At 50.7% G+C, this 142,338-nt stretch overlaps 1 protein-coding gene and 2 long non-coding RNA genes across 5 annotated transcripts; 2 read left to right on the top strand and 1 right to left on the bottom strand.

Annotated features, from left to right (window-relative positions):
• The first annotated feature begins 43,306 nt into the window (after window positions 1-43,306).
• Window positions 43,307-61,080, top strand: LOC112917535 (uncharacterized). 2 transcript variants are annotated; one of them, XR_011997493.1, is made up of 5 exons: window positions 43,330-43,735; window positions 45,212-45,314; window positions 51,324-51,399; window positions 53,382-53,468; window positions 60,431-61,080. It is a non-coding gene; the product is annotated as an uncharacterized lncRNA (long non-coding RNA). The 2 variants fall into 2 exon arrangements; XR_003234478.2 differs by lacking the exon at window positions 51,324-51,399 and having other exon boundaries at window positions 43,307-43,735.
• An 11,900-nt stretch (window positions 61,081-72,980) lies between these two features.
• LOC140595684 (uncharacterized) lies at window positions 72,981-89,998 on the bottom strand. The gene is made up of 3 exons (XR_011997492.1): window positions 87,348-89,998; window positions 79,205-79,311; window positions 72,981-77,126 (listed from the first exon to the last, which is right to left on the bottom strand). It is a non-coding gene; the product is annotated as an uncharacterized lncRNA (long non-coding RNA).
• A 792-nt stretch (window positions 89,999-90,790) lies between these two features.
• Window positions 90,791-141,980, top strand: RET (ret proto-oncogene). Of its 2 annotated transcripts, none has more exons than XM_072739462.1 (20): window positions 90,791-90,957; window positions 113,820-114,086; window positions 114,876-115,163; window positions 117,331-117,575; window positions 118,778-118,973; window positions 120,261-120,460; window positions 122,520-122,778; window positions 123,520-123,645; window positions 124,185-124,295; window positions 124,834-124,956; window positions 125,861-126,117; window positions 129,190-129,337; window positions 130,764-130,871; window positions 131,861-132,075; window positions 132,161-132,283; window positions 134,241-134,311; window positions 135,586-135,723; window positions 136,833-136,932; window positions 138,434-138,581; window positions 139,921-141,980. In XM_072739462.1, the coding sequence occupies exons 2-20, from the start codon at window positions 113,888-113,890 to the stop codon at window positions 140,076-140,078; spliced, it is 3,213 nt and encodes a 1,070-aa protein (XP_072595563.1). In that variant the 5' UTR covers window positions 90,791-90,957; window positions 113,820-113,887; the 3' UTR covers window positions 140,079-141,980. The 2 variants fall into 2 exon arrangements, with proteins under 2 accessions (XP_072595563.1, XP_072595564.1); XM_072739463.1 differs by lacking the exon at window positions 90,791-90,957 and adding an exon at window positions 91,911-92,155.
• The last annotated feature ends 358 nt before the right edge of the window (window positions 141,981-142,338 follow it).

The raw sequence follows: 142,338 nt of genomic DNA, 5'->3' as shown, positions 1-142,338 counted from the left end.
AAGCCAGGACACCCCCGCCTCCACTTGCAGGACTCATCAATCCCTGGGGACACACACAGCACCACCAGCAGCAACGTCAGTGCCCAGCATCCCTCTAGCCTGAGTACTGAGTACCGTGGAGGAACTGACCTGGCTGGGGCTGCCAGCTACCCGAGAGGGAGCTCAGGGGTGGGGGATGCATGTGTCCTGGGCAGGGGTAGAGGCTTTCTCATCATTTCAAAGCAGTCCAAAGATCTGATGTTCCAGAAGGACAGGGAATACAACACCTCCTGTGAGCGACATGAGGCCATTTTTACCAGGCTGTGATATGGATGGGGTCGCAGATTGGACCTATTGATTAGCATCCACTTTGGGGACACATTGTGAACAGATGAGAAATTCCTGACGGCTTGATGGTCCAGGGCCCATTCTCCTATATATCAAGGGGAGGAAGGGAGATGGATTTCCCTCCTGGTGGCCTCTACAGCGACAGCCCGACAGCCCAGCCCACTGGAAGGGCGATTGATGGGGCTGCGACTATTGCTGCCGCTGCTCCCTGAGCCACCGGCAAGCACAGGCAGGATTCCGGGCTGGACCTGGGTTAGTGCAGCGCTCCACTGGGAGAGGACGCCTTTCCGCAATGCGGCCGCCAGCTCTCCCTTCTGCGGGCACATGAGATCGATACAAGGTTGCATCCTTGGCTCCGAAAGGAAGAAACCAATGACTGCATGTCCCTGCCCGGCAGAGGCTGGGCTAGGTGGCCGGGGCTGCCCTTCTGTCTGGGGAAGGGCCGGGGCAGAATGGGGTGGGCACGTGAGGGAAGAGGCTGGGAATCTGGGCCCGGGTTCGAGCCCCCACTCCATCTTACTGCGCTGGGTTCCTGGACAGGTTATTCATCCTCTCTGAGCTCAGTTCGCTCACCACGGAGTGAGGGTGATGATGATAGTATGTTCCAGAGATGGCTGAGGCGGAAATACACTCCTCTGGGAAAGTATTTGGTGAGGAGCTTGCAACAGGGGCCCATCTTGTGGAAGCTCTTGTTAATAGGAAGCCCGAGGAAAGTTCAGTGAGTTTGGTTTTCATCCTGACAGGACCCCAGGAGGGCAGTGCCTGAGCCTAGGCACGGCCCCTCTCTGTTCAGATCCTCTGGCAGGATAGACTCTATCTAGATAGACTCTGGGCAGGGCTGGAGGCCACAGCTGGACATCCCCCTGCCCTCAGAGTCTTTTATCTTGTGGAGCAACACACTCCCCACTGGGGGGGTGCTCTGTCACATTTTGGGGGACAGAATGCAAAATCCAGGTTCCATTTCCCTCTTCCCAAGCCTGGCATAGCACATGGCAGGCGCTCATCCAATACGCCACAGAACCTAGTGTCAGGCTTGATCCGATGGGCAGTGAAATGGGACGGAGAGGCCAGGCACGGGCTGGTCCAACAGGCTTTGGACGGGCCGCGCTCTGGGCAGGTTCGGCGGTCGCGGCCCGGAGGGCAAGCGGGCTTTTCAGGGGTGTGTCTGCTGGGGTGACAGGTATTAGGCTTATTACTGGTGAGATCGGCCTGGGGCGATGACTGCCCGTGCCCTTATATGGGGTCTGGGGTCTGGGTAAAGTACGGTTCAGGCTTCCCGCACCGCCCGGGCTCCCCCGATGACGTGTCCGGTGTCCTCCGGGCGGGTGCTGGGGCCCGGAAGGTTCTGAGGTGGGGGCCACACCGGGGTCCGCCGCCGTCTTGTTGGTGCCCCCCCACCCCCCGTCCCCTCGATCCCACCGGCCCAACACTAAGAAGCTAAGCAAGTGTTCATTTGCATTAAGCTTTGAACAAGCTACTTCACACAGGGAGCACCGCGGTTGACCAGGTGCTTGGGCATCCCTGACTCCCCTCGGCCTACCCCCCAGCCCCGGGAGGGGAGAAGGCGGGGAAGAGAGCAGCAGAATCACCGCTGCCGTTGTGCGGGTGCAGGCTGGCAGGACTGCGGGCCTCGCAAGCAAGCATCCAGGTGCCCTGAGAACTACGGGGGACAGCTCCGCCGGCGCGGGGGCCACGTCCAGGGAGAGGGCACCTGGGGCCTCAGGACAGGGTTCCGTTCCGCCTTCTCAATTATGCTAATGTTTAAAAACACCAGAAATACCTTTCAACCTTATTTATGCTCTTGTTGCTTTTTTAAAATTTACATTAATTTCTGCCTTTTAGAACTTCCTTTGTTTTCCTGGGTTTTTTTTTATTTAAATACTTTAAGATCTTTGTTGCTATCAATGAATGTATTCTAGGCTATACATTTTCCTCTAAATCCTGCTTTAGCTACATTCCACGAGTTTTGATATATAGAATTTTCTTGCCCTACAATGCTGAACAATTTGAGATTTCATTTGATTTCGGTCATTTAGGAGTGCATTTATAAATTTTCAAGTATATTTTTATGAGACTACTTTTTAATTGGTTATTTCCAATTTATTGTACTGTGGTCAGAATGCAGGCTATATAATATAATATCATTCTTTGAACTGTCATGAGACTTTCTTTCTTTCTATTTACCAATTTTTGTCTCCTTGAGCTATAATTTTTTTTATTTAAAAAAAATTTTTTTAAAGATTTATTTATCTTAGCAGGGAGGGGCAAAGGGAGAGGGAAAGAGAGAATCTTCAGCAGACTCCCTACAGAGCACAGAGCCCGATGGCAGGGCTTGATCTCATGACCCTGAGATCATGCATGACCTGAGCTGAAATCAAGAGTCAACTGAATCACACAGATACCCCTGATTTTAAAAGTGTTTTAAGGCTTCCAATTAGTTGGAGAATTTGTCAATTTTATGCAAATTCTACTGAGTTTGCAAGATTGTGTTATTAAGTGCACACATGTCAATCTTATTGATAGATGTAACTATAGTGTCCTTCTTTATGCTCATTGATGCTTTCTCCCTCTCATTGGTCTGTCTGCTATTAATATTCCCGTGTTAGCTTTTCTCACATATGGGTCTAGGATTTCCTGGATATACCTTTTATCCCTCTACCTTTCTCTATGATCTGGTTTTAGATGCATCTGTGATGTCTGTTTCATTCATGAGGAACCAAGTTCTGCTTCGTTACCCTGACTGGTCCCCAATCCTTAGGAACAAAAAGCCTAGAGATACCTATGCTTGTGTTTGTGCTACACTTGTACACCCACATCTCATACACACACACACCTTCTCATACTCACACATGCACTCTTATACACATATACACATGTGTACATATGTACACACCATACACTCACATACACGCCTACATGTATACTGATACCCACAGACACACACCCTCACATACACTTGAAGCAGTTTTAATTAGTAGGAAATTTCAGTTTAAAAAAGCTAAAGGTTCCTACCTGAGTATTACAGACCCTGGAAAAGATGAAGGAGAGGACTGTCATTAGCACGGTTGGTACACGCAGAGGAGCCTTGGTGAGTGGGCTGGGTTCTAGTCCCTTTGTGTGACCCTGGCCAGCTGGATGAGGCCCTTTTCTCTGGGGCCTTTGTTTTCCTTTCACTGGATTCAGAGGCTTATCTGAGGGCATTTCCTGCTGAGTAGCTACTAGCCACCCTGAAGGGGCTGCTGGGAGGGGAAGTACTCCCTGGGGGTTTTTGTTAGAGGGACATTAACTGAGGGGAAGGGGCGGGAGTAGCCTTTGGAGCAAGTGGCCAGTGGGATCCATGGTCCCCTTATCAGTCCGACACACACCATGGACACAGGATACACAGTTCTGCCCCCAGGTGTCAGACCAGGCAATTTAATTAAACAGAGATTGAGCAGCCAGCAACGTTGACATCATAGTTCCTGGAAACCAAATTGTAACCATAACTCCAGCAGCTCTTTATGTCCTTCAAGACTTCTAAAAATGTTTTTTACATGTATATCCTTTCAGTGCTCTGGGCTTCATTTGGTTACCATCACAGAGGCTGGCCTTGGTAGGTTTGGTGCACCTGCTTGTTAGCCCCACTCTTGGCCTTACTCTGGTCACCAGTAATTAAGCCATTTAAGAGATGCAAGAGCTTCAACATCAGTAATTCAATCCCCTTGTTTACTGATCTCTGCCATTAGGAGGGTTGAAAGCAAAATGTTTTAATTAAAAAGATTGGCAATAAGTTGGTGTAAAGCCATAATTTGCACAGGGCCCCTTCTAGAAAATGACTTTGCCCTGTCTTGGTTGCTATGACAACTAATGGATGGGATTGTTCCAGTGAAAAGCAGCGGGTATGGTGGGACAGAGGGTCGAAAGAGGGGCTTCTGCAGGGGGACAGAGCTAAGAGGTGAAAAGGCCAGACCTCGGTAGGTACAGGGTTCAGTCTTGCATTTTGCTGCCACTCCCTTTAGGTTGGAGAGTCCATACCCTGGCTAGGGGACCCACTAGAGTGTCTAGGTGCCATGGCTAATGCTGTTGCTGGCCAGTGCCATCTGTGCTGGGGATGTCCAGCCTGGAGCAGAGGGTAAGAGCAGCAGCAACTTGCCTTGAAGCAACCCGGGGGGAGCCTCCCTGCATCTGAGCTGCGCAGATATATAAAGGCACAGTAGCAGCTTTGGATAAACACACTGTGCTGCACCCTACCACACCCCTTCCCCACTCAGAGATGGCAACGGCCAGGTAAAGGGATGCCAGCACTGATACCTGACCTCAATGTGCTGAATAGTGACTGGAACACCTAGGGAGCTAAGTGGAAAGAGCTGGCCTGGAAAGAGCAGAATGGTGGGAGAGCACATGTTCATTCAGTGTCAAGCCATGGGGGCAGGTCCACCTGGAAGAGGTAAGCTTGTGGATCAAGGGAAAGGGGCCAGGAGGTTCCGAGTCTCTATCTGTGAACTGGGAATAATGTATCTTTCTCTTGGTCCCTCTAAGGATCAACTGAGACCCCATCTACAGCTCTGCTGGTGGGTGCATTGGAGAGGAGGGGGTGACAGGGGCCATCTGCCAAAAAGACTCCAGGTCTGCACTGAGTGCCACTGGAGAAACTAAAGGACTCTGAAAGAGCAGGATGCAAACCTCAGGACATCTGGGCTTGAACACCAGGAGCAGGGTGTGCGTTCTGTCCACCCAGGGGCGGTGGGGGGGGGGGAGGGGTGTTGTGGTGAGTGAAACAGAATGTAAGACAGGGTTCAGCCTCTTATGGACTTTACCCTAGTTCTGTGGCTTCCAACCTTGAGGGCTGGTCCTCTGTGACCTGAGTCACAGTTCAGACTGCGAAATGGGGTATGGTACCACATTTTCACATCCTGCCACACCTCTCCCCACCCTGCTCTGGCGTTCTAGGCCAGGTGACACTCTCCAAGGGGCAGGCCTGACAAGGGAGACTGAGGTAGTGCCTCCATGCACAGAGAGGATGACTGGTGGGCTGTTTCTGGATGGTGAGGTCAAGTGTGGGACCCAACACGTGAGAACAAGTAGCTCTCACTCAGAAATCCAACAAGAGGTGACCAATGGGTATCAGGCATCCTAGCATCCTCCACTGTGACCAGAAATGCCTCATTCCCAGACAAGCCCCTAGATCAGATGCCAGGAACTGCTGTGTCCCCTCTCTGCATTGCTCACAGCAGATAGTCAAGAAAATTCCCTTCCATTCCCTTCCAAGAGCTATTTCAGAGTGTGGGGGGCAGAGTGACAGAGGGAAGAGCTTTCTGGAACTGGGGAAGTGGGGAAGCAAGGAGGCCAGGATCCTCAAGCTCTGGCGCCTGAGGGCTTGTCTGACCGAGCTGATGTCGCTCCTTATCAGCAGCCAGGAGGGCGATCGATCATGTGCGGCGGTGCTGGTGTGAAAGGACAATAAAACAGATATTGACTGCGATCCTAATCTGCCATGCTTGTGACTTTGGGCCCCGCAGACTAGAGTGCGCTGAATGATGGGTCCAGATGCAAGTGAAGGCAAGCCCACTTCTAAACAGGAATGAGATAAGAAAATGCCCTGGTTTATTTAATTTAATGGATCAAGCATTCAGAGCGTCTTTTATTTGCTAAGTGCTATGGGGGTACAGGGACGTATGAGATACAGTCCAGTATTTTCTGACAGGCAGGTGCAGGGCCCCTCCCCTGGTGGGGATTAGAGCGGGGATCCCTGGGGGCCAGACTCAAGGCAGGTAATGGAAAGGCAGCGTAGGAGACGAGGAGAGCTGTGTGTAGCTGTGTAGAGGAAGCACCATTCCCGGCCCCGCCCAGATGCAGTGGGTGTCCTGGAGCTGGGGAAGACCGGCCTTCTGCCAGACACAGTTCCTTTGCATGTTTCCATGTCCAGTGCCTCACCTCCGGAAGGTGATTCAGATTCCAGCCCCAGACCCGCCCCTCGCGGCCCCGCCCCTCGCGGCCCCGCCCCTCGCGGCCCCGCCCCTCGCGGCCCCGCCCCTCGCGGCCCCGCCCCTCGCGGCCCCGCCCCTCGCGGCCCCGCCCCTCGCGGCCCCGCCCCTCGCGGCCCCGCCCCTCGCGGCCCCGCCCCTCGCGGCCCCGCCCCTCGCGGCCCCGCCCCTCGCGGCCCCGCCCCTCGCGGCCCCCTCCCTGGCTCCGCCTCCCTAGGGCCCGCCTCTCCCTGGCCCCGCCTATTCCAAGCTCCACCTCTCCTCAGCCCCAGACTCCTTTGCCAACTACTTAAAAGTACTATGTTCCCATGACGCCTACAGCATCTGGTACCCAGGGGCCAGAAGTGGGCAAGGATCCACCCCAGGTCTCCCTGAATTGAAAACCCCGTTTCCAATTAGTGAGTTCGCTCACCACCATTCTCTTACCCCCCACCTCCAATCTAAGGTCACCCAGATACCCACCTCCAGAATACCAGGGCACACCTTCACCTGGACCTCTCCTTGACCTAGATCCCTCCCTCACCTGGACTGCTCCCCTTAATCCCTTTAGCTGCCGCCGTAGTCCAACCAGACGGCCCTGCCCCTTTCCACAGAATCTTTTTAAGTGCGTGCTGCGTCAAATAGTTCTTGCCTTAATCCACCAGCAGCTGCTACCACAGCCAAGCCAAACCTATCCTCCTCACTCCTCTACATCACCATCTACTGGCCCCTCCTCACCCTCCAATTTCATCACCCTTCCTGCCTCAGCACCTGTGTCACACACTCCAGCCACTGATGCCCTTGTCAACCCCACGACAGGTGTCCTCTCTTGGCCTTTGCTCAGCTGTGCCTTCCGCTTGGAACCCTTTATCCGGTATCCCTGCGGGTTGCCTCCTTCCCTCCACTCTGACAACCCTTCAGGCGTCTTTCCTCCTGCCCAGCCAGCACCCCTCTCTGGAGCTGTCTTTCCATCTCTAGGGTTGACCTAAGGATTAAATGAGGTATGTATCTAGGTCTTTAGGACAATATTTGGTGTGATTATTATTGATGTCATTGATGTAGAGCTGCTAAATCTGTTTGAGACACTGTAGGGGGTGCAGGGACGGCAGATGGCATAGGGCCATGAGGCCACTGTAGACTTGGATCTACTCAGAGTAAACTGTGTTTTAAACAGAGTCCCTCTTTCTCGTGTTTCTCATGCCTGCCTGCCACCTCCTCCCTCACTCAGCAGTGTCCTTGCTCACCCCACCTCGGTTGGCTGGGGCTCCAGTCTCTTGGTTTGGGATGGGGGAGTGACAGGGGTGGCACTGTTGGGGGTCCAATGGTCCACACATATATGGACCCCAGTACTAGACCCATCTTCAAAGAGCGAGGTCCTTGATTTGATTTGGCTCTGGCCTCCTGGCACCTCTCGCCCATATCCCAGGGCCTTTTTAGAGGATAATTGTAGGAAGTAATTCTATTTGAGGAACAATTGCTCCAGCAATATGACAGTGCACTCAAAACTAATGGATCCAGCGTCCGTGCATACTAAGGACGAGTGTCAGCTGAACACAGGGAATTCTTCAAGAAAGGACTCATTGGGCACCTGGGTGGCTCGGTTGTTGAGCGTCTGCCTTCAGCTCAGGTTGTGATCTCTGATCTCGGGGTTCTGGGATTGAGTCCAACATCGGGTTCCCGGTAGGGAGCCTGCTCTCCCTCTAGAAAAAGAAAGAAAGAAAGAAAAGAAAGAAAGAAAGAAAGAAAGAAAGAAAGAAAGAAAGAAAGAAAGAAAGAAAGAAAGAAAGGACTCCTTACCCATCAAAGATCTATTCTCACTGGACTCTCAGCCGGCAGTCAGAGAACAGGAGCATGGAGGGGAGGTAGAGGCTCAGAGACGCTGTGTACACTCGGCTCCTTCTGGGGAGACCAGGACAGACTGGGGCAGAAGATCAGCCTGCAGGGAGCGAGGGCTGTGGGCAGGTGCTCTGCACACCCGCCTCATCTAACCTGTCTCCCCTTGGAAGATTCCCATTGCTAGCCCAATTTATCAGGTGAGGAAATTGGGTGTGGGAAAAATAAAGGAACATGCCTGAGTCTTCACAGCTGGTGAGTAGGGAAGCTGGGATCTCTCCAGAACACTGGTCACATTCCCCCACTCCTGCTTACCTTTTGTTGACTTGATTTCTCATTACTGTCTCCTCGCTGTTCTCCCTATTTGTCTTCCCTCCAATCTGCCCCATACCAGCTTGACTCACAAAATGCAAAAATGATATTGTCACCCCCCCTCTAAAATTCTTCACTGGATTTCAGGAGGTGTTGGGGGTCTGTGATGCTGTGCTGGCAGCCCTGCCACTAGCCCCTGCCTGCACCTCAGGCCCGTACTTCCACCAGCCCTCTCCTGGCACGCTGCCTTGAGCCCAGCCACCCTGCATCCTGGGCAGTGTCCTATCAGGCCCAGACACTGCCTGCCTCCCAGCCTTGGTACCTGCTGCTCTGTCAGGGTGGAAAGCCTTCCCCATGTCCTGCCCTGGTCACAGGCCCTCATCCTTTGGGAAAGATTTAGCTGGGGCATTTCTTCCCCTGGGCCCGTGTCCTGGCACTTGCCACTCTTCTCAGAAGTTCTTGCTTCAGTGGTGCTTCTCATCTGCACTGGGGGCTGCTCCAGGCCAGGAAAGAGTGGCGTACAGGTGCTCAGAGGGCAGCTCTTGGCAGCATGTGGGCTCATGCCTGCCACTGTGCCTACTTGGCCTGCTCAGCCTTCTTCATTCATTCAACAGATATGGACTGAAGGCCAGTGGGTGTCAGGTCTCGGTCTGGGCACTGGGCTATAGCAGTGACGAAACAAAGATGAATCCTGCCCAAAGGGCTGCAGTGTTCACCAAGGGCCGACTTCATTGAGGTGCTAGCCAGGGTGGAGGGATCTGAGCCAAGCCCCAGTCGAGGGTGGCCTGATGGCTAAGAGGTGAGTGAGGGGTCAGCAGAGCATAGGGAGCCTGAGGGAGAGCAGAGCAAGGTCAAAGAAATTGCCATGGGACAGGATGAGTGGCCACTGCAAGGTTCTGATTTAGGCCTCAGAGGGACCACTAGGCTTCTGGAAAAAGATAGACTGTAGGACAGGTAGGTACAAGGGAACAGGAATAGGCTGGTGCAAGAATTGACTAAGAGACAACAGAGACGTGGGTAAGATGGGCTGGAACGTCAGCATAGGCCAGATTCTGGGTGTATGTGACAGGTACAGGTCACAGGATCTCTGGAGATAAGAGAAGGTGGGATGTGGGGGATAAGAGAAGGTGGGATGTGGGGGATAAGAGAAGGTGGGATGTGGGGGATAAGAGAAGGTGGGGTGTGGGGGATAAGAGAAGGTGGGGTGTGGGGGATAAGAGAAGGTGGGGTGTGGGGGATAAGAGAAGGTGGGGTGTGGGGGATAAGAGAAGGTGGGATGTGGGGGATAAGAGAAGGTGGGGTGTGGGGGATAAGAGAAGGTGGGATGTGGGGGATAAGAGAAGGTGGGGTATGGGGGATAAGAGAAGGTGGGGTGTGGGAGATAAGAGAAGGTGGGGTGTGGGGGATAAGAGAAGGTGGGGTGTGGGAGATAAGAGAAGGTGGGGTGTGGGGGATAAGAGAAGGTGGGGTGTGGGAGATAAGAGAAGGTGGGGTGTGGGGGATAAGAGAAGGTGGGATGTGGGGGATAAGAGAAGGTGGGATGTGGGGGATAAGAGAAGGGGGCACCCAGAGAGACAGCAGGAGTTTTAGCTTAAGAAACCAGAAGAAAGAAGGTGCCCTTGGCTGGGATTAGGGAAAGAGGGATGCTTGTTGGGGAAGGAGATCAGGACAGGTGACTTTTGAAAACCTACTAGACATCTAAAGGGAAATGGCTCTGATTGGACATTGGATCTGTGAGCCTACCACGATGGTCCCACCTGGGGTCCCTGGCCCTGGCCCCCTTACAAAGTCAGTGCAGCACCAGCAAGTGGCAAGTGCCCTCCAGACTCAGTCCTAAGGATCCTGACTGACTTCGATGGGACCTGGGCATTACACACACACACACACACACACACACACACCAGTCATACAGGGTTGTCGAACCCCTGAGGGCTGTTCTCTGCTTCAGTGGACATTTCCTGGGCGTCAGGACACTGGCGTATGTGAAGTGAGGGACACGTCTGTGCCTTTGACTGGAGCAGGGGGAAGGCAGCCCGGAGGCCACAGCCACACCCCGTGCATCCAAACCTTCTGCTCCCAGGAGAGCTGCTGTTTGCCTTCCCTGGAGTCAGTCCCCCGAGGGGTGAGCTCCCTGCCTGTCACTGTTTTTGAAGGATGACTCTTCTCTCCACAAGCCGGCGAATTAATTCATGCCATCTATTTTCCTGACTCAGATCAAAGGTTGTCAAATTCCTTTACCCACTTAATGATCTGTAATATACCTTTCCATTTCCTGACCAGGCTATTAGATGAAATAGAATTCATAATAGCCTCCCAACAGCATCTGTGCACCTGTGTCCAATTGTGGGGTCAGACAGGAGACCCTAGGAGCCTCCACAGTCAGGATATAACTTTTTTCAAGAAATTCTGCAAATGAGCCTTAAGCTGAATGATTCTCTTGGTGCCAAACTGATTCTGTGGTTCATGTGAAGCTGGAAATACATGACATACGTGCCACCACTGCCCCTGCCATGTGCACGGCAGACGTTACTAATCAGTTATGAGCACTCTTCACCACTGAATTCAGACATGGCTTCCCTATACCCCCATCAGCAGATGATATTAACTCCAGCCTGGACAAGGGAACCTCTTGACCACCCAGACAAGAGAAGTTAGCTGGTGGCTTTTACTACACTGCCTCTTTCTTTCTCTCTCTCTCTCCCTTCTTTCCTTCCTTCCTTCCCTCTTCCCTCTCTCCCTCTTTTTCTCTCTTTCTTTCCTTTCTTCTCTTCCTTCCTTTCTTCCTTTTCTTTTTTAAAAAAATGTGCATTGTGGCTTCTAAGCATGGATAAAAGTAGGTGACCAGGATCCTCCAGCTGATCTTCTAGGCTATTCAAGTGGGCATAGCCCAGGAACCTGTTCCAGGGCCAAGAAAGAGTAACCCCAAGCCTGCTTTACCACCCACTTCACAGAGCTGTCATGCAGACCACCCCAGGTCCCAGACATGCAAACACCTCAACAGACAAGGCTGGGATGGGCAGTCAGCAGTGAGCAAAGCAATCCTTAGAAGACACACACTGAGATGTCAGCCACAGTCACTGGTTTTGTGACACTTTGGCTGATGACAGCCAAAGCTGAGAAAAGTCCATGGCCCCCTCACCTGGCCTTCTTTTCCCACAAAGTAGGCTTGCTTTCCGGCCTGGATGTGACACCTGCTTGGGACACAGATTCTGTTTGTCTCCTGGTTGTTTGTCTCGAGAATAATCTGCACTGGCCTCATGTCAGCTTTGGCCTCTTTAGGCCTCTCTGCTCCCTCCCTTCTCTCCTGGCAGGCCTCTTCCCTGCCCTGACTCACCAGGCAGGGCCCTCTCCCCTTGCTTCTCTGAGCTCAGCCCATGGATGAGCTGCGGAGAAAAGCAGAGGAGGCCAAGCCAGGATCCCTGAGAGTGGAGTGAAGAGAGATGCCTCCAGAAAAAGCCAGGACCTCACAGTCTGCTCAGCTCAAGAAGAAGACTTCAGGAAGGAATGGAGAAGACAGAGTTAGGAGGAGGATGGGGCTTGGGGGTGATCCTGAACTTGCAGGCCAACTGACTTGCCACATGTCCCTTTGTCACCCAGCCTCTCCCTGCCCCTGGTGATTTTCATCAACCACAGCGTGGTCTTCCAGGACCTTCAGCCACATTCTCTGGAGCAGTGAGGCCCACTTCCCTCACCCTTGCCTCAACCTGAGCCTTTTAAGCAAATCAGCAATGTAATTATTGATCTGTAAGAGAAAAGGAATTAATACGGCTGCCCACATCCTTTGTACATAAGAGTATTTAACAATGAACTCTGCTTAAACTTCATAAAAGCCTCTTCAGCAAATCAGCACACAAGTATTGATCTGGAAGCCTGCCTGTGAATCCCAGATGTCTGCCTCTCCCACTGAAGGACCATTAGTTTGTCTTGCTGGACTCTCCTTTTTACGTTTATGGCCTGGCACTTACTCCTGGGACAGTTTCTGCTGCCTCTCAGCAGGGGCTTGGCTCCCCGATTTTGCTGACCCTTCCTTTTCCTGGAGTCCACAGTATCGACTCTGGAGTGCGCCAGGCGGGTACTCTCAGGCTGGTGTTCTGCAGGCTCATGCTGGGCCCAGCACCCCAAGGACCGGCCTGCCCAGAGACCCCTCTGTAACAGAGCTGTAGTTATTGATACGCATCTTCATGTTTGCCCTCCCAATGACCCAATGCCCTCCAGAATTCCCAATGAATTCTCGTCTCCACTTTGCAGAGGAGAATACCAAGACTTGAAGTGTACTGACCCTCTCCGGGTCACACAGATGGTAAGGGGCAGGTGCCAAATTCACACCAATGGCCTGAGCAACTTCCTTCTTGGAAATGTAAGTCAGGGGCTGGCATTGCCCACAGTAGAACAAATTGGGACAACCGCCCATGATACCGTGGACTCTAGGGCCAGAAGCATCTCTAAAGAGTGCAGCAAAGCTTAGGCATAGCACCCCTGGACTTGCCTCCCACAGGATGACTTTGGGCCTTGACCCCTTCCTGTCCACCCTTGACCTGGACTATCAGCCCACCCACTTGGCTGTGACTGTGTGCTCATGACATGGGGCCCCCCCATCCTAACTGGGGAGTGGCAGGGGCCACCTGTGGGTAGGGTCAATCCCACCTACCCAGTCCCGGGATCAGAGTAGCCTGGGTCCCCTCACCTCACATCCATCCTCTCAACTATGGCTTTGGAGCCTGAGTAAAGAATTGGGATCTCTAGGTCTGGTCTGGCTCGGGGCTAATCTCTGGGGGCCCAGAACCCCTTCTTCTCTGGCTGCAGTAGCTGCTTTTGAAAAATGGGCTTTGGCCTTGGTCTCTAGGAGCCCTCTAGTCCTGGCATCCAGCACCACAGCAGAGCAGGGACAGGAAAGCCCCCAGACCCTGAGTCCCTCAGACATGCGTGGTGCCTCAGGGTGCCAGACCCTGGCATGGCAGGAGCTGACTGCCGCAGTGCCCCCTCCGCCCATACTCACCAGCCACCAGCCTACTCCTCTCATCTTGGCCCGGCCCTCAGGGCTTCTCTCCCCTCTGCTCCCTCATGCTCTCCTCTCTGTCTCTTTCTTCTGTCTTTGCCTTCTCTTCTTTCTGTTTTCTTCTCTGCTGGTCTCTGTTTCCCTTTCTCTCAGTCTCACATTCTGTTTCTCTGTCTAACCCATCCCCACAATGACCCATGTCTAGCATTCCCTGGACCTGGATTGGTGATGGTCACGGCCAAGTTTAGGAAGGCCTTCGACACTGGGTTGCCCAGGACCTGGAACAGGAATGGGCCGGCCTGCATGGGCCTCTGCCCAGTGGCTCAGAGAGGGCATCTCCCCAGGGCCCGGCTGACACTGGGCCTCACTCCTCCTGGGGGCTGGGAGGCCAGCTGGGGGCTCCTAGCATGCCTCACTGCACCTGGCAGGGGCACACACTGGGCAAGGCTCCTCTCAGGTAAGGTCAAGTGATGCCCTGCAGGTCTCACTGATCCCACCTACTTTCCCATACCTTGCAGGCCTACATGGTCAGGGGGTTGGGGTCTGGCTATGCTCAAGAAGATTCTGGGGAAAACCAGAGGACCCAGTGGGTGCCATGTTTCACAACATCCCTTCACCACCCCCTTCCACTCCTGGCTCCTGCTGGCAAGGAGAGGCAAGGTCAGATTCGAGGGTTGACCAGGATTCTGCCCCTGGGTGGACCACCCGGGAGCTGAGGGTCACTGCTTCCTTCCCCCAGCCCCGGCCTGGCCAGGTAAGGAGCTGTCCTCAAGCACAGACAGATTCATAGAGTGGGTGTCCGCAAAGGCATACGCCTTGGTGAGAGAACATTTAAGGGCCATTTGTGCACGGATACTGTACCCCACTGGGAAGGAACTCCGCTGGATCACAAGCTAGGCACTCAGGCTTTAGTAACCTACACCCAGAATGGGCCAAACACAGGCGACCTGGATGCCAGGATTTATTCGTGGTCTGCAGCTGTGGAGAGGGGACACCCTGCCAGCTCAGAATCTGTGTCCTCAAGCTTCGTCAGGGTCTTCCTCAAAGGCAGGCTGCATTAGGTGGGTGTTCAGGCCTAAGGACCGAGGGACAGGGTGGGGCCAGGTCCTTGGATTTTTTAAGAAGCCAGGGTGGGGTGGCTGAGGTGTCCTGTTGGCAGCAGCAGTCCAGAGCTTGATGCTCCTCACGGAGTGGCCCCCGGAGTACAGTGTAGGAAAGCATTTTAAGGAGCCTCAGCACAGCCTATTCTCTTCAGGCTCCTAAAGGTTCTAACTGTTGCAAGGGCAGGGATGGTTCCCAGAGAGATTCTGGAAAATGAAGAATCCCACTCTTCTGGAGCTGACCACACCCATGATTGGTCAAGGCATACCAGGGCCCAGGAAGCTCCCTCGGGGGTACCCTTCTAAGACCACCTGGGGGTTGTGCCCTTCCTCTGCAGGGAGCCCTGCCCAGGTCAGGGAACTTCTCCTCCCCCCAAACCATAGCCCAGCTCTCCTGCTCCCTTGCCTGCTAGCCCCTAGGTCGAGGACAGCAGAGAGCCAGTCATCACTGGCTAGGGGCTGTCAGGAGGGTAGCCCCCACTCCTGACCCCTCTGCTTCCTGCTGCCCTGAGATCAAAGGGTGTCTCCTGAGTGGCAATTCTGTCATCAGCCTTAATGGAAGCTCTCCCTATTAGCACAGGGGCTGGAAGGAGAGGCAGCCAAGAGGGAGGTGGGAACATCTAATCTGGGCCCCCGAGTGGGAGGAAGAGAGCAGGAAGGCCCATTCCTACCCTCCAGCACAGGATTTGGTAGTGCTCATGCTGTGGGACTGTGGGTGGGCCTGCCCCTCCCTGGGTCCCTCCAGAACATGGGCTTTAGGCAGCACTGTTCTTGACCCCTTCTCGGTGTCTCAGAGCCCTCCTATGTGGAGGTGACAGGTAAGTAGGGGGGAGGGTGACACCTGGGCTCCAAGTATGTCCTGCTTCTCCTTTCCTCAACCCCAAATGGGTGGCCATGCCCCACAGGGTAGAGTGGAGAGCCCAGGCCAGGCATAATTCCTCTCTGACCTGAAGCCACTCTCCCTTATGATGGTTGCAGCTCCGGGCCTGGGAAGTCAGAGAGCCCCTTTGCTGCCCTAGTGCCTTTGAAGCCCTGTATGATAAACAAGCACATGGAATGACAAGTCTGCCCATGGAGTGGAGCCCAGGCCAGGTCTCAGAGAGATGGCCAGCTGTGGGCTTGAGCAGGCCACCCTCCCTGGGAGTCAGTCTCCTTGCCAGGGCACAAAAGTCTTGTCATGACCCCATCCTGTGGACACTATGCTGGCCCGGTAGGGCCCAGGGCCCTTTGTCCTTGGTTCTTTCTCCCTGGGCCAGGAGGTTTGTGTCTGTCAACTCCTAGCACTTTGCTGCCCCTAGCAGATCCCCTTCATAATTCAGTTTAATGAAATATGGTGACACTTTTATTGACAATGCTCCTGTGGGGAGACCGGCGAGAGTGATGACCTGCTGTACCTTCCTCACATTGCTGGGCCAGGGGTTGGCATCCTGGTTTTTTTTTTTTGTTGTTGTTGTTGTTGTTGTTTTTAAAGACTTTATTTATTTATTCATGAGAAACACAGAGAGAGAGGCAGAGACACAGGCAGAGGGAGAAGCAGGCTCCATGCAGGGAGCCTGATGTGAGACTCAATCCCAGGACCCTGGGATCACGTCCTGAGCCAAAGGTGGATGCTCAACCACTGAGCCACCCAGTCCTGGTATCCTGTTTTCATAGACCCCTAGGGCACCTCCAAGGACAGGATGTTGCCAGAAGCCTAGGTGGTTATTCCAGTGTGCCTCCTTTTATTTCCTGGGAGTGAGGTTGAGGCAGGGCTGCCACTGGTCTCTGGGTTCCCAGAATCCAGAGAATCTAGGCCCCTGTGCTGGCCTGGCTGGAGGCTCAGACCCAGGGACGGGCGGGTGGGGGGGGGGGGGCGTCCTCTACTGAGAGCAGACAGACCTGAGAGGCCGGGAGCCAGAGGGCCTGGCAAGGTGGTGAGGCAGCAGATATTTGGAACTTTGCTGTGGGGTGGAGACCCTGGGCTCTAGTCAGCCACTTGAGAAGGACCCTATGTCTCTGCCACACAGGACAGGCACCAGAGCCGTGGATATCATTTCTGCATCCCCAGATCACATGGCTGCATGCTCTGGGCCCAAGGGGAGCCCCATGTGATTCAGGTGCCAGTATCACTTCCTCTGAAATACCAGCTTGAGAGCTTAATTCCCAAACTTCCAGCTCAACTGCACATGAATACCCCAACGTGGAACAGAGGATACCATAGGGACCCCGTGTCACCTGTAGGCAGGGGAGGTCCAGTACGGCTCCCCATAGGTGGACAAGTGCATGCAAGTCCACAAGAAAAAGGAAGCTCATTCAATGGCCACACTCTCTTGTGGGCCCAAGTCCATCACCTCCTGTGCTAGCCAGCCCAGACCTAGCTTGTGGAGAAAGATCTGCACATGGAGGGTGGGATGACCCCATGAGGCCCTCACCGCAGCACCACAGACCTCTCTCCAGTCTATGCAGGATGTGTACCTAGGGACATCTATGCCATCCATCCTGGGGGAGGCTCCAGAGAGATGATTGAGGGTGGGCCTGAGGGGCTTGAGGTGGCCGGGGACCTCCAGGATTGCCCACATCTTCCAGGAAGCAATCTTCCACCTTATCTCTATTGAAACAGGTCCAGGAACAAAGTAGTTGTTTGTTTTTTAAGATTTTATTTATTTATTTATTTATTTATTTATTTATTTATTTATTTATTTTTGAGAGAGACGAGAGAGTGAGTACACGAGTGGAAGGAGAAGCAGAGGGAAAAGGAGAAGCAGATGCCCTGCTGAGAGGGAGCCTGATGTGGGCTCGATCCCAGGACAATGGGATCATGACCTCAACTGAAGGCAGATGCTTAACCCACTGGGCCACTCAGGTGCCCCAACAAGGCAGTTTTTAACTGTGGGGAATGTTGATCAGGAAGCATGATAGAGCCAGCCCTGCTCTGCAGGCCACATGGATATATGGGCCAGTATGCCTGCCACTGCTCCCTCCCCACACCACGTGAGATCAGCTGTGTGTGCCCGGCTCTCATGAGGACAGTCTGTGACACATGTCATCTGAGCTCTCTCAAGCTGGAGGTGAGGGTCAGCGGTAAAAGAATGGCTGAGGAAGGCAGCCAAGTGGAGGCTGCAGGGTGGCAGAGGGGAGTCCAGTCCTGGGCAGGGGTGGGTATGGTGACCCGGGTCAGAACAGGTCCCAGGGAGCGGAGCTCAGAGCCAGCCTGCCTTTGTCTGGCGCTAGGCTAGCACCTAGGCACGGCTGTGCTCTACCTTGCAGAGCGTGTGGCTAAGGTGCCTGGGGCGGAAGGAAGATGTTGCTCTGCACACAAAATGTTTGGGGAAGCAACTCAGCCCAGCTAGGCCTTCCGGAGGCGCAATCGACCTGCCCGGCCCAGCTAATGGGACCCTCTGGGCATTGGGTTCAGAGGCGGTGTTGCCTGTAAGCAAGAGTCGAGGGTGCTTCCTCAGCAGGCTACCTCATGCAATATGTAATAGCACATTAACCTGCGGTCCAGGACGGACCCAGCACGGCAAAATCTGCCAGCACTTGGAAGAAGAGGCACGAGAATGGGCCCGGGTGGTTGCACAGTGTGCCAGGCCCCGAGGCAGAACTTGAAGGCCCTGTCCATCACTCCATCTGAGGAGCTGCCACTCAGCACTATCACTCCTGCCTTCCCCTGAGAGGGCACTAGTAATCACCTGCAGGTCCCCCTCCCACTGAGCCCAGATGAGTCCTCAGGATCTTTCTCAACATAGTATTCCAGGCAGCCACACCTGAGTGGACAAGGTCAAGCTATTCTGACGCAATGGCCCTTCCAGCTCTGAGCTCTCATAATTCTAGGAGGTTCTCGATAGTCATCATGCCCACATCTGCCCCCTGGTTCCCTCTCCTGACATTCACAGTGTCTGCACTAACGCCTTCTCAGCACCTTGGAAACCAGACCCAGGAAAGTCTACATTCAAGGCACAGGGCAGGCAATCTGATCCTGTTTTATATGCTGGGAGATTGAAGCCCAGAGAGAGCCCGGTGCTGTGCCAGTTTGCCCAGACACCCACGGTGAGCCGGAGTTGGAAGCATCTTCCTGATCTAGCTTCAGATTTCCCAGATAGGTTCCTAGCATTCCCTTTCCTCAGGCCTTGTAGGAGGCACCCCTAATGCTTTTGCCCTTAGTGATGGAGATGTCTCCGCCAGCGGTTGTTGCCCCCCAGGTCTGGGCACCCCCTGATGTCTGCCTCATGGATCAACTTGTGCCAGGGTCTGAGACATGGAAACACACATCACTCTGGAGGCCACCAGCCTAGGAGTCAAGGGAGTGGATGAGAGTGCCGTCTCTCTGCTGCTTGCGAACTAGGGGAAATGGGGACTACTTTGTACTTGGAGCCTCCGTTACATTGTCTGTAAATGGCACCACTAGTGTGGTATTACACTGCTGTGAGAATCCATTGGAAGTGTGTGCTGTAGATGTCCAGGGTCCTGGCAATGGTTAGAGCTGACACCTAAAGAGCCCGGGAGCCATGGAGGGCTCATATCTTCTCCTCCTCAAAGCTACTTTGTGAAGCAGGAGGAGGACTCAAGTATCTGAAAGAAGATCCTTTGCCATCAGCTCAGGAGACAGGAGGAGGTAGATCCAGGTTCAGATCTCCACTCTGCCCCCAGGAACTGCATGACAGTCATCAGGTGGGTTTCCTGCTGTGGGCATGTGCTTCCTTGTCTGCAAAAAGGGCACAGCAGGCTCCATTTCAGCAATGCTGTATCCTGGAGATCCTAGAAATCCCTTACACACACACACACACACACACACATACACACCTTAGAAAAATTGGGCAAAATATAACAAGCAACATTTAAATGCATGACTGAGCTTTTGAGAAAGTGAGGGACATTTCCAAGAACAGAAATGAAGAGTAAGAGGGGTGGCTAGGGGCAGGAGTGGGACACAAAAAGACTGCACTGGGTGATCTTAGTATCCAGCTACCTGAATTTTCACAGAGGGTTGCCATGGAACAAAATAGGCAGCCAGTTAAAACTTGACAGAAACCTTTAGAAACTGTTAAAAACTATATCACCCAATAGCTGCAAACTTCATGATCATCAAAGAAACAAATGTTTCTTAATTTGGTAAATTTGGCAAATTGGTCATCTGGCAAATTCTGTCTTCAGCAAATTGATTTTTTGAAAAATTGACTTTGGTAAATTGGTGTGCAGTGAATAGACACTTTGGTGATCATCCCAGCCTGCTTCTGGTTTTAAAGGTCCTCAGAAGAGAGGAGTCAAGGGCTGGGGTCCAGAAGAGGCAGAGTAAGAATTGATACCCCTATTCCCCACATGCACACCCAACTTAGGACCCTTAAAGGCTTACAACTTCAGTAAAAATGTCTAGCAAACAAAACAAAACTTTCTCATTGGCAGATAGATTTCTCCTTAAGGTTTTTAAAAAAGATTTTATTTATTTATTCACAAGAGACACACAGAGAGAGGCAGAGACATAGGCAGAGGGAGCAGAAGCAGGCTCCATGCAGGGAGCCTGATGTGGTAATTGATCCCTGGACTCCAGGATCATGCCTTGAGCTAAAGGTAGACACTCAACCACTGAGCCACCCAGGCATCCCCCTGCTTAAGTTTTTAAATACACTTGTATCATCCTGAGTGTTGTTTATATATTACATGCATGAATCTGGGAGCCCAAGCCATCAACAGTGGTTCTAGTCCAGGAAGAGTCTCAGGCTATCAGCGGAAGCAAACACACAACCTCTCTGGCCCATGTGCCTCCTCTCAACCCCACAGAGCTCTAGTAGCTTCAATCCCACAAAGAATAAGCTTACAATCCCAATTACAGAGGACACAAGGAGACAGGTCAATTAAAGGGAGGGCCGAGGGACACCACAGTGGTAGGATTCAACTCCCAAGAATTTTAGTCGATAGAACTACTGGATAGAAACTCTAAAATGAATGTTTAAGAGCATGTAAGATGCCATTGGGGAAAAAACCAACCAGTTATTTTTAAAAGGAGAAATACATCTTTTACAAATGAAACAAATAGTCTTTTAAACAAAACTTAGTAGACGAGTATAATAGCAAGATTAGATACAGCAGAAGAGTTATTAATAATGAAGATATATTGAAATTACCCAAAATATAGCACAGAGACCATAAAGAGATGGAAAAGATCAGAAAGCAAAAAGAAATATAATATATAATGGCTGAGACTTTTATAGATTCAATAGGAGATATCCCTCAGATTCAGAAATCACAGTGATTCTGAACAGAATAAACAAAAACAAATCAACTTCTTATCTCATCTTAGTGAAAATGAAAAATAATAAAGATGCAGAGATTTAAAAAGCAACCAGGGAGAAAGACAAAAGATTTACAGAAGAAAGATATTTAGACTCTCAGCAAACATAACAATAATAAATGAAGTCAAAAGATAATGGAATAACAGTGTCAAAATGCTGATAGGAAAAAATGTTGGCTAACCAGAGAGCTGACCTATTATTTGAGTGAGAAAGTTAAAAAAAACTTTCAAACAAACAAAAACTGAGTTTAACACTAGCCAACTCTTGCTGAAAATTAAATTCTAAAGGGTACACTTCAGGAGGAAGAAAATTGAATCCAGAAGGAAAAGATGAAAAGCAAGAAGCAATGTTAACAAAATTGGTTCCTTGAAAAGATCAACAAAATTGACAAACCTTTAAGAAGGCTGAAAAAGAAAAAAAAAGACACAAATAACAAATAGCTTTTACTCAGAAGTAAAAGTCAGGACATTACTATCAGAAATAAAAAGGATTGTAAGAGATGATGATAAACAATTAGACAAACTAGATGAACTGGCAAAACTCTAGAAACACAATAATTACCTAAACTGACTCAAGAAGAAATCTCTTTACCTGTAACATGTAAAGAGATTAGATCTAGTGTCCAAAATTTCCCAACAAGGAAAATTCCAGGAACAGATGGCTTCACTGCTGAATTCCACAAAAATATTTAGAGAAGAATTAACATTAGTCCTTCTCTTCAGAAAATAGAAGAGGAGATAACACATACTAATTCTTTCTTGAAGCTAGCATTACCCTGACACCAAAGCCGGATAAAGACATCATGAGAAAAGAAACTACAGACCAATATTCTTTATGAATACAGATATAAAAATCCTCAATAAAATATCAGCCAACCAATTTGAACAGCATATTAAATGGATTATACACCATGACATGTGATATTTATTCCAGGAATGCAAGGATGGCTCAATATAATAAAATCAATCAACATAATACAACATATTTGTAGCCCAAAGGGGGAAATACCCAACATTATCATCTCAATTAACACAAAAAAGGCATTTGACAATAGAGACGCTTAGAAAACTAGGAATAGAAAGGAACTTCCATGACATGAGAAGGGGCATTTATAAAAAACCCATAGCTAATTAGTCAGTCAAAAGCTTTCCTCCTAAAATCTGGAATCAAATAAGGATGCCCACTTTTAACACTGCTATTCAACATTGTACTGGAGGTTCTAGACAGAGTGATTCATCAAGAAAAGGAAACAAGGACATCCAAATTGGAAAGAAAGAAGTACTCTCTCTATTTACATGATCCTATGTACAGAAAACTCTAAGGAGTCCACAAGAAAACTGTTAAAACTGACATATGAGCTCAGCAAGTTGTAAGATACAAGATCAATTGAAATCAACTGTATTTGTATGTTCTTGCAATGAACCGTTAGAAAATGAGATTAAGAAAAATTCAATTATAAAAGCAACAAAAAGAATAAATTAATAAATCTAACAAAGGATATACAAGACTTGTTCACTGAAATCTCTAAATCATTACTGAGAGAAATTAAAAGGACCTAAATAAATTAAAAACTGCTTCAAGTTCATGGGCATAAAGACTTAATATTGTTAAAATGTCAATACTATACACAAACACTCCCCTGTCCAATTTCCAAAAGCCTTATTTGAAGAAATGGAAAAGCAGATACTCAAATACATATAGAATTGCAAGAGGTCCTGAATAGCCAAAGCAATATTGAAAAAGAAAAACAAAGCCAAAGGACTCACACTTCATTATATCAAAATATATCGCAATAATCAAAACAGTATGGAACTGGCATAAGGACAGATGTGCAAACCAATGGAGTAGAATTAAGATTATAGTCTATGGTCAATTGATTTTTAGTAGAGGTGGGAAGCGCATTCAGTAGCGAAAGAACAGTCTCTTTGACAAATAGTTCTGGTACAACTGAATATACACTGTATGCAAAAAAATTAACTCAAAATGAATCAACAACCTAAGTATAAGAGCTCAAACCATAAAACTCCTAGAAGAAAATATATAGGTAAATCTTCATGACCTTGGAATATACAATGGATTCTTAGTTATGACATCAAAAGCATGAGCACCACCACCAACAACAAAAAAGATAAATTGGACTTCATCAAATTTTTTTTCATTAAATTTTTAAATTTAAATTTTTAATTTTTTAAAAAAGTTTTTGTGTATCAAAGGACATTGTCAAGAAAGTGAAAAGACAGCCTACAAAATGGGAAAAGATATTTGCAAATCATACATCTGATAAGAGTTTAATATCCAGAATATATAAAAACTTCTAAAACTCAACAACCAAAAGATAAAACAACATAAAAAAGGAGCAAAGGACTTGAATAGGTATTTCACCAAAGAAGATATACAGATGCCAATAAGCACTGAAAGGTGCAGGATCAATAACCATTAGGGAGATGAAATAAAAACTTCACTTAGTTACCACTTCACACCTACTGGGATAGCTATAATTAAAAACAAACAAACAACAGATGGAAAATAACTGTTGGTAAGTATGTGGATGTGGAGAAATGGGAATCCACTTACATTGCTGGTGGGAATGCAAAATGATGTAACCTGTGGAGAAAATAGCTTGGCCATTACTCAAAAAGGTAAATATAGAATTACCCTATGACCTCACAATTCCATTTGGAGTTATATACTCAAAAGGATTAAAAACAGGAACACAAATACTTCTGTGCTAATAATGTTCATAGCATTATTTGCAAGAATCAAAAGATACCTAAGTACATTGAATGTATGGTGTGAAGAAGGCTGTCATTGCTTAGGACAACCTAAGTTAAAAAGAGAGTGGATTTACAGGCAGTGGTGACAGAGCTACCATGACTCTTGGACAAGGCAGAAATGGAGAAAGAAGGGCTGCCTCTTGGGGTCTGGTGTGGGGCAGTGACCAGAGCCTGGCTTGTAGCGGGCCCAGTGGGATTCTGCTTCCTTCCCTCGGGGCGTCATCTGAAGGACAGAGGTGGATGTGCTGGTCCCTGAGGCCTGGAGAGCGTGAACTTTCTGTGGAGTGAGGTCTCACTGTGAGTGGCCCTAGGCCAGGCCTTTCCCTGCCAGGAATGCTCCATCCTGCTCTCCGCAGCCTCCGTCTCTTGGTCCTGAGCCTACAGGGACCCTGTCAACAGTCCACCAGATTGAACAGGAATCATTCTACCCTTCAGGACCTCACAGGCTGTCCTGTGGGCTGGAAGGCTTATCAAAGCCTTATAGCCTGTCTCCAAGCTCACCAGCACCTCACCCAACACACACACACACACACACACACACACACACACACACACACGTTTACTTTGGACTCAGTTCCACAAATCTCAGCATGTATTTCAGAATTATAAGAGCCTGTATTGATTTTTGGAAGAAGCCATTTTTAAACTGCATGTGAAGACTATTCTGTCTGGAATTTTATGCCAAGTCTAAGGATCTCCATGTGAGGGTCATCTCACCAAGGCATGGGGAGCCTGGCCCCTTTCAAGGCCACCCAGCATCCCTCTGACTGCCTTTCCTGGCTCTCCTTCCCCAAGGGAAGCCCCTGGTGGGTTCCTAGAGAGATGTGGTCCTCTCTTGGCAGGAGAAGGTCATCCTTATCACCCTCAAGTCCAGTCCATGATCCAGGTGACCGATCCAGTGGAGGGGTGGTGAGGGAACCTTGGTAGATTCCCCCACTCAGCTTCAACATAGTACTGCACATCCCAGACTGTTCCAGGGACCATAGGATGGCAGGCCATTCAGCTTCAGAAATAGCCATAAGCCAGCAAGAGTGGGGGAAAGCCTCACAACCCCCATCAGGGGATAGGTGGTGGAGTGGTCTGGGGCTGAGAGCCAGATGGTCTGGGTTCAAATCCCAGCAACACTTCTGACTGACAGCTGGACCTCTCTGAGTCCTAGTGCCCTTGTCATGGGTCATCAGCTATGAGCTGTACAGCCAAGGACAGAGGAGAAAGGATGCTCAGAGTGTGAAGGGCATGCCTGGGGTGCATGCTGCTAAGTGGTCTCATCCACATCCAGGCCACACAGCCAAAGCTTGTCCCCAAGCAGGGTGTATGAATGGAAGCTGGGGCACACTTGGGGGTTCCTGGGCCTGGAGTCTCAGAGCTTGTGATTGTTAATTTTGTGTGTCATTTTGACTAGGTACCCAGATAACTGATCAAACAGTATTCTAAGTGTGTCTATAAAGGTGTTTTTCCATGACATTAGCATTTGAATCTCTAGACTGAATAAAGCAGATTTTCTTCCCTAATATGGGTGAACCTCATCCAATCAGTTGAAGGCCTGAATAGAACAAAAGCCCGACACTCCCAAGAGCAAAGGGGAACTCTTGCCTGACAGCTGGACCTGGGACATTGGTCTTTCCTGGCCTTCAGACTCAAACTGAAATATTGGACCTCAAGTCTATTTGCCTTCAGAGAAGAACTTATACCATCAGCTTTCCTGGATCTCCAGCTTGTCAACTGTAGATCTTGGGACTTCTCAGCCTCCATAATCCACATGATTATTGAGCCAATTCCTTATGAAAGAGAGATTGAGAGAGACAGAGAGAGAGACAGAGAGAGAGAGAGAGAGAGAGAGATTATCCTACTGGTTTTGTTTCTTTGAAGAATCCTAACTAATACATAGCCCTAGAATGAAGCATGGACCTGGGATCACTGTGTCCAGGAAGGATCCACTACTCCTGTGCTTCCAGGTAGGGTCCCTTCTATACAGCAGGACCACATTGCTGCCTCACCAGAGCTTCTGTGACCTGTGAGGTCAGCAGTCATGGGTTGAGGAACCCACCTGAGGTCTGTGCTGCTATGAGGAGATGCAGCCTGGGCTGTGAAACTCAATGGGTTGAGGTGTCAGCCTGACTCATATACTAAGCCAGTTATGGCCTGGGGTATGCTATCTACCGTCTATAAGTCCCAGTACCCACCCTGTGAAAAAAAAAGGACTTTTTATTTTTTAAAAGATTTAATTTATTTGAGAAAGAGTGCATGAGAAAGAGTACTAGGAGGGAGGAAGGACAGAAGGAAAGGGAGAAGCAGATTCCTCACTGAGCAGAGAGCCCGACACCAGGCTCGATCCCAGGACTCAGGGATCATGACCCAAACTGAAGGCAGATGCTTAACCAACTGAGCCACCCAGGTGCCCCAAATAAGAATTTAAAAGCACTTGTTTTGCAGGACTTTGAGTGCCCAGTACAGAGCTTGGCATGAAGTTGACATCAGATAAGTATTAATTGGTAGCAGAAAAACTGGAAAGCAGACAGCTAACCTCCACAAAAGGGCCAGGCCTGGCCATGGACAAAGGCTTGTACCCTGTAGGGGAAGGGCCCAGTGGCCAGGGCTGCATGCCCCTGACATAGAAGAGCCTTGACTGTCTATCAGATGCCTCTCAGAGGCACTCCTTAGGGCTTGTCCCAGCAGCAGTGCTCAGTGCTCAACCCTTCTCAGACTGGACTCCAGGCCACTTGGCCCAGTATGGACGTTCTCCGTGGCCAGCCCAGCTTGTAGCTCCAGGCTGAGGTGGAGGTATGGGGTAGAAGGTGGCAGTGGGGCCTGTGCCTCCTGAGCCACTGAGCTCTCATCCTGCCGATGCTCTGTCCTCAGGAATCCCTTTGGGTGAGGACAGCCACGGTGTGCTGGGTATTTCCACTGAATACACTTACAGGGTGTGGACAAAAAAGAGAGCCCCTGCCAGGCTGCAGAGCCATGGCCCTGTGTCCCCCATGGCTCATGCACAGCCAGAACCATTACCTCCTTTCAGACAGAGCTCTTTGAAGAGGGAGGGCTTTAGAAGGAGATTCCCAGCAGAGATTTCAAATCAGCCCCTGGTGTGGGATTTAGGTCATTGATTTTATTGATAAACAGAGAACACAGCTTGACAAAAACAAGGGAGTGCTATTATAAATACATGAAGATAGAACAGAGCCTGTTTTCTGAAGGGACCAGGGCTGTCAGACTTGTGCTGAGATGCACCTTGACGCCCCCTTCCCCAGGCTCTGTGAGGAGAGGAGTGGTAACCCACCACTGTGGGCACGACTTTCTCTGGTGGCCTCACCTTCCTCTCTGTGAGGCGCTCCATATCTGCTACTGGGGTTCTGCCCTAGGGGAGCTCCTTCCCTGTGTGGGCAGCACTTGGCATGAACAAACACATATGGAGATGATGTTAGTGCTGGAATGCAGTGAGGGGGAATGTGCCTAGGGAGTGTGTGCAGCAGGGCCCTGGCAGGAGAGGACATGCTGCAGGGGGGACCTGAAGCCATGGGTCAGATTGATCCCAGAAGGTCCAGGTAGGGATGGACACAAGGGGGAAGCGACTGCCCAGCAGAAGCCAGGCCTTGGCAGAGAACCATTCATCCCAAAACCAGGAAAGGACTGGGACAAGGTACCCATCCTCCCCCCCCCCCCACCCAGGATCATGCCCACCTCCCAGGGCCCTGTGAGGGCTAGAGGACATAATGGTGCTATCCAGCCCAGGATGTGAAGGGACCCCTTGGTTTTCAGTATTTTCCATACAATGAGATGGTGTCACTGCTAGGGGGAGAAGGCCTTTCAGATTGACACACAGCCTGGCTCCAGTAGGGAGGAGATACTCAAGCTCTGTGTGGGGGGAGGTAGGGGTCAGGGGTAGGGGAGGCAAGTTCCAGGCCAGCCAGCCTCTCCTGGCCTGGTTGCCTTCCTGATAAAATTACTAAAATCGGAAATGAAATAGGGGAACATTATTACCAAGCTTATAGAAATACAAAGATTCTAAAAGAATAATATGGAAAATTGTATGCCTAGATAAAGTAGAATACATTCCTGCAGAGACACAGACTACTGAAGTGGCATCAAAGAATAAATAGAATGTCTGACTAGATCTATAACAAATAAGCAAGTTGGTTATTAATCTAATTATTACCCACAAAGAAAAGCCAAGGTCCAGATGGCTTCACTGGTGAATTATACCAAATGTTTTTAAATGAATTACTACTGATCCTTCACATACTCTTTCAAAAATAGAATAGGAGGGAACATTTCCCAACTCATTTCATGAGGCCATTCCATGATTCCAAGACCTGACAAAGACACACAATAAAATAATCCTATGGACCAATATCCCTTACGACTATAGGTACAAATCAAATCCAGCAACATATTAAAAAAAAGATTATATGCCATGAGCAAGTGAGATTTATCCAGGAATATAAGGTTAATGTAACACTCAAAAATGAATCAATGAGGGACGTCTGGGTGGCTCAGTGGTTGAGCATCTGCCTTTGGCTCAGACTGTGATCCTGGGGTTCTGGGATCGAGTCCCGCATCGGGCTCCCTACATGGAGCCTGCTTCTCCCTCTGCCTATGTCTCTGCCTCTCTATGTCTCTCATGAATAAATAAATAAAATCTTTTTTAAAAAATGAATCAATGTGAAACACCATATTAAATTGAATTAAGGGGAAAATCTAAATAATTATCTCAATAGATGTAGAATAAGCATTTGGCAAAATACAAATTCAAGGGACTCAGAATAGTAAAAACAAAACTTAAAAAAAAAGAATAAAATTGGAGGATTCACACTTCCTGATTCCAAAATTTACTACAAAGCTACAATAATCAAGATGGTGTGGCACTGGCTAACAATAGACCTGTAGACCAATGGAATGAAATTAAGAGGCCAAAAATAAGCACTTACACTTATAGTACTTATAGTCAATTGATTTTCTATAGGAGTGCCAAGACTATTCAATGAGGAAAGAGTAATTTTTTCAACAAATATTAAAAACAGGCATAACTGGATATCCCCATATAAGAGAATGAATTTAGATCTCTACCTCACACAATGTACAAATTTAACTCAAATAGATTATAGACCTAAATGTAAGGGCTAAAACTATAAAACTCTTAGGAAAAAAAACACAAGAGTAAATCTTCATGACCTTGAATTAGGCAATGTTTTTTTAAGATATGACATCTAAAGCACAAGTGATAAAAAATAAATAAATAAATTGCATTTCCTAAAATTATAATCTTTGAGGCTTCGGAGATCACTATCAGAAAAGTGAAAAGCGTGAACTGGTGCAGCCACTCTGGAAAAATGTGTGGAGGTTCCTGAAAGAGTTAAAAATAGACCTGTCCTAAGACCCAGCAATTGCACTGCTGGGGATTTACCCCAAAGATACAGATGCAATGAAACGCCGGGACACCTGCCCCGATGTTTCTAGCAGCAATGTCCACAATAGCCAAACTGTGGAAGGAGCCTCGGTGTCCATTGAAAGATGAATGGATAAAGAAGATGTGGTCTATGTATACAATGGAATATCACTCAGCCATTAGAAATGACAAATACCCACGATTTGGATGCAACTGGAGGGTATTATGCTGAGTGAAGAAAGTCAATTGGAGAAGGACAAACATTATAATGTCTCATTCATTTGGGGAATATAGAAAATAGTGAAAGGGAATAAAGGGGAAAGGAGAGAAAATGAGTGGGAAATATCAGTGAGGGTGACAGAACATGAGAGACTCCTAACTCTGGGAAAGGAACAAGGGGTAGTGGAAGGGGAGGTGGGTGGGGGGTTGGGGTGACTGGGTGACGGGCACAGAGGGGGGCTTTTTTTCTTTTTTCTTTTTTTTTTTTCAACAGAGGGGGGCATTTAACGGGATGAGCATTGGGCGTTGGCAAATCGAACTCCAATTAAAAAATATATATACAAAGAAAAAGACAAGTGAAAAGACAAGGATGGAATATTTGTAAATCATATATCTGAAAAGGAATTGAAATCTAGAATATATAAAGAACTCTGACAACTCAATAATAAAAAGACAAACCTAATTATTAAATGGGCAAATGATCTGAAGAAACTTTTCTCCAAATAATATGTACAAATATGCAGTAGGCACATGAAATATTTGACATCATTAGTCATCAGGGAAATACAAATCAAAAACCACACTGAGCTACATCTTCACACCTAAGATGGCTAGAATCAAAAAGCCAAATAACAATAAATGTTAACAAAAATGTGGAGAAATTAGGAGCATGACACACAATGGTTCAGCTGCTTTGGGAAATAGTCTGGGTCCTAAAAAAGTTAATATACCTACTAAAAGACCCAGCAATTCCACTCCTAAGTATCTATCCAAAAGAACAGAAATACATTTACACAAAAAAAAGGTACACAGATGTTCATTGGCAGCAGTATTGATAATAACCAAAAAGTGGAAACTACTTCAACTGATAAACAGATAAACAAAATCTGGTACATCCATACGATGGATTATTATTTGGCCGTAAAAATGAATAAAGTACTGATATATGCTACAATATGGATGGACCTTGAAAACGTGCTAAGTAAAAAAGCCAGTCACAAAAGACCATGTACTGTATGTTTTCCTTTGTGTGGATGTCCAGATAGGCAATCCATAGAGAGAGGAAGTAGATTAGTGCTTGGCCAGGGCTGGGGAAGCGGGGCAGGGAAAGGGGCGTGCTGCTAATTTACTTTGGTACTTATTTTGGAGGTGATTAAGATGTTCTGAAATTAGATGGGGCTGCTGGTAGTTGTACAACTCTGTGAATCCACTAAAAACTAAGTCATACACTTTTAAAAGGGCGAATTCTATGGGATATAAATTATATCTCAATAAAGACTTTATTTTAGGATGCCGTGTGTTTCAGCAGTTAGTTGAAAATTCCACTGTGTTAAAAAAATTTTTTTTTCTTGGAATCTGGCTAGATCCCAGTGGGAATTGCTAGTCTCTGACTCATCATTTCTCTTACTCCCCTTGCTTCTTTAGGCCAGGTTGCTGGTGACCTTCCAAAAACAATCCATTCAAAAACCTTGAGGTCTGGATATCCCTGGCTGGGCCTCTGATTCTGCAACCTTGGCAAGCCTCTGCCATATCCTTGAGCAATCCCTGTTCCCGGGAACCATCACACCAGAGGTCCACTGAGTTAACCTGAGCAGTAGGGAGCAAAGGGGCTAGCTGGCCCCTCCCTGGCTCCACCTTTCAGCCCCAAACGCTCACCTGTCCTGTGAGCTGGGTACCCAGATTGCCTACCTTCCAGCTCCAGCATGTGCAATCCATGGGCTTGTCACACCACAGACCTCCTGTACTCTATGGATTCATTTTTAAAGGTATCTGAGTATCCACATTTCTCAGAAATCCTCGATTTTCCCCTAATGAATGATCTTGGCATCTGCTAGTGGTCACGGAACAGGCCATGTCGCTGAAAGAACCATTTGCCAACTCTGTTCTGATAACATCACTGGGGCTGCAGGTAAGTGGAGGCCTTGGGCATCTCTGTCCCTTGAGGGTGGGCCTGGGCTGAGGTCTGGGGACTGGCCCAGCTCTGCTGAGGACTCCACAGGGGACCTTCTCTGCGTACATTAGAAAGGGTTCTCTGAGTTCCAGTCTCCACAAAGGCAGATCCTGAGACAACGATCTATTTCATGGTGTCTATTTGGGAAGTGTTTCCGGGAAGCCCAGTGAGTGAGGCAGGCAGGAAGTGAGGCAGGAGGGGAGGAAAGCTTGGGATCCCAGAAGGCACTCAGGAACAGCACCTAGTCTGGCTCCAGAGCCCGAGCACATGACCGTTGTGCCCACCGTCCCTTGGTCAGTTAAACCCACGTGGGGATCTGAGGTGAAATGCTGAAAATCTCTGACACAGAGTCAACGTTCTGGAAACAGCAGTTGCTATGATCATAGTTAGGAGAACTCATGTGAGGATTAGCTGAATGAGATGGGACATTGGGAAAGCCCAGTCCTGCAGCACCTTGAAGGAAGCCTGATTTTTCTCTTCCTTCTCACTTCCCTAACCACCCCACCCAGCCCCAAATTGCTGACCCCCACCCCAGAGCAGCTGCTAGTATCACAGGAGGTCCTGGGTATATGTGTGTGATTGGTGCTTCCCCCCACACCCCAGCCTACCCAGGACCCCTGAGCAGGACCCGGAGCAAGTGTGCAAGGGAGGCAGCTGTGTGCCACTTGGCCCCAGAGCTAATGGAGCCGCTTCCATCACCACCGGCCTAGGCTTTAATCATCCATGCTTTCAAGTGGAAGGCAGCGCTCCCCAGACACCAGACAGGCCATCATCTTCCGGCTGGGGGTGCAGAGCAGAACCAATGAGCAGGAGAGATGCTGGACTTTCCCTGTAGGCAGTCCTCACTCAGAGCCAAGATCACTTCTAGCCTAGGGGTGAGGTGTGATGGTGAACAACAGGCAGACTGTTGTTCTGCAATGGACTCAGTCACTCCCCATAATCACAGCTGCTGCAGACCCAGGTGAGGAGGCGGTGTCCCCCAATCTCCTGATGCCTGACATAACATAAGGTCAGCCCTGAACTCAGCCCAGGGACAGCCTGCTCGCTCTGCCGATCTCCTAACACGTCTTGGCCTCAGAGCCTTGTTCAAGTGAAACGTTACATGGAGGCCCAATGCCTGAAATTGTCCAGTTGACAGCAGCCAAGGAGCTGCTCTCTTTGTGCCTTGCGCTGCCACCCAGGGACTATCCCTGAGGGGACACTGAATAGCACACAGGAGTGGTGCTCCCACGGTCTGTGGGACCCACGGGCACCCTGCCTGACCTCCTGCCGGTGACCACAGCCTGGCGGACAGCCACCGTCTTCCCAGAGCACACCAACCCTTCTCACAGCTTCCTCTCTGACCGCTGCTTCCTCCGCCACATCCCCCCACCTGCCCTTTCCACCTGCCGTGGCCCCGCCAGCCCTGTGCAGAACCAGGTACCAAAGTTAAAGGTACCGAAATGCGAAACTTCCACCTTTCTGGCCTTCCTTTTTTTCTGTTTTAATTCCATATTTAATATCATTCTAAATAAAGAGAAATGAAAATATTTAATTGTTAGTATGAATTTTACCCTTCATCCTTCTATTGTTCAATGCCAGTCTTAAATGTAAATATAAGAGCACTTATTTCATATCCATAACTTGCACGCGCATTTAACAGTGTGAATACCTCACACAAGTAACTCAACTGATCCAATTTCACTTCTTGACCTTAGGGCACATCCTACCAACATGCTCCACCTCAGCTTACTGGCAAAGGAGGAAGGAAGGAAGGAAGATCACCCTCGTTTCCTCTGTGTATCATCACTGCCCATCTCCTAGACTCTGGTTCTAGGAGAAAGTGAGGCCTCTGGGACCGTGTCCGCCTACCCTCCCTTACTCCAGCATCCTTGTGACAGGCTCTCCTTGTCTTCGCTGAGTCCTGGCCACACACAGTCCACCAGTGCCCTGTGCTTGGGAGATTTCCTGAAGGCTCCTATGAATGGGTCTACACACACATTTACCTGTCTCCCGTATTGTGCATACCCCCTTGTCCCAGGACGGGACTTAGAGAACACAAGCTCAACACTAAAATTATTAAGATTTCAGGACTGCTTAGCCAACCACTGAATCACACACAGGCCCTTCTGAGCCCGGGGCCCTGTGCCACTGTGTGCTCACCAGCCCATGAGGCCAGGCCTGCTCCCCACTTGCTTTCTCCCTTGGCTGACCACTTCTGATTCCAGAGGGACCTCCTGGGGCAGGGACCCATCCAGTGTCCTAGAGCCTCTTCTCTCAGGGGCTCCTCCTGCTACCCAGGCTGCTGTTTACGGGTCTGGCTCTCTCCCTAGAACACAAGCTCCCAGGAGCAAGGCTATGCACTTCAGTCTAGGTGGCCACTGGCCCCAGTCCTGAGCCTGGCACAGTCACTGAATGGCTATTTGCTAAATGAGTATATCAACCACTCATTTAGTATTTGTTGAACATCTGGGGGTTCCTGCAGGGCCCAGAGACAGACGACGCACAGATTTTGTCCCCAGGACCTTCCAACCTCCTTCCCACCTGGATAGCTTCCAGCATCAGCCTCTGTGAGGTGAATGGGGTCTGCAGGGGTGACCCATCTTGCTGATGTACAAGCTGAGGCCAAGCAGGTGAGACTTGTCCTCAGCCGCCTGGGTGCCAGGAGCAGTCCCTGAGCATGTAGCAGCTGCTCTGGATCCAGGCCCACGGGAGCCCAGGGATGAGAAGGGCTGGGCGGGCCCTTGACCCAGCGAGACTCTCTCTCCCATCCCCACCCCACCCCACTGCCTTGGGGCTGCTGTCCTGGAGAGGAGCAGCCTGTCCCCAGAAGGAGGCCTCCCTGATTTGGAGCTGACCTGCTCGTCCCACGCAATTGATTTTCAATTGACCTTCATCTTCCACTTGACACTTTGAAGCCTCTGAGGCCTTACACCTCTCCCAACAAACCTTCACGGTCTGGGAAGGCTGGCTGGGTGCCCAGGGTCACAGGGCACAGCTCTTCTTGCCTCCTCAGGGAAGTCCTCAGTCCTAGCCATCAACACTCAGACCACGATTTCTTTCCCTCCCCTTCTTCTCATAATTACATAAATAGCATTGTATTGACTATAAAGGGCACTTTCCTTAACTTTTTATTCCAAAATTCTCAAATCTACAGAGAAGCTGCAAGAAGGGTACAATGAATTCCCACATACCCTTAAATTCAACAGTTGTTAACAAGATGAGGACATCCTCCTGCAGGAACACCGCACAATTATCGAAGCCAGGAAATTTAACAGCTCTGTTCTCAAATATGCAGTCCATATTCAAACTTCACCGTTGTCCCAACATAGTCCTTTCTAACATGGGTTGTTTTTCTTAATAGAGGATCCAACTCCAGATCATGCCCCTCATTTACTTATCATGTCTCTTCATTTAGGGCCTTTTCAGAGAAAGAAGAGTAACATAGTCCTGCTATTCTGACAGACCTCCTTCTCTGTTCTCATCCCATGCTTCCCACACATATGTATGTACACACACACACACACAAACACTGGCCCTGGATGGGGTCTTGAGGTCTGCCCAGCAGGCCCTGTGTCTGCCACCCTCTTATACATGTTACCCCATCAGGCAGCTAATTCCCTTCTCATGTCTGAATTATAGTCCTTATGGTAGATAATCTATGCTTTGTTTGTAGATTTTTCCAGGAAAAGAGGGGCACCCCTGCCTTCCATGATTCCTTAAAATCATAAGGGTTACTGAGTGTGTGAAGGGTTTTCTCTGAGTGGCCTCCTTCTGGGTCAGGGCCCAGTCATCCCTGCCCTGGGTATTCCCATCCAGGCCAGCCTTGTTCAGGGCCAGCCAGCTTGTCCTGGTCAACCCTGCACCCAGAGACATTTCCAGAACTGAAGGAATGAGTCTAGGACATGTAGCAGTAACCCCAACTTAGCAGGAGGCATGTGAAGCTGCTGGCTCATAGCGGGGGTGGGAGGGTGGCTCCACCCTTGGGTAAGGCAATAGAACCCAGTGATTCTGTGATCCTCAGCTCCCTGTGGGAGCTGTTCCCTGGACTCTCTGGAAATCTCAGATGTTCCCATCTAGAAAATGGAAAGAATAATATTATCTTATGTGAAGATTAAATTACACCATGCTCAAAAAATTTTTCCTATCATTCTGGGAATGTTTTAGGTGCTCAGTAAAACTTGGCTACCATCTTCATTATTATCCCTTTCTTCCCTTCTGAGAGCACAGATCCTGGAATGGGCATGTTGGCCTCAGTACACTCAGGCACTCTGTGCATCTGCACTGCTTTCTCTTTGTGCCACCTGAGGCCAGGAGTCAACTACTACAGTAGCAGAAGGGTTTCTCATGAGGTTCCCAGATTCTGCAAGCACCGCATCTTCCTCTGCAGAATTCTCCTGTTGTCTGTGTTCACGTGCTCCTGCAGGGGCCACACGAGGGCCAGAGCCCCAGACCCACCTGCCCAGTATCCCCAAGGCAGAGTCCAGCCCTGCAAACAGCAGCATGAAGCCCAGGCCCCCTGTTGGGTCAACTGGTGAGGCTGGCCTTGGGCCCTCCAGAGATTTCAGTTGTGTACACTTGGATTTACACACCGAGACCAAGTCCAGATCCCATCATTCTGACCACTGGTGCAGCCTTTCTGTGCCATCTTCCCAGTGTGACAGCATCAGGTGACCATTAAAACTTGGGGACTCGGGCAGCCCGTGGCTCAGCAGTTTAGCACCACCTTCGGAGACCCAGGATTGAGTCCTATGTTAGGCTCCCTGCATGGAGCCTGCTTCTCCCTCTGCCTGTGATTCTGCCTCTCTTTCTGCCCGTGTCTCTCATGAATAAATAAATAAAATCTTTAAAAAAAAAAAAAAACTTAGGAACTCTGGGACCACTTTGCTTGGCTCGCCCAGGCCTTTCTTGACCATAACTCAGATGGATACTGGTTTATTTCTAAGCCTGTACAAGACTAGAATGTGGCTCTCCACCCGGATTTTGCAAACAATTAACATTTACTGAGAGAAGACCTACTGGTGTTCAGCTGCCCTGTTTTTCCTGTCTGCATATCTTTTCTTTTCAGTGCAACCTTATTTCCCCAAAGCTGATTATGACTATTTCTAATATAACATTTGAACTTGAGCAAACGAATTGGTATTTATCAGATTTACTTCTCACCACTTTGTTTTGAGATACCGGGCGCATAGATGAGATGCCGTCTGAGATCAGAGAGCTTGCTTTCTGCAAGGGCAATGAGACAAGTAGATATGCTGGGGAATGTGGCCTTTGAGCAAGACACTTTGGTTCAGGGACAGGCATACTGGGAAGGGTGACCTGCACAAGCACAGGTGAGAAGGTGAGAGGAGCACGGGTGGTCCAAGAAATATTTGAGGGGGCACGATGGGAGCCGATGCTGGACAGATGGACAGAGCCAGCCCTAGAAAGGCCTTAGCCACTACAGAGGCTCCCTTGTCCAGCCGCGAGCTGGGGTCACAAGGCGTGAACATGAGACTGTGGCAAAAGCTCTCTGCACACAGTCTCATGCTGGTGATTGTATTACTGTCCTTTCAGGCTCTCCCCAGCATGCTTGGTGACTTGGAGCCTCCCTCCCTGGAGTCCACTGTGAGCAGACACCATGACCATCTTCTTGGGGTGGGAGTGGGAGATGCAGGCCCCAGAAAGACAATCTCAGCTTGGTCATCACTGCACTCTGACATGCCAGCAGAGATAGGCTCTAGCAGGAAAAATAAGACCCAACCACAGAATTCTTTGAATCCAGAGAGTGTCAAGGGCTGTAGAGAGCACAGCATGGTGCTGGGTCCCTGAAACTTATTTCTGATCATATGCAGTGCTCATTAGAAGGCAAGAGTGAGGCTCCTGCCCACTGTTGTTGGGGCACACCCCTAACCCTCCCCTGAGACCTGAGCAAGCCAAATGGAGGCCAGTGTGAGGCGGAGCCTCTGGGTGTCTGTTTGGGCTTTGAAGAGAGATTGGAGGAGCACCTGGGTAGCTCAGTCCATTAAGCATCTGCCTTCAGCTCAGGCCATGGTCCTGGAGTCCTGGGATTGAGACCCATGTCAGGCCCACTCCTCAGCGAAGCGTCTGCTTCTCCCTCTCCATCTGCCCCTTCCCCCTGCTCATCTCTCTCTCTCTCTCTCAAATAAATAAATAAAATCTTAAGAGAGAGAGAGAGAGAGACTAGAGCTGATAGGCAAAAGGACCAGCAGGTGACATCTGAGAACACTCAAAGGGCTCAAATTATTCATTCAGGAGTGCTCCTAATAGCCCTGGCCTGGACTCTGACTCTCCTGACCTTAGGTAACTCTTTCCCTCCCCTAGCCTCTTCTTCAAAAAACACAAGGGAGGAAGAAGGGAGGCTCCCAACCTTGAGAGGGGGGCCCACTTGGGACCCACCTGACAACTCTCACTCATTTTTAGGACCACTCAGGTATGAGCTCATCTGATCTTCTGTGTGTCAGGGACAAAATAAAAAAGAGGCCAAAGTAATAGTACTCCCAGCCTTTTCCCCCTCTTCCTATCTGTTCTGGGTTCTTCCTTTGCTCCTGCGTCTTGACTGGGCTGAAAGGAATGTGAATCTCCCTTGTGAGGCATCCTTGACTCCTGGTGTTTGCTCCCACAGAGGGTGGTTGTGCAGGGTAAAGCAGATGATGACAAAAAGCAGCTAGTGCCTGCCTGGTGAATTCTAAGCATGTGATAAGCGCTTATAGCTCCAGTGTAAACCTAACTCCTCATCCGGCCCAGAACAGGAGGGATGGTGGAGGGATGTGTGCAGCTCTGAGCTGCCTGGGTTCTAGAGTCAGGTGTAAGTGGGAGTGGACAGGGCTGATCTCTGGCTGGGGCTGGAGTCACCAGATCCCTGAGCAGCTTCCTAGATGAAGGCAAGCTGGAGACCAGAGGGGCTGCCCAGAGGCAAGACCCAGACCCAAAAGTGAGGGCCAGCATGGATGGCACAAGCAGCGACCAGGACCATGATCTGAGGGACCCATGGGCACTGTCCTCCACAGGCAGTGGGCAGCCTTTGTGGGTGCAGGGCCAGTTGCACACTGAGCAGGTTGGCAAATGTGAACCCCTGAGATTGGGCCAAGCCAGGGGCTTTCCCTGTTCTGGGAGTAGCAGTAGTTGCCACCTTTTCCAGCTCTACATGCCTTTTATGAAGAGTTTGGAGGTTTTCCCCCAGTTAAATCTCTTGGTTTTCCTTTGTGGATTTTTTTTTTCCACTCAAAGTTTCAAAACTATAGAAAAGTACAGAATATAACAGACACCAATGTCAGAATTTATAGATGTTGACACCTGGTCATGTTCACTTCAGAAGTTTTCGATTCATGTAAAAGCAGTAGGACATTGCAACGACCTTCCCTCCTGACTCAGAGTACTTTCTCTCCCTGCCCAGAAAATGCTGGCATGGCCGTGGGGGCTTCTTTGCAGTCCTTGTTTTCATATTTTTGAGACATCTAAACTCACACATGAATGCACCTACGGGCGCAAACATGCAGAAACGTGCACATGTGCACACACATGGAAATTGTAATCTATTTTTTAGCTTATCCACATTGGATACATATGGATCTAATTCATCTTTTTGGACTTCTCCATAAAGGATTCTAGCTCACAAATATCTCACAATTGGTTTATCCACTTCCCGAATGATTTAAATTATTCCCAATTTTGTGCCATAACTGATGGTATCATAATGGACATCTTTATTCAGGCTCCCAGTGGTACCCAAGGGTATGTACCAGGAGTGGCATCTTGGCATCTTCAGAAATGCATTGTCTCAAATTCACACGTTTCTGCTCCCCACTCCTCCAAGGAGTTGGAGTAATTTACACCCCTGCCAGTGGGCATGAGATTTCCTGCTATTCATCATTTTATTCACTCTTGGGATTCTCTGACACATTTTTTTCCCCAAACTAATGGATAAAAATTTTTTTATTTCATTTTTACTAATTTGTATTTTCTAGGTAATTAGTGATGTTGAACACGTGATTGCATATTTTCATTGGCTATTCATGTTCCCTCTTCAGTGAACAATATTGGTTTTGGGAGTAGAAACCAGTGATTCATCACCTACATCCAACACCCAGTGCTCATCATAACAAGTGCCCTCCTTTCTTATTGATTTTTATGTTGCTAATCCTCAATGTGGTATATGTATAGCAAACATCTCCCTGTTGGTTGCTTTTCTTCTTAAATTGTGTTTGAACACCACAGAAACGGCATAGTTCCTAACTGTGAAGCTGCACAAATTCTCCAGAGTGCGTGCATTTGTGTCACGCCCGAGGTCAGAGCATTGCTGGGCTCTGAAGCCCCTTCATGCCATCCAATCACTGTCCACCATCTGACCCGTTAATGAGCGGTCTGTTAATATCTTTCCTAACACTACACACCTTTACTCAGCAGGGGGACGTCCTCCTGGTTACGGAGTATTATTCTCCTAATGTATGGTGGATTCTATTTGCTGCTGATTCACGTGAGGTTTTTGTACCTGTCTTCAGAAAGGAGACTGGTCAGTGGTCTGGAGTTCTCCATCTCTTACTATCCATCAGGCTCAAGTATTCATGATGGACTGGCTCTGTAATAACTGCTTTTCAAATATGAGTTTGTTACTAGTCTTGGAAGCTGTGTTAGGGATAACAGAAGAAGCAAAGTAATAAGGCTCCAGTGAGGGCTTCTTGGTGGTCCATGAGGCTGCCTCAGGGTGTCAGGAGAGGGACGATGGGCCACACTGGTCACTTGTGCTCTCTTCAGGCAGGGCTTAGACTCCCCAACACTTGTCATACCCTTAACAGTCTCTGCCCAGTGTTGCCCAAGGGCATCTCCAGGACCATTGGCTTTATGGGGTATTAATAGGTGTGATGTCACACTCCCGTATTAGGGTTTTCTAGAGAAACAAAACCAAGAGTGTGTGTGTGTGTATATATATATATACAAGCTGGAGCCCCAAGGAGAGATGGTGTCATTCTGTCATGTCCAAAGGCCTGAGAGCCAGGAGCTCTGAGAGTAGGAAAAGACCTGAAATCTCAACTCAAGCAGTCAGGCAGGAAAGAAAAAGAGCTAATTCCTCCTTCCTCCATTTTTTGTTCTATTTAGGCCCTCAACAGATTGGATCCTGACACACACTTACACACACACACACACACACACACACACACACACACCGAGGAGGGCAGTCTCCTGAGACCACCAATTCAGACACTAATCTTATCCAGAAACACTCTCACAGACACATTCAGAGATGATGTTTAACCTGGAATCCCCTGGCCCAGTTACTTTAACACATAAAATTAACCATCACACCCACCAAAAAAATCTCAGGGGTCCCAGACATTTGGGCCATGCTGGGTTCTACCAAGCCACTTGGGCTTTTGCTCCGGTGTGTGGTTTTCTTCTCAGGGCTTCTCAGAACTTCTCTAAGAGTGGGACAGGCAATGATGCTCCCAGACATCTTGAGGCACAGGCTTCTTTGTTTTCCATGGGACACATTAGAGGGTGTTCTGGACTGGCCTGGGCACCTTCCCCCACACCCATCACTCTGTTTCCAAGCTCTACCTTCCCCATTAGAGGCCTCTCAGTGTCACACCCCAGTGTCTCAGAGGAGATAATCCTGGCCTATCTAACAGTGGGCACAGAATGATGGATCCATCACATCCCAGCAACAGTAGCCTGCAGTCAGGCAAGCTCCAGAGCAGGCTGGGCTGGGAGCTCAGGGCCCTAGGACAGTCCAAGAGCCACATGTGTCCTGCCCATGGAGTCCTGAGCTCATCTGTCCACATGATCCCTCAGGCAGAGAGCAGGAGCTTAGCCCACTAGATGAGTGTGTGATTCTGACCTTAGCACCAGGAGGGTGGCCTACCAGCCCAGCCCAGCAGGGTTTGAGAGAGGACAGACACCTGGCCACTGGGCATTCATACATTCAACCTGCCAACATGCTCCTGGGGATGGGAAAGGTGACCTACCCTGGAGAACAGCTGGGAGGTAGGGAGCTGGCCCCTTCCCTATAGGCAGTCACAGGTCTCACAGAGGAGAGACATCTAAGGACACAGAAGGGACAAGCAAAGGGCACAGCAAAGCAAAGCACAAAGCCTGGACAAATGCAATGTTGAGAGAACGAGGTGACCCAGGATTGCAGTGGGAGAGGCCTGGGCTGTGGGCTGGTCATAGTGTGGGAATTTTGTGAGACATGATGAGGCATGGACCCTATCTCTGCAGGAGCTGGGGTGGCCTCTCCAGGGTCTGTGTCCTGCCTGTGTTGGCTCAGTCTCTCTGTGCAGGAGCTCTGGGACTCGGAGCTGTGGTGGGAGCACCGGATGTCTGCCCAGCATGCAGTGGTTTTGGGTGAGGTAGATGTCAGAGGCTGGTGCCCTGTCTGCAGTCCAGGCCTGCCCTCAAGGAATTTCACCAAGCAGAAGGCATATCCAGGTAACACTCACGTTGGTATCTGGGGTGTCTCAGGCTCTGGGGATGTGGCCTGGTCATGAGAAACATGGGGTTCAGGTTACAGCATTCTCCAGCTCCCATCCCCTGAGAGGACCTGATACCTAGAGAGCTAGAACAATCCATGTCTTGCCTCAGGGAAAGCCAGCTGGAAAAAACCCCGGGGAATGCAGGAAAAAGCTCTGCCCAATTCAGAACAGAAGAGAGCTCTGAGGCAGCCCCATGCCAGCACCTCGTTTCATAGGAGGGGAACCAAAGAAAGGGGGCCAAGGCTTGTCCATAGTCCCACGGGCAGGGGCTGGGGAGCCAGGTGAGGACTGTGGAGCCCCAGGCTGGGTTTCCAGTCAGATGCACACAGGGAATAAACTGTGCCAACATCTCATTACACGGAAGGCATTCAGCTCAGCCCAGAGCCAGCAGAGTAAGAACAAGGACATGGAGGGCAACATAATAACGTGAACTGGCTTGTGTTTATCGTTTTTATTACTTCGATCCTTTCACATAACACTGCGGCTTGGGTCTCAGGTGGCCCTGAGAGCAGGCAGGGCAGATGATGCTCCCATGAGACATCTGAGGCCTGGGGGGTGCAGGGGACTGCCCTGACCCTATGGCCCTCACTCCAGGTGGCTATGGAGCCTTTTCTGCCACTGCTCTTGTTTTTAATCCCTCCCACATGCCAAGCCCGGCTGTGGAAGCGGAAGTGGGAGCACTTGGAGGGCACTGTGGGCTCTGAGCTGACCCCGGCTGCCTGCCTGGAAGAGGTGGCAGCAGGTGAACCAGAGCCCCACCCAGGGGGGCATCAAGGGGTTGGTGTGTGATACCAAATACCTCTGGGGGCAGCCCTGGAACCTCCCTCCCCCTCGACCCCCTCTGCCTCAACCTGGGCTGGATGTAGGGTTGGTGTGCACTCTCCCTGCAGTGGTGGGCAGTTTCTAAAGCTGCCTGCTTCCCTTCAGCTCCCAGAGAACCTGCAGGATTCCCGAGGGCTGGTGCACTCCATCTTCCCAGGCTGGAAAATCTCAGATGGCTCCAGGAAAAAGGCAGATTCCTCAGATATACTCACAGCCAGCAGTTGAGACCAGAACAAAGCTCAGATTTTAGCCACGAAGGTACTTGTTTCTCTAATTCCTGGTACCTGGGTAGGCTTCTCAGGCCCACATCACATCCTGGGACCTTCACAGCTGCTTCCCAAGGTCATGGGGAAAGAGAAGGTGGCCTCCCAGGTTACCAGCTTGCCTGAGGTCCCCCTACTAAGTGGCTGGATGCTAAGTGCCCCCCCTTAGCCCTTCCAACCAAGTCCACTAAGCTATTCACAGCTCAGCAGCAACATTTTCCAGCACTTCCTCTGGGTCGGTGAAGCCCTCAGCGCTTGACAAGCATTTAACTCTTTACAGTGAGCCTGAGAACGAGGGAGATGGTCATCTGGTCTTACAGGTGAGCATACTAAGATCCTAAAGAGGTTGAGGCATTCATTAGGGTCCCACACCAGGAAGTGGGGCCTCTGGGTTTCCATAGTGCTGGGCTGTCCATGATGCTGTCTCTTTAAAAAGCAGAGCAAACCCTGCTGCCTCTCTGCAGCAGACCCCTCACTCCCAGGGAGCCACAGACTCCCACAGGCACACACAGCATCCACACACCTGCAGGGGAGCCCCACCCTGCGCCCCCGCCTGCGGCCAGGCGGACCCTCCCCCCCAACCCCCCCCCCCACTCCCGCCCCGGCTTCGGCTTCGGGGAGCCAATTACATCACAGGAAATCACAGTGTGAGTCTCACATCATCGGAGATGTCCCCAGCCGACAGTTCAAGACAGAACACATGTGGCAGAGCTGCTGACCGGGCCCAGCTGCGGCAGATGTCTGCCACAGCTGGAGGGCAGCCAGGCGGGCCAAGTGCAGCTGGTCCAGGGCAGGGCCCGGGCCAGGGGTCTGCAGAGCAGTGGGCACTCCGGCCTCCGAGCTCCCCGCTCCCAAACACCAGCCTGCCACTCGAGGCTCCACTCCCGGAGGCCGAGCTCGCTGTCTGCCCTGTGGGGTCACTGTGACCCTTCCTGGACAGAGCCAGGTATAAAGGCATCACACAGTGCCCAGACAGAGGCATAGGGAACAGCGTCCGTGACAACAGGAAACCTGGTCTCTTCCCTCCATAAGCTGACGGCCTGCTGAGGGGAGGACTCCGTCTGCCGAGCAAAGACCACTCAGTACCTGTGCCAGACAGGTGAGTCCCGTGTCTCCCAGGAGGCAGGCAGCAGCGACCAAGTCAAGACGAAAAATGCTCGCTGACTGTGACAGGCAGGCCAGGCGGAGGGGACAGGCGGGTGGCAGTGCTCAGGGAGTGCCCCTCTGGACGGAGAGACTGAGCTGAGCACGCCGAGGAGAAGAAAGGAGACCTCGCAGAAGGAAAATGCCCCCCTCACCCCCTGGCAAAGGGCTAGCAGGATGGGCCAGCAGTGTGGTCCCAAGAAAGGCAGCAACCAAGAAAGAGCAGGGGGGCCTGGGGGCCACCAGAAGGAACTAGGACTCTACTAGCACCAGGAGGCCACTGAGGGGCTGTGCATAGAGTGGCAGCATCTGATGGTCATTTGGGAAAGCTCACAGTGGCCTGTGTGTGTGTGAACAGGGGGAGGGCCCTCAGAGGAGCAGGGAGACCAGTGGGAGGCCTCCTGCTCTGGTCCTGCAGGGACATGGTGGTGACCAGGATGAGGCTGGTGATGAGCAGGGAGAGAGGAAGGGGCCCAAGGGGGTGGGCTGAGAGCTGGCCCCCTGAGGGCAGGGAGCTGCCAGGAGCTGCCAGGGCTGGCTGGGAAGGGGGAGCTCTGAGGCAGAAGTGCAGAGTGCAGTCCAGGCAAGAGCAAGGAGGAAGCTGCTTCTGCTTAGGGCAGAGAATTAGGAACAAGAAAATAAATTTAAAAAAAATTTTTTTTAAAAGGTGGAGTGGGGGGGAAGAGGTTCAGAGATAGAATCAGAATCAAAGAATCACAGAAAGTTCAGTGGAAAAGGATTCTGTGGTTTTCAATCTCCTGCAGTGAGAAGAGGCCAGAACTGGCCCCTAACCTCTCATCCGCCATAACCTATCCCTTCATAACCCCCAAGCACCTGCTGAGGAGCCACTGGGCACCACAGCACATACTGGAAATGCTGGAGTGGGACAGCTATATTGGTTTGGAATTCCCCTAATTATAACAGTGTCCAGGGAGAGGAAGTGAGTAGCCCAGAACACAGGGAGTTTGAGGTAGGGAAAGGGCAATCTGAGACCACAGACACCAGCCCAGGGCTCCTCATTTGCCAGAGTTGACTCCCACTCCTGGGGCCTCCCTCACCTGAAGTCTCTCCTTCCCTCTCGGCAGTCCCCGGCCTTGTCACTGGCTTTGGGGACTTCTCCTCCCTCCTGGATATACGAGGTCAGAGATCTGGGAGACTGGTGCAGAGGTAGCCCTAGAAGAGTGTATTGGTAGGTGTGGAAGAAGCCTACCCCTTGAGAGTCTCCAACCAAGTGACCCCTCATCCCTGGATGAGCCCCCACAATGCTTACTCCCAGTATCCCAGCCATGAGGTCCCAAGGGCAACTTCCCCAAGTTCAAGACAGGCAGGGATAATGCCACCCCCACAGGACGCCAGGAGGTGCAGAGCTGGCTGGCTCCCTGCAGCTGGCTGCCATGTCTGAGAGGCTCACACCAAGCTCAACTCTCAACAGGAATCCCTACAGGAGCATTCTGGAGCCCAGTGCAGATCTGACCTGGAAGTCACGCTATCTGAGGAGTTCTCAAAAGTTAAAGAGAGGACTCTGCCTTCTGACTGTAAGTCTTCCCAATGGTGGTGATGATGTCATGACATCACCAACATCTAACCCTAGTGTTCTGACCAGCCCATATCCACTTGTCTTACTGGTCTCAGCCACCAAGGGGTTGAGGACCCCAGTTCCTGTCACTTCTTGTCATCTTCTCATGTGCATGGAGGGGTGAGGCCCAGCAACCCCTCACTCTGAGCTTCACTAGAGTTGGGGCAGAGGCTGAAATGGGGCAACTCCTGCTGGCCCCTATCCTCTTCCCTTGAGCCCAGGGCATAGCAGCCCCTTTCAGGACAGAGACCATGGGAACACCATGGGAACTGGCCACAATGGAGCAGCCAGCTCTCAGATGCCTGAACCTCTCATTTCCCTCCAGCCTACCCACACCTAGCAATGCAGGGACTTTCTGACCTGGGTGTCCATGAGGGCCCTGGTACTGTCCCAAAAGATGCCTTGGTCCTAGCTGTGGCCACCCCCAACTGTAAGTACACCCCAAAGGGTAAATCAGGGCCCAGAAGCAAAAGCTATATCCCATCAGGGTTTATCTCCTAGATTTTAGGATCCTTGCCAGGACCTCATGGATCGCATTCCCTGGTCAGAAGCAAATGGGGCCTCAGTCTCTGACCCACAGAGCCTCTGGAAGCCCAGGATATGCAAAGTCTTCCGACCCCCCACTTAGATGCATCTTTTCCCCTCTGCTTAGATCCTGGTTCTACTCCCGGGTGTGTCAGAACCATGATGCCAGTCCTGGAGGCCCAGGACTACCATGTTGTGTTGGAAGACTCCACCATGGTACATGCCTTCCATGTTCTCCCTCCTAGCCCTTGGCCATCCCACTATAGCCAGACCTTACCTAAGGGCCTGAGGGCCACAGGCAAGAAAGAGGTTTTCAACTCCCTGTGCTGTGTGGCACTGTTTGAACAGATTCCAGATGGGGAATCTAGCATCTGGAGAGACTCATATGGCCCCCCACCTCACTGACCCCTTTTCCTGTCTCAGAGTCTTCAATGGCTCTTCTGCTTCTGTTTGAAAAGAGAGCCCAAGAAGGGACCGGCAGGGTAGACACTAGGCCTGTGAGATCCTCATTCTCCTGGTCAGCTAAGAAATGTTCCACCCATGAATCCAGGCTCTTGCCTGTGCCCCTCCCTCTCTCCTCATGTGTCCCCTTCCTCCCCCACCTTTCCTGTGAGGATGCCACAAGGGTTAGGCCTGGTCTTAGCAGCTGGGGACCAAAAAAGGCTCTCTAGCCTTTTTTTTTTTTTTTTTTTTAGAGGCAGAGACACAGGTAGAGGGAGAAGCAAGCTCCCTGCAGGGAGACAGATGCAGGACTCCATCCTCGGACCTCGGATCACGCCCTGAGTCAAAGGCAGACACTCCACCACTGAGCCACCAGGTGTCCCCCACTCTAGCCTTTGAATGCCCATAGAGGTAATTCCTGCAGGAGGGATCAGCCCCACCTCTGGCAGCTGGAATCTGGGCTGGGGTCCCACGGCAGCCACATCCCAGGCCTCCTGCTCAGCCCGGCAGTGTCCTGGCAGTGGCCCACTGGGCAGCCCAAGGCCCAGCTCTGTCCCAGGGAGAAGGTTGGTGTGCTCCCCTGATCCACAAACGTAGCCCCTTCAAGGTGATTGAGGCTGACGATGACTCATTGTGTCAGCAGTTGGTCTCAACTGGAGTCTTGCCCCAATTAAAATGGAAGTGCTTCCTGTGATTTGCAGGCAGGAGCTGGAGTGGAGAGTGTGGGGATGTTTACACAGACCTGCAAGGATTCTGCCTGAAGTGGGTCCGTGAAATAAAAGCAATTTATCTCAGTGAGTTGGGACCTGCGGGGTGATTTAATTAAGGCCAAATCAGCCACAGCCTTTGGTTCTCCGGAGCACCACATCGCTGGGTGACTGATGGTGCCAAGTGGGCCCTCCTTCCCTCCGCTCCAGGACCAAGAAGGTCGGAACATGCTCCTGGGCAGCACAGATGTTCCCTCTATTTGCCAGGCCGTGTCCAGGACCTTGTACCTGGACTGCGTCCCAGGCAAAGTGGGGACGACCGGGACTTCCACACTGCAGCCCTGCGGGAGGTCAAACATGTACAGTCAGCTCTCTAGGGCTTCCCATACCAGTGCTCATTACACCTCACAGCAGAGCCAGGTCTGCCACTGTGCAGAGGGCTTGTGATGTCATCACACGGCCAGTAAATGGCAGAGCCGGGACCCCCACCCCGGTCAGCGTGACTGTGACATCGTGGTCTGGGGCTGGGAGAAGGCAAGACTCAGAGCACAGTCACCTCCTCAGAAATGCCTGAATGAGGACTGAGGGAGAGATATTCTCTAGGCCTCAGGTGGGCCGGCTGGGGAGGAAGGATGTTGTCATTGAGATAGGTCCTGAATAATTATGATTGTCACTAAGGGCACCCACCAGTAGCCACCTCCCCCCTGGCAGATGCAGACACAGACACACAGGAGGGGAAGGGCACAGCACACTGAAGCCCAAAGCACAGCCCATGGAGCCAGACGGGAGGCCGATGTGGGTCAGCAGCACCTGTTCCCTGAACTGTAGTCCCACCCACGGCAAAGGTTGTGGGCTTATCTGGCCGTCCATCCATCCTGCCTCCCCAAGCCCAGTGCAGGACCAAGCAGAGACTGGAGGATCCCCATGCCTGCAGGTGGGGGCCTGCCACCTGCCACCCCTCCCATTCAGGAAAGAAGGAGAGGGGAGAGGCTGGCACCCCTGCCGCCTTGCCGCCCTCCATGCTGCACAGGCTCTGGAGTGCTGGGGGCCAGAGGCAGAGGGTATAAGCTCTGTGCAAACATCCTGCCTTCTCCCCAGGATACTTTCTTTAATAAAAGACCATGGAAATGTCAGCCAGTCTAAACAAATAGCCAAGTTTTATGGAGGATGAGCAGCTTGCAAACAAGCGCCTCCAGGGCCTGCTTTTCAAAGTGGCTTTGGAAAATTCTGTGCCAGCAGGAAATGTGGAATCCTTCCTGTTAGGGTGAGCATTTAGGATGTTGACAAGTGAGCCCAGAGAGGCAGGCTTGCAAGTTCCCCGGGGAGGAAGGGGCAGGCAGCGCCTGGGCCTGGTGTGGGGTGACTGGCCTTTAAGAGCAGGGTTCCCATCAGATGGAGGATCCCTCTTGAAGACCCTCAAGCAGGCTGACTGAGGCCCTGAGGGCTCAGGGGTTGAGGGGAGTCAGGTAGCACAGACAACAGGCACCTCTCTGGCCTGGTGTCCCTCCCTCCCTCCTCCCCGTCCTGTGCAAACATCTACTCCCTGGGGCCCCATCTTCCTTCTTCTCCATTATGCAGATCTCTGTGTGAGGGGAAGCACCCATAGGCTCTAATCCTGAGGGACTTGCCAGGGAAATGGAAGTCTTTCAATCCTTGCTGGGTCCATTGACTAGGGGGACAAGGAGACCCAGAAAGAAGAGGGAACTGATAGCCAGCGCCTGACAAACTCAGACCTAGGCCCAGCTGGGAGCTGCTGAAGCAGCAGCTGGCTCAGTCCCCAACAGCAATGAGGTGCTGAATCCATCTGGGGTTTGAGGCATCCCTGAGATCCTGCTGCAAACAGCAGGCTATGAGCGTCCACATTCCTCGAAACATGGGTCCAGCTGCAGCCACAAGCAGGGTGGGTATGTGGGCTGATGTCCTGTCTAGAAAGGTTTTCAGAGTACTGGGCCCTGGGTGGGTTCAGATGGCCTCCATGGATTGTGGCCAAGCAAGAGCAACTTGCAAGGAGTGCCACCAAGTCAGCACTGGCTTAGGAGAGTGGGGCCCTGAGAGTGAGCCTCAGAGGGCAAGTGGACATTCAGGGCTAGTGGTGATGATGATCCACATGGTCTTGGGGCCTCACTGCAGGCACCCCATCCTTCCCCATCACTGATGAGGGCAGTAAAGCCCACTGTAGGCAAGGCTACCAGGACTGTGTAGGTGGACAGGGAACCAGGACCAAAGCTAACAGCGAGCTCCCCAGCCAAGGTAGGGCTTCCAGCATGGCCACACAGAGAGAGGGGCACAGACTCCATAGTCCTATGGACCAAGCTTTAATCTCAGCTCTGCCCCTGGGGTGCCAGAAGGGGGCATCTCAAGCAGTAAGTCAGGGAGCCACCCAGATTCCCCACTTCCTCATCTGTGAAGCTGGGGAGTGGTTTCCACTCATGTGCTGTGGGGAAGAGAGTGGGATCATGAGCTTGTGTGTCAGGTGCAGGGCAGAGCATTCCATCAGAGAAGGTCTATCCCCGTTCTTGGGATTCCTTTGAAGTGGGTGCCAGGGCAGGCCCTTCTCACTGTGGAGAACTCTAGCTTTGGGCCTCTGGGAGAGGGGTCCAAATGTGGAAGATGATATTTTCCAAAAATAGCCACAGATATCATTCTAGCTCACTCCACCATCAAGAGGGGGTCTATTTGGTCTCCGGTTGAAATTAGGGTAGGGCGCAGGATGGCAGTGGGGCTTTTATGGCTGCCTGGATAAATAGAATTCTGCAGAAGTGACACCAAGTGAAATCAGAAACTAGCTTGGATAAGACCATTCAATTTCTGCCCAATTCTCACTCTCAGGAGTTTCACCCTTGGTGGCCTCCATGTTGTGAGAAAGCCCAGGCCTCCAAAGGGGCCACATGGAGGTGGTCTCCCTGGTAGGACCCCAGTGCAGATTTCAGCAGCAGCATCCACGGCCAGACCTGGGAGCCATGAGTCTTCAGATGACTCCAGCTGCCTCAGCTGGCTCGAGTAGGCAGAGATGAACTGTCCCTGCCACACTCTGGCCAGTTTGCTGTTTTGTGAACTAAATCAACATTGTCTTTTAAGCCATGAATCCATGGGGTGATACGGTATGTAGCAAAAAATAACACAGCATCAGCATTCTGGGGCTGGGCCTCTCCTCCTGAACTCAGTGTCAGGGCTTGAGCATGGGATGCTGAGTGCCAATATCACCCACTCCTCTCTCATCAGAGGACCCTGAGAACCCCCTATCTATGAGCCCTATCTCATGTGACAAGACCCCAGCAACATTTCTGTCCCTCCTACTAGCCCAAGACCCCAGGACAAGACTCAACTTGAAGTCTAGAAGCTGTGTCACTCACCATTCATACTGTCATTTAATCTACATGAAAACCCTGTACAGTGGGAGGATTGACCGTGGTCTTTGTCTAATGTATCCCCATGTGACCTTGGAAGGGGCATGTCAGGGAATGATTTAGAAGCTGCTGCTCTAGATCACCCCCATGCCAGCCATGGCCCCACATCGCTGGGGCAAAACAGCAGCTCTCAGCCACAGGCGCCCCCATCAATCAATATTTTTAATTACTTACATGATTGACTAATAAAATTCTCCACTGACTAATTGATTTTTTTGATTAAGCAAGAGCCTCTGTTTTTATTAAAAGGCTACTTATGTGATTTTTTTTTTCACTAAATGGGAGGTTGTATGTCTTTTGGTCATTTTGGAAGAAGAAAAATGGGACAGGGCAAGACCAAACGGAGACCTGGAGGCCAAGATCACAGGCCCAAACTGAGGGGTCCTGTGATAAATTAATTGACAACCCTGCTCACCATCTGCCCGGCCCAACAACCAGAGGCTCAAGCAGTGGGCTAAGCACTGGCCAGAGGGACACTCAGACTTGGGCAGGCCGCCCAAGCCAGACAGCCAGAACTGCTTCCAGCGTTGTTCAAAGTGAACTACAAATTTTACTTTGCATTCTAATAAAAGTATTGGTTTTTAATTATAAAAGTAACTCATCCCTCCTAAACGACTTGGAAAAGATGGGCAAATCTAACGCAACAGTGAAACCATAAGAGAAGTCTCTCAACCTCAGGCCGTGGCCTGAGAGGGCAGCTAATAGAGGCGCTGTAAGAACTCCGGGCTAGTTGTGCTCTCCTGGGGTTCCAAGGCCCCAGAGAACTATCACCATAGAAACTACCCATTACCAGGGCCCAGAAAAGCTGCTCAAGGCTACAACAGTGGATCTTTGTTTGTGTTTTTCGCTTTACTACACCTTTAAAACTGTGTTTTCAAATGGCTCCAGAGGGGCCTGTCCTGCTGAGGAGCCATTGCCTGTGACCTGTCCTTATCTTCCCCTCGCAGTGACAGGTGTCCTGAAGGTGAGGAGCTTAGTATGGATGGTGAGGGTGAGGGAGGGTGGTCGTTTGGTGAAGAAGGGACAGGGAGCAGAGAGCAGGACTGAGCCTTAGAGAAAGGCACCCACCTGGCCATGGGATGCCCCTTTCCTCTCTAGTCCTCAAGTCCCCGCCCTGGACTTCGATGCTTCCACAGAGGGTCTCCAGGGCCTGGCCACTCCCAGGTCTTAGCTGTGGGAACACTTCTAATGGGGAGCATGTTGCGCTAGCTCGGTTCTGGGCCCTGGGCTCGCCCCTGCTCATCACATCCACAGCCACTGCCACCCCACTCACCCTGATCCCACTGTCACCTCATCTTTGTTAATTACTATATACCCAGCAACCAGAACAGTGGGCAGCACATGTGACTCAGTGACTCGGTGACAAGTGAGTGCTGAATAAATTCACCTCACCCATGAATACTCATTCCTTCTGAGCTGACTCTGGAGCCATGAGATGATGATCTAGGCACCTACCCTCTTTGAACAGTCATGGCAGATGTACAGAATGATGGATGATGATGCCGCTTCTGCCTTACGCCAATCCTATGCACAAAGGCCACTGTGATGTCCTCATGGGCAGAGGCAGGGATCACCCTCCAGAGGTCTTGTCCCACCTAACCAGTGCCCTCAGCTGGATGTGATACCCCTAGACCCATCCAGGACCCAGAGACACTCTTTTTTTTTAATAAATTAATTTTTATTGGTGTTCAATTTACCAACATACAGAATAACACCCAGTGCTCATCCCGTCAAGTGTCCCCCTCAGTGCCCGTCACCCATTCACCCCCACCCCCCGCCCTCCTCCCCTTTCACCACCCCTAGTTCGTTTCCCAGAGTTAGGAGTCTTTATGTTCTGTCTCCCTTCCTGATATTTCCCACACATTTCTTCTCCCTTCCTTTATATTCCCTTTCACTATTATTTATATTCCCCAAATGAATGAGACCATATAATGTTTGTCCTTCTCCGATTAATGTACTGCACTCAGCATAATACCCTCCAGTTACATCCACGTCGAAGCAAATGGTGGGTATTTGTCATTTCTAATGGCTGAGTAATATTCCATTGTATACATAAACCACATCTTCTTTATCCATTCATCTTTCGATGGACACCGAGGCTCCTTCCACAGTTTGGCTATTGTGGACATTGCTGCTAGAAACATCGGGGTGCAGGTGTCCCGGCGTTTCATTGCATCTGAATCTTTGGGGTAAATCCCCAGCAGTGCAATTGCTGGGTCGTAGGGCAGGTCTATTTTTAACTCTTTGAGGACCCTCCACACAGTTTTCCAGAGTGGCTGCACCAGTTCACATTCCCACCAACAGTGTAAGAGGGTTCCCCATTCTCCGCATCCTCTCCAACATTTGTGGTTTCCTGCCTTGTTAATTTTCCCCATTCTCACTGGTGTGAGGTGGGATCTCATTGTGGTTTTGATTCCCAGAGACACTCTTAAACCTACCACCATGCCTGTGAGACCCACAGTGTCTTTGGAACATAACTCTACTTTTAAAAAAATTCATTGGCTTTTTTCTTATACAAAAGTAACATCTGCTCAAAGATAATCCATAAAGAGGTTACTTGTCCTCCTCCCCTAAGTGTTAATGACCTAGGAAGGAAAGATGGGGACATTTCAGGGATGCAAAGGCCAAGGAGGGTGCCAGTCATTCCCCTCTGGATCTGTATGTATCACATCCAGGTCCACTTGACCATCCTGTGGCTGGCTACCCTCAATGTAGTGAGTCACTTCCTCCTGGAAGTGCTTCCTCCCTGGCTGGGACCAGCAAAGCTGCAAGGGTGGCCATAGGGGAATCCCAGCCCATGCAGAAGACTCTAGAGTCTCATCTCACCTGCATTCCAGCCCCAGCCCCTAGTCCCCTGGCTGGCTCCACCCTCATCCTGATGGGTGGACTTTGGAATGTCCCAGGATCCTCAGTTCTTGGTCCTCTTTTCTCTCTTTCCTTCCTCAGGTGATGTCATCAGAGCTGTGGCTTCATCATCTGCATGCTAATGCCACCCATGAAGATCACTCTGACTCTCTCAAAGGCACCTCAAGGGTAAGTTGAACAAACTCCTGACACATCCCCAAGACTCACACCAGTCCTGCACAGATTTCCTACCCATTGCAGTAGGTGGCAACCTTGTCCTTCCAGGTACTCAATCCAAAGCCCTGGGAACTAAGTGACTGTGATTCTGCTATTGTCCCCACCCTCCTTCAGCAAACTCTCAGAACCCACCCAGGGTCCCCAGCCATGCTGGTCTTCAACTAGACCACTGTAATTACTCCTAACTGGTGTCCTGCCCTCTTGGCCCCTGGCAGATAACGACTGTTAACGCAGTGATCCTGAGAAAGCAGAGGTTGCTCTTTACTCCTGACTCATGAGCCTCTGTGATCCTCACCCTCCTCCGTCTAAAGGAAGCCCATCACCTTCACCACAGCCTTCAATGCCCACAGAAGCTGGTCCCTGCCTCCTGGCCAACTGCGTCTCCCAAATCTCCCTGTTCCTTGTGCTCATTGGGGCTCCTGGAGCCCACCAAGCCTCCTACTTCAGACTCTCAAAGCAGGGCACAAGACCAGAACTTGGGACAGGTAGTCAATTTGGAAAGTGATGCCAGGAAGCAGAACTGAGAGAGAGGAGAAAAAGCTAGTGGAGGGGTATGTCATTGGTGGCAGCTAGGGGCTGCTAGGAGTCCCTGAGAAGCTCTCAGAACCATCCACTCGGAGGGTATGCAGCTGGGACATTGTCCATCTCCTGCACCACTGTATAAAGCCTGCTGCAGCTCTGCCTCCCCATGCTCCAAGTCAACCTTAGGAAGACACCAAGGCAGAAGAGGGAGCAACCCAGGACATGGTTTGAGGGGGACAATATAGAGGGGGGTGAGTCTGAGCATGAAGAACTGTCTCCCACAGCTGTGAATGAAGACAAGCAGTCTAAGGGCTGCACCAGGGACACATGAGACCTTTACTGTCTGAGTGTGGGCTCAGGGCCTGGCCCAGAATGTCCTTATTCCCAAGTGACATTCTCCTCACTCCTTTCAGATTCCTACTTGAAGTCACCCTACTCAGAGCTGTCCCTGAGCCCCTATTGATGGAGAAGCCCTGTGGCCACCACTCTGCATCCTCCTGATTCTGTACTAATAGGGATATGAAAGCAGCTCTTATCATCTCCTGATATAGTTTATATTTATCAGTTTAATTACCAGCCTCACTCACCAGAACACAAGCTCCCCAGAGTGAGAACTACTCTACTCTGTTCTATTATCCCCGGTGCCTAGAGCAGAGCTACACATAAGAGACACTTGATACATCCCTTTTGATTGGACAAGTGAATAAATTTCAGCAAAATAAAAAATGGATCCAAAGGAAAGATGTGGAATAAGGGAAACGGTGGTGGTGACATTTAAATAATTTGTAGGCATTTATCATGGAAAAATGCAAACATACAAAGTAAACAGAATAGTACAATGAACTTCCATGTACCATCACCCAGTTTCAAGTTACCAACTTTTTGTCATTCTTGTATCATCTATAACTCCATCAACCCCCCCACTCTATTCAATTACTATTTTTATAGGTAAAATGTGCATACATTTTATAGAAATAAACAAAGACCACACAGATGAGAAAAGTGACAGTTACTTATTCTGAACTTGCTCTAGCAAGGTGGTCAGCCATAATCACTTGTGTGTTGGAAGAGACTCAAAGGCCAAGAGTGAGTGGAGTGAGAGTGAGAAAACTTTGTAGTGGAAAAAAGAGAAGGCTTCAGGTACACCCAGGTCATTGTTGGCCTGGGAAAGCTGTAAGCAGGCTAATAGTAAGCAGGACATCCTATGTGATTGGTTAGGGGGAGCACATTTGGCTTCCTCTGATTGGTCCTAAGTTGTAAGTGGGAACCAAAATTAGGAAAGTTGTCCATTATTAATCAAAGCTTTGCCATTTTGGGTCAATTATTATTGAAGCTACTGTTTAGCTTCCTAGATTGTTACTAGAGATAGCAATCCAGCTTCCTGCAAGTCTGACTCATAGCAAGTTGGCTTTCTGGGCTAATTATTGGAGATAAAGGGTTGGTTTCCTAGGCAGCCTGCTGCAGGTGGTAGGTCAGAGCTCTATTTTTATAGACAGTCTGGCCATTATATATTTTCATATTCAGTTTCTCAATTGAATATACAAATATTAGCCATGTAATTTTGATAAATGGGTATACCCATGTCACACATACTCCTGACATGATATAGAACAAGATTTAAGTAGTTTTCAATTACTAAAAAAAGTGTGAAACATAGTAGATGTTCAGTTAATTCTGGGTACATGAAAGGAGGATAAATGAATGAATGAAATTTAAATCCTAGATCCTTGCAATATGGGAAGTTGCAAGAGGGATATGAGAAGAGTAGGAGCATACTATAGTCTTTGTTTCTTGATACAGGAAATATAGTACTGATTAAATTTAGACTTGATATAAAAATATAAATTTAAATATTTGTATACAAATTTAAGAGTCACTAGCAGAAAAATAAAAACAGAATGGGTAGCTTTCAGTAAACATTAAAACAAAAATAACTTAATTCAATTGTTTACTTGAATGGTTTTTGAGGTCTTACTATGTCCTGGGCACTGTTCTAGGTGTTGAAGGTACAATAAAGAACAAACAGACAAAATTTCCTGCCCTCGTGGAGGTTACATCCTTTTGAGAAAAAGGAAAATAATCAAAGTAAACAAGTCAATCCATAACATATTATCCAGTGATAAATGCTATGGAAATAAGGTAGGAAAGGATATGAGGAAGTTCCAGAGGTGGTTTGCAGTTTTATTTTTATTTTATTTTATTTTAGATTTTACTTATTTGAAATAGGGAGAAAGAAACTGCACAGGTGGGGGGAGGAGCAGAGGGAGAGGGGAGATCACAAGCAGACTCCCCACTGAGTGTGGATCCCACAACCAAGATCATGACCTGAGCCAAGGTCAAGAGTTGGATGTTGGGATCCCTGGGTGGCGCAGCGGTTTAGCGCCTGCCTTTGGCCCAGGGCGCAATCCTGGAGACCCGGGATCGAATCCCACGTCGGGCTCCCGGTGCATGGAGCCTGCTTCTCCCTCTGCCTGTGTCTCTGCCTCTCTCTCTCTCTCTCTCTCTCACTGTGTGCCTATCATAAATAAATAAAATAAAATAAAATAATTTAAAAAAAAAGAGTTGGATGTTTAGCTGACTGAGCCACCCAGATGCCCCAGTTTTCAATTTTAAACAGGGTGGTCAGGAAAGGCCTCCATGTGAGTGGAGGTTAGGCAGTAAGTTATGTGAATCCAAGGGAAGAGAACCCCAAATAGAAAGGGCAAAACCCTCTGTGGTGGGGGCTTGCCTGCTGCAGTAAGGAGGCCAGTGTGGCTGAAATGGAGCAAGTGAAAGGGTAGCAGAGGACGTTTGGTGAAAGAGGAAACAGAGGTGGCAGGGATTGCTGACAGACTGAATAAGGAGCAGCTCTGAGATGTCCCCCAGGGATCCCTGTGTCCAGTGCAATCCCTGTCCCTTGAATGTCAGCTAGACTTAGTGTCTCACTTCTAGAGAATGGAGCACAGCAGAAGTGATATGTCATTTCCAAGGTTAGATTATAAAAAGACTGTGGCTTCTGTCTTGACAATTCTTACTTCTGATCACTTGTCTGGGAGAAGCTGGCTGTCAGGAAGTCAGAACACTCAGGGAACTTGTGGAGAAGCCTGAGTAGTAAGGAACTGAAATCTCTGGCAAGCAAGCAAGTGAGTAAGCTTAAAAATAGATCCTCATCCAGTTGAGCCTTCAGATGAGACTGCAGCCCCAACAAACAGCTCAACTGCATCTTCATGAGAGACTATGAGCCAAAACTTTCCAGGTAAGCCACTCTTACCCCATAGAATTATGGAATATAAATGTTTGCTACTTTAAGCTTCTTAATTTGGGGGTAATTTGTTACATAGAAATAAGTAATTGATACAAGTTGTGTGATTTGAACTGGGCAAACGGAGGTTGTTGATACTCTTAACTGGAACAGTTTTAATGGGACAGTAAGGGATGAAAGAAAATGTGATTTTTTTGAGTACTCTTCCTGTGCAGGGAAAAACAGATACTGGATAGCAGCTAGAAGTCTAAGAGAGGCTGTTTTTTAGGGTGAAAGAAATTATTTTCTATTTGTATGACTTTATAGGAAATATCCACTGGAAAAGGAAAAATTGATGATGCAGAAGAGATTAATTAGAGAAACATCTTAGATATGAGATGTTGAGGTCTAGGAAACAAGGAGTCTCACTAGGAGGAAAGACAGCTTATCCATTGAAGCAAATGTGGAGTATATCAGAGGCACACACCAGTAGGAGGGTAGATGTGAGTGAAGCTAGTGGATATTATTGCTTCTGTTTTCTCTGTGAAGTATAAATATACATAAAGCAAGGTATACAATGTCTGCTTGAGAGTATGGCAGCAGTAGAGAAGAGAAGTTATAAACAGCTATCTGGGAGAGTGTGGGAGGGAATGAATGGGAAACTGAAGTGTGACTGCCAGACAACTCTGTGAGCTCCTTGAATGATGACCATGGATCTGAAATGAAATCAGGTGTATAGTCTATTCTCCAGCCTATTAAGGTTGTGGGATACAGTCAGACAGAGGTAGGTTTCACCAGAAGGGGTCTTTGCCATGAGCAAGGGCATAAGAGGGAAATGAATAGTGAAGGGACAGTGAAAAATTGGTAAGCCCAGGCGATTTTAAGTCTGGTGAGTCTGAACAAAAACTGCATATTAAAAAGAAGGAATGGAAGAAAGGAAATAAGAAAGCCTAATAAAGAAAAAACCTAAAATAAGATAGGAGAGGTAAATCAAATCATATCAAACTTCACAATAAATACAAATGGGTTAAATTCTACTATTGAAAAATGGACTCAGACTTGCAAAAACATATTCCATCTGTATACTGTTTATAAGACACATCACAAAATATATTACACAAAAGATTTAAAATATAGAAATATAAAAGGGTATACCAGACAAATGCTACCAAAAGTGTGGGCTTTCACATGGGAATTTCAGACAAAATAAAAATAAGGTAAAAAGCATTAAAAGGGACTGACAGTGATTATTCATATTCAAGAAAATCACAATCTATCAGAAAGGGTAATAGTCATAAGTGGTTATGTACATAATAATTTAGTTTCACAGTCAGCTGCCTTAACTGAAAGACAGAGAGAAATTGTGAAATTCACAATCACAGTGGGAAATTTTAGGATATATTTTTCAGAAGTCAGCACATAAGAGCAAAGAGAAAAAAAATACAAAAATTTTAAATTACTATAAACTTAACCACAAATATGATAAACTTCTACCAAAAATGGAGAATTCATATTTGCTTCAATCACAGGAATCACAGAAAAATTTCAAAAAATTTCCATTGAATTCCAAAAATCAATATTTCTAAGACTGCTATTTGTAGCAATGAAATAAAAGTTAAAATTTAATAAGGAGGGAATTAAGCTCCAAAGTCTACCAACTTCAAAATATTTTTAAAAGCTATCTAAGTAATTCTTGGATTATGTCATGATAGATACAGTTATAAAACAGTATCATTTATATTTAAACCGTCTCAAACAATGCCACATGTGTTTTATGGATAAATATGCCTGTACTAAATCAGCAGACAAAAATATGAAAGTGTGTCATTATTCCTCCCACAAAGCACAAATCAAAATCCTGGACATTAAATATAAAACAAGAAGACCCATAACAGTGAAGTGAGGAAGACAGACTGGCTAGGCACTCAGGACCCAAGGAATGATGGTGGTAGTCTCCTTGGATTTTCTTTTGCCTCATATATCCCAGACTTGGAGCTAGAGTCAGCAACCCAGAAAGCCCCAAAAGAGCTCTGACAAAACTGGTTTTGTCTCGCCCAAGTACAGGAAAGGAGCAGCCCACTAAGATAGAAAACTTTAGATGATCACTGCTCTCCTCTAACCAAACATCACAGAAAAAAAGTTGTGATCTCAACCACACCCACACCAGAAAAGGCCTAGACTTCTACCAGTCTCAGAAAAGGCCAAGTGTGATGTTTGGATCTCCTATACCCCCATTAGCTATGTCAGTGAGCACCACACAGAAGCCAGAACTCCCACCCCCACCCAGCACTAACAAGGATCCCTGCTTCAGATGTCAACAGAGGCTGAGTGAGAAATCTGAGCTTCTAATTCTACCTGGTTGTTGTAAGGAGCAGCTGCCCTCCACTTTCCTTGCTAGAGAAAGACCTAGCTAAAACAGAATGTTTAAATAAGGTCCAGAGTCTCACAACATAATATGAAAATGCCCAGGTTTCTACAGAGAATTACTAGTCATATCAAGAGCCAGGGAAATCTCAAACTAAATGAAAACAGACATTCAACAGATGCTGACAGCTAGATGACAGATGTTATAATGATCTAGCAAAGATTTTAAAACAGCCATCATGAAAATGACTCAACAAGCAATTACAAATATGCTTGAAAAAAGTGAAAAACAAAGTCTCCACAAAGAACTAGAAAATATAATGAAGACCAAAACAAAATTTTAGAACAGAAAAATACAATAAGTGAAATAAGTGGATAGGCTTAATAAAATGAAGAGGACAGAGGAAAAAAATCAGTGAACTGGAAGGTAAAATAGAAGTTACCCAACCTGAACAACAGAGAAAATAGAACAGAGCCTCAGAGTCCTGAGAGACTATAACAAAAGATCTAACATTCATGTCATTCAAGTCCCAGAAGGAAAGGAGAAAGAGGGTAGGCCACAAAAGTACTCAGAAATAAAATAGGGGCTGAAAACTTATCAAATTTGGCAAAAAGAATAAACCCACAGATTTAAGAAGGTGAATAATCCCAAACAGAATAAAGACAGAGAAATCCATGTCAAGACACATGTTAATTAAGTTTTTGAGACATACAAAGAAAAAAAAATCTTGAAAATAGAAAGAAATGGCCCCTTACCATGACAGTGCATTTTTCTTTTCTTTCTTTCTTTTTTTTTTTTTTTTGACAGTGCATTTTTCAACAGAACCATAGAAGTGACCAGGAAGTGAGCACAGTATTCTGCAGATGCTAAAAGAAAAAAACTGCCAACCTAGAATCCAGTGAAAATATCATTCTTCCTCTTCTTCTTAATCTCAGATAAAGGAAAACCAAAAGAATTTGTCACCAGCAAAACTACCCTAAAAGAATGACTAAAGGAATTTTTCTAAACAGAAAATGAGCAATAAAAGAAGAAACTCTGGAACATCAGGAAAGAAGAAAGAATGTGGCAAACAAGAATATGGGTAAACACAACAGCTTTTCCTCTCATCTTGAGTTTTCTAAATGATGTTTGATGGTTGAAGCAAAAAATAGCTTTGGATCTAGTTCTAAATGTATGAGGAAATATTTCAGGCAATTATGTTATATATGAGAGAGTATAAAGGAAGTAAACAAAAGTAAGATTTCTCTGCTTCACTCAAACTGGCAAAACAGTAATACTAATAGAGTATAAGTTATGTATATGTAATGTAATACCTAGAGCAACCACTAAAAAATATACACAGAGATATACCCAAAAACACTAGACATATATCAAAATGAATTCTTTAAAAGGTTCAAATAACCCAAGAAATTCAGGAAAAACAAAACAAAATTTAAAGTGGAAAACAAAAAAGTAAAATGGAAGGCATGAAAAGCCCTAACATGTCAACAATTACGTTAAATGCAAACAGTAGGGATAGGGATATACCAACCAAATGACAGAGGTCGGCAGAGTGGATTTTAAAATATGACCCGGCTATATGTCGTTTGTAAGAAACTCATTTCAAATATAATGATATAAGCAGTATGAAAATAAAGAAAGGAAATGACATACTACATAAGCATTAATTAAAAGGAAGTATTAATGGCTATATTAATTCTTTAGAGCAAAGAAAACTACCAAAGATAGAGACATTATGTATTAATGTAAAGTATTCTTTAGAGCAAAGAAAACTACCAAAGATAGAGAGAGACATTATGTAATAATAGAGTCAATCCATCAGGAAGGTATAGCAACACTAAATATATACACACCAAATAACAGAGCTACAAATATGTGAAGCAAAATCTAATAGAACTGAAAAGAGAAATAGACAAATCCACAAATATAGATAGAAATTTCCACATTCGGGGATCCCTGGGTGGCTCAGCGGTTTAGCGCCTGCCTCTGGCCCAGGGCGCGATCTTGGAGTCCTGGGATCGAGTCCCACGGCCGGCTCCCGGCATGGAGCCTGCTTCTCCCTCTGCCTGTGTCTCTGCCTCTCTCTCTCTCTCTCTCTCATAAATAAATAAATAAACCTTAAAAAAAAAGAAATTTCCACACTCCTCTTTCAACAATTCACAGAACTACTAGACAGAATATTAGCAAGGATATAGAACTCAACAACACCATCAACCAACAAGATCATATTGGCATTTATAGAACACTCCAACTAACAACAGCAGAATACACATTTTTAAGTCCCTATGGAATGCATACCAAATACATCATATCCTAGACAATAAGACAAATCTCAACAAATTTAAAATAATTGAAATCCTACAGTATTTTCTATGACCACAATGGAATGAAACTAGAAATCAGTAACAGACAACAGAAAAATCTTGAAACATTAGAAAGTTAACAACTCAGTTCTAAATAATCTGTAGGTCAAGGAGAAAGTCTCAAGGGAAATAAAAAAAAATACACTGAAGTGAGTGAAAACAAAAGTACAACCTGGTTGTCAATTTGTGGGACACAACTACAGCAGTGATGAGAGAGAAATTCCACCAAACGCATAGAATAGGGCAAAAGCTCAAATAGATTAACTTCCCCCTTGTATTAGTTTATTAGGGCTGCCATAACAAATACCACAGACTGTCTTCTGTGGCCTCTCTTCTTAGCTTGCAGATGGCTGCATTCTCACTATGTCCCTCTGTCTGTGTGTGTCTGTGTCCTAACCTTCTCTTCTTACATGACCATCAGTCCTATTGAATTAAGGCATCATCCATATGACCTCATTTTACCTTAATTACTTCTTTGAAGGCCCCACTTCCAAATACAATCACATTCTGAGGTACTCAGGTTTAGGACTTCAACATATGAATTTGACAGGGAACATAATTGGTTCATTGCCCTTCTCAAAAACCTAGAAAAAGAATAGTGAAATAACTGCAAAGCAAGCAGAATGAAGGAAACAATAAAGATAAGAACAAAAGCCAATGAAATTGAAAACAAAAACAAAGAAGAAAATCAATGAAACAAAGAGTTGATCTTCTAAAAAGGCCAATAAAATTGAGAAACTTCTAGCACGACTGACAAAGAAATAAAGAGAGAAGTCACAAATTACCAATTAGAAATCAAACAGGGGATATCACCATAGACCCTGCAGGCATCAAAACGATAATAAGGAAATATTGTTAACAACTCTACACACAAAAATTTGAAAACTTAGACAAAATGGACAAGATTGAATGCTTTCCCCCTAAGATCAGGACAAGGCAAGATGTTCATTCTCACCACTCTTATTCAACATAGCGCTGGAAGTTATAGTCAGTGCAGTAGGGAGGTGGGGAGGGGGGGAAGGAAATAAAAGACATACAGATTGAAAGGGAAAAAACAAAACTGTTGTCCTTATTTGCAGATAAAATGACTGTCTAGGTAGAAAAGCCTAAGAAATCAACAGGAAAATCTCTTAAAACTATTAAGTGAGGCCAGCAAGTTTGCAGGATAGAAGATAAACATACAAAAAAATACCATACAAGAATGTTATTTCTATATGCTAACAACAAATACAATGATACCAAAATTTAAAATATACCATTTACAGTAACTAAAAAAAAATAAGCTATTTAGATGTAAATCTAACAAAACTTGTTATGCTGAAAACTATACAATACCGCCGAAAAAGATCAAAAAAGACCTAAATAAATGGAGAGACATGGGATAGGAGATTCAACATAGTAAAGATGTTGATTTCCTCTAAATCGGTCTATATGCCTAACACAATTCCTATAAAAATCTCAGCATGGATTTTTTGTAAATATATATAACATGTGATTATTTAAAAATTTATATAGAAAGACAAAAGACCTAGAGTAGTTAAAACAATCTTGAAAAAGAAGAGTAAGTTTGGAAGAAATCAGTCTACCCAATGTTAAGATTTTTATGTTGCCACAATAATTAAGATTGTGTGTCTTGGCAAAGGGAGAGACACATAGATTTATGGAACAGAACATAGAACACAGAAATAGACCCATAAAAATATGCTCAACTGATTTTTTACAAAGATACAAAGGCAATTCAATGAAGGAAAGATAGCCTTTTCAACAAATGGTACAGAAATAATTGGGCTTCCTTAGTCATAGAACTGAACCTTGACCTAGGTTCCATATCTTATACAAAAGTGAATTCAAAATGGATCACAGAGATAAATGTGAAACTTAAAACCAAAAAAAAAAAAAAAGAGAGAGAAAAACTTTGACATCTAGGGCTAGGCAAAGAGTTCATAGACTTGACATCAGAAGCATGATCATTAGAAAATTAGTAATTTGAGCTTCATCAAAATTTAAAACTTTTGCTTTGTAAACCCTGCCTTGAGGATAAAAAGTAAGGTATGGAGTGGAAGAAAGTATTTGTAAAACCATATATCCAACTAAGAACTGGTATCTAGAATATATCATCTCATGCCATTTTGTAAGACATTTCCTTACTTAAAAAACTTCCAGAACTCAACAAGTGAAAAAGAATTTCAATTAGCAAAAATGGGCAGAAGACATGAACAGACATTTCACTGAAGATGATATATAGATGGCAAGGAAGCATCTGAAACGATACTCAACATCATAGGCTGTTAGGGAACTACAAATTAAAACCACAATGACATATGATCATCAGAATAACTAAAATAAAAAATAGTGACAGCACCAAATGCTGATGGAGATGTGGTGAAACTGGATTGCTCATACATTGTTGGTGGAGATGTAAAATGGACATGTACAGCTGCTCTGAAATAGTCTGACAGTTCTTAAGATAAACAAAAACAAAAAACTAAAGAAGTACCTACCACACAGCCCAAAAATTGCACTCCTGGTATCTATCCCAGAAAAATGAAGACTTATATTAACAGAAAAACCGGAACACACACACACACACACACACACACACACACACACACACACACAAAATATAACAGCTTTATTTGTAGCAGCCAAAATCTGGAAAGAACCCAAATGTCCTACAATGAGTAAATGGTTTAAGCAAACTTCCAGACAGCTATACCATGGAATACCACTCAGTGATAAAAAGGAACAAGCTATTGATAAAGACAACAATCTGAATGAATCTCTGGAGAATTATGCTGAGTGATAAAAACCAATCCTGAAAGGTTACATACTATATGATTTTATTTCTATAACATTCTTAAAGTGACAAAATTATCAAAATGGAGAACAGATTGGTGGTTGCCAGGGGTTAAGGAGAGATGGCTCGAGAGGAAGGTGGGTGTGGTTATAAAGGACATCATGAGGGATCCTCAAGGGGATGGAAATGTGCTGTATCTTGACCATATCAATGTCAATATCCTGGCTGTGATACTGTACTAGTCACAAAGTTGTGCCGATGGGAGAAAATTGGGTAAAGAGTATATGAAATCTTTCTGTATTATTTCTTACAACTGCATATGAATCTACACATATCTCCAAATAAAAATTTTAATTTTAAAAAACAATGAAATTAGACACAGACTTGAGCTCTAGCTATGCTATTCAATTACTAGAGATTACACATTATACTCTCGCAGCAGGGAGGGAAAGGTGATAGATTTGATTAATAACAATGTAAAACATCCACACAGCCAAAGACTATGAACATCAAAAGACAAATGACAAAGTAGGAGAAATAGTCACCATGTGCAAAATAGAAAAGAACTTTAATACAAATTCAGGAAACATTCCAATAAGTGAAACAAAACAATCTAATAGAGAAATGAGCAAAGCTTATGAACAGGTGATTCACAGAATAAGTAGAAATGACTAAGATGTGAAAATATGCTCAGCATTGCTTGTGATGAAGTGAATGCAGATGAAAACCCCTGTGAGATATGATTTTGCACCTAACACTTCAGCAAAAATCATTTTTTCCTTAAACCTTTCATTTGAAAATAACTCTCAATGCAGTGGAAAGAATTCCCTGATACCACTGACCCATATTCACGGGACTGTTCATATTTGGCTACATTTGCCTTCTTTTCTCTACTTCTGTGTGGGTGTGTCTCATATACATACATACAAGTATATACATATATACACACATATTATTTATATAGTTTATTTTCTGAATGATAGGACAAGAAGTTGCATATCTCCCTGCCTCCTTAGTCCTAAACATTTAAACCTTTGTCTTCTACAAGCAAGGACATTTTCCTACCTGAACATGATACATTTATCAAGTGCAGGAAAGTTAACATGGATACAGTTTTTATCTGTTAATCATACTTTCATATATTATCTGAAGTCATACTTTAATTATGTCAGCTGTCCTGATATTGTCCTTAATAACACTTTTTTCCAGTCCAGGATCACATGTTGCATCTAATTGTCCTGGCCCAGTAGACCTCTGTAATCTGGAACAGCCTCTGCCTTTCTTTGCTTGCATGACATTGACATTTATGAAGGCAACTGTCCCTTTGTGGTGCACAGTGTGCCTCAATTTGGGTTTTGTGACATTTTCTCAGGATTCGATTCAGGCCACACATTTTCGGCAGGAAGCCACAGAAGTACTGCTATACCCTCTCCGTGGGTCACACCAAGATGGACATGGAGTTTGTTTCATCACTGGTGATAGTAACTTTATTGGGTTAGGCTGATATCCACTAAGTTTCTCAATTATAAAGTTGTTCTTTTTCCTTTGATAATTAAGAGGTATTTTTGTGGGAAGATACTTTGCGATTCCTGTTCAAACATTTACCCATGAATTTAGCATCTGCTGATGATTCTTGTCTGATCAATTGTTGTCATAATTATTGCCAAATGATGCTTTTTCTAAATTCTGTGTACATTTATTAGCTGAAATTCTATTACAAGAACAAGATTTTCTTTTTATTTATTTAATATCAGTAGATTCATGGAATTTTAATTTCAATCACTAAAATTTATTGCTGTCATTTATTTTGATGCTCAAATGTCCCTATTGGGTGAATAGGAGCCCCTTCAAGTTAGCTCGTGTTCCCTTTACATGTCCCCATCATTCTCTGAATATTTCCTTATTTTCTATCACATTGAACTATTCTAAGCTCATTTTCCTGGTTCCTTTTAGTGGAGACAGTATTTAGAAACCAGGATTTGGGCACAGAATGTTGCTACTAGGGTGTCTGCAAAATTTGTAAAGATTAAAAGTATCCAGGATTAGCAAAGGCACAGGGAAAGAGCACTCTTATTCTCACTCACTCAGGAAGGAACTGGAGCAGGAGTTTAGAAATGACATTTGGCCACATCGGTCAAATGCAGATAAGTGTTCACGTGGACACAACCAGGCCACATAGGCCACATATAGGAATCTCTTCAGCCCAAACTAGCATACAGGTACATAAAGCAACACAGTGGAAACAACCACAGTTAGCTAAAGAAAACATACTACCTCCATCCTAAAGAACACTCAGCATATGTTGGAAACAATGAGTCAGATTTAAGTCCATGAATTATTATTGGATAAGAAGCAATGTATAGACTGCCATGTGTCATCTGAATTTTTTCTATTTAAAATAAGATGTGTGCATCTTACATGAGTGTGCTTGTGCTGGGAAAACTCTGACAGGACACACTCTAATCTTCTGGGCAATGTTATCCCTCTAAGTTTTGGGGAGAGGGGCATGGAAGTAAGAATATGGGACCAAAAAATTATGGTTTTTATTTCATATACCTCTGAACTATTTGAAGATTTTATAGCAGCCCTGTATTTCTTCGTAATTTTTTTTAAAAACCTTAAGAGATAATAGGGGAAGAAAAGACAGCCAGCTCCCAGCCTAGAAGACTTGCCAGTACTGTTGAACAGGAAAGTAGCTTTAAAAATAAAGAAAAAGATCTTCATCAGAAGTGGCGTCGAACAGCTTTGGAGACAGAGGAAGAAAAGAAGAAAGAGAAAAGCTTGGCTGTGTTCACTCACCCATGCCTTGGAGCAGAGAAGGGGCCGTGGCTCTTTGTGGAGTGGCCCCCTAGGCTCTCCCAGGCTCTAGAACATTCTAGTGTCTGCTCCCCAGCTCTGATCCTGGCTCCCCACCCTCCTTCAGAAGGTAACTGGCTTTCCCTGAGTGGTGCATGGAGGGAGGGAATGTAGGAGCCAGGAGATTTAGGACGAGAGGCGTCAGATCTGGGTTCTGGGTGCTGTTCTTCCCCACCTCCCGATCTTATAGCTAGAGAGTACTACCACATGTGATTATGAACCCCTGAAGCCACACCTTCTGAATTCACATCCTGGGTCCCTGCTTAACGACTTGGACAAGTTCTCTCAACCGCTCAATGCCTTATTTTGAAACCTATAAATAAAATATCTCCCATGAGACTGCAGAGAGATCAAATGAGTAAGTATGCCAAGGGCTTAGGAGAGGAGCTGGCATGTAGTGAACACTTGAAAACCCATTATTTGTATTATCATTCCTAGCAGTCAGTGGGCACGCCCTTGTCTCGAACTGTAATGGAAATGCAGCTGGGGTTTCAGTGTTATGTGTGATGCTCGCTGATAGTTTGCCATCATGGTGTGCATTAGCTAGGAATGCTTTCTGCTGCAAGAATTCCAAGCACAGTAGCTTAAACAAATAAGGTTTTGTTTTGCCTCAGTTTACAAGAAGCCTGTAAGCAGATAGATGCTGGTCTGTGTTCAGCACCTCAGCAATGTCCGGGCCTATCTCAACAAGTGCTTAGCCTCTGTTTCATGCATTCTACCTCAGTGTCACAACATAGCCGCCCCAGCTCCTGGCATCACATCCACCTTCAAGGTAGAAAGAAGAGAAATGGAAAGCACTAGCCCCATATGGCTCTTCTATCAAGAAAACAGGCCTTCCCAGACTCTCCCAGCTGACTGCCGATTACGTCTCATTTACCACATTTATATGTCATTTGACCACGCTTAGTTCATGACAGGCTGAGAATATAGTTAGCTCTCTAGCCTCAGTAGTGTAGATCACAAGGGAGAGGAAGGCAGGAGTGACCTCCCTCTGAAGAGCCTGTCACTATTTCTTTTCCCTCTTCAGGAAAAATCTGTGTGACCATTTAGCAAATCAGGAGCAGGTGGTGGCATTCACCAAATGTCTCTTCAGCAGTGAGACCTTTGCGGTGTTTCTGTCCCTCTCCTGCTCCCAGGGTCCATCTAAAGAGAGACCCACCTGTTGTGAAACAGAGGGGGAACATCTAGCTTGCGGGCTAGCTGGGAGCTCACATGCTCTTGGGAACTCAGCAAAGCCGAGAGTCACTGCAGACCGGGATCCAGGGTGTCCAAAGTCCCCAGATCCAACTTCTCTATTCAGCCAACCCTCAGCCAGAAACTGCCATCGCTGCCAGCTCCAGGCGGGCAGAGGGAGCCAGAAGCAGTCAGGCCACTGGCCCCAGCCTTCAGCCCCAAGGGTGCCTCTGCTCATTTCGTTCCGCACCGTAGCCTGTTTTCCATCTTCCAGGCTCCCAGGAGCACCGGCAGCCGGCCTGGAGTCAGGCAGCCCCGCTGTGTGACAGCCACTACCTCCCTTCACATCCGCCGGCCCGGCCAGCCCGATGCTATCTAGTTCCTGAGACCCCACAGTGAACTCAGACCCCAGATACTCTCTCCTGATAACAGCTTCACCTTTTTCATCTCTTTGAACAAATACCAGCCACTGGCTGAAACCCAAACTCTTGGCTGAAGACCAACGCCTGGCTGAAAACTCCTCTCACTGCTTCCCAGAAACAAGCCTGGTCCGAGATGGATGGTGGAGGTGGAGACGCGGGCTGGGTGCCCAGGACCTCCTGCGTGCCCTGGCGAACTTAGTGTCTTCTCTGGGGCCCTGTTCCTCAGCAGTGAAGTGATGGGAGCCGACCAGAAACTCCCCGGGGTTGCTCTGTGCATGCTAGGCAGCTCCCCTGGCTCACCCATCGCAGCGTCTGGGCTCTACCCCAGTGCCAGGCTCTGGCTCTGGGGCCAGCCACGGGCCACCTTGGGCAGGAAAGCCCCAGCCACGGTCCCAGGCCTTGAGGAAAGGCAGTTTGTTATTTCTGAGTTTGTGGGAAGTGCACTTTGAACACATTTGCACCAATGGAGGAAATAGTATCTCTCCCAAGAGGCCAGAAAAAAAGGAAAATTCAATTTGCCTGTCATCCAGCCGTCCATTTCTGCTCTTACTACCTGCGTTCTTGGCCATTGAGAGGCAGCAAATCCTCCGGGACACGGATGAAGAGGAAGGGGAACAGATGCTATTTCGAACAGGGATTTTTTTCCCTCAATTCAGTAGCAAGTTCATACTTTCTCTCAGAATGATTTTAGCCACCCCCAACCCCAACAGAACAATACTTTGACTGTTCAGGGCACCTCAGGTCCTGTTGGCACCATCTTGGTCCTCTCCTGATGGAAGACTCATCCCTCTTCTGCACAAAGTCACTGGCCCACACCGACCTTCCCTCACACACCCCTTACATAGCCTGTGAGATTGTGCTCTCACTCACTCCATTTTTCCAGATGAAGAAACTGAGGCTCGAAAAAGCAGTCCCGTGCTGGAGACCATGACCAGAGCCTGGTCCTGAGCCTGATCTCACAGCCAGGATGTTCAGCTGCTTGCTGCTCCCTCAGCAGTGACCAGCCGCTGTGGCCCCCAGAGTCCCTGTCCTGCCCCCAGCACCTCTGAAGTTCAGCCAAGGGTGTCTAGGGTTGGCCTCTACTCCCCTCTGTAAAGCTTATCAACCTTTATTTCTTTCAGCTTCTCAAAAACCACATGAAACAGACTGTAGATGCAACATGAGATTAAAAGCTGAACCTCGTCCAGGTCAGGAAATTCCAAGGGCAGTCTCCCAGCTCGACTCCAGCTCTCTCGGTCGCCCCCAGGGTGACTTGTCCACCAGCCAGGATGGTGGGATGTCAGGAGACCCATGCGTGCCGCAGGGGCACCTGCATCCTCTGGAACTTCCTGAGGATCTGACACTTGGATTTCCCAACCAGCTCCTAGAGACATTTCCAGCCCCCTTTCTGGGAACAATTTTCAGCCAGACTCCCTGCCTCCTGTGTCCTGGTGTTTCCCTCTCTGACCAAACTTTCCCCATTGGGTTTATATACTGCTATTTCCCCATCTTTAATACACTCCTCTGTTGAACTCCTAGCTGCTGCCCTATTTCTTTGCTCCTCTTGGCAGTAAAACTGGTTCAAGTTGTGTTCCTGTACCTGATTTGCCCCTAGAACGCTCTCTCAAGCCCTCTGCAAATACTTTGTGACACCCTCACTCCCAGTGACCCTCCAGTGGCTAAACCCAAGTCAGTGCTTAGCCTCACCTTGCAGATGTCAGGGTGACTGAGCACCTCAGCACCTGCTCTTCCACACTCTGCTCACCTTCATCCAGGCTCCCTACCCTGGTCCTGCCATGCCCAGTCCTCTCTTCCACTCCTTCCTGTCTCCTGCCTCATGGCTCGAAAAGTCTCTACAGGCTGCTCTGCCCAACCACCACCTCCTCAACCCTCCATCTCAAGCTCAGATGGGCATCCAGGGCTTAAATTCCAATCTGCAGGCCTCCCCAGACCTGCCTGCCTCCACCTTTCTTCGGATGCAAAACTGCTCTCTCTCTCCTTACATCCACCTGTCTGTCATTCAGTTGCCTATAAAGGAAACCTAGGACCTGACACCTCTGATCCTCTCCCTGCTACTGCCCCCCCTCTCCAAGCACTCTTTATCACCAACCTGGATCCTGTTAAAACATGCAACTTTTCAACCTCTGAAGGCTCCCTTTCCAGAGCTCGGCAGAAATCCAAATGCTAGCATGACATCTCCAGCTCCTTTCTGCCCCCCTGCCTCTTGCCGCTCTTGCCCTATGCCTACAAACCTTGCCTCCTGAGCTCCCACAAACAGATCTGCTGTTTGTCCCCACACCTAGATCTGCTTCTGCGACACCATGGCTCTTCCTTCTTCGAGAAATATCTCAAATAACTCCTTCCCTTCACCCCCTGCCCTGATACTCTCTATTCCTCTCTGTGTCAATGAGCTATGCTGAGTAACAAGTGATTCCAAACACTTAGTGGCTAAGGAAACAACATTTGTACATTAGTTATCTTACAGTTTCTATAGCTCAGGAATCTGGGTGTGGCTTAGCTGTGCCTCTGGTTCAGGGTTTCTTATAGGCTTCGGCCAAGATGCTGGCTAGGTTGTGGTCACCTCAGAACCAGAGCCGCTTCCAGCTCCCTGCTGAGGCTGTGGGTGGGAATTGGCTCCTCAATCCCTTGCACAGTGGCCCACCACAGAACTGCTCAAACATCAAAGTGAGTGAGGGAGAGAGAATGTGCCAGGAAGACAGACTTCTGGTCACTTGCAACCAAATCCTAGAAGTGACTTCCATCACTTATGCCTTTTCTATTCATTCGAAGCAAGTCCTAGGTCCAGCCCACCCTCAAAGGGAGGAGATAACACAATTATGTGAACACCTGGGGGTGTGGATACCTGAAGCCACTTCTGAAACTGGCCACCACGCTGTTCCTGCTGTTTTTCTCACAGCATTTGTTCTCATCTAACATACCATACAATTTGCTTGTGTATTCTGTTCATGGTCTGTCTCTCCCAAGTAGAATGCTCTCTGTGGACAGGGCTTTTTTTTTTAAGATTTCATTTATTTATTCATGAGAGACACACAGAGAGAGGCAGAGAAATAGGCAGAGGGAGAAGCAGGCTCCTCACAAGGAGCCCAATGTGGGACTCGATCCCCAGACCCATGATCATGGCCTGAACTGAAGACAGATGCTCAACCACTGAGCCACCCAGGTGTCCCAGGGCTTTTTTGTGTTGTTGCAGGCTTGTATCCCTACCACCTCCAACAGTATCATCATGGCACAGAGCATGTGTTGAGTAAATGCTTGTTGGCTAGGTGCTGGTGAATTTCAGGAAACTTCTTCCAATGCAACACCAGTAATAGACATCCACCCCCAGTGACGGTGCTTTCCATGGGTTACAAAGGGATGTGGTGACAAGCACTAAAGATTGATTCTGTGAAAGTAGGAAAGGTTGGGGCCATTCTGATTACTTCAGCTGCAGCAGCCGAAAGATCACAGTCCCACACCCCCTCTGAGCCTGGGCCTTGCCTCTGTGAAATGAGACTCAGTCCCGGACTTTGATCTCATAATCTCAAGGGCTCTGTAATAGAGTAGTGTTAATGTCATTCTTTTAAAATATGCATTTTCAAATATTTTTTTCAAATCATAATTCATTAGAAACACACTTAGGGGGCAATTTGGTGCTACCTTCCAAAGCTCTAAATGCACACTCTCGTTGAACCAGCAAGTCCAGAGCTAGAATATTGATTTTTCACTATATTCACACATGAATGCAAAGACAGACATACAAAGAGGTGCAATGAAACTTTGTTTATAGTAGAGAAAGAATAAAAACACTACATGTGGGGCACCTGAGTGGTTCAGGGGTTGAGCATCTGCCTTCAGCTTAGGTCATGATCCTGAGGTCCTGGGATTGAGTCCCGCATCAGACTCCCTGCAGGGAGCCTGCTTCTTCCCCTGCCTATGTCTCTGCATCTCTCTCTGCATCTCTCATGAATGAATGAATAAATAAATACAATCTTTTAGAAAACCACTACATGTCCTCAAGTACGGGAGGAGTTGAGTAAACTGAGGCACATCCACACAGTGGACTAGCACATGGCTGTCAGGAAGACCGCGGTAACCCAGAAGTCCTGATGTGGGCACATCACCATCGCATTTATTCACTTAACCAACCAATATGTGTTGAGCAGTTGAGTACCTGCTATGTTGCAAGTGTTGTTCTAGGCACTAGAGACACAGAATAGCAAACTCCCTGCCCTCAGAAGCTTACATTATAATATAAAACCACACATGTGCAAGTAAGCATGCAAACAAACATAATAATGAAATACAACAGTGTTCTAAGGAAAGCAAAGCAGGCCAGGGAGAGTGTGGGAGCACTGCCCTCTATATGGCCAGGAGAGGCCTGCTGAGGAGCAACATCTGAGCGGACACCTGGGCAAGTGAGGGGAGGTCTGGGGCAGGTGGGACCAGTGCCTCTTGGATAGAGGAAACAGCCAATGCAAAGGCCCCAAGCACAGACGGCTTTCCTCCATTCAGGGAAGATCACAGGAGGCCAGAGGAGCCCAACTGGAGCAAGAAGGAGGAGGGCGAAGCCAAGGGAAGTGGGGTGAGCTGGGGAGAGGGGGCAACCACCCATCAGAGCAGACTCCTGACCACTCACCCCTCAGGCTGCAGCCTTGGGTCAGGCACACTGATGCATGTTGCTGGGATATCAGCTCCAGAGGGGTGGGGGCCTCCTCCACGTGCAGGGCCTTGCTGTTTTCCAGCATCACTCTGGGGCTGTGGGGAGGACAGATCAGGAGGCGGCAAGCACAAGAGCAGGAGCTCCAGAGGAGGCCAACATAATGGCCTGGAGAGGACAGCAGCTTGGATCAAGGAGGTCATGACCAAGGTGGGTGGGTGGGACTCTGACTACATTCTGAAGAGAGAACCAGCAGAATATGCTATTGGATCAGATTTGGGGAATGAAAGAGTCATGTGTGACTCTGGTTTTTGTCCTGAGAAACTGGGGGGAGAGGCTGAGGGAGAAACAAGATTTGGAGAGTGGGAAAGGTAGAAATCAAGTTTCTTCTGGATGCATCAGACTTGAGATGCCTGCTGGGTGTCCGTGTGGGTGAGGCCGCAGAGGGCAGGCAGCTCCATAAGTGGACTTCATGGGAAGAAAGGCCAGGGGAACAGCTGGGCAGCAGTGTTGCCAGCCAGGCCCAGACGAGGATGCTGAGTAGTGGGTGTAGGGTAAGCAGAGGGCCCAGGATGGTGATCCTTTGGGGACACTTTCATGTTTAGAAATTGAGATGAGGAAGGCACACAGATGAGAAAGAGGAGAGCCAGAAGTGGTGGGCGGGGAGGCCAAGTGAGGGGAGGCCCTGGGGGAGGGTGGATGGGCGTGTCAGCCCTGCCAGGGGCTGAATGGGTGCAGAGGGCCCACAGGGAGCACAGGAGCCAGAAGAGGATGCAGTTAGAGAACATGACATTGCCAAGGCAATTTTCTGTCTAGGGAGCAGAGAAATAAGAGAGAGGCATGAGGTCTTGGAGTTTGGATTTCCATATGAGGAGCATCCCAGCATGTCTGCATTCTGAAGAGAATGTTCCGGTATGATTGAGGCGGGTGTTGGTAGGGGAGGTGCAGCTAAAGGACTGGAAAGGCAGACAGGGCAGATTCAGGAGCTGTGGCTGAGTGCATGGTGCACCCCCCCACCCCCGGCCAGGGTTCAGGGTTTGCCAGATGAGTAGAAGAGCATACCATTGCTGAGGGCGGGAGGGATGTACATGGAGTGTCCTTGTCATGCTCACTTCCCAGGGCCATTGCCCAGGCCCTGCTTTCTAGTTTTGTCATACCACCGCCCTGGAAGGTGGTACCACTTTGAACCAGTTTTGCAACCAAGGACATGAGGTTTGCAGCTGAGTTACAGAAGCTGGGTGCTGATGAGAGGCAGTTGAGGAAGGTCTCTGTAAATGAGCAGGTTCTCCATGAGGGGACATGGGGATTGGTGATGAGGCTGACCTGAAGGAGATGTAAGACTGCATCAGGGGTGACAGAGGCTCCAAATAGTCTAGGACTCCTACCTTTTGAGAAGCTCCACACACGGCAAGGTTTAGAAAATGTTTACTGGAGTCCTTCTCCTTATTTTCTAGATCCTGGTGATTGCTGATGTCCCTTCTAAGTCTCAAAACCAGTGGTGCCAATCCAGAATATGGACATTCAGAGAGAACTCTAATCAGATTCAGGAAAACAGCAGCCCTGCCCACTTCACCCCATCCCAGACACGCTGAGGTGCCAAGTCCTCCTCAAGTCTTGGCCAGCCTCAAGTCATGGCCACAAGTCAGTCCTTGGTCTGAGAATGATCAGGAGCCCAGAAAGCCCAGAGGTTGCTGACCTAGGACCCCATGTGTGCCCAGCACTATACTAGGCCTCAGGAGAAATGTGAGAGAGGAAGAGAAGGTTCTCCCTTTGCCCCTAGCACCCGGCACTCCTGGGCCTGAGTCCTTTGACTCAGTCCATTGTTCCAAGGTGGTTGTCACCCATGTGACAAGTAAGGAAGGAGGCCTCAGGTGGGCCTATAAATACTGTCCCCCCAACAGGCAGCAGAGGAGCAGGATGTGGGCCTGGGTCCTCAGGTACAAGCTGCTGTCCTTGCACCTCCAACAGTTCCTCCCTCATGTTGGGTCCCAGAGGAGCCCGACTCAGGGCACAAGTCACTTGTATTGTCCCTTGCAAGAGTGTCACAGGTAGAGAAGCACAAGCTTGATGAGTGTGCAGACCCCATCCCAATCAAGTATCCTGGATGGGAGGAGCCAATCACCCAGGGTCTCCTGCCCCTACCCCCCAGGGCAGGTGGGCTCCAGTGGCCCCTGCTGGAAAGGAGGCAGCCCCAGCAGAGGTCACACATCCTTCTTCGCTTGCCCTTGATCTGGTGTCTGCACTGGCAACATCACCTCATGCTGGTTGTGTTGTTACTAATGGAATCACAGTTTGTCAGGCAGAGCAACAAGATTTATAAAATTCTCCAGGCATAACAAATCCTCCTTTTGAGTGGTTCATTTGCTGAAGGAGATTCCACTGATGACTCATTTCAGACTGGAGAGTCCTGGCATCACAGACAGTTGGAGCTGAGGAGCCTTGAGAGAGACTCAAAGGCTGGTCTCTGTGCTGATGGACCCATGGGGCCAGAGGGAAACACGCCCCCAAGTAGTATTGGCTCAGCCTCACTTTGGTGGCAGTGGGGAGATATTTTCAGACTGTGTCTCCAATTCCTGGTGGTGAATCATATTTGAGACCTCCCCCGCCCCTCGACCCAGAGTCCCTGGTATGACCTCTGGCCCATGGGGTGGCAGGCTGCCTTTTCCAAAAATAATCACAGCACTATCTCTGCCCTCCATGCTCTTCCAGAATCTTGCCACTCCCATTAAGAGGATTATTCTCCTTGAAACTGGCAGGCCTTTGTGACCTTTGTGATGAAAAGAACATGGCAGACAGATGCAGAGCAACTCCTGAGGCTAGGTCACCCTATGCCTTTGACTGCCATGTTGTAAGGAAGCCCAGATCCTACAGAGCCAAGTGCCTGTGTCCTGGCCAACAGCTCCAGCAGATGTTGAAGTTCTTGGCTGACAACCAGCACCAGCCACAGTTCTATGAGGGAGCCCTCAGATGATTCCAGCTCTCCCTGCAAGCCACCCCAAACTAGGGACAAGCTATCCTGGCTGAATGGTGCCCAAATTGCAGACTCATGAGCAAATGATGGTGTCGTTTTAAGGCACTCAGTTTGGGAATGGTTTGTTGTTCAGAAATAGATAATGAGCACAGTGCCCTAAGTGATCCCTTAGACTTCCAGGAATTTCTGTCCCGGGGATGTAGCACTGGCTCTGCAGATGGCTGTTGGAAGACTCTGGATGTGTGCAGGGCTCCTCGTCCTGGAGAAACTCCAACCAGTCTGGGTCTGTGGGAAGGGTTGAGAGCTATATTCAGCTGGATCCACTGTGCATAGGGAGCGGGGTGGGGTGTGGGGCATGGTGCTTCATGCCTGGAAGCTCTGACTGAGGTTGTCTATTCAATGGGAAATGTTTTCATGGTAGCAAAATTTTAGGGGTTAGCCTTCTGAATTAGATATTTGGTCATTTTCCCAAAGTTTGTGAGGCCTCTGAATCCCTTCTGTGAACCCACAGCAAGCTGAGTTCTGGCCTGAAGAAAAACTGCTTATTTTAAGCCTCCACTGAAAGCAGCAGTCATGGGGCTGCATAGGAACAAAAAGTGTCACTAAACTGAGTGGGTCAGTGGGGCTTTAAACAACACACTGATACTCTCTGGAATAAGCTTTGCCAAGTTAAGGTCTGTGATTTTATTTAAAACACATGTTGTACAATGACGCCTACACCTGTAACGCCCGTGAAGTTCTTTTTGTTAAAATAACACTGACCTGCTATTATGTGAAAGGACAAGCACGCACTGGGTAACCCATTCCTTCCATCTCTTTGGCTGGATGGTGGTGCCCTAGTTGGGCCGACATGGGGTTCCTGACCAAGTCACCACCATCAGGGACACTGGGGGACAGGAAATGTCACCAAGACAGCGGGAGATGTGGGCTGTGGGCTGTGGTCCCTCATCGGCTCTGTGCCTCAGCAGCCAACACATCCAGCAATTCTCTGCTACCCTTCCCAGCAACCATGGTTCGAACCAACCTCCTGTAGGGGCCACTGCCCCTAGAATGTACCAGGCTGCCTTCCCCATCAGCATCTCCTTCTAAACTGCTGAGCATTACTAAATACATTCTGATTTGTGAATCCATCCAAACAAAACAAACTAAAAAAATTAAAAGGGCAAAAAATATCTGAAACACCAAACTCCCTACCAAAATATAAAACAAATAAAAATAATAATGCTCTAAGTTCATGATCATGAACTTCTTTATCATCTGTAGCAGTTTCCTGAAGCTGCCACAACAAAGTGCCCCAGACTGGGTGGCTGGACCAATGTAAATGTGCTCTCTTACAACTCCAGAGGCTGGAAGTCTGAAATCAGAGCTGACTCCTTCTGAGGGCCAAAAGGGAAGAATCCATTTGAGACCTCTCTCCTCAGCTATGTCTCCTCACCTCAACCATCTGGGAGTGTCTTGGGTGTCCAAATTTCCCTCCTTTTATAAGGACACCAGTTGTATTTGTTTAGGGCCTACCCCCAACGACCTTATTTTAATTTTATTACCTCTTTCTCGGGTTGTTCAGTGTGGTGCACACAAAGGAGGCATTGATTGGCATTGAAGGGCCAGGTTATCATGTCATCAAGAACAGGAAACCAGGGGCTCTTGGGTGGCTCAGTTGATTAAGTGTCTGACTCTGGGTTTTGGCTCAGGTCATGATCTCATGGGTCATGAGGTTGAATCTCAAGTCAGGATCTGCACTCGGTGGGGAGTCTGCTTGAAGATTCTCTCCCTCTGCCCCTCTCCCCACTTGCTTGCTTCTCTCTCAAATACATAAATTAATCTTTAAAAAAAAAAAACAGGAAACCAGGCTTGACCCCATGAGATTCCCTACTACTAGCCCTGCAGGAATTTCCCCTGGGGAATGTATGGGCAGAGCCCAGCAAACACAGAGGACATACCTGAAGGACAATGACTATGGTTCAGTGTAACAGCAGAGGGCTGGGCAGGACATGGTGAGAGGCTGGCACAGGGCAGGGAGCTGCTATCCCTGACCCCTGGCACCTGCTAGAAGCTCAGACCTGATAGAGTATAGAGGGGAATAGGGGCCTGGCAGGGAGGGGCTAGGGGATAAACTCTCTGTCCTCCTTGGATTGGGCCTTGGTATCAAGAGACAGATGGCAATGTGTTCCTTGCCCCTCAGGAGTAGGTCTGAGAAGGGAGAACAGGGAGCCAGCTGGAGGGCAGACATCTTCATGGGAGGCTGGAACTTGGCTGGCCCTGACACACAGCTTGCCCACCTGGCTACCCACGTGTAGCATGTGCATAGGGGGGTAGAAGTGAGCAAGCGTGGCCCTCACCACAAAAGAGCAAGGGTACCTCACCTCTCACCTGGCACGGCAGGCAGCCAGACTTGCAGCCGCAGTGAGCCCCAGCTTCCCCGCAGAGAAGTACTCTGGGCACTGGCCAGAAGGGCTTGGACTTACATCTCCTGGAAGGAAAGGGTGCATCCCAGATTAAGAATAGTGGAAATGGGGGATCCCTGGGTGGCGCAGCGGTTTGGCGCCTGCCTTTGGCCCAGGGCGCGATCCTGGAGACCTGGGATCGAATCCCACGTCGGGCTCCCGGTGCATGGAGCCTGCTTCTCCCTCTGCCTGTGTCTCTGCCTCTCTCTCTCTCTGTGACTATCATAAATAAATAAAAAAAATAGTGGAAATGAATGGTTGCTTACACAAGATTCGCCTAAACCAAGAGTTTGGAGCAGTAATTCTCACAGAACAAAGATGGGTGTGTGTGATTACCATCAGGAGGTTCACCAAAGCCCAGGCCCCAAGGGCAGGGGTGGGAGGTCCCACCGCTCTGGTCTCAGGCAATACCTGGCCCAGCCTGCCCTGCCCTCTCCTCCCCTGGGGACCTCCTGTAGTTGGGGGAGGCAGGGGGCGTGAGGCCTACGAGACAGTGTCATAACCCAGGCCTCCGGAACCTGTCAGCCACTGGCCTGGAGCTCACCAGAGAGGTAGAGGTAGGGGAAAACAGGAGAGTGGGTGGGCCTAGATGGGCCCCCTGCTCCCAGCAGCCTCCAGGCCAGTCATGCGCTCCCCTGGGCTCCCTTCCCCGGCCCCAAGGCAGGCACAGCTGAGTGGCCCCATTTCTCATCCCTATCGATTATGCCACAGAACCCTACAGCACAGAATGTAAATCATCATCCCCAGGGTATTTAACCCAGGGAGGGTTAGTTGGAGGTGGCATCCCTATAAGTCCTGCATCTGATGTTTTTATATTAATTCCTATAGTGGCCAGATTAATTTTTATTCCACTGACTGTTATCTTTTCTTCATTGACTAGCAGACATTTCTGAGCAGTGCATATCTTGTTGAGTATCAGTCATTCAGTGGGGTGCTTCCTCTGGCTGCAAGGTTTTCATTAAAGAATGAAAATTCCTTTGCTCCAAAGCCTTAGTCTTTGGAAATAATGCACAGGCCAGCCAGAGTCATTGCTGCTGTCGCCCCTATGTATGCTGTGCTGGAGGTGCCTAGGTGCCCCCAACTAAGAGCATAGCATCACCTGTCCTCCTCTCAGCCCTCATCTTCCCTGGGCCCCACTGGCCATACAGAGGCCCTGAGTTAGCCTTTATCAAGTGATCACAGCTTGGCAAAGACCAGTTCTCCTAGAGCTGAGCACAAGGTCATCAGGATGAGGGCAATAGCCATCTCACTCTACAGATGAGAAAAATGCATTTACCATAGATTCCCTAATACTGTAGAGTCAGGTCACAGATCATGCACTGAATCTGATCCAGTCATGGAAATGACCACCCTGTTTGCCTGCACAGTGAAGGTTCTAGACACTGTCCCTCCCAAGTAGACTCCATGGGATCTGAACCTAACATAAGGGGCCTAGTTGAAGAAATGGGTGTTAAGAGGAGTCAGAGCTGGCTGCAGATGCAGGTGGGTCCCCACAGAAGAGCATGCATGTTCTGGGTGGGCTCCCAGCAAAGCCAGGACCATGGGCATAAGTCAGGGGTAGACAGAGGCTGGAAATGGGGAGGTGATACAGGGGAGGTGTAGAGCCCCATCAAGGACATAGATTGCATTGGCCAAAGGATGATATGGGTGAGTGCCTTCCACCCCGCGACTCTCATCAACCCTTCTGCCATCCCACTTGCTCTGCAGCAGTGGATCCACATCATGGGCCTGGAACCAGCAGCACTGGCAGCCCCTGGGAACTGGCCTTAAGTACAGTCTCTTGCCCTGGCCCAGATCCAGACTCAAAACCCAGGGGATAGGCTGTGTTTTGTTTGACCAGTCCTCCACTAGAGTTTGGGATCCAGGAGCAATGTGGACTGAGGGCTCCAGAGAAAGAATACCTGGGCTTGCCCGTCAGTCACCTCACCTATAGAGTGGAATGCTGCTAAGTCCTGGGCAGGTGCTGTGACCCTGAGGGAGTTAGAAGCTCCAGGTCAGGATTGCCTACAGGTAGGTTCTCAATAACTGTGAGCCATTCTTACTCAGGACCCTCCAGGGCTTGCTTCTTTCTCTAGAAGAGATGATTCAAGTCCCCAAAGATTTTCCAACCAGAGCATCTCACTGGACCTTTCCTCCAGAGGTCAGACAGGCATAATCAAACCCTCAACCTTTAGGATTCAGAGAATGCTGATAAGTTACAGATGTATATAGGTAACGAGTCAACACCCCTGATCTCAGCCTGGGTGTCAGCCTGGGAGATAAAACAGAGGTCACTGCCTTCTACCCCACACAGGCAAGGTCGCAAGAGCCCTCAAAGATTATATGTAGTTTATGGGCTGCTTTCAGCTTGTGGGCAGCTGCTTCTAAGACATAACTGTGGAAAAACAAAAAAGGTTGTAAATGGTGCTAAGACATCAGCTTCATCCAAGTGCCTGGATCCTGCAAGGAAATAAATTATGAGGTAGGAGTAAAGCTTTAGAAGACTGTGGGTACTTTGTCCAAACTGTTCTCATCTCCCTATAAGATGGACTCCTGATGGGAGTCTTGGCAAGTCCCAGGCACTGAGGAGGTGAGTTCAGGGCCCTGATGGTGGTAGCAGGGGGTGACCCTGGGGGGTGTGGAGGCACGCAGTTCTCAGCTTCTCAACATCCATCTCCCTGGCCATTCACTGCCCAAGTCAGCCAGGATAAAACAACAGGGACTGCGGACCACACATGATCCTGTTCATACCTAAACTACCCTCCAGGAAGATGGCGAGATTCTCACAAGTAAGGTCAGAGGCAGGGCAAGGATCTAAGACTGGCCCCTGAGGGCCAGAGCTGGGAAGTGTAAGATGGAGGGGCAGGGTGGGAGGGCAGAAAATGGAAAAACTGAGGCCAGATTTCTCCATTACAACAGCTGAAACAGTTGAGGACATGGCTCCACGTGTCCACAAGTCACCTGGAGTGACAATCAACATGGAGTCTTGGTGTATTGACTGATTAGAACATTTCTGCTGCCCCCAGGACAGCACGGACATGACTGTCCCTTCTCTCTCATTCCCCACCACCCCTAGAGCTCATCACACAGCTGTACTAGGATGCAGCCTGCCTGTGCCCTCAGAGTCCGCACTGCCATGAGCCTATGCGGGCTTCTTCTCAATTCCTACTTTTTATGGCCAGCCAGGTCCTGGAAAACAGTGGGGCCCTCCTGCTCCTGCCTAGACTATGTGTGCCCCAGCCCACCCACTATGATGGAAGATAAGCCTGAGATGAGGCCAGCTTGACCAGGGACACCCCCTCCCCCCTGCCATAGCCTGAAGCATAGCACAGGTGATCTGGGGTGTAGTTCTTTGGTGCTGGTCTCATTCAAGGATGGGTGGCAACTCCAAAAGGGCATCCACCCCCTCACAATGCAGCTCCTGTCCTGGGAGGCAGGGCCGGGGCTGAGAGCAGGGCAGCACACACGTGGGTAATTGAACCAGCCCTGCAGGTGGCCACCCAGGCCAGAGCTGGGCTGAGGGCAGCTGCAAGACCCAGGGGTCCTGGAGGTTCTGGGGCAGAGCCTGGGATGGGCAGGTGGGGGCAAGTCTCTGAGCCAGAAAGGAGAAGCTTCCAGACATGACTGCATCTGACCTTCTTCTCATGTCTCCTCTCTCTGGCGTGGGGCCCAAGGTGAGCTCAGCCTTCGTACTCCTGGACTTCAGCGTGGGGAACTTTGCAAGGTTTCCAATCCACAGAAAACTGCCAGCCTCTGGAGGCCTCAGGGGGACCCACATCCTTCACATGGAGCCCTTCTTCCTGAGGACCAATCATTCAGGCTCCTCCAGGGTAGGGTGCGGGGGCTGGGGAGGGGAAGGGGTGCTGCTCTGAATGATGAGGACACTTCTAGGCTTCTAAATCAGTTTCCCAAGAGACCCCTCCCATCCACCACCCCCACTGGCCTGGAGTACTGAGGTCTTCGGAACATTCCTCAGTTGAGCAATCCCAGCAAATCCCCTGGGAACCTGGAAAAAGCGAATGCTCCTTTGGCTGAGGATCCTTGCATCCTTATGTTTAAAGGGCTAGAGGTTAAATGAAGGTTTCTGAGCTTTTTAAGAGAAAGTCTCTCAACAAAACACTTCCTGATGCTTGTCTAACACTAAAAACCTATTAAAGTCATAAACTTCTCCCACTGAACACTACTCAAAAATGTATTTATCTAAAGGGCATCTGTGTTTGGTCTCAAACTCAAATGCTTCAAATGTCAGGCCCCAAATGATTTATTTGGGGCGACTTGTTCTCTCCCTGCAAGTTGTTTTGCAGCTCAAGCCCATGGTCATGTAGCTCCTTCGGCTGATTTTTACAGATGCTTCTATTTACACCAAGGAAGGAAGTCTGGAGTCTCCTTTGTGCCAAGAAGGGGCACAAAGGGCAGGGGGTTGCCCAGGAAGGGGCAGCAGGACTGATCCTGTCTCAGCCCATGGCCTCGCACTCCCCCACTGGCCTTCCTAAGCAAACATCCTTGCCTTTGCCCAGGCTGTCCCCACCACCTGGAGGACTATTTCTCACAGCAGGACATTTGACCAGCACTCTGAATCCTCACTGGATCCCCCGCCAAGGGTTCAGGGAGAAGACTAGCACAGTTAGACCAGGAGGCACACTGGGTCCCCTTCAGAGTGTCTACATGGGCTGGGAAGAATAGTGCCTTGGAGCCGAGGCTTCTGAATGACGAATAGGAGTTGAACAACAGAAGGGGCCAGGAGGAGGCCAGAAGAGTATTCCAGGCAGAAGGAACAGCCAGTGGAGGCCGGTGGCCAGGGAACACGCAGGGAGTCTGAGACCGTGGTGGGGTAGGGGGAGCTTGCTAGCAGAGGGATGAGGGCCAGGGAGAGGGGCCAGGTGCTGAGCTCCCAGCAGGGGCAAGCAGGCCCTCAGGTCTCAGACTGCTGAACAGAGTCCCCTGACAGCCCTTCATCACTGCATCTTAATATGCACGAACTCATCAGCACCTCTCGGAAGAGGCCCCTGAGAGCTGGGCATTGTGGCAATGGAGCTGTGCTCACTCTGCCTGCAGAAGCCCAAGGTTTCAGGAGGCATGGTCAGGCCTGGGGCTGAGCCTGGAGGCAAACAGAAGTTCCCCAGGGCAAGCGGTGCCCAGGGTGTGCCCCAGCAACGCTGCCCTTCTCCTTGGGCCTGTGGCCTTTTCAAACCACTAGGAAGTCGAAAACCAGAGAGAAAGCTGCTGGATCAGAGAGCCCACTGGGACCATACTGGGCACCCACATGGCCTTGGGCTGAGCAATTCAGCTGGCTCTGGTTTCTCTGCCCTCAAGCCAGGAGGGGTGGTTTGTGCCAGGAGGTCCAGGCAGGGCTAGGGAGCTGTTTCTTAAAGCTTCATTGCCTAGTAAGTATACTAGTGATGTGCGACTATTTAATTTCACATTATTATAAGTTCAGTAAAATTAAAAATTCAGTTCCTCGGTCCCACTAGTCCAATTTCAAGTGCCCAGTAGCCACACTTGGACAGCACAGAGTAGAATGTTTCTACCACCGCAGAACATTCCACTGGACAGCGCTGTTCTCGGGGAAGAAGGCCAGGCTGGCCAACTTCTCAGCAAGCAGAGAGGGTACCCCATCTGGCCTGTGTGAGGAGACTGCAACAAGGGTGGGAGCTCTGGACAGGCCTAGGCTCAGGGAGCAACCTCAGGAGGTGTTGGGGTGGAAGGAAGCAGTGATCTACCTGAGACAAGCTTGGGGCTTCTGAAAGAGCTGGGCAAGTTCTGCAGGAGTGATTCAGGCTGGGGGGTGAGTAGGTGCCGTGCTCCTGAACCTGTCTGCAAACCAGGGGCTGGGGGAACCACCCGGGCTATACCCCTCAAGCTCTGCACCCACCACAGGAAGGTTGCCAGCCACTCCCCCCACCCAACCCCGCCCTGCAGCCCATCCAGCTCACAGCACACTGCCTCAGCACCCACACCCAGGCCTGAGATGACCTAGAAGCTGCACACTATGCCTGGAGTGGCAACCCACGCCATCCTGGGCAAGGATGCCTGTAATGCCCTGTAATGGTAGAAGCCATTACAGGGCATTAAGTCAATGGACTTCCTATTTGTCAGCATTCCAACAGCACATCAGGTTTTTTCGGCTCCAAAAGACTGTCCAGGCCAGAGTTTGTGCTTTGCAGATTCTGTAGGCTGTAACCCTCTCAGGGCCGAGGGCTGCAGCTTCCAGAAGGCATGGGTGAGGCTGCTGGGAGGCGCTCTCCTAAGAAGACCAACTACGAAGTCTTGTCTGCAGGGACAGCACAAGCTAACTCCAAGGCCCCCTCCCACCTGCAGCGCCATCTCCAAGGAGAGCAGTGCTGTCTCTCACAGCTTGCCCCAAGACAGATGCCTGGAGCAGCCAGCCCTGACCGACGTCCTGTCCCCCGTCCTTCGGTGCTTGGGGTCACTTTAAGATGTACTGCCTCTGTCCCTACTGTGTTGGCAATTGTGGGCAAGAAGTATCAGGAAGAGAGGGTCTTTGTCTTGTTCACTGTAGGGTCTCCAGTGCCTAGAATAGAGTAAGTGCCCAGTAAATGTTTGTTAGATAAATTAACTCTCCCAGAAGGAGGGTAAGTGGGAAATGTGCCCATTGGGTATAGATTCACATATGTGTTTTTGAGCAAAACCAAATCTTAACTTTATACTCAGTCCATCATTTTAGGTTCCGTGACAGGGAGGGAAAATAATAAGACTGGAGACGTTAGGGGCTCCGGCAGCCCTCTCCCTGTGAACCCTCGGCTGGCTCGCTGGGTGGCTTCTCTCCCTCTGCTTCTGTATCCTTCCCGCAGAGCAGGATTCCCTGCCGGGTCCTCCAGCTCAGACTTCCTGTAGCACACTGCTATCTTGTCACTAGTTTGGTTTGGTTTGGTTTTCCATTTTTTTCCCCTTTTCTGTTTCCATCTGGATCATAGAAGCATCATCCATCTTACCTGAAGGTTTTGCCATTTCAGTCTTGAAACCAAAGGAGAAGTCATAAATAAGTTTTGCTGCGGTAAAGATAAGCTTAATTTTTCATTCGCCTCCAGCTAATAACTAACTGATGGGGAGGTCCTCCTTCACTTTCAGAAGCAAAAGGGAAAAGAAAAGGCTTCCTAGTGACAGGATAATTTGTCAGAAAGTTATGAGTGAGTACAAGCAGGCCTGTATAGGAAGTGTGTATTGAATAATATGACACACTGGCTTCTAATTGCTGCTGCCTTTCTGATCAATAATACATGTTTTCAAAAAGCCTTCTGTTTGCATTTACACAATGGACTGTAACTACTGCAAAGGATCCATTAAGACCTATTTTAAAAAGTGCATTCGTAAAAACTTGTCTAAATCTGCATTACAAGGCAGATTATGAAACTGCCTTGGGAGATGTTTTTTCTAAAAAGCATTCAGGCCACATTTGCTGGACTTGCCAATTCGAGCCCCGTAGCATCTCTGGCTTGCCTGTGAGCCAGGATGGCCCTTCTCCTTGGCGTCCACGTGATGCAAGAGGCAGGCATTGTCAGGCCTGAGGACCCATCAGTCTCCAGCCGCCTCTAGCCAGCAGTGCCCTGAAGCTGGGGACTCGGGTGAGGTAGGGTGCAGGCATTAATCAACTCGGCACTCCCCAATGTATAATTGCATGGCCAGATAAGTGCGCCTGCGGCAAGAGGACTCTGGGTTCTAGGGCTCTCTCCTTTCACTGAGAAGGCGGCATGTCCTGTGGGGCGGTCAAGTGACAGGGGCCAGGCTTGTGTTTGGCTGCCATCCCCATGTGGGTGTGAATTGTCCTAATACAAGTGGGGAGCCAGAGCACAGAGAAGAAGATAGCTCAGGTTTAGGAACCGCCTGCTTTTGGTGCTACCTTAGCAATGTCCATTGACCTCTTTGGCCTCTTAGTCTCAGGTTCTATAGCTGATAGGGACCGATGGGAACAATGACAGCGCCTCCTGACTGTGTGGGGACTCAGTTGTCCTCAGACACCTGGAGGAAAAGAACTCTGCTCCCCCACCTAGGTCCAGAGACATTAGCAACATGCTGCTGGGAACATGCCTCAGTCATACAGATAAGGACACAACACAGAGCTCACCTGCAATCTTCACACCATGCCAGCACCCCCAGGCTACCACCTAGATGGCCCCCTGGACTTCAGAGGAGCCCTGGAAGAACAGAAAGGAAGATGTCCATTCCCTGCTGGGCCAGGAACTGGTCTGGTCCTGTCATGCTTCATTTGGGTTTAGCTTCACAACCTGCAAGGCAGGTACCATATTATTATTTTCATGTAACAAGTGAAGAAACTGAGGCTCTGCTCCTAACTGCAGCGAACCCAGTTCTTGTGCTGGTTGAAAGGAATGGAGAAGAGATTCCTTTGAGAGAATGGGGTGGGAGAGGGCGGAGAAGGAAAAGAGGAAAACCAAGAAAGGAAGTCAAGGGAGGAAATTCAGAGAAGAAAAACAAATCTGTTGAGGCGGCCCATGGAAGGGTAAGTTGGGGCACAGAGTTGAGGTCAGGCCCTCGGGATGGAGGTGAGCTCCACTGGGTCTGTATCTGTACACGGGGCTCTGTATCTGTTATCTGCATACAGATATGTGGGACCCGGTTGCTCCTGCCTTGGAGCCCTGGGCTCAGCTCTCAGGCACCTGCAACTTGTCAGGCCCCAGGGAGGCTCCTCTCGCCAGCCAGGTTGAGGCCCTGGCTGCAAATGCCAGCTATGGGTGGCAAGGCAGGCGGATGGCCTGCCCAGAGTAAGGCGAAGAGGGTCTCGGTGCCATATCCCGCGAGCCCGATCCTGTTGTGTTGTGAGAGTGTGGTGGAGATAGCATGTTTGACATCAGGGTGGCTGAGTGGAGAACCCTACTGTGGGGCCCCTCAGTGCCAGCTGGTGGGCATTGGCTCTTTTTGTAGCTGTGCCTAGAGAAGGGCAAACCATGGAATGACAGACCTGCCTCCATCTTGACATCCCACTGGGGTTGCAAAGTGTAGCGGTAGGTACTATTATTACCCTCACTTACAAAGGGAAACTGAGGCACTGAGTAGTTAACTAACAATAAGCACAGTCAGTCTGGGTCTATGCCTCCAGCCACTGCAATGTGCACCTGCAGGAGGGACTGAGACCCCCTCCCACACTAACTCTGACCACACCTGGCCCCCAGGCAGGACCTGAGAGGCCTCTGTCAGTAGTTCCAGGAACCGCTGCCTAGTCTTCCAGTGCCCTCAGGACTGGGCTGTGCTCCTGTCTTTGTTTCCCTTTCCCCACAAGGGCCTCCCCTGGACCAGGGTTTCTTCTCCCTTCACTTAGCCTCCACTCCTAACAACTGGCCTTCTCAGCTCCCTTGAACCTCACTGAGTCCCCATAGCCACCTGGGTCATGGTCACAGAGCACCCTGCCCTACCTTCCAGCTCCAGCAGCAGCTCCTCCCCACTTGGGCAAGCGCAGCATGCTGGCTGGGATCTGTCACTGTGCTGGGCTTGACCTCCACCCTCCCTTCCCTGTGCTGTGTTCTGGGGCCAGACTCAAGGGGCTCCAAGTAGGTCTCACCTGCTCAGAAGCAAAGACTGCTGCTGGGATAACATTGGAGCTGTCTGCCCACTGAGCGCCTGATTCTGCACTAGGGGCAGGGCCTTGCAAACACTATTCACTCCTCACAGCTGTGGGGTTGGGGGGAGACACTATTTCAGCCCCCATTTTACACATGACAAAACTGTGGCTCAGAGAGGTAAAGTGATTTATGCAATGTCACACGACTATAAGTGGCAAAACAGAAACTCAGGTTTGACTCACTTCAAAGCAAAATCTCATATCTGAATCTCTTGGGGAACTTTTTTTAATGGGGATTTTTTTTGGGGGGGTGGGGCCCAGGGATCTATGTATTGATAAAAGTTGCCCTGGTGATATTCCAAGGGGATCTGTGGGCATTGGTGGAGAGCACCAACAACACTGTAATGCACTTCTCCCCAGATCCCAGACAGCCTCTCAGTGCCCATGGGAGCCCACCCCACCCCCCAACACTGTGGTCTGTTGGAGCAAAGATGCCAAGAGCCAACTCCTAAACCTGGGCAAGATGATGGCTACGATTTATTGAGCACTTACTGGGTGCTTGGCACTGAGCTTCACTCTCACATGTACTCCCTCTTTTTATCCTCACTCTTCCTTCTGAGAGAGAGAGAGATGCTTAGAGCTGGGGAAACTGAGGCTGAAAGAGAGATGACTAGGAGAAGCCAAGACATGGAGTATGAACCTCCTACAGACTCTCCCAGGCAAATGTCCCGGGGCCCCCTGGGACAGAGAAGTGAGGAGGAGAACTCCCTCGGGATCACAGTCTGGCACCTTTGGATTCTACCTCAGCTTGTCCTCTGACCTCCCCTTCTGGGACCTCAGGGAGGCCACATCTATTTCCTCTCTGCTGAGTGATGAAGCTCCTTCCTGCTGCTCTGATGTTAGGGATCCTGAGCCAATGCCCAGGCCCCAAAAGGATTGAGTCACCTCCCTCCTTGCAGTTCTTAGGCCAGCAAGGCTAAGTCTTCACCTCTGCCCTCTACTGGATGCCACTCCAGTTAGGTCCCCGGGCATGCAGTGGGAGAGGGTAGGAATGGCCATGTATGTGAATACAGGCATATATACATATGTATACATGTATGCCCATGCACATGTATACAGGGAAATACATGTGAAGCCTCCCAGACCTTTTTCTAAGAAGAGGGCAATGCCCCCACCATAGTGTGAGGTTTCCCCTCAAAACCCTCAAAGGTGGGGATCCCTGGGTGGCGCAGCGGTTTGGCGCCTGCCTTTGGCCCAGGGCGCGATCCTGGAGACCCGGGATCGAATCCCACATCAGGCTCCTGGTGCATGGAGCCTGCTTCTCCCTCTGCCTGTGTCTCTGCCTCTCTCTCTCTCTCTGTATGACTATCATAAATAAATAAAAATTAAAAAAAAAATAGTTTTAAAAAAAAAAACCCTCAAAGGTGGTGGTGGAGAGAGTGTGGAAAGGCCTGAGGAGGTTGAGCAGGACCACGGCCTCAGCTTTTACGTGGTCACATAGAGCATAACCAGACATCTAGCCTGTCCAGTGTCAGCCAGTGCCTGGCCACAGTGGTCCCTGAGAGGTGTGGGGATGAGGCTGGTTGGAAGAATGGGCCAGGCCACCCCTATTCTTCTGCATTCTCTTGCCATGAGAGATTTGTAATGAAGTCCCCTCAGCCCCTTGCTTCCTACTCAAGTCCCTTCCCTCGGCAGGGCTGAGTAACACAGCCTTGGTAGTCCTTATTTGTGCCAGAAGTAAGGCTTGCCTGCACCCAAGAGCCCTCCCATGGCAAACTCCAGACCCAAAAATCCAAGGCCCTGGGGCTCTGGTGGTATCTGGCAAGCAACCCAAGGTCTGGTGGCCGCAGGGTGGCTCTCCTGAGCTGGCAGCACAGCGCCCTGGCCTCCAGCCAGCAGGCCTGCTCTGGACATCTCTGCTGGCAGAAGCCTCGGGCAGCTCCTCCTGCCTGCCAGGGTGACTTCACTTTGACTTCATGTCTGCAGAGTGATGCGCTCATCTCTTACTCAGCCCTGAAGAGGGCGGGGCTCTCCTCACAGCAGGAAGAAGAGACGCTGAAGAAGGGGCACTCCAGGCCTCCCACCTTCGCCCCTCCCACCCCAAGGCCCCATGGGCTTCTATTCCTCTTCCCCTAGGTGGAGGCCAGACCTCAGAAGGCAGGTAGGAGTGGGAGAACGATGGACTTTTCTAGAAACTTAGACTCCAACTCCAACCTTACCCCAGGACCCCGCATGTTAGGGACCCAGAGTCTCAGTCTCCCCCTTTATATAGGGCTGGGTGTGTTTATGGGCATCCTTTACTTGGGCAAAAACGAAGTTATTTTGGGTTCCAGCTAGTTGCTCTCCTACCCGGTCTAGTCCACACCCTAAGAGTTCTTCTGTCTGCGAAGGGAGGACTGTCACCCTCCGGGCACCCCAGTACGCGGCCAGTGCCAGGCCTCTCTGAAGGCCTGAGCCAGTTTCCGGCTCCCACTGGTCCGAGCAGCCCTACAGAGAGGGGGATCCCAAAGCAGCCCCCGGGCCCTACCCGGACCCTGTAAGCCACGCGCCCGGCTCGCTCCAGGAGTGCGCAGAAAGCGCTCAGGCTCCCCTTCCCCGGCCCGGCCCCCTGCTCCGCCGCGCCCCCCCGCGTCCCCTCTGCCTCCGAGAAATGGCGGAGGATGCGCTCCGCGGGGGCTGAGGGCGGGGCGCCCGGGCTCGCGGTCCGCCGGGGCGCGCCCCTACGCGCGGTTCCCTGCCCGCACCCGGCGGCCGGCGGGGCCAGGCGCGACCGCGAGCCCGCGCGCGGGCTGAGGACGCGGCCGGGTGCGGGGCGGCAGGTCCGCTCCCCGCCGCCCGCACGTCGCTCCGCGCCCCGCGCCCCGACCCCGCGCCCCGGCCCCGCGCCCGCCTTCTCTCCGCGCCCCGGCTCCGACCCCGCGCCCCGCGCCCCGCACCCGCCTTCTCTCCGCGCCCCCTCCCCGGCCCCGCGCCCCGCCCGCACCCCGCACCCCGGCCCCGCCCCAGCCCGCCCCCTCCCCGCCCGCCCCGCCCGCCCCGCCCCGCCCCGCCCCGCCCCTGCCCGCCGCTCCAGCGCAGCCCGCGCCCGCCGCGCCTCAGTCCCGCGCCCCGAGCCAGGCGCTCCGCGGCGGCGAGCAGCGGGGTCCGCGCCCCGACGCTCCGCGCCCCGGTGTCCGCCGCGCCCGGGCAGGCATGGGGCGGCCAGGCTGAGCGCCCGCCCGCCGCCGAGATCCCGGGCAGCCCCCCGGCCCTCCCGCCACGGCCCCCGCGCGCACGGGCCATGGCGACGGCGACGGCGACGGCGACGGCCCGCGCCACGGGGCTGCGGCTGCTGCTGCTGCTGCCGCTGCTCGGCCAAGGTGAGTCCTGCGGGCGGCGGGGAGCTCGGCGCGGGGCGGCGGGTGCGCTGCGCTGCGCTGCGCTGGAGACGCCTTCCCCGGGCGCGGTGGCCCCCGCCGGGGCTGAGCGCGGCGCGACGTGGGGGCGCGACGTGGGGTGGGGCGGCGCTCCCGGGCCCGAGGCCCCGCCGGAGCGGGCCGGGCTCCGTGCCCGGGCGCGAGCCGCAGCCGCAGCCGCAGCCGCAGCCGCAGCCGCGCCTGGGAGCCGAGCGGGCGGGCGCCGTGGCCGTCCCCGGGTGCGGAGCCGAGTCGGGGCCGCGAAAGCCCGCGCGGCTGCCCGGTGGGTCCTGGCGTCGTCGCCGCCGCTCGCCGCCGCCCTGCTCCTCCGGCTCCCCGGCCCTCGAGGGTGCGGGCACGGCCGCGCTCGCGCTCGTACGTGTCTGCGGACGGAGGAGGCGCCTGCCCCGGTGCGTCCCTGCCGCCCCGGTCTTTAAAGGACCCAGAAGCCCGCGGTTTCTGGGACGCTGCCCTCGAGGGCCCGCCCGGCCTGGCCCAGCGCAGCCCGCGGGGCCCGAGGCGCGACCCGCAGCGTGACAGTCGCGCGCCGGGGCCACGGACGGGGAGGCCGCCGCGGCCGGGATCGGCTCGGGCACCTTAGAGCGGGGCCGGACCTGCGCTGCCAGCGGCCCGCTCGGCGCCGAGCCCGGACGTGGCCTTGCGGAGGCTGCTCACGGCCGCAGCCCACTCCCGCGCGCAAGGGACCTGCGGCAGCACAGCCTCCGAGCCCCCCAAGCCCCTGGCCGCGCCTTCAGTGCCCCTCGAGCCAGCCTTGGCTGATGTGCCGAAGCAGCAGGGAAGCCGCGTCCCCCGCTGCTTGCAAAGGGCTTTCCCTCCCTGTGGCCCTCAGGGACAGGGCAAGTGGTGGCCCCCTGCCTCCTGCCCCTGCTCTTGCAGACTCTGGGTTCACAGACCTGCCTGCCGCAAGGCTTCGTTCGTGTGACTGGATCCTGAGTTTCCCTGGCAGATCCCGAAGCCAGAATCTGTGTTCCCAGCCCATCACGGGGAGGACAGGGGAGAAGCCATTCCCTTGCCTTGAGAAGGAAAGAGGGGGAGAGGGTCAGTTTCCTGTGTTAGAAGTCTGGGGTCACTGGGCTGCTGGGGGAAGACCCCTAGGAGGCTGCAGTCAGAGCAGAAGTAAACACAAATAGAATGTTCTAAAGGTCTCTTGTAACTCTCAGTTGTAACTTTGTAGTTGTAGGTGTGTGGTCAGGTGTGAGCCGGAAGCCAGAGCTGGCGAGGCAACCTGTGCCAGCTTCTGCACCCTGCAGAGGATTTCCCTGTGCTCTTCCACAGCCATGAGCTGAGCTGGGGTGCCGGGAGGCTCTAAGGGCTAGACTGTGGGGCCCAGGCTGCCACGGTCCGCCTGTGGCACTTGGCAGGAAGACAGGTGGCTTTCTCACACCCCTGGCCCACAGAATTTGGTGGCCAAAGACAGGCTCTCTGGTCCAGGGAACAGAAGCGTCCCACCCTGCCCACCCTTCCCTTGGGATGACCGAGAAACCCCCGTTGGCCGATGCTGAGAGTGGAGAAGTGGCCCTGCAGCACCCAGGAGGAGACAGCTGGGGCCCTTGGAGAGGAATATGGGCACCCTTCCCTTGAAGCCACCGTGGAGCTGATGAGGCTGGCTCTCCCTGAGCTGAACCAGACCGCACCCGCGGCCCGTGCTGCTGCTCCAGGACCCACCCAGGCTGAGAGCCGCCTGGCCTCGGGCGCCCTCTTGTGGACACAGCATCCCAGTGGCCCGGCCTTTCACCAAGAGATGCTCTGAGTCTCTAGGGGAGACCTTCCCCTTTGGCTGACAATTCCCCAAGGCAGGAAGCTCTCTTCTCTGCTGGGGACTGACAGGAGGGGTGTAGGGAGGCAACCCAGATGAAGAGGCAGGGGCCTAGAAGAAGGGGCCCCGCTGCTTCAGAGCCAGCCAGAATGGTGGGAACAGGGTCACTCACGGCAAGGCCACGGGACGTGAACAGATACCCGCAGCTTGTTCCCTCTGTGTGTGCACGCTGTCATAGTGCGTGAGCACATGTGCCTTTAGAAAGAGGTACCGACACAGACTCCTCTCCTACATCATGCTGTCCACGTGTGGGTGGGTTTGTGTGCACATGTGCATACACATGTACACACGGGGTTTCTCTCTCTCTCAGGGTCTCTCTCATACACACACAGGGTCTCTCTCTTTCACACACACACACACACACACACAAGGTTCCTCTCTCACATACACACACAGGGTCTCTGTATCTCTCCCTGTCTCTGTCTCTCTCTGTCTCTGTCTCTCTCACACACACAAGACACACTCCTGCTCTTGCTCAAGGATCTGTGATCATACTGCCTGTGGACACACACACACTCCCACAGTGAGTGAGGCCTGACCACCCTCATACTCCACCTTCACCCAGGGAACCCAGCCCCTTTTCCTGCCATGTACACATATTGGGTTCCCACATATATACATAGGGACCCCTGCCCTTCACCCCCTCATACACTCAAGGACAGAGCCCATCAGCCCCAGCAATCCTAGAACCAGAGCTGGGGAACCTCCATCTAAGACCTGTTCCTAGAAGAGTTTCTGGCATTTTGCTGCTAACACAGAAACAGCCGCCCTTGGGATGTGGATGAGCAGTTTGAGTCCGAGCTCTGGGGCTCTCCCAGGCTGACACCTCACCCAGCACCATTTCCCTGACTCCTGCATTTCCCCAGCAGGATTCACATCTCTCATCTTCTTGGCCTGACTTCTTGGATTCCCTTTTGCTCAGCACCTATGGTTTCAAGGAAGGACCTGCCCTCTCTCCCTACAGGCCTCTAGGACTTTCACTCCCTGGCAGCAAAGAAGGGAAGACTTGCCATGGCTTGGCGCGCTCCCTCTCCAGGATGCCAGGCCCAGCCCTCTGCAGTGTGGCCTGGGTGGGCCACTTATGCCTGAACCAGCAGATGTCAGAGCAGCCCCTCCTGGGAAGGCAGCCACCTACTTCTCACTTTCTTTTGGCCCCTCCCTCTCCTTGGCCAGGGACCAGCAGAAGACAAGTCCCGCTTTACCAGCTCACCTGGGCTCTTCCCTCTTTCTCCTCCACCCTAGCCTGTGTCCCTACTAAGCCACTCTGACTTCTGGGGGCTGCTGGCATCCCACGCTGCTGCCCTGGGCCCCCAACATCTCCTAGCCTAACCAGGGACACGGTGGGCTTCTAAGTAAGGGCAGGGCCTGCAAACTGAGAACAAATGGGGAAGTTTATTGAGCCCATTGCTAAATTGCCTTTATTCTGCAGAATTGCTTTAGGGATGGCTAAGTAAATCACTGTTTCCTTGGTGGTGTGAAGAAAATGGGATGCATTCACCTAATGGGGAGCTAATGGCCTTTTAGCCAGGGGAAGAGAAAACTAATTAAAAATGATGGTAACTGTTAAAATGGAGCCTGAGGATGCCAAGGTGACTGGAGGGCCCGGAAGCTGCCACAGCCCCCTGAGGCCTTACCCCTCTCTGTGACCTGAGAGAGGACTCCTCTGTCCTCTGGTCTTAACTGGATAAGGCTGATGTCAGCAGCAGCCACCCCAAGGGAGCTCACAGCCTGCTGGTGCTCAACTGAGCACTGCATGTCAGCTAGCTCCCTGTAACCTCCCGGAACCCTGAGGGACATGGCCTTGGTTTCCCATTTCACAGGTGAGGAAACTGTGCCCTACATACAGCTGGCAGAGAAGTCTTAGTGATTCCCCACCCCCGGCCTCTGGCTTTCAGCAGTGCCTTCTCTCTGGGCCAGTGGTGGTGAGGCCCAGGGATGGGGCTGAGAGGGATCCTGGGAAGGGAAGGTAGCCCTGAGCCTGCTCACCCACCTGCTCAGGGCTCCACCAGTCTGGCACAGCGATGGGAATGAAGTGTGGCGCTGTGCTTGAAACAGGAGCTCTGCAGGGTCATGGCTGATTTCTTAGGTCAGACCACTGCTTTAGCTGATGTTTGGGAGTCTTACCGGTTTAGAGACAGCCCCCAGGCATGGCCCTGGCATAGCCAGCCCCAGGAGAGGGACGTGTGTGCTCTTGTGTGGCAGGAGGAGATCTCTGTGAGGGTGTACCCTCTGCCTGGGGACCCAGCACCTGACAGAAGCTACTATGCAGTGGGGTGCTGAGCTTCACGGGGCATGGGTGCAGCTGTGTCTCCTTATCCAGGACACAGACCTCCTCCCCAGGGCTCCGGGGCAGACTGGGAGAAGAAAGCGCCCAATCAGGCACCCCGGAATGAAAGCAGAGTTAGAGAGGCACCCCCGGCCCCCTAGTACTGCTTCCTTCCATCCCGTGGAAGTGGCTGCATTTCTACTGTAGAATCCCCTCCCTCTTCCTGTGGGCGTAGGGGAGGACACCTCCTGATGTGAGGGTAATGCAGGGGCGCCTAACCTTGGCAGCACTCAGCTCAGGTCCCCATGTCCTCTTCCTTCTCCCCATGTCCTCCCCTTCCTATGTCTGCCTCCTCCCATGTCCTCTTCTTCCTCCCCACGTCCTCCTCTCCATGTTCTCCTCCTCCTGCCTGTGTTTTTCTGTTCCCCATGCCCTCTTCTTCCCAGTGTCCTCCTCCTCCTCATACCCTCCTCTCCATGCCCTCCTCTCCATGTCCTCCTCCTCCCTGTGTCCTCTTCCTCCTCCTGCCTGTGCTTTCCTATTCCCCATGTCCTTCTCCCCCTCCCTGTGTCCTCCTCCTCCTCATTTCTGCAATTGTTTCTCTGAATGAGTGATTTAATAATAACAATAACAGTAATAGTGATCCACAAACACTCCCAGAGGGACCATCTGCTGCCTAGAGAGCTTCTCCGGGGCAGGGGATGCCTTCGGGGAGACAACATAAGGGCCTTTGACCTCAGAGCTGTCACTGTTGGCAGGGGGAGGGGGGCAGGCAGTAAAGGAAGCACTAAGCCATCACTTCTCTCGAATACATGTGTGTGATTTCAGAGGAGGTGCTCAGCAGGAAGCAGGCTAAGGGGCAGGGTAGGAAAGGGCCATGGGCAGCCAGGCAGGCAGGTGACTATCCTGATTGTGGACTGCAATGTGGTAATGACAGCAGGGGGTCATCCAGTCCCCCTGCCCATCTCCCTTCCACGCAGGGGGACTGGATGACCGCCTGAGGAGGTACAGAAAGTGGCCCTCTGCTGGCCTGGGGAGGGTGCTCCTGGGAGGCTTGAAGAGGTGGGAATGCCCAGGAGGCCTCCTAGAGCCCACCTGGCTTTCCCTTCACCACCCCAGAGTGGCAGTCCAGGCCTGGTGTTGGGGGTTTAAGGGAGGCTGTGACTTTGGAGGCAGGGCTCTACCTCACTTCGGAAGACCTTAGCAGATTTTTTCTTTGAGCCAAAGGTCCAAGACACTTGGGAGCCCATGTAGACTGGGCCTTCTTGTCCTCCCTCCCCATCTGTCTTTCTACTGTCCACCTTTCCACCTTTCCTAAACTCTGGGAGCAGACCTGGGCTCCCATCCATCTCAGGCTTCAAAGCTGTGTGGTTATAGGAGCCTCTGGGACCTCCCTTTGTCACAGAGGCTGGAGCTGTGAAGCCAGTGGGCTCCTGCACCATCTTCTCCGAGACTCTGGGCAAGGATCAGGTGGGAAAAGAGGAGGCAGCAATGTAGTATTGTTCCCTCAGCCCCCTGCCCCGGGAGCTGATCCACCTAGAAAACGTGGTCATGGGGTAGATGACGCCAACAGGACCTTGAGATTGGCAGTTCAGGTACCACCTGGGCCCCCAAGGAGAGCAGGTGGCCAGTCCTGAGCAAACACCTCTGTTTGCTTTTGCCTTGTGACTGGCTCCACAGAGTACAGCAGCCTGGGTACCACCACAGAAAGGTCACCTGTGCACCTGTGGGCTGGCTGGTTCTGGTTGTCCATAACAATATCGAAGCCCAGAGTGGCCAAGGCTGGGGTTCTGTGACAGGCAGGGCCCAGTTCCAGGCCTAACTCAGGGAAGATGCCTGTGCCCCTAGAGGTGCAGGTCCTGGGGCCCCAGTCCCCCTCCCAGGTTCAGGCATTGGCAGTTGTACCTCATTGCCATCTTGGACCTTTGCTCCTCTGTGACAGGGATGCTGATGGGTTCCTCAGGGTCCAGGGCTCTAAGCAGTGCTTAGAAGGCAGGATGGCCCAGCAGGAGGATGCAGGGAGTTGAAGTTCTGAGCCCTGCTCTGAGCAACTGGCCAGACCTGATCACTGATTGGAGAAAGGGCTCTGCTGCTAAAATAAATCAGAAGGCCCCCAGAAAGATACTGCCCATCAAAGCTGGTTCTGGTGACACCCCCACCCCCCGTAGATGTCTATATACCAGCAAATTCCAGTGATTCTCCCTCTTCTAGAAAGGGGAAAAGAAAAAAATGCAACTTCCTAAAATTTAATTAACGGCCTTGACAATGCTGGGGAAAATGTGCATTCTGTGTGCCAGGACCCAAAGGTGGGGTGTGGGGGGGGGAGTTAAATTGGAGGTGTACAGAGTGATGGCAGGCATCTAGAGAGTCTAGTGAGTTTTTTCTTTAAATTTCTCTTGCCAGTGAAACAAGCAAAGACAGAAGCAGTGAAATGCTGAAAGGCAGGCCTGGGGCTTGTCCTGGGTGTGTGCAGGTGGTTTTCTCCTTGCCTGCTCCCCATGCTGCCCCTTCAGTACTGGCTGTGGGGCATCTACTGCTCTCTGTCCTTTCTGGGGAGGAGAGAGGGTGGAGGCAGGGGGCAGGGCTCTGTTCCAGCAGCCACTTAGCCCTGGAGTAGCTGGCAGCAGGGTTAATGTGCACTTAGCACGGGGGGGGGGGGGGGGGGGGGGGGGGGGTGCTTTGCCACTGGAGGGTTTGAGCTTTGTCATGTCGGCAACCCGCAGGGTGGTCTTCACAGGACATTCATCCAGCAGGACCACAGACATGAGTCCACAGAACTTTGAAGGGTCTTGAGTGAGAAACCATTGAAATATTCTTTGCTTCTCAGCTTCCCACCCACTCGAATCTTTGAGGGCAGGTGAGATTGTACTTGGTAACAGAGACCCCCCCCCCCAGTCTTAGTGACTCTCCTGCTTGCGGTGCGGTGCCCCTCTAGCTGCTCCATGGCCAGCCATGTGCTCAGGGAGGGGCACTCTGCCCATGTTCTGTGGCTTGGAGTCCCATCACATGGCCCTTCTCTCCTCAAGAGAGGCCCAGGGTACAAAGGAGAGCCTGGGGAGTGGGAATGCACACCCTGGGGCTCCTGCATGCACTCTCGGGGGCCCCCTTCTCTAGACTCGCACCCCTGAGCCCCACCACCTCCATGTCAGCTCCGCTGGTCAGCACAGCCAGCGCCTGTGTTGGGCCCAGGGACTAGGATGGGATGGGAGGCAGATGATTGCAGTTTGCTTTTTTTGGTGAGGTAAGATTCACATAACATGAAATCAACCATTGTAAGTGACCAATCCAGTGGCATTTATTAGTATATTCACAGTGTTGTCTAGATGTCACTTCTATGTAGTTCCACAACATTTTCATCACCACAAAGGAAACTCCGAAGCCACTAGGCATTGCCCCCTAGGCCCCCACCCCCTGCCGGCCCATGGTAACCACTGTTCCGTGTCCTGTCTCTATGGGCTTCTCTGCTTTGGATATTTCATGTAAATGGACCTTTGTATCTCTGGCATCTTTCTCTTAGCATCATATTTTCAAAGTATTTATACACTGTGGCATGTATCAGTATTTTATTTCCTTGTAAGGGTAACATTCCCTTGGATGTAAATACCACATTTATTTATCCATTCACCTACTGTTGGATATTTGGATTGTTTCCACCTTTTAGCATGGTGAATAATGCTGCTGTGAACACTCGTGTACAAATATCTGTTTGCGTCCCTGGTTTCAGTTCTCTTAGGTATGTACTTAAGAGTGAAACTGCTGGGCCATATGGTAATTCTGTTTTATTTTTTGAGGAATTGCCAAATTGTTTTCCACAGCAGCTGCACCATCTTACATTCTCACCAGCAGTGTGTCAGAGTTCTGATTTTTGTCACATCCTCAACAACACTTGTTATTTTCTGGATTTTTGTTTTGTTTTGCTTTAATTATAGGCAGCATACTGGGTACAGTGTATCTCATTGTACTTTTGATTTCCATTTTTCTAATGATTAGTGATGTTGAACATCTTTCACATGCTCATTGGCCATTTGCATCTTCTTCTTTGAAGAAATACTATTCAGGCCATTTGCCCGTGTTTTAATTGGGTGAGGGTTCTTTAGGTTATTGGGTTTACCTTGCTTTATCAAACCTCCACCGGGTATTCCTGAGAAGCCCTTTTGTGTCATTAGCATTTCACTGTGTCAGTAGCATTTCTGTCACTGAGAGCCCTAGATCCCTTTTGAGGACCTGGGTTCACCTGATGTTTGGGGTGAGGAAGGGGGGTTGCTGCTGAGTCACCATAACCCCACTGGGACCCTGAGGACATTCTCAGAAGACCTGGACCCTGAGACACATTAAGCTCGAATGCCCCAGAAACAATGGCATCACAATTTGTGTGTAAGATGCCCCAGCCCAGGGGTCACCCTGTGAAAGACCAGGGAAAGGAGGGGTGCCGGGAATCAGCAACCCACCCAGCCCACCTGACAAGGCAGGACTCAGCAGGGGAACTCAGGGCTGCCCTGTCTTGCTACACCTCAATCTTGACTCTAAAAATAACCAGGCAGATCCAGTGTAAGTTGATTATCGTAATTGTAGCTGTGTGATATCATGCTGATGGTCCCTAGAAGCCATTTTCCTGGGACAGCAGTGTGTTCTGGGGTATTTGCTCCCCCTTGCACCCACAAGCTACAGGAGTGTTTGGCAGTGGCACGGAGGTGGGCAGGCCTTGGCTGAGGAGTAACTGGAAGGCTTAGTGGGCTCCAGGCAGATGCACATCCAGGGTGGGAGAGGAAGAATGGAGGAGGGAGAACAGAGAACTGCTTCTGTCTGCAGGTGCTCTGTACCTGGCCTGTCCCAACCACGCTTCCAAGGAGGGGTTCCTGTCCTGGTTCACAGCTGGGAACGGACCTGGAAAGGCTGCATGCCAAGCTGGACACACAGAGAGGCCTAGTGAAGGGGTATGGGCTTGGGCCCAGCTCTGCCCTTGTCTTTCTGCTTCCATGTGTTGCACTAAAATCTCTCTCTTGGATCTAGGCTCATGTCTTTTTGCCTTATCATTGGTGGTCTAGGAAGACAATTGTGATTCTAATCCTATTCTATCACATGGCCCAGCCCCCTCCCCCTGCACACAGACCACCTAGGTCAAAGCCCACCCCAGTTTCCATCATGCCCACCATCCTGCCACTTGTCCCTGGTCAGGAAGTTCATTCTATAAATTCTATCACATAGACTCATATGGGAATCATAATGAAAAGGAGCCTCAGCATCAGATGCAACCTTGTCCTTGTATAGATAGGGAAACCATATAGATGGGGAAAGCCCTAGGTGGGCAGTGGACCCTTAGGACCTGCCGATTTCTCTGGCCCCAGGTCCATGCTATGTTGGAACCTGCCCCTCTCAGAGGCTTCCCCAGCTCTCTTTCTTACACCCTCCCAGCAGAGCAGACTCTTGGGCCTTCTTTGAGGCCTCCCACATCCCCAGAGAGAACCCAGCTTCTGCTCCAGGGATCGTGGTGGCCCTGCCGGGGCGGTGGGGGTGGGGGAGTGGGGTCTCACCTGCTGTTCACTCTGACTGCACCTGTCCTGGCTTATAGTGGGGAATAGGGAGAGGAGGGAGGAGCAGGTCCAAAGCTGCTGGGAGGGAGTAAGGGGGAGCTCCCGGTGGAAGTACTGTGACATCCCAAACCTGCCTCACGTAGGAAGGAGTGTGTACTGAGGGCAAGAGGCCAGGTCTGTTCCTTGAATCCCTGAGAAAAGGGCCTTCCTTGGAGAGGGCCCTTTCTAGTTCTCTCAGACTTGACAAGGAAGCACATCCAGACCATAGGGTGGCCTTCCAGTCCCCATCGAGTTATAGCAGTCTCAGTAGGCCCTGCTCTGACCAACATGCTATTGCTGGCTTGTGCAGATGCTTTGGTCCCAGTCAGCCTGTATAGGTACTACCTTCCCAGGGGCTGCCCTGACCACCCCCCAGGAGATAGGAGTCATGGGTCACCATACATATGCAGAAGCTAGACTTTGCTGATTCCACCTTTTCAAGTATTTGGTGAAAATAGTACCCAGTGGGATGGAGGGAAGGATTCCTCGAGGCTCAATTCTGTATCCAGCAGGACATGGCAGACCCCTAGCATCGTTGGGCAGCTGCCAGGTGCCCCCTCTGAGGCCACAACCATTACTGTGTCTGTCCTTGTCAGACAGATAATGCCTGAGCAGACTCCCCATCACACTTACCTGAGCTTCACCCCATTTCATTGAAATGTTAACATATTTATACCAGGTAACTTCTAGGGCACCTGCTTTTTAGAAGAGGCTAAGGGAGGTATGGATGGTTATTTATGATGGCATTTTCTAGCTGGTCTGGAAGCAGGTGGGTTGGTGTCCCAGGTCCTAGTGCCCTGGCTTCTCTGCACATGTGTGCACACATACAGCCGTCACTGAGCAGAAGGGCTTGGCGACCACGCATACCACCCAAGGCAGGACCCTTAGCTTAATTCTTGGCTTACCGTCTGAATGGCCTTGGGCATGGTACTTAGTCTCTCTCTGCCTCAGTTTTCCCCTCTGCAAGACAAGCATCATAATCATCCCTACTTCTGGCAGTTGTGTTAATTAAATGGAACAATGCACGGAAAGTACTTTAGAACAGAGTCTCTCGCCAAAAGCGTACTGTAGAATTCTTGCTAGTTAATGTTGCACAAAGAGTGCTAGGGGGGAAGATAAAAATGAGCAGGACCATCTCTGTTCAGGAACTCAAGGTAGGTGGGGTGACACATTTGTTTAGATCTAAGTCACTGTGCCCTTCTGGGAGCATGAGGGACAGTTCCCCAAGCAGAGGCACCAGAGTCAAAGCTGGTGATGTCCTGGCCAGTCACCCCCAGGCCCGGGCCAGCATACCCGGAGTCAGCTGGGGCCTCAGGGCAGGAGAGTCCAGGAGCCAAGGGGGCCTGGTGACCCACACACAGTCATCAGCAGGCCACTTGGGTGGCCAGTCTTTTTCCATCCAGGCCTTGCCCCGGGTAAGAAATTAATTGCAACCTAATTGGCAGTTTCCTTTGCATAGAAGCCGGAAGGAACTGCCAGTGAGGCTGGTGATTAACTCAGCAGCAGCTGGAAAATCACATTTGGGCAGGAGCGTCCATCATCTCAGTGAGGCTACTGCAGCTGGCCTGGACTGGTGTGGAAGTGTGGGCGGTGGTTGCGGGTACATGCGGAATACAGCCTGGGGCCCAGGCCCCTCAGAGCAGAAAGCAGGGGCCTGTGTGCAAAGAGTGGATCTGGACTACTGGTTCCCATGCTACCCGGGCTGTAGACCTCAGTCATTGGCCTCATTCCCCCAAACTTCAACCATGCCCAGACCCCTTCCCCACTTTTGGCAGAGGTCTGCGTAGGCGATACAAGCAGTGTCAGGAGACGTGGGCCCTGACTGCACTTCCACCCGAGTGTGAGAGGTGAACCTCAGCTTCTCTTTCCCGTCGTTGAATGGGGGGAGTGACATTTCTGGCCAAGGACAAGAGCTCTGGCGAAGTGTGCAAGGAAGAGCTTTTCACAAAGGTAGTGGGGTGTGCCTGTGTGTGCAGAGTGGCATCTCTGAGGCAAGGGCTGGCTTCCAGGTCTCTCTTCCTCCATCCAGCTGCTCACCCAGGCTACCAGCCACCTTTTACAGTCAGGGCCCAACAGGACAGGTGTCTGGGGAGATAGTTCACCCCACATTGGGCTCCCTGCCCTTCCCTGCCATGAACCACACAGTGAGGATGAGGCAGGAGGGAGGGATGTGGTGGGACTTGAGAGCTGTGTGTGCCCCTGGCCAGGCAGGCAAGAGCCCTGGGGTCTGTGCCAGAGAGAACCTTTGGGAACAGAGCCCCAGAGCTCATCATGGGAAATTCAGGCACCCAGTATGTGCCGGGATGCCCACCTGCTCCTCCTTGTGTGATGGCCTATCCAGTTTGCCCTTGCTGTGTGCCCAGCCCACACCAGGATGGCCACCCAACCTTGTGGCCATGGTGGCACAGGCTGCCCACTGCATGCTGCTGGCAGCATTTTGGGAATGAGTGGAAGACTGGAACTGAAGCTGCACTGCTGTAGTGGTGACTGATGTACTTGTTGGGACATTAAAATAATTAAGTAATTAAGATGATTAATTTTATGTGTATTTTACCACAATTAATTGTAAAAACTGGGATTCTCTTGTATGCTTCCCAAATCTGTTATTTATAAATTTGATTTGCAAATTTGATCTGTACATTATAATCCTTTGTAAAAGCAGAACCTCCTACTGAGACAAAGCATAGTGATTGCAGAGTGAGCCCACATGCGTGTGTGTGTGTGTAAGTGAGCACACACATTCTGTCCACCATCTCCAGTTGGCAGTGTTCCTCAGTTACCAGTAAGTCATTTCCTGAGCAGGCATCAGAGGTTTTGTTGTCAGCCTGGTGGCTGTTTGCTCAGCACCCACCACTGGCCCCACCAAGATGGCTAGTGCACCACATGTCCCTTATGAGTCTTGTGAGCATAGGAGGAGCATCCAGGTGGCTCTTCCAGCTCATCCTGCTGCTGACTCTGCACCTATGGCTCCCAGTGCCCATCAGACCCAGCCAGGGTATCTTAGCTACAGCCTCTCCCTCTTCCCAAATTTGTACCATTTCCCAAAAGTCCCCAGATTCCTCTCCCTTTGTGAAACCATGTATTTATTGGTTTGCTCCTTCATTATTGCCTTCACTGGTTCACTCATTTGTCTGTTCTTTCAGCTCATATATAGTGAATTGGCTGATATGCCTAGAAGGTGGGTGCTTGAGAGAGTGGGGAGGAGGTGAGTTGCGGGGAGGACAGTTGGGGCCTCATCACTGGTAAGAAGCTCTGTTTTATTCTACAAGCTATGGGCAGTTAATACAGGGCTTCAAGCAGAGAGTAACATGATCCGACTGACCCTAGTTACTCTGTACAGGTGGCCTTGGGTTAAGAGTGGGCTCAGGAAGGCCCCTTGAGCAGTGTGGCATCATCCACTTGAGGGAGGTGTGGGAGCATGGCAGCTTGCACTGGGGATGGCAGAGGGCAGTCTGTGGGCTGGTGGGAGGGGTGGGAGACGGGAGAGCTCCTGGTGAGAGTTAGGTGGGTAGTATCCTGACTGGGGTAGGAAGATGGGAGGAGGAGGTGGGGATGGGTGGGAGGGGAATCTGGGTCCTCCTCTAAGTGTACTGAGACAGGAGAGGCTGCAGAAAGCCATAGAGATTCACACCTAGCACTGGGAAGGCGGTCAGGGCTGGAGAACGGGGCAGTCATCAGCACAGAGGCTCATGAACACGGACCATGAATGCTCTGGGACGGGCTGCCGTTTACCAGGAGAGAACAGGAGAAAGAACAAGGAGCTTCCGACATCCAGAGGGTTGGCAAGGGGAAGGAAACAAGCACAGGAGTCTGGCAGGCTGGCTTATTGTAGTACCACTGGAGATAACACCAAAGGCAGCAGGTCCTAGAAGCAGCCAGAGAGAAGAGAGAATACCAAGTAGAACATGCAAGTAGAACGAGCACAGAGTTCTCAGAAGCAGCAACAAAAGCCAAAAAAAAAAAAGTCCTTTGAAGGAATGAGAGAAAATAACTTTCCTACAGAATTCTTTACACAGCTAAAGTACCTTCCATGAATGAGGTAGATTTAAAAAAAAATTTTTTTTTTAAGAAAAGGCAAGAGAAACCCAAGCCCCAAGTTCATGTTCAAAGTGAGTAGGGCGAGGTGGAAGGTGGGGACCCAGGAGAGGCAGCAGTGTTGCTAAGTGTCCGGTAAAGTTGGCTTTGGGTTCATGGATGTTTGCTGTGGGATTTGCTTTCACTATAAATGTTCTGCATGATGCATTTATGTGTATAAAACGTTCCAGTAGAATAAAGAGGAAACATGGGGCACCTGGGTGGCTTAGCTTAAGTGGTTGAGCTCAGCCACAGCCACGGAAGGTTGACCTTCCGCTCAGGTCACAATCCCAAAGCCCAGGGATCATGCCTCGTATCGGGCTTCCTGCTCAGCAAGGAGCCTGCTTCTTCCTCTGCCCTTCACCTTGCTCTTGTGCTCTCTTACACTCTCTCAAATAAATAAATAAAATCTTTAAAAAAAAAAAAAAGACAGAAAATGTGAATGTGATTGAAGGGGCCGTGGTGTGGACAGGCCACATCCTGAGAGGGTGCTAGTGCTCAGCACTGGGGCTGGATCTGAAGGGACTCGCACAGGGACAGCTGGCCTGTAAAGGGAGGGGCTGCCCCTGGGGAGAACCTGGAGGGGTCTGTTTCCCATTCCCAGCGAAGATGATGGCATTAGGAAATCGTCTGTTAAGGAGATTCTGCTGGGTTATAATAAAACCGTCATCTACACGATCTGGTGCTCATCAAAGGCAGGAGCCAGGGCTGTCCAGCCAGTGGATTCTGCAAGAGAGGCCTGCCCTGCACACAGATGTCGGCACTGCCACTAACCCCACCCAGTTCTAAGAGCACACCATTACTGTACTTTTCTTTCTCAGGAGTCCTGAATTCCAGTTTCCATACTACCATCCTGGATCATTTTTAGTTGTTGGGGGCTCTCTGCCTTTCCCTGGCAGGGTGACTGCGTGCCCCAATGAGTGATCACCAGTGCTCATAGCAGCTGGGAAGACAGGCCCTGAGCTGGGGTGAGAGACCAGGAGCATCTGGCCAGGAAGCACATGCCCAGATCTGGACTGTCGTGGTCAGAGGGCAGCGCATCTACCGCGGAGGGTGGCAGCAAAAGCAGAGGCTCCTCAGGCGAGCTGTGGGTGGCCCCAATAGCTGGCCAGGACCATGGAGAGCTGGCAAAGATGAGCCCACAGTCAGGACTAGGCTTTGCTATGCTACACTACACTAAGTGAGCCAAAGGATGTGTGTGTTGAGTTTGTAACCATGTGTGTGTGAGAATGAGTGTGTGTATGAGAGATGTGTGTATCAGTGTCAGCTCACCAAGGTTGCAGCCTTCACCCAGCAAGTGAAACAGGAGAGGTTAACATAACTTTCTAAGCTGTGTTGAGAGAATAAGAGTAGGTATAGGAGAGCTCTGTGGGCCACTTCAGGCTGAGGGCACCCAGGGAAGGTGGGTGATCCCGCCCCGGCTGGGATGAGAGCCTGCTGGCAGAGCTGGGTAGCCACTTACTGCTCATGGAGAAGTTAGCTGGGTTGCTTGGGCCAGAGGCTGGCCTGCAGCCTCAGGGCAGGCTGGAGACAACCCTCCAGGGCACAGGGGAGCCAAGGCTGTGGATGGGTACTCAGGAGTGTTTGTGGGAAGATGATCACCAGACTCAGGTGTGGGCTGTGCAGGCACCAAGGGACCATGTGCTTTGGGCAGGTGAACAGGGTGGAGCACACGGAATGTCCCTACACCTCTCTGATGCTGGCTCTCCCTAGGCAGCAGGAGCCAGAAAAAGCAAGGTAAAACAGCCAGAAGCAGGAGCACAGCCCTTGACCATCTGCAGTGTCCTCAGCATCCTGCTCACTGCAAAGGGAGGTGCTCAGAGTCTAGCGTGGGCATAAGGATGTGTGTGCAAGCGCATGTGCCCTTGTGAAGTGTTGAATGAAAGAGAGGGAGGGGAGGGGGTGTGGGCCTGCTTCCATTTGTACCCAAATACAAATAATTTAAATCTGCAAACCAAATGGGGAGCATTGCAAACTACCTTTCCAGGCTATAAAATGGTACAAGGTAAAGGCACACCATGGCTGGGGCTGTACTAAATGTAACCATCGGAACCCACCTGGCAGACACTGTGGTGGGTTTGCTTGTGAAGGAGATGTTGGGGGAGGGGGGAGAAGAGGGCCTGGTCAGAGCAGGATAGCACTTGGTCCCTGCTGAATGTGATTTCCACACCTTTTCCCTGTCGGGGTCTGGCAGAGTGGGAGCAGATGGGGTCTCTCTGAACGTGAGCAGTGATGTGAGCCTTGGGCAGGTGTGCCATGAGCGGCATGGGACCCATCATCCTGTGTGAGGAAGGGCCAGCGCCTCACCCCTCAGCGTAGTGCCGTGCAGCAGGGGCCACCTGAGCAGCCAGAACCATGGGCTGCAGTATTCAGGCAGAAACGTTAGATGAGGTATGAGGGAGGATCCTGGCACCACGTGGCATTCAGAGATGAAAGGTATGGGTAGGGAAGGCCTTGCAAATCTTGCTGTGTTGACCTACCCAAAGGGCCAGAGAGGCAGCTCTCAGCAGAGGCAGGTCTGAGCCCACAGGCCAGGCAGCCCTTCCTGGCAGAAAGGGCCAGCAGCAAGCCTCCTGGTGGGCTGACTGACTCCAGTGTCTGATGCCCACTGCCACTTTGTTAGCCATTGTACCAAACCCCGAGATTCAGAACCACAGCCCATTGACCTCGGTAAGGCTTCTTACCTCCCAGCTGCAGTGTTCCAAACTGTGAAATGGGGTAGTAAAGGGATCTACACACAGCAGCTGTGAATCTGAAGTATGAGCTCTGTGGAGTACATACCTATGCAAAGGTGAGGCCTGCCTGTACCTGCCCTGTCTGCTCCTCTCCCAGCATGCCCTTCTCTGATTTGCAGCTGGAGAAACTGAGACACAGTGGAGGCTGGCACACTGTGAAAATGAACACCAGTGGCCCATCCCAGGCTCTCCTCATCCACCTGCCAGGAGTGGCTGCATCATTCATGGGGCCCAGTGTAGAATGAAGATCCAGACCCCTTGTTCTAGAATTGTGACGAGTTTCAAAACAGTGACATCAGGGCATTAATCCCTTTGGGCCTGCCCAGGCTGTGCCCACCTGAAGCCGGCCCTGCACCCTCCTCTTCAGTTCCCTGCCTTGGACCATGTGTTTTTTCCATCTAGAAGTGTCTGTGACATACCGGAGCATTAAGGGAGCCATACCCAGCTACAGGGACCACCTGGGAGGTATTTTAAGTGCATGTAAGTCTGTTTCTGCTCACAATCATTGCCCAACCCACAAACCCCTTTTGGCAGCAATCGCCTGGGCCCCACATGGATCCTGTAGGGCTGGGCTCTGAGAGAGAGAGCAAGCAGGGCCCATTCTCTCCTGGACATGTGGTCTGCATGGGTGGAACTGTACCAGCTTGGGGGTAGGGAGCTCTGGGAGCTGGGATCTCCTGCATCCTAGCCCCTGTACCACTGAAAGTGTGTACAGTCAAGGAGGCCCCCCCAGAAGGGAGCCCTGTTCTGGGGCTGCTCCTATCTACCCAGCAGGGTAGGACACTCTGGGTAGAGAATCCCCCTGACCAGACCTGTCTGCTGTCCTGCAGCCCCCAGGTGTCACCAGAGCCACCTGAAAAACCCTCCCCACAGTGGCTCCAAGAACAGCCAAGTTTTACTCAGTTCTATTCTGCTGACCAGGGCCAGGAATGTGTGTCCTGAGAGAAGGTGCTGGCAGAGACTGTGTTGCCTCCTCAAGATATAAGCTCTGTGGATATGCAGAGTCCCCTCGCTGGTCCTCTGGGGGCAAGAGCGCAGACCTCACCCCTCTCCTTGGACCAGTCAGGCACACTAAAACACAGGCTCTGGAAGACACAGGCTGCCTGGTCTATGTCCAGTCTTAAGGACTGGTAGCACTCCTTGCAGCGCTGGGAATTGAGGCACAATGGCAGCATCTCAGATCATTAAGGGTTGATTTGTGCCCTTCTGCCAGGGTAGGGGCAGCATTTGTCTGGGCTGACCTCCCTCCTTACCTGGTATTGACCTAGTGTTGGTGTCACAAGTCCAGGCTGCCCCTGGCCACCACCCTGTAAGACCACTGGGAGTCAGTCTTTCCTCCTTTTTGTGCCCAGAAATGCCAAGCTGCCCAGAGAGTTGGTTGGTCATTAGGACTGTCTTCCCCTCGAGTTGATATTCTTGACTTGCAGTAAGGTTTAATCACTGCTCAAGACTTTATAGGGGAATAAAGCCTGTCCCAGCAGGCAGGGCTACCTCAGTGGGGGCCCAGGCATGGTCAGCTGGGGATCAAGAGCATGGCCGCTGTGGGGGCCCAGGGAGCTGAGTGCGCTGGTGAAGGATGTGCCTCTTTGAAAAGACTGCTTTACAAATTCCAGTTCTCTTGCTGTCTTATGTGCATACCCTTGAGCAAATAAACTTTCTTTCTGCCTCATTGTCTGTGTTTGCGAAGCAGTGGTCCTGACACTGTCTGTCTGGAGCTGTGGAGAGGATGGAAGGTCAACATGTATGCATGGAGGATTAGCCTTGTCCTGTGTTGCCTCCCAGAGCCATCCAGCCAGGTTGTGCTCACCCTACACTCCACCTTTGAGAGGCAGCAGCAGCCTGCAGGGGGCCAGCATCTTCAGAAGGTTGTGGGGGGAAGAGAGTCATTCTTTCTGTCCGTGGGGCAGTGAATATCACCTTCCCTAACACCCCCTGCCCCAGCCCTCACTTTGAGCTCCTGCTGGATGCTCTGAATTGTGGAACCTTCATGGAATGTTGGATGGCAAGGAAGCCTAGCTGGCTGCTGCTCATGATCCAGTCCCCTGTTGTGGAGCAGCAGTGCTGTGCGTGGCTCTGATTCCCCTTCTGAACCTGCCTTCCAGGACTTGGCCATGCTGGAATGCTGCCATGGGTTGGGAGCCCCTATAATATCAGATTTCTGTGGGGGAGACTGGATGGCCCCGCTGAGGATCACAAGCCAGGAGTCACCCTGCCAGGCAGCACAGAGCAGGGTCAGGCACACTCCTGGTGGGAGGTGGCTGCCAAGCCCCATCTGGGACTCCTCTACCACTGTCCCCTCCCTGTGGGTGGCTCCTCACACACAGGGAACATTTCTGTCTTTGTCTGAGCCATGACTTGATGAGTCAGTAGGGTCCCCTTTAGGGCTCCACTCTGTGAGGTGTGTGAATGCCTCTCGTGGGACATGCAAGCCTCTGGAAGGGATCCTACCTGTGCAGGGACCCTCCAAGGACCTATCAGCCATGGCCCATCACTCAGCTCAGCCTTGTGCTCGTGTCTTCAGCTACCCTTCAGCAGGAGCAGCAAGAAGCCAGCAGCCATTACAGCTCTCTGAGCTGCCCTCCTGTCCCTGTTACCTGGCAGCCACTGAATCCCAAGGAGGTCAGCCCTGAGTGCATCTGAGAACCTGTGTCCTCCTGGCCAGTGGGGAGGATGTGGGGAGATTCAGGTGGCATTCAAGCTAGCTCCTGCTCATAGTGTCTGCTGGTGAGGCCCCAGGGTGGGGGAAGCATGATCTCAGCACTCCCTCCCCAGTGTGACTTCATGGCGCCCCATAAGTTGCCTCCCCCTTGAATGGCAGCCAATGTGACACTTTGGAGTAGATCCTTCCCCCCAAGAAACCTTAGCTCAGAGCACAGGGCAGGCTCCTCGGAGGGCCTCTCTGAACTGCACCCACAGGGACCAAGTAATTCTAGGTCCCACTCCAAGAAGACCTCTCCTAGAGAAGGGCTTTCCAAAGGTCTGAAAGGCCACTCTATGATTGTTGTCGTGCCTCCACCCCACTTCTCTCCATCTCTGTGGTTAGTGTGGGGTTAGTGCCTTTGGCTCTGGCCAGAGCATCTATCTCCCTTCTCTCCCTTTCTCCCTCTCTTCTCTCTCTCCTTCTCTTCCCCGCTTCCTTCTCCCTCTCTCCCTCTCCCTCTTGCTCCTTCCCAGTCCAGGCCTGTCTGGCAGGGAGCAGGTGGGGCCAAATGCACACTTCCCCCCAAATTGGTACTCGCAGCCTTGGCTGCCTTTTGAAGTCATCCTGGAAAACATTCCACAGTGCAGGCAGCCTTCCTGTTTGCTTATTGTTTTATCATGTCTGGGGACCTGGAAAGGGCTTACCTGGTGTCTTCACCTGATTCCACTTGGCACTTGATTCCCCATACCCAAATGTGTCCTTAGGGACCCAAGCGGTGCTGGGAGTATCCTCTGTTGGTGCAAACTGGCCTGGCTGCTAACCCCAACAGCTATGAGAAGAGTGGGGTCTAGGTAGAAACAAGTTTATTGAAAAGATAAATTGGCTACACGAGAGCAAATCCACAGGTAGTTCTAATGTTTGCATTGTGTATTGGGTACTTTCTATGCATTATAGAGTATTTGCAGGGTTTTAGTGGTTTTCAAGCATTGTTCGTCTATTTATTCTAATTGGAAATTCTATTTTTAAAAACGTTTTAATATGAGAAATGTTGAACTTACACAAAGTCAGCAGAGTAGTGAGGTCCTACATGAGCTTATCCAGCAAGGCCATGGTCAACATCCTCTCCCTTGAGGCAACCATGGCTCTCTCTACCCACAGTCCCTTGGTGATCGGGTTTTTAGGGAAAATGTACCTAAGTTGAAATGCACAACTCTTAGCTGTACATTGTCAGCTAAGACCCACACTGCTATCAGGACGTGGGACCTACATTCCCCAGAATGTTCCTTCCTGCCCTTTCCAGCCCTTTGCCTCCTCCCACCCCTAAAAGGTAGCCAGTCTACTTTCTGTTACCTAAAATTAGTTAGAATCATGCCATGTGTATTCTTTTGTGCCTGGCTTCTTCTCTTTGGCATGATGTCTTACATATCTTTCCAGGTTGTTGTGTGTATCAGTAGTTCACCTTTTTTTATTGCTGCATAGGATTCCGTGGTGTGAAAACTACACTTTGCATATCCACTGACCTGCTGAAGGGCATCTGGGCTGTTGCCAGTTCTTGACTGTGTGAATAACCCTGCCATTTGTGAATAGGTCATTTAATGGACATATGTTTTCATTTCTCTTGGATAAAGTCAGTGGGATTTCTGGGTCAAACGGTAGGAGTGTTTAACTTTAGATAAAGATTTGTTTCTCTTATAAAGTGCCCGGGTCCAGGGACACCTAGGTGGCCCAGTTGATCAAGTGTCTGGCTCTTGGTTTTGGCTCAGGTTATGATCTCATAGGTGATGAAATCAAGCCCGACTACAGGCTCCAAGCACAGTGGGGAAAACTGCTTGAAGATTCTCTCTCTGCCCCTCCCCCAATATGCATACACTTGCATGTGCACGCTGTCTCTCTAAAATAAATAAATCTTATAAATGAATGAATGAATAAGGTCCTGGTTCATTTTAGGTGACTGTTGCCTGCCCTGCTTGTCTGGCATCCTCGTGTACACTTGAAAACCTTGGGTTCAGGTGATTTGGTGAGAAACCAGGGTAAACTCCCAGCTTTTATCAAACTTGGGTAATTGAGAATGATTTTATAGTGGTTTTATACTGCCTCCTCCTCTCTTTATCTGTTTTACGGCAATCCACTTGCAGCTTGTGTTTAGCTACACAGATAGTTGTGCGTTGATGTTAGGATTATAGATAAGAAAGTCCTACGAAGATCAGAATTTTATTTATTTATGTATTTATGTATGAAAGTCTTTAATTCTATAAATTCTGGAAGCTGAGATCTCTTTCTTATAATTTCAGAATGAGGAGACTCCTAACTTACACACAGTTTTGCTTATAAACTATTACTTATGCTAGATTGGAATTTTAGTTAGTAAAATTTTTGGTCCATAGAGAACCTTTTTTTATCAAAGTGTGAACTAAAGCTGCTAGAGAGTGCTGGTCTGCCTGGGAGGTCTGCTCTGGATATTGTCATCACCACTCCCTCCCTCACATGCTTCCCTGCTTTCTGCAGCTCCACTGGGACTCTACTTCTCCAGGGATGCTTATTGGGAGAAGCTGTATGTGGACCAGCCATCTGGCATGCCCCTGCTCTATGTCCATGCCCTGCGGGACATCCCTGAGGAGGTGCCTAGCTTCCGCCTAGGCCAGCACCTTTACGGCATCGCCTACCGTGCAAGGCTGCATGAGAATGACTGGATCCGCATCGAGGAGGACACAGGCCTTCTCTACCTTAACCGGAGCCTGGATCACAGCACCTGGGAGAAGCTCAGCATCCGCAGTAAGGGAGCTGCCTGACCCCACCCTGTCTTCTTCTCTCACAGCCCACATCACACGCACACTGAGGCTCGGGAAGGTGGCTCCTGTGTGATCCCTGCTGTGTAAGAGTGAAGGGTGAGGTGCAAACATAGGGGAGTGGCCACTACCCTGGGGCTGAGAGAGAGGAAGAGTCCTTATCACTCTGGCAGAGATCCAGACCTTGTTGGAGAAAGAGCCTCCATGATGGAGTTTGCTGGAAATTCCCCCCTCCAGGTGCTGGGAAAGTCTGTCCTCTGTCTATGGGTGTGTCTCTGCAGTGGTACCGATGAGGAAAGCCCTTGGGGAGGGTTGGGGAGGGTGAAGACCCCCCCCCCATGCAGTACATGTGCACCATGCAAAGTAGAAACCAGCCTGGCAAAGCTCTCAACCTGCTATTAGACCCAGGACTCAGGGCACCCCTCTGAGGGGGCAATAATGCAGTAGAGGCTGGTGGGGAGAAATAGGAGGAATAGTAGACCCCAGTGCTCAGAGCACCTGAAAGAGTGGTATTTGAGCTGAGACCCGAGTGACAAGAGAGGCAGGCCTGTGAGGCACCCTAGGCAGAGGGAGCAGAACCATGGGACCATGAGCAGAGACAGGCACCAGGTCTAGGGCAGCTCAGGGCAGGCAGGAGGTGGCCAGGCAGCGTAGAGAGCCCAGTGGAGCCCTGTGGACAAGGGTGAGGACTGGACTTTCCACCAGCCCTGGAGCTCCTGCCCCCTCCCCTGCTGGTATGGTGATGCCCCACCAGGCCTGACTTCTCTGTCTACAGATGGCGGCTTCCCTGTGCTCACCATCTACGTCCAGGTCTTCCTGTCATCTGCATCCTTGCGTGAGGGCGAGTGCCAGTGGCCAGGCTGTGCCCGTGTGTACTTCTCCTTCATTAACACCTCCTTCCCAGCTTGTGGTTCCCTCAAACCCCGGGAGCTCTGCTTCCCCGAGACTGGTGTCTCCTTCCGCATTCGAGAGAACAGGCCTCCCGGCACCTTCCACCAATTCCGTTTGCTGCCCGTGCAGTTCCTCTGCCCCAACATCAGCGTGTCCTACAAGCTCCTAGAAGGTGAGTGCTGACCTCACAGAGTGACCCTTGGTGCTGCTGTGTGCCAGGTATGGCACCGCCAGCTCTTGACAGCCATCTGGTATACTCTTCACCACCACACCATCCTTCCATTTAATATCCCAGAAATATTTCTTGTGTGCCTGTCATGAACTAAGTACTGTTCTAAGGTCTAAAGATGTAACAGTGAACAAAATAAGTCACAATCTTGCCTGCCTAGAGCCTCCATTACCCCTGGGAAGTGGAGGCCATGCTCATGCCAAGGCAATGGAGGTGATCTCTTGAACATGCTAGTTGGGAAGTAAAGTTCCAGGAATGTGGAGTGGTGGAGACTGTGGTCTTCTGTGCCTTGGCTGGGGAAGGGAGCACTGGAGCCAAGGTGGGAGGGCACCAGGCAAGCTGTGCTAGCCCCTTTGATCGCTGTGATGGGGCCACTGTGTGGCTGGACTGGGGAGAGTAGAGGCATATGAAGATACAGAAGTTCCTGAGGATTTCCCCTTGAGGGACTGGGGAGTCATGGAAGGCTTGCTTATAGGGGGTGGCACTGACAAGACCTGACTTACCCCTAAAGGATTATTCCAGCTGCTATGCTAGGAATGATTCGGTATGGGCAGGGGAGGGTGGAAGCAGGGTTACTACCTGAGAAATCCCTAAGCAACAGAATGAAGACTGGAAGAAGGGTGGAAGCCACAGAGCAGCGAGAAGCAGGTGGCTTCTGGGCATGTTTTGAAGGAAGATCCAGCATGATTCCTCAATGAGTTGGATATGGGTGTTAAGGGAAAGAGGGGAGTCAGCGTGGTTCCAGGATTCCACCTGAGCAGCTGCAAGGGCAGCCAACTTGGCCACAAGATGGCCCTGGGGAGGCTGGCCAAGGTGAGAGCAGGCAGTAGATCCCGAGGGAGTTGAGAGAAGCCACCTGATCAGATCCATGACAGGAGGCACCATCGAAATATCCAAAGCAAGGAGGTGGGACACAGAAGGCACACTGCTAGTTAGGGGGACGTGGATTCACACCAGGTTTAATTGCATACACATGGCAGTGATGTTAAAGCAGATCTCAGTAAGGTAAGGAAAGGAGCCATCCACTCCCCCAGCCTCCTTCCATTTGCCCTGCAGCTGGGCTAAATGTCTTTGTGCAAGGTTGTCAGCCACACATCAGGTTTAGCAGGCTGCCCTTCCTCATGAAGATTATATAATTAAATTTTGTTGAGCATGTCTTTTGTAACCATAAACAACAGAGAGAAACGTATGATAAGCATTTCCCAGGTGTAATTCACATATAATATGTGGCTCTGATGTGAGGGACCGAGGGATGCTTGCTCTCCCATGCAGTGGAGCTGACATAACCCTCCATGCTTGGCTGTGAGGGTGGTCAGTGTGGACCTTCAAGCCTTCAGCATTTCCCCCTTTTTCCTGAAGGATGAGTTATTCCTGAAGGATGAATTTCAGGACAGGCTTGGGTTGAAGAGTGTGCTATCATGACTGGTCCTCCCCTCACCAGGTTGTGGGAAGATACACAAATCACTGACCATATGGCAGTGCCTAGTGAGGAGCAGGCATGTTAGCCTTCATCTATCCTGTCTTCTGGTGAGGAAACTGAGGCACAGAGAGGCAGAACAACCAGTCTGGGATCACACAGCCAGGAGGTGTAAAGTGAGGGTACAAAGAAGGCAATTGGAAGTATTTGTGTGTTAACTTCCAGTCACACACTAAAAGTCCACCATGTTTGTTTTCAGATGGTGGAATAGTGGCTTTATTTCTCATGTTCTCTAAAATGAGCACATAAATTACATCCGTAATTTAAAAATCGCCTGTTTTTTTTTTTTTTCAAAAGCCAGCCAGTGCTAGGAGCTGTATCTCTGGGCCTACAGCCTGGTTGAGCTAGTGTTCCCCCTCCCCCATCAGTATGGAGGTGGGGAAACTGGCAGGCACAGGAAAGCTCATTAGTGCACAGTCATCACTGCATACAGGTGCTTGGAGCTCTGTGCCCCTACCCCAATCTGGAGCCGGGGAGGAGGAGCTCAGGGCAGGGCTGGCATGGTCCCCAGCTTGGACCCGCAGGGCCCCCCTCCCCTGCAGCCACTCCTGGCGGGCCCAGAGAAAGACAGCTAGCTCACCCTGATTCCTGGAGGGAAGTCATGTTGGGGTTCCTGGTCTGCTTGGTGTGTAGGTGAGAATCTGCCCTTCCGTTGCGCCCCGGACAGCCTGGAGGTGAGCACACGCTGGGCCCTGGACCGTGAGCTGCGGGAGAAGTATGAGCTGGTGGCCGCGTGCACCGTGCGCCTCGGTGCGCGTAAGGAGGAGGTGGTGATGGTGCCCTTCCCCGTGACCGTGTATGACGAGGACGACTCGGCGCCCACCTTCCTCGGGGGCTTCGACGCTGCCAGCGCTGTGGTGGAGTTCAAGAGGAAGGAGGTGCCTGTCTGCCACGCCTGTGCTTGTGTCTTGTCTGTCGTCCATCTGTTGGGCATCTGCCACTCCGTCCACCATTTATTCTTGATCTGTTCAGGTGTCCGTCTAGCCATCCAGCCACGTGGCTGACCATCCTTCCAGATATGTGTCTTTCATTTGTCGGCCCAGGGCTTTCTTGGGGCTTTCTGCCTGTCTCGAGGGTAGCAGAGGAGAGGGGAGGTCAGCCCAGCTGGCCTAGGACGAGTGTCTGGGGACCCTGGATGCCTAGCATGTGCCTGACCAGGCTGTCAAGGCCAAGCGTTTGCATCCGGTACCGGGGCGCACCTGTGCCGCAGCCGGTAGGCACAGCGGTGCTACCCCGCGGCGGGGAGAGGACAGTTGCCCAGGAGGGCACTGCCTTCCACCGCTGTCAGCCCTCACTGGACGGCTCAGAGAGACTCCTGAGCGGTTCTGGCTGCGATCTCCCAGCACGGCTCCGCCCACCTCGGCCTGCCCGGGCGCTGGTCCACACTGGTGGAGCGTGACTGCCACCTGCTGGGACTTGGGCGTCCTGCAGCCGGCCGGCGAGGGGCACAATGGGAGATGGGTGTTCTTACCTACCTCTCCACGCACCCCAGGTGCTGGTTTGGTGGATGGGCTGGCGGGAGGAAAGCACAGCTCATTGGTAAAGACCCCATAAGCTTGAAAGGGCTTGCCTTGGGGTAACAACAGAGTCTAGTTAGCAGTGAAAGCAAATATGCCCTGTGACTGCTCTGAACTTTTCTTGTGATCCCCTCCAGCCTGGTATATGGAAGGTATTTGGAAGAGAACATTCTGGTGTACACCGGGGCTTGCCAACTCTCTCAGTGTGACAGAGAGCTAACCCCACCCTGGGTGGCCTGGCTTACTGTTCTCCTAAGGGACCTGGTAAAACCTGTCAGCAGAGCACCTGGACATCTGCTTTAAAAGTCTCTTCCTACCGGAAGTCTGTAGATGCCTATCACACCTGTTGCACAGGTGAGGCACAGTGGCCTAGGGATGGTGACTGGGCCAGACTTGCAAGGGACCCCACGGGAACTCTAACACAGGTCAGTCTGTTATTAGAGTTGGCTCTGACTACATACGCTTGGCCCACCTGTGGGGCATGTGTCCTTCTGAAGTCTCAGGCTCTAGGGTCTCTGAGGGGTCCCTCTCACCAGCTCTGACTGGCATCCTGTTGTCTGCAGGGCACTGTGGTGGCCACAATACATGTCTTTGACGCGGACGTGGTACCAGCATCTGGGGAGCTCCTGAGGCGATACACAAGTACACTACTCCCTGGGGATGCCTGGGCCCTCCAGACATTTCGTGTGGAACACTCACCCAACGAGACCTTGGTCCAGGCCAACGGCAGCTTTGTGCGGGCAACTGTGCATGACTACAGTAAGAGGGGCCAGGCATGGCCTGGCTGGGCCCCCTAGGGAACTGGCAGTCCACTCTTCCAACAGAACCCTACACACACAGACACCTGTCCTGGCCCTCTGAGCCCCAGGCTACAGATCCTTCCACCTTACCCAGCCCTTCATTGTCTCTACTGGGCTCATCTTGGCCACACTGGTGGGTTTTTACAGGCTTTCTTCTCTCCTTGAGCTGCCTCCTGGCAGATGGACTTCCCCATGCTGACTGTGCCAGGGCTCACTGCCCACTACAAACATACACATCATTGCCTGGGGCCTTCCTCTGGCCTCTGCTTTGTGGGCCCCCAAGGTGCCTAAGTGCTTGGGGATTATTTCTCCCTTGTCCCAATAGCTCTCTACTAGTAGGTTAGTATATAATGGCAGCTCTGTGTGCTTGAGTCAGAGGATTCCACAAAGATTGTCCTATCTGGCTTCTGGAATGTACCACAGAACTAAGCTCCAGGGGTGCATGGTGCTCACCTGCAGGTTGGGGCACCTTCATCAGCTGCCTTGCCTCCTCCGCCCTGCTGCCCATATTTTTCTAGAATCACCTTCCAAATACCCAACTTGCACTTGAATCCTTGTTTTGAGATCTGCTTCTGAGGGATCCCAGAATCGCTGGTACCATTACCCCTTTGTGCCTGGACCTATCCTATTTGTTTCTCATCCTCTCCACCCCCATTGAGCCTTTGAAAGTCTCCTGCCCTGTACAAGGGAAGATGTTATCCCTGCCCAGGCTCACTCATTGTATACAGCATGTATACGAAAACCTCCCCGCCCCTATCCTTCTGTCTCTGCAAAACTAGGACCATAGCCATGGCATATAGCAGGTACAGAAACGTGCAGGCTCCAGGCTCTGGAGGAATGGAGGCCAGTATAGTCTTCCCAGGGCCTCAGTGGTGGTAGATCTTTATCTTGTGTATGCCTATACCCCACACATACATACTCCATGTATACATGCACACATGTGGACCCTATACACAACACACACAGACACCCCACCACACATGTACACACATATGTACAGGTTACCTCCCAGCTATGAAGGGTTCTCTTGGCTTCCAGCTCAGCACAGGGCCAACATTTAAACAGTGGTTCTAACTTAACACCACCTGCCAAGTCTGTTATCCACACAGCATAAGTGTGAAAGTCTGTGTTTGCACACATGGGTGTGCATGCCAGGCATGTGGCTGGGAGGAGGCCCACAGTGGCATGGAGCAGTCGTCCTAGGCCTGCAGCAATTAGGGAGTCATCAGTGTGCTCCCACCCACAGGGCTGGTTCTCAACCGGAGCCTCCCCATCTCGGAGAGCCGCTCCCTGCAGCTGGCTGTTCTGGTCAATGACTCGGACTTCCAGGGTCCCGGGGAGGGCATCCTCTTGCTCCACTTCAACGTGACGGTTCTGCCTGTCAGCCTGCACTTACCCAGCGCCTACACCTTCACTGTGAGCAGACGGGCCCGCCGCTTTGCCCAGGTGAGCCTGCAGCCCGATGCCTGGCCTAGGAAGAGGCCTGCAGGGGCAGAGGACCCCCGATGGGAGGGCACTCTGTTTAACAGATTGCAAGCAGGGCTGGGGTTGAGAGATCCTCCTTCCCTGGAGTGAGTACACAGAGTGGCCCAGGGGGAGCCATGGGCACAGGTCTGGGGAAGCTAGACCATGGCGGAGTTGGTAGAGTCCTGGGCAGGGGTGGTGGGCACCAGGGGTCTCCTTTTTGCCCTCTTCCATTCTTATCTTTAAAACGTGTTTTGTCCTAACACAAGAGCAATGCCAGCTAGATCTACATATGGTAGACTTAAATCTTCCTGGTAAATTATTAACCAGAAAGTGGTTTGTAAAAATACGGGCCTCATGTGGCTCCTTGTGTTCAAAACCAAATTTTCATTAATGGAATTTGCACATCTGTAAATGCAGGCAGTAAGCAGTGGCGCCCTCTGCGGGGAAAGGCTGGGAACACTTCCACTTTACCTGCTGCAAGTGCGTTTACTAGAGCCTATCTTGTGTTTGTCGTTGGAAAACAATTAGAAGTGGAAAAAACATAAAGTAATAAGTATCCATTAAAGAAGACAAGGGACGGAGAGGACTGATCCCTTCTCACCATGTCAGCTAGTGCTTATCATTTTGATACAGTTCTTTCTAGAATATTTCTCTTAAGGACTTTTGTAATTTTACTTGGAATTGCAGCATGCATATGACTTTCTGCTCCTTCCTGTTGGAGTGGCTTCAGACACATCCCCTTCAGAAGGTCCTGCTTAGGGCTATTTCCAGTTGTTCCTGTCTCTGTGGTTGGTTCCCGTGCCCCCTCCAGCCCTGACAGCCACCCAGGTCCAAAACACAAAGGACCCCACCCTTGGACATGTCTCAGCTCCCTGACCTGCCATCCAAGGTCTTTTATGGAGGCAGAGGTCAAGAATGGTGAGAGGTGGCAAGGCAGAGGGGCCCGAAGGGTCTCCGAGGAGCTACTGAATGGGAACAAGCACTGCAGAAGACGTGTACTCCAACACCCTCAAAAATCATAGGGACCTGAGTCCCAATCTAGCCTCACCCTCACTGTGATCTTTCACCCCCTCTCCAGGCTTTATGATTATAAATTGAGGATAGTGGCCTGAACAATTTGGAGGGCCACATGGGGGAGTGGAAGCCAGCACACTTTATATGGGGATGTGCTGGGACAGCCACCATCCAAGAGGTGGTTTTGCTGTGGAGTCAGGCCTGGGTATAGAGGAGCATGGCTCTGCCCTGGGCCTGAGCAAGGCTGAGCAGGGGACCTGCTAAGTGGCTGCAAGCAGAGCCTCACCCTGCCCCACCCCTGCCCTCTACCCCCCAGCCTTAACTAGTCAGAGTCTGGGTTTAAGCCTCTGAAACTCTCATTCTAACTCAAGTGGCCAAAGGATAGAAAGGAGAGCTTCAGCTGCCCAGCTCCAGGACCCAGCAATGGTACTACCAGCCTAGCATCCCCAGGAGAAGCATCTTGTCTTTCCCAGGGCTTCCAGCCACAGTCCCAGGAAGGCCCCCTGGAGCTGTAGGACAGGCAACTATGGTACATGAATCATGTGGCCCCCAGTGCAGTGCTCTCACTGCCCCGGCAGGTAGCCTGGGCAGGGGGTGGAGCACCCCAGCCACTTGGAGTAAGGATGGCAGTTGGTGGTCCCCAGAACAAATGTGGCCTGGCCAGAAGAGGGGAGGGGAGGGGAGGAAGAGGGACCCACTTGGCCTTCATGTCAAAACAAGTGAGTGAATAAAGAATGAGCTGGAGAAGGGGCATCTCTTGAGGCAGTCTCTAAACCAAACCTCAGTCCCTATGTCCTTTCACCTCTGGCTCCCAGGAGCAGGGGTGGGCGGTGGTGTGATGGACGGAACCAGGGCCAGGCAAGTGGATGGGTCTGCCAGTTCCAGGGGCATGGAATACAGGGACTTGTCATTCCTGGACCTGGTAGGGGACTGTTCAGGTTTCAGGCTGCCCAGAAGCCCCTCCGGCCACCAGCACAGGCCAGTGCACCACCCAACTGAGGCATTCCCTGTGCCCCATGCCTAGATTGGGAAAGTCTGTGTGGAAAACTGCCAGGAGTTCAGTGGCATCCACGTGCAATACAAGCTGCAGCTCTCCAGCACCAACTGCAGCGTCCTGGGGGTGGTCACGTCAGCCGAGGACACCACAGGGACCCTGTACGTGAATGACACGGAAGCCCTGCAGCGGCTCGATTGTTCTCAACTCCAGTACACAGTGGTGGCTGCCGACCGGCCAACCCGCAGGCAGACCCAGGCCCCGCTGGTCGTCACCGTGGAGGGGACATGTGAGTGCCAGGGCCCCATGGAGGGTTGGGACAGGCAGGGTGTGGTAGAACTACGGACTTTTCACACACAGAAGGGGCCAGGCCTGTCCCCCTTCGCCTATTGGTAACGTCCCTGAGACTGCCTGAGTATCCTTCCCTATAAAGTGAGAATAACAGTGCACCCTGCATAGCCAGGCTGGGAGGATAAAACAGTGTAGCCCAGAGTGACCGCATAGTAGATGGTCACTACTCCCCATCACCACTGCCCATGCATTCTGTACATGCACTTGCTTTAGGGCTGCCTTATAAAATACAAGACCCTGGTTAAATTTAACCTTCAGGTAAGGAACAAGCAATTTTTTGTTGTATGTCCTACGTAACCTTTGCAGAGTCTCTTAGAAGGCAGACTTCTAAGTATGTCCATGCGGTGTTAGAGACACAGTTACACAAAGTGAGTATTCAGTGTTTATCTGAAATTCAGATTTAACTGGCGTGTGTGTTTTTGGCTGAGTCTAGCCACTAGCCACCGCATATCCTCCCTCCATACTTACTCCACCTTGCCATGACTGCGGTCCCAGCCCTCTTCTTCAAGGGGCCCCATCACTGCCCTGTGTCCTAGTGCTAAGGCACTCCTGGCCTTCTGGGCTCACCCATGAGAAAGGCTCTACTGAGAATTCTCTCTGCCCCTGGATGCTGGCTACTGGGTCCTGGCTGCCACTGGGTCCAGGCCAGCCCCCTCTGACCAGTTTCTGCCACCTGCAGATGTGGCTGAGGAGCCAGGCTGCCCCCTGTCCTGTGCAGTCAGCAAGAGACGGCCTGAGTGTGAAGAGTGCGGCGGCCTGGGCTCTCTGACGGGCAGGTGCGAGTGGAGACAGGGAGATGGCAAAGGTAGGCCCCACACAGAGCCAGGCCTATGGCCAGGCAGTCGAGAGGGGTAATGGTGGCTGAGTGGAAATGGGGTCCATGTGAGCCTGCTGGCTGCTATGATGGCCCTCCCTTCTGCACCTCTGTTGTCCAGAGCCCTGTCCCCACTTGTAGTTCCTGATGCGAGGAGAGGGTGGGCATGAGTGCAGAGTATGAGCAGCACAAGGATATTCAGGCTCTTCCTCATTGTGGGACCGCAGGGCCCTTTGGGTTTGGGAAGGTCTGAGCCAAAGTTGGGATGTGCAAGAGACACAGAGGCTCTAGCTGGAAGGCCCCAGGCCAGGCCATGTGGCCCCAGGCAGTAAGACTGGTACATAGCCAGGTCCACACTGTGCCCTCCACAAGGATCCCACTTATGGAATCTCTGCTCTGGCCTCAGTTTGCTCCTCTGGAGGGGTCAGGGTTGGCCAGGGAGGTCCTGGGATGCCGCCTTCTGGCTCTGGCAGTCTGACCAAGGCAGGTACTCCCAGATGGTAGTGACTGGCCTGCCGTGTGTATTATAGGGATCACCAGAAACTTCTCCACCTGCTCCCCCAATGTCAAGACCTGCCCTGATGGCCACTGTGATGCTGTAGAGAGCAGGAATGTCAACATCTGCCCCCAGGACTGCCTCCGTAAGCAACCACTGGGCCCACCAAGTTCAAGGGCCTGGCATGGGTAGGGGTAGCCAGCCAGTGGGAGAGGCTTGGACTCCCACCCCTACTTCAGCCAGACCAGCCTCATTCCTGATTCTCATATACCAAGACTTTCTGACATTTCCTTGGAATAAAGGGCTCTGCTCCATCAAAACTCTGGAGACTGGTGCCCTGACCCACACTCTCCAGTGTCTCTCTGGCCAGCTGACTTGGGAACAGCTCCTAACCCCTGATTCTCCTGTCTCCCTGCTGCCCCTTCTGTGCTTTTGTAAAGTAACCTCAGCAAGGACCCTGGGCAGCCTGTGGGTTCCTGCTTCCATCTGCTGGTGCCAGGGACCTGGACTGGGGGCAGACTGTGCTGATTCCTGCCCCGGTTTCCCAGATTTCAGAGTTCACTGCCCTCCCCAAGTCTGAGCATGCTGACATCATGTGGGGAGGGACCTCTCATGCTTCCACCTGGGTGGTCCTGGTTTGTCCAGTCACACCAGGAGGCTTAGTGGGCTGCATCTGTCACCAGGGGGTGGCAGCATCATCGGTGGGCATGAGCCAGGGGACCGCTGGGGGATAAAAGCTGGCTTCGGAATCTGCAACTGTTTTCCTGAAGAGAAGAAGTGCTTCTGCGAGCCTGAAGACAGCCAGGGTGAGTGGGTAGTGGGGGCACTGCTGCCGGGCAGGGCTCCCCACACCTCCCTGAGCCCCAGTGAGCCAGGGAGGAAATTGCAGGAAAGCAGGTGAAACCCAAGAGACCCTCTTCCTTTCCTCTGGGCCTCGATTCCCCAATCTGTGTAGACAGGTCTAGGTCAGGGCCTCTACAGAGAGACTTCTGGCCCAAAGTCCTGTGACTAAGGTTGGGCTAGAAAGTTCTTCCACCAAAAAAAAAAGAAAGAAAGAAAGAAAGTTCTTCCACCAAATAATTCGGCATCTACTCAGATTGTCCTTGCCCAGGGCCTTGTCTGGGCCCCCAGCACCATAGATCAGAACCCCCGCCCCTGCCAGCCCAAGCCTGCAGATGTTCCTTCCACACTAGCAGGTACAGTGGGCAGCATGGGCCTGGGCACCCGGGGAGCTTTCATGACTGAGCCCAAGGATTTTTTCTCCTAGTTGAGTTGTTGCTGCATGGTGCTAGGTAGGTCCAGAGCCACTTTCCTTCCCTCTCCCAGTTTCGTAAAGAAAGTACAAAAGACATCAGGAACACAGAGGAGGGAGTCTGCCTCCCTCCAGTGCTCCAGGGCCAGCTGGCTTTGGTGCAGTGTTCCACGGCCGGTGCAGTCGTTGCATATGCTGTTTCTGCTGTGTGACCTCAGGCAGGCTGCTTAAACTCCCTGAACCTCTTGGCCCTTCTGTAGGAGGGTGACAGCAGTCTCTGTAGGGCAAACATAACGCACAGTCCCCGCCAAATAGTGCCGTGTGAGTGTCTGCATTTCTCTCACATCCTGACGCCAGCAGCACTTGCCAGCTGCTCAGTTTGCCACAGCAGCCTTCCAGCTGTGGATCCTGGGGCACCCTTCTGGAGCGCTGCCCCTCACAGCCACCCCTGCCCACAGACCCACTGTGTGATGAGCTCTGCCGCACGGTGATTGCGGCGGCTGTGCTCTTCTCCTTCATCGTCTCCATGCTGCTCTCCACCTTCTGCATCCACCGCTACCACAAGAATGCCCACAAGCCGCCCATCGCCTCCGCCGAAATGACCTTCCGCCGGCCCGCCCAGGCCTTCCCAGTCAGCTACTCCTCATCAGGCGCCCGCCGGCCCTCACTGGACTCCATGGAGAACCAGGTCTCTGTGGATGCCTTCAAGATCCCGGTGAGGCTCTGAGCAGGGCCTCGCCCTTAGAGTCCACCCTCCTGGAGGCCCTGCAGGGGGCTGCCCTCCGGCCTGGGGAAGCTGGGAGGTGTGAGGAGGGGTGCACAGGGCACCCTGATGCTGAGTGTCCTGTAGCCCACAAGCAGCTAATGCATCCTCACCTACCAGGAGGATGCTGTGAGCAACCCCCCCAGTCTTCGCGGAGCTGCCTTCCAGGGAGGGCAGCAGGCAGAGGGCTGCAAAGGCACAGGGGCAGCTTAGCAGAGTGGAGAATAAGTGCTAATTTAGTTGGACTGAGATTTGGAATGGTGGGCCTGCCATACCTGATACGGCATGGTCCTGCGGATGCCCCAAGAACTGAGTGGAGACCCTGAGGAAGCCTGTGGGTTTTATTCTCAGAGGATAGGACCCTTGGGCTTAGGGGTTCAGCAGAGGAAGCCTATATTCTGCCTTCATTTCTGCAGGCTGCTCTGTGGGGACATCTATGGGGTGGGTGCAAAAGTGGGAGCCCTATGATGAGGCGCTCTACTCATCCAGGCAAAAGATGGTGGCAGGCAAGGGCTGGACCAGGGTGGCAGCAGTGGGGAAGGGAGTTCATCTGTGGAGTGAAAAAAGGGGTGCTATGGGGCCTCTGGTCCAGCTGTGGAGGAAGCAGGCCCCAGGATTCTGTAACCAGCTGCCTGATAGAGAGTGCCAGCCAGAGCCAGCAGGCTCCCCATCCCCCTTCTCCATGGGAGAGCCTGGGCCCATAGTTACTGGGTACTCCATAGAACCTCCTCCTTGCTAGGCCTGCCATCAACCTGCCCTACTTCTTCTGTATCCCTGCTGGCAACTGCTGAGGAGCTGGAAGCCAGGTTCTTTTTTAAAATCTTGAAAGATTTTATTTTTTCATGAGAGACACGGAGAGAGGCAGAGACCTAGGCAGAGGGAGAAGCAGGTTCCCTGCAGGGAGCCTGATGCAGGACTCGATCCCAGGACCCCAGGATCACACCCTGAGCCAAAGGCAGAGCTCAACCATTGAGCCACCCAAGTGCTCCAGGAAACCAGGTTCTTAAGAGGGGCTGAGAAGATGTGCATGTGAATAGAAGCTCCACCCCCAAGGCCTGGCAGGGAACATTGCATCTTGACTAGAGCCTCCAAGCAGAAAATTCAGGAACCACTGGCCTTTGGCAGTATCCAACCAGGGCTAGGAGGTGGCTAAGGTTTGTTGGAGGTGCCGCCCAAGGGTGCTCACCCCTTAGTGTGGGCCTGGGCCATGGGAGCCATTCCCACTGGTGGCAGACACTGCAGCCTCTCTCCTAGCTTTCCTAGTTCCCGTTGCTACACAGATGGGATGTGACCCCTGTCCTGTAAAGCATCTCTGCCACCACAGCCAGCCTCTGGGATGAGCCACTTGATTCCTTTATAAACCCAGGCAGTGTACAGTGAGGTACACAGGAAGGGCAGTGCTGGCAGGTGCTTGTACAAGTGAACATACACCACCCTCCGCCTACGCCAGCTTGGGCCCTCAGCATGGAGAAGCCAGAGCCTAGTCGGTAGCCCAGGGCCTACTGACCAGCTCTGAGGACACATTATTCAACTGCTTGATCTTAGTTGTCTCTTAATATAAAGCAGAGAGAATTTTTAATGTCCCTAAAGAAAATCAAATCAGTCCTATCCACACATGCTTAGTGCAGTTTCCACATGCAGCGAATGCCTATCTGGTGCAATGGGGAGGAAGGACACGAGGGTAACAATGATGATGTTGTCGACTCCACCCCTGACTGTGGGTTCTTGCAGAACCCGAGACAATGCCAGGATGCCCAGGAGCTGGCCAGCAGGAGCCCTAGATACGGTGCTGAAAGGAGGTCACCTCTGCCCACAGGGGCAAACACAGCTATACTTAGGTGTTGGAAAGCATGGCTCTGCTTGGCAGGGCGGAGGACCCAATGGTGTCATCTGTGGGGGTCAGGCGAGTCTGGCAGGGTGCATCATAGCAGCACCCCCAGGCCACACCCACCTCCAGCTGCAGGGAGAGTTGGGGCAATAGATGCCCAGTGCCGGCACATGAAGGGAGGTTTCAGCCTCCCTGGTCAGAGTTCAAAGATTTGGGGCCAGGCTGGGGTCTGGGAAGATGTCCCAGAGTAGTCTTTTCTTTTCTTTTTTGTTTTTTGTAAGATTTTATTTATTTATTTGACAGATTGTGCGCACACACAAACAAGTAAGCAGAGTGGCAGGGAGAGGGAGAGGCAGGGTCCCTGCTGAGCAGTCTCTGATGCAGGGCTGGATCCCAGGACCCTGGGATCATAACCTGAGCCAAAGGCTCAACTGACTGATGCCCAACTGACTGAGCCACCCAGGCACCCCCCCACACACAGTAGTCTTGAGTGGGATTTTAGTGGGAAGGCAGGATGGGTAGAGGGGAGCATGGTAGCAGGTGGATGCAGGTTCAAGGAAATGGCCAGTCCCATGAGAGGAGTAGCCTCTTCCACATGTCAGGATGGAGGCTTCCAACACCCCTAGTGATATCTTTTCTGGGGCACCACACAGAAAAGGACACTTCCATCCATAGTTAGGGGTCCTGTTCTGGGAGGCAGCATAGGCTGCTAATGCCAACAGGGTCCTAGGAATCTCTGGAGAGGACAGATTGGGGCCTAGTCTGTAGGACATCAGTGGCTTGTGGACAGTACCAGGAAGCTTGGGCTCAACTCCCAGGAAAGATGCCACACTCCTATGTGAACACCCCCTACATCCTTAGTAAGCCCTAAACTCCTTGTTTGAGAAACGAGGACATGGGCCCGAGATGGCCAAGGGCATGTTTGGTAGACTGGGGACAAGCAAGGATCCAGGCATCCAGAGTCCAGGCCATTCTGTGGCAATGTTTATCTTTCCATAAGGTACAGGTCCTGCCCAACTGTGGGGTCCCACTCTCAGTGCAGGTAGATGACCATTGCCCACTAGTCCAGGTGGCAGTTTGCACACCAGAGCTTGTCCATTGGAGACTCATTTATGAGCCTTGTCTTCTTCTTTTCCTCTTACCCTCACCAACTTTCTCCCTTCTCCTCTTCTTCCCTTTCCTCCAACCCCACATAGGAGGATCCTAAGTGGGAATTCCCTCGGAAGAACTTAGTTCTTGGAAAAACTCTGGGAGAAGGTGAATTTGGAAAAGTGGTCAAGGCAACAGCTTTCCGGCTAAAAGGCAAAGCAGGATACACGACCGTTGCCGTGAAGATGCTGAAAGGTACCTGTCCAGGCAGTATGCTCTGGAGCCACCCTGACAACCAGGCTGTGGCAGCCAGCCTAGGGCCCTCTAAAGAGCCCCCCCCCCCATTGCTATTCTTGAGTGGCTGCATTCTGGAGATGCCCCCATGCACCATCACAGATAACAAGGGCCAGGGTAGTCCCTGGAGAAACAGGGCAAGAGAACTTTTCATCACTGGGAAGGTTCTAGAATGGTGCTGTTTCTGCACCAATGTTGGGTAAAGATCTGAGTTTTTTAAAAATTAAAAGGCCTTTTGGTTTTGAACTGACAGCTCTTCCATCCTGGTCTGCCCCATTCATCCCTTTCAACCAGGTGCCCCTGTGGTCCTGGTGAAGAAGCCACCTGTAAGGCTTGGCCCCTGTCTCTTGGGGCCCTACCTGGCCCAATCCCCAGTGGCCCCCAGGGGATGTGCCCTGCCTCTGAGACCAGTCGTGCCACAAGTCTGGCTCTAAATGGGTACACACTCACCCATATACACACACACTCACTGGTGTTTCTGAGCAGAGACTGGGTGGACGGCCCTCTGCCATGCCAGGAGTCTGGCTCACATGGACCAAGGGCCCAGTGGCCTTGCAGCGGGTACAAGTCGGCAGGTGCACATGAGAATTCTAGTGCAGCACTCAGGGCTACACTGTGCAAGGTGCTTGAATCCTTACCTAGGCCTCAGACTGTCTTTCTGTGCTCCCCCCTTAGCCCCACACACTAAGGGGCACACTGAGACCAGCCCCAGGCCACCATGTATGGGGCCCAGCACCCTCTCTCCCAGCTGTCCTCTCACTTCCAGACAAGTGTGTGGCCAGAGGTACAGCTCGGCAGCTGCCCCAGGAGGCCTGCTTAGCCAAGGCTTCTGACCCCACATCCCTCCCCTTAGGCTTCAGCTCCTCGTGGGAGCCCAAGCACAGCTGTGCTCACCCTCAGGATGCACGTGTGCACATGGCAGAGGCCACCTCTGTGAAGTCCCATAATCTCCAACTGTATCCAGGGCCTCACCTCCTGTTGAGTTCTTGGTCAGCAGCTGTTATAGGACATGAAACAGTCCTCTTACCTTCCCAGAAGGATTTATGAGGACAATGTCTGTGTACCACTGTCCTTGAAAGATGACAATTGCAAGGAAATATTACCACTTATACACACAGCCGGTCCTGGGAAGGTTTCCATAGAAAGACCTGGCTGATGTGGAAGTTTGCTCCTCAGCGTTATTATTCGCTGAAGGCATTTGAGGCTACTGTTGACCATCCTAAGGCCAAGAGCCTCAGGCAGCAGGGTCCTTGGGGGCCTGGTCTAAAACCAAGTAACCAGGGTCTGTGCAGACCTATGATGTGGATCAGGTGACCCAGGGGTGGTCACAAGAAGGGGCTTCCAGAAGGGATTACTTGGCAACTTGCTGTGTTTATGTGCATTTCAGAGAATGCTTCCCCAAGCGAGCTGCGGGATCTACTATCAGAATTCAATCTCCTGAAGCAGGTCAACCACCCACATGTCATCAAGCTGTACGGAGCCTGCAGCCAGGATGGTAAGGCCGGCCAAGGGACAGGCAGCTGCCCAGGGGAGGCTAAGGGTTCTGGGCTGCTTCATTCTTCCTCCTTCTCCTCCCTTGTCCTCGGTTGCTCCGGCCCCCACCAAAGTTGTGTGCATCCTCTTCTATGTTGGTGAGAGGACCAGGAGGGGCTGCTGCAGGACTGCTCGCACGAGGCCTCTACTCCGAGGCCTAGGTGCTCCCTAAGCTGCTGCAGCTGCTCAGAGGTCTCTGGTGACATCCTGCTTTGTCAACACCATGTTCCAGGTGGAACCCCAGAGCAGGGAGCTCTAGAAACAGATGGTGTATCCTGGGGACCTACTGGGGACTAGGCATACCATGACCCCCAAGTAACCCCAGCCCCAGCCCTGCATGATGGAGGCATCATCACCATTTCTCACCTAGGGACACAGGAGATTGGCCTGGTCTGTGCCACGTAAGGGCTTCTCCCTGTGTGTGTGCTCCTGTGCACAGATGTGTGTGTTGCAGGTACGAGAGGGCATTGTGCACCAGGGAGAGGGCAGAAAAGATGCTGGTTGGCACCAGCAGGACTTGAGGCTGGGCCTGGGACAAGACGGCAGCCAAAGCCCTGTTGAGAACAGGGAACACGTGCCATGTGAGGCTTCAGATCCTCTGTCAGCCATCCCTAGCCTGTGCTGCAACGAGGCAAAGGGTGTAGAAAGACATGACATCCTAGCAGCAGGAGTGTGCCTTTCAGGGGAATGCTGAGCACAGTGGCACCCCAGAAGGTTGCGCTCAGCAGCCCAGGGAGCCCACTGTGGCATGAGCAGCGTGAGGAGAGCAAGCCACACAAGTGAGCAGACACTGACACATGGACTCATGCTGCATTGGCACCCAGGCCACTGGCATGGCTGTGTCCTTCTGCCCACTTATTGGTAGGATGCAGAGCCTGCCTGGGGACCCTGCAGCCTCCTCCCATGCTCCTAGAGGTGGCCGGACTTCTCACAGCCCCCTTTCTCCCCCAGGGCCACTCTTCCTCATTGTGGAGTATGCCAAGTATGGCTCACTGCGGGGCTTCCTCCGAGAAAGCCGCAAGGCGGGTCCAGGCTATGTGGGCAGTGGAGGCAGCCGAAGCTCCAGCTACCTGGACAACCCCGAGGAGCGGGCGCTGACCATGGGCGACCTCATCTCCTTTGCCTGGCAGATCTCTCGGGGGATGCGGTACCTGGCAGAGATGAAGGTGTGTGCCATGCCAGCCCCGGCTCCCCACTGCCAACGATGGGGACCCGGGCTTGAGGGGTCCCTGCCTATTGTCTTCCCTGCAGCTTGTCCATCGGGACTTGGCCGCCAGAAACGTCCTGGTGGCTGAGGGGCGGAAGATGAAGATTTCAGATTTTGGCCTCTCCCGAGATGTTTATGAGGAAGATTCCTACGTGAAGAGGAGCAAGGTACCAGGTCCTTGTGGGGACAAGGGAGGGCCCAGGGCTCCCCTAGCAGGGTGGAGGGCAGGGGGCAAGGTTCCTGCAGTGGGTAGGGGCAGAGCCCCTAGAACACCAGGGAGGAGAGAGCAGAGTTTTAGAGTATGAACTTCTATCCTCATCTTCAAACCCTTCCCTGATTCCTGGGTTCCCAGAGAGCCAGTTCAGGACCTCCCCTCTCCCCCGGGTCTGTTTCTTCTCTTCCTAAGGACCATACCCACGCTTTCAGAGGGCCTGCTAGGGAGCGAGGCCCCGGGCTTCTCTTGCTTTTAACCACCAACACTGTGGAAAGTCACCTAGTGCTGCGGAAATGACAGTTCCTCCACAGTTGTTCCTCTCGCTTCCACAAGATGAAAGGTCCCTTGTTTCCTCTCTGTAACTTCAGCTCTTCACTCAAAGGAGACTGAAGTCAACATACCTGAGTGCGGCAGTCATTCTGGGCAGGGAGGAATGAACTGCTTTACAGGTAGTGGTTCCCCTGGGATGGGGGCCTGGGAACCTCTGGCTGGGTGAGTTTGGAAGGTTCACGGGGAGGCCCTGAGATGGAGTCCAGAGACACAGCATAGGTTCTCAGACAGCTTTTTCCGAACCTCTGAAATAGGTGGTTGGGGACTCTTCTGAGGAAGTCTGCTTCGCTGTGTTGTCCCTGTGGACATTCCTGCTCCCTGTGGCATTCCTCCTAATGCTCGTGATTCCACTGCCCTCTCAGACCTTCCCCTGCAGCCTTCTTGTGACAGATGAGACAGGGCCACTCACAGGGCTGTTCGAGAGTCACAGCTGCCTGGCCTTCAGAACGAAACTGCACAAAAATAAAAAAAGAGAAAAAATTTAAAAAGTGGCTGCATACATTTCAGATCTGCTCTAATGGGTCAGGAGAAGCCCTGTGTTGCCACAGGCTGTGAGGATGAGGTTTCGTTTCTTCTGGGGTTTCCGTTATGACAGCATATCTCAGAACTACTAAAGGGGAAGTGGAGAAGCCTCCTTTCTGCCCCGTGCAGAGCTGTGGACGGAGGCTTTCTATTGATGCACTGGTCCTCCAAGAATGGCCTGTGTCATGGAGCAGAGAAGTACCGGCATCCAAGCACAAGGGCCCCTAGAGAGTGCAGGCAGCAGGCAGTGTTGTTATGAACACATGCTCCCAGAAAATCACCCTTCATTAAGGATGTAAATCCTAAAAAATGCTTTAAGGAAAAAGAAATTATAGGAAAAGTTGCATTAAAATCCAACACGTGCATTTTTGGCTGATTTGTGTCCTAAGACTTAACCTACTGAAAAGCTATATGTCAAGTTGCATGGGAAGCCTTGTTAGGTCTGACCCCAGCACCACTCCAGTGGGGGCACTGTCTCAGAGGATGCTCACACGGCTTTGGGATAAAATGATGGGGAAAGAAGCAGCCCCAAAGCATGGAAACAGATTTCTTCCCTCGGGGTGTCTCAGAAAAGCCTTTAGCGTGTTGGTTTGCATCAAAAGTCCCCAAGATGGAAGTGCTGGAAGTTGGTATCCCAAACTCATTCACCCTCAGAAATCGGGAGATCTTGCTGGATGGTGTTGTTTGCCCACACATTGGGCTTCACCACCCTGGGCACCCAGAACCCTCTGGGGCTGTAGGGAAGGGACCTGGCTGGTGTGAGCAGGTCATGATTCCTTGGGTTTCTTCTCAGCAGGGATGTGGTGCATGACAAGCCCTGCCCTGTGGGCAGGCCAGCTGACTCCCTCCAGTGTCTCAGCCATGCCAGATTAGAGTTCCAGACCCTCTGGAACTTGCTGTCAATTCTGTACCTGGGAGCACTCTGCATGTCGTTACACAGCATCCTTCCAGAGCCGGGAGTGCCTGGGACATGACCTCACCCTCCTCCACACCCCCAACCCCTGGTTCCCAGGGTGTTGTCAGAGCGATGTTAATGCCTTTCCTCATTCCCTTTATAGGGTCGGATTCCAGTCAAGTGGATGGCAATTGAGTCTCTTTTCGATCATATCTATACCACCCAAAGTGATGTGTAAGTGTGGATGTTGCTTTTTTGGGGTCAAGGTTACATGTATAATATGCCACAATGCCTATCTGGGCAGCGTGGCTGGGACACCAGTGCCTGTTGGCTCATACCAACCATCTGCAATGACTGCTGCCCCTCCCTGCAAGCTGAGGGAGCTTCGTACATTCATTCAGCAAATGGCAGGGACCTGTGCAGTGGTTCTGAGAGTCACAGTGGAGTGCATGAGAGCCATGAGCAGGTAACTGCAAATTCCGCTCACTGCTCCCCTTCCCAGCCCCTCCCTCTCCTCTTTGGGCATCTTCATGCCACCCAGGCCCAGCCAAGCAGTTCCCCGGCTGTGGACCTGAGTGTGGGCTGGGCCCAGGCAAGTTACCCTGGGAACAGAATGGTCCCCACCCACAAGGAGCGTGGCCTTGAGTGAGTCCCAAACTGCTCAAAAAGTGGGAACTAAAAGTTGGCCTTCCAGGTCCAATCATAAGACCAGATAGCTTTCAAAAACACAACAGACTTGTTACTCAGTATGCTGCCATCAACAGACGTGCATGTCTTGAATAATGTGGGCTGAGGAAAGGCAGCTCCTGAATAGTTCAAAACAGCTATATTGAGAGTATGAAAAATGTTGGAAAATGCAGAGAACAGGGTAATGAAGACACTGGAAGTCACTTGGATCCCACTGCCTCTAAGTAGCTCCTGTAGGTCCTGGCCTACATGGGCTTTCTAGTGTTCTCCTTATGTGCAGGTGTATGCTGTCTGTTGCTGTAAGTGGGCTCCTGTGACAATGCTATTTTGTAATGTGGTTCGCACTTCACAGTTAAATATTTTTCTATGTCAGGGCCTTTTTTCTTCTAAGATTTCATGAAAATTTCCAAGCCTACAGGAAAGGTGAAGGAATTGGTGCAAGCAGCCCTGGGTCCCATGGCCTAGATCCCCGTGACCTAGGTCCCCGCCTTGCACCTTGCTGCACTTGCTCAGCTGCTTCGTGCTGTCTCTGATGCTTTGGTGCATCTCCACAGGGCCAGCCAAGTACCCCTCGTGGGTGTGGGGTCTGAGCTTGGGCAGTGGCCCTGTCGGGCTGCAGCACTGCAGGGGTGAGAGCTAGGCAGGCAGACAGCTTACCCCCACCTCCATTCTACATCCATCCATGAAGTCAGGCCCCAGATGGCTCTTTGCACTGAGGGCTGGTGGGGTGAACAGCTGCTGGGAGGATGGACATATCGTCTGCTGAGGGGAGGACACCGCTGGCCCAGGACAGCCACTCACTGGTTGTCTCACTCACCTAGGTGGTCCTTCGGTGTCCTGCTGTGGGAGATTGTGACTCTGGGGGGCAACCCCTACCCTGGGATTCCTCCAGAGCGGCTCTTCAACCTTCTGAAGACAGGCTACCGGATGGAGAGGCCTGACAACTGCAGCGAGGAGATGTGAGCAGGCTTTGCTTTAGCCCAGCCTCCCTCAGACACAGACAATATACTCATTCCCTCGCTGCTCCTGAGCAGCCCTGGACGCGAGCCCAGGGTGAAGCAGGTGGTAGATAGTAACAGGGCAGAGCATGCCAGAAGTCAGAGAACCACCACTAGGCACCACAACAGATGCTGGGGACCCTGATTCCATTGGGGACTGAGTGTGCTTCCTGAGGGTGTAGGGGAGACTTGGGTGAGCGGCAATTGGGAAGGATGAAAGGGTGCTTCAGACCCAGGGAGCAGATGAAACCCAAGGCCTGTCCCTGCAGGATACTTGGGGAGGAGCAGGTAATTCAGAATGAGCCGACAGGTGCATGTTGGGGAGTCCCCACATGAAGGCACAGAGGTCAGGAGGTAGCAGACATAAGGACCCTGCACCACAGCCCAGGAGCCCCAGAGTCTTCACATGTGGTGGTTCCAGCAGACAATTCTCAGAGGAGAGGCTGAGAACACATGAGAAAGGGACCATCATAAGCAGAAACACACTGGTCCATTCATTACACAAAATCTGTTGTGTGCTGACTACCCTGGCTCAGGGCTAAATGAGGGAGTGCAGGTGCCATCTCTCTGGGTGGCCTGGGCTGGCAGGCAGCTGGCCCAGTGCACACCCACATAGCAGCCCTGGGGCCCCTGCAGCCATGCCGTAGACCCAGAGAAATGAGCAAGTGAGGCAGGTACAAGACAGGTGATTGGCAGATATTTTGCTTGTTTATTTCTACAACCACTTAATATTTCATAAGTGTTTGAAGGACTGGCATTGCTCCCTCAGCCACCATAGTAGGCTTGGCATTCTGTTAGCTGTTTTCTAATATGTTTGAAAAGGAATTGAAAACAAATCTCTCTCAAGAGAAAGGAGACTCAGAAGATGCTGGACCACAACACCAGGCACCCTGAGTGGGCCTAGTGACCCCGTAGATGCTGGCCCAACTCAGAGAAGGATGTCAGTGATGCAGAAATGGCTTTGAGTTTGAGAACAGAGCCTTCTGGGCTGAAGGCACTGTGCTGAGTGTGGTGGCTGTGATTGGGCAATCCTTGCAGGGTCATAACTGCCCATCTGTGCTTCCCGCCAGGTATGGTCTAATGCTGCAGTGTTGGAAGCAGGAACCAGACAAGAGGCCAGTGTTTGCTGACATCAGCAAAGACCTAGAGAAGATGATGGTTAAGAACAGAGTGAGTACCTGGAGCCAGTTCCTTGTGTTGGCCACCTGCACGCTGAACACAGCAGTGGGGGACTCCAGCCTCACCTCAGTTCTATGGAGGTCCCAGTGCAGGGGCAGAGCAAGGCCATGCAAAGGGAGACAGTCATGCTGCCTCCTGAGGGCAGCCAGCAACCAAACCCTTACTCCTTGAGCCAGGCCCCCTCTCAAATCATAAAGAAACCAAGGTTCTTCCCTTTATACTTAGAACTCTCCACAGACAGATGTGGGAGGCAAATATTCCAAAGTCTAAATAATTTTTAGTAATGGAACATGAAAGAGTGGAGTTGAAGTAGGGGTTGGAAGTGGCTAGGAAGTAGTTGGGACCATGGCAAAAACAGAGGAGCACGTCTGAAGGACCCCTCAGCATAGCCACATGTAATCTGTAGGAATATGAGAGCCAGAGTGTCAGGTCCTCTAAATTTTAAAGGATATTTGTGTTAAGATTCCCAGTCTCTAATGTTAATAACTAGTTTAAATTTCCAAAAGCTCAGTCTGCTCCAAGTAAAGCATATCTGGGAATCCAGATTTAGCCCGTGTGCTCCAGGTTACAACTCTGTAGGTAAATAAGAAAGCCAATAACTTTCAACTTATTGAGCAACTGCTATATAACATATTCTGCCTCAGATGCTGGGGATACAAGCAAACAAGACCGGCACAAGTCTTGCTTTCAGAGTTTCATCTTTGCATTGACACATTTACTAAAAGTTGGCATTGCTTCATACACAATAACAAAGACGCATAGTGTAAGATGCTTGTAATAAAACCTAACATCAGTGTACCACTGTTTGGGCCGAGCCTCCAAATCCTGTGAATGTAGGGTTGCCTTAAATAAAAGTAATAGGTGATGCCAAGAGAGCCAGCCTTCCTAGAACAGAGCTGAGAAAACAGCCGGGAAAATGCTAGAACCATTCTTTACACATTTAACCAGGGCAGCAGCAGTGGCAGGCCCTGGGAAATCCTGCATTGAAGCTGAAGTGTATAGCAGTATCCTATGCAAAACCTGCATCAATGACTTCAGATTTCTGAGCCTTGATGTACTGTCCTAGAAGATAGGGGTCCTCAGAGGAAAGCTGAAAAGTGTCCGGCAAGTTGGAGACGCTTTTTGACACTCCCACATGAGTAATGCTAGAGTGAGCTGTCCCAGAGCCTTGGGTTTGGTAAACAGGCTAGGTCCCTGGTGCTGGGTGTGGTATACCACCATGCTGCAGAGACAGGACTTGAACAATGAAGGAGCACATTTCTCCCCCCTAAAAGGTGAATTTCTAGGGGAAGCGACAAGGGCTGTGGAACAGCACCAGTGAAGCAGAGGCTGGGAGAGGGGCTGTCTGGTGAAGGTTTCAAGTCTCTGGGATAGGCCAATAGGCCAGCATGGGGTAGGACTCAGCCAGGGCTTCTGCCTTTGGGTGGGGAGGGGCAAGGGGCGAGTCCAGTTGTGCCCTACACCAGGGTGAACAGCCATCTGTCTCTTCCAGGACTACTTGGACCTGGCGGCGTCCACCCCATCTGACTCCCTGCTTTATGACGATGGCCTCTCGGAGGAGGAGACACCTCTGGTGGACTGTAATAATGCTCCCCTCCCTCGAACCCTTCCCTCCACGTGGATTGAAAACAAACTCTATGGTAGAATTTCACATGCATTTACTAGATTCTAGCAACGTTGTGCCTCTCTGCACTATCCTTACTCTCTGTAATGCTTTTTAATAGTGTTTCTGGTCTGAATGAAACCAAAGCTCTCTCTGAACCTCTTTATTTGTAAATGTCTGACTTTCCATCCGTTTACGTTCAGGCATTTTTGAAACTGTTTTTTTAAAAGGATGTGAAAATAAGTATAATTACCACACTGCCCAGCAACTTACTATTATAGAGAAGAAAGAGAGCTGGGCAGAACTCTCAGGGGATATTGAGAAAATGATAAATCATTTCTGGGGTGGGTATGTATCAAGTCATAGTACTTCTAATTTAACTACTGGATAAATTTACCCAATCTGAAGAGGCATTTAATTTAGACAGGAGGAGCCAGGACCACTCTGCCTGCACTGAAGGCACAGCCTGTGGTCACTCCCAGACCCCAGCTGGGTGGTTAGGTGGCTCCCAGAGGCCACTTGGTACTAGGGAGCGTGGGCTGGCCTGGCCTGGTCCCGCCCACATGCCCCCCCATCAGGGAAGACACATACAGGCTGCTGTTTTCACATCCTTTGCATTACACACTGTCATGACAGTTGTCGTTTATGAAGTCAGTGCTAAAAGCTGGAGCAAATGCTTTTGAAAGAACGTAGTCTGTGGTGCTGTGGTCTTGCAATGGACAGTAAATACGGTTCTTGCCAAAACTCCTTCTTTTGTCTTTGATTAAACACTTAAAAAATTTTCTGTTTCCTAACTTGATCATTGATTGTTTTAAAATCTTGGAGTTTCAAGCATTTTTCAGCTGAGATTGTTCCTTTTGCATGCCTCCTGAATCACTGATTTCCTTGCTGGCTTTGGGTCTAGCGCTACATGCCATTTGTCCTGTCGACGCTATGGGGCTCGCCCGCGTGTACCCTTGATTTGGAAGATTCTCTCCTCCATGGTGGGCTTGGATGGAAGACAAGTAGGCTTCTTATGTTAGAGAACTTTTTTTTAAAAGCTTCCCACTTCAGTATGCCCTTTAATTCAGCAATGCTTTATGCTATCTTAGAAAAAGACTTAAACGGGTCAATAAATACTTAGATTTGGAAGTTTGAAGCTCATAAAAGTCAAAATTGGTAGTTTTGTTAAGTTCTGGTTACCAAGAGAGCACATGATCTTTCCCCCAAAATATAACAGTGTTTTGGAAACCTGAAGCAGGAAACCATTCATGTAATTGGCACAGAAACCAGAAAGTTTGGTTTGAACCTCAAAGGGAGTTTTGCCAAGGCCTTACTGTCTGCACATGAAGTTTTGGTTCTTCAGTGCAGAACAAATTATCTGTTTTCATTTTTAGGCATGTCAGACCCGAACTGGCCTGAAGAGAGTCCTGTACCACTCACGAGAGCTGATGGCACTAACTCTGTGTGTCCAAGATATGCAAATGATAGTGTATATGCTAACTGGATGGTTTCACCCTCAGCGGCACAATTAATGGACGCATTTGATAGTTAACATTTCTTTGTGAAAGGTAATGGACTCACAAGGGGAAGAAACATGCCGAGAATGGAAAGTCTGCCGGCCCCTCCTTTGTGCACCTCACACTGGCTGGTGATTTTCCCTCCTGGCACATGTAGCCACTGGACCAGAGTTGTGAGTCCAGCCTTTAGTTATTCCTTCCTCTTCGGCCCTCAGTAGTACCCTGTGTTGGTCCGTGCTCATCAGTGACCACCACACATTCTGTGCTCACACATGTGGGTCCTTCAATCACTACCTGAGCTGTTTTATTTTTCTGGTTGCCACCAAACAAGGCAACAAGATTTAAACACGAAGCACACACACCAAAAGGCAACAGGAAAAATAAAATCTGGCCCAAACAACATGTTCTTATTCAGAACAAGAGCCCAGCAAGGCCTTGTAGGGGTGTCAAAACCCACTACAGCCAGGGCTGGAGGGGATGAGGAGACCTCGGGATGGGCCTCAACTCAGCATTTGAGTTCTTGAGAACGTTTTTGGTTTTATTTTTTTAATCATGGCACCTTTTCTTAGGAAGACATTTGATTTTTATCATGATTTAAATGATTTTTAAATTTAGCACAATGGAGAGATTTGATGCCATATTTACTATGTAGGTGGGTGGTGTGAGGGGAATGGGCTCACAGACGCTTCTGTCCCCATCACTGAGTGATCACTGCGCCCTGACAAGAACGGTATGAAGAAAAGGGGCGTTTGAGTGGAGTGGCCTCCAGTCCAAGGATTGCTGACAGCCGAGACTTGGCTGCTGTGAATCCCACTGCTGCCAGCCTTCATGCACCACATGTCCAGCGCCAGAAAGCAGTGGCTCGTCTCATACATTAGGAGTAGTGGGTGGGGTTAGTGCTCAGCTTAAAAAGGACAGTTCAGCTAGTTATGTTAGAAGTAACATTGACAATGACCAAGGACTGCTACCCTCTGATTACAGTTCTGATGTGGAAAAGACAATGTTTTGGCTCTCATAGAGCTTGTGTGAAAAGGTACGTGTATCCACTCTTTCTGTCTTTGTAAGTTAATGCTGCTATAGCGAGACATTCTTGTTTATTAGATTCTGACCATGACTCATAAGCTTCTTGACATTCTTCACTGCTTGTTTGTGGTCACAGACACTCAGTACTCCTCCCATCTGTGGGGGTGGCTTTCGGGAAGTCCCCAGCTGCTCTTCTGACTGTAACTTCTAGGGAGAGGGTCAGTTCCCAACACGCTGCCTGGCCTTCAGACTTAAAGCACTAAAGGACTGACAGTGTCTCATCCAAACGCTGTATCTCATAGGCGTTTCACAAAAGCAGTAAAATTAGGGCATTTTTGTAGCTTGGATGAGTATGTAGCAGAGCCTCATAGTATGTGTGTGTATGTGTGTGCACACAAACCCGCAGAGAGAGCTGGAAAAACACGCTGTAACGTGGCTTTAGTTTAGGCCACTTTTCAGACACACTGTGATAAGTTCTTTTACAAATAATCTAGTTGTGGTAAACTTTTGGTTTTCAGATGTGGTTAATGACAGTCTTATTAAATGCAGAAAAAAGGATAAACTCTTCAAATTGTTAAAAAATACCTACTCAACAGGTGCGAGTTGCCACAGTAGGTTTGTTCTTGGCAGGGTGAAAGCTCCAGGTCTTAACCCTTGACCAGTTATCTAATGTCTATTCCTGAGTTTTAAAAGCACTCATACTTACTGGTCCTATCAGACTATTTTCATATGCATATACACTGAAGTTACCAAGTATTAAGTATTACTGAGCATTAAGTAGCAATCTGTCAGTTATTAAAATTTGTAAAATCTATTTATGAAAGGTTACTAAACCATACCATTGTTAATTTGCTTTTGTAACAAGGTGACTAAGAAAATAATTTCAATTATCTGAATAAAATCATCTATCATAATATGTGTAAACTTCTTTTCTCTTTTTAACTTCCCAGTTGGAAACATCAGGTTTCTGATTTTGAAGTTTCAATGTGTAAGGATTGAAATATCACAAGGAGATCTGTCATGGTAACCCCTGGGGAAGTGACAGTGCTCAAAGAACTAGGAGGTGCTTGGTCATTGACTTATCTTGAACAATATGTAGGTGACTAGGCACATTATGGGAACTGTTAAAGTGCCGCTAGTTCCACCATTCTTTCCTTTGTGTTTCTTTCCCTGAAATAGAGCAACAGCCACATCGAGTTCAGGTGTTTGCAGTTCTCTAGCAAATGTGGCTTATTTCTTAAAGCTGCCATTAGACAGATGTGCAAGAAGGGA

The sequence above is a fragment of the Vulpes vulpes genome, chromosome 15, assembly GCF_048418805.1.
Source record: "Vulpes vulpes isolate BD-2025 chromosome 15, VulVul3, whole genome shotgun sequence".
NCBI lineage: Eukaryota > Metazoa > Chordata > Mammalia > Carnivora > Canidae > Vulpes > Vulpes vulpes.
This window is presented reverse-complemented; position numbering and strand designations above follow the sequence as displayed.

What these genes read in the sequence shown, in the direction of transcription:
- RET (XM_072739463.1), top strand. Translation starts at nt 92,077, where the DNA reads ATGGCGACGGCGACGGCGACGGCGACGGCCCGCGCCACGGGGCTGCGG. An exon ending in GTCCTACAAGCTCCTAGAAG is followed by an intron (nt 115,164 to 117,330) that starts GTGAGTGCTGAC and finishes CTTGGTGTGTAG; the next exon opens with GTGAGAATCTGCCCTTCCGT. An exon ending in CGAGCCTGAAGACAGCCAGG is followed by an intron (nt 124,957 to 125,860) that starts GTGAGTGGGTAG and finishes CCCTGCCCACAG; the next exon opens with ACCCACTGTGTGATGAGCTC.